Consider the following 121,896-nt stretch of genomic DNA (forward strand, 5'->3'; position numbering starts at 1 on the left):
TCATATTTTCATACCACCCATGCACCCCTAACTATGAGAGAAGAGAGATGGATGAGAGGGAAGAGAGACAAAATGTTTGTGGGGTCTAGGCCACATGTCACTGTTGTTTTTGAATTTCCAAATTCTATTATCTACCGAAGTTGTTACTAGGTTGAGTCGCGACCAGGTCGCTCTCTTCAAGACGTTTCGTGGCACAACCCAAAATTGTGCAAGGCAGACCATCAACCATGCCGCCTCCAGGACAAAACAAGCCCAGCTACAACTGTTCAATTAACTACTGCACTGTAGAAAACCGTTCGAGAATTACACCCTCCAATATGGTACTAAGATCACTCTTTAATACTGAAACCACTTTAATATGGTATTGTTACCACTCTGTTATGGTGCTGAGACCACTCAAATATGGTGTTAACATCATTCTAACTTTAAGTTCTCCAAACTATCAATATGGAACTACAACCACTCAAATATGGTGATACCACCATTTCTCCTCAATTAGAAAAATATAAAATAATATTTATATACCGTTAAGACCATTCTTAATTCCGACGGGACATTGTTATTCCAAATAAGGATTATGATCTTAAAAATACTCTTTATTCCGAAGGGACATATATTATCGAAGGGACTATGTTTGTAAGACCATTCTTAATTCCGAAGGGACATTAAACCGAAAAGGGACTATGGTCTTAAGAACACTCTTAAATCCGAAGGGACAGAAAAAGGAGATGAAGAGAAGAAAGACTCGTCAACACAAGTCAAGAAATGGAGAAGAGAGAAAGAGTTCCCGACAACTCAATGAAACTCTTTGGTGTGTTTTTTGAACTAGGTGAGCTCTCCTTTTATAGGGAGAGTTTGTAACTAATTTGGAGAAACTTAAGAATTAAGTAAACTTAAAAATTAAGCAACTCACAGATCAGCTCAAGTAACAAACTAATCAGATAAGTTCAAAAAGAAACAAATCCACTAACGAAGGAAACATAGGAAATTCAGTTGGATTCTCAATCTTATCACAACCAACATAAACTAAAATTATGGGGAGTGATATCCAAGAATTAAAAATAATAATTGCTATTATTTTCATCATTATCGGGTATTTAAAATTAAATACTGCAATTTAAACACTACTAATGTGTGTGTTCTATTTTATGTGGGACCCCCACATTCTATTTTTTTAATTCACACAATACTAGATCAAAGTTTAATTACTTAGTGTTTAATCTTCCAACCTTCCAATTTCTTTCCAACTTCACACCAATGTTCCAACAATCCCCCACTTGAATTTAAAAAATGGTTTCAATAATAACGTCAAAACGTTTCTCTAAGGTTGCTAATAAACAAATGTGTCGCCTACAACTTGAACCTTTGCATAGCGGATAATATTCTGATTTACAAGAGTTGCTTACAGCATTGAACTCTATCTCAGACATAGAACTCGCACACAAACCTTTTCATAAGGTGTATTATAAAAGCCCGTGCATTTATGGCCATGCACGTCTATCCCAGTTTTAACGAACGCTCTAGGTATTCTGCCCCGAATTCCATAGAAACCGGCCTCAGTTCCATATTCGTAAAGGTGAGTCTATCAAGAGTACTCCTGTACCTATGTACTCCACTCAACATAGAGTATAAATATCATTAAGAGTTTCTATTATCTCATCCAACTTAAGAATTAAGTAAACTTAAAAATTAAGCAACTCACAGATCAGCTCAAGTAACAAACTAATCGGATAAGTTCAAAAAGAAACAAATCCACTAACGAAGGAAAGATAGGAAATTCAGTTGGACTCTCAATCTTATCACAACCAACATAAACTAAAATTATGGGGAGTGATATCCATGAATTAAAAATAATAATTGCTATTATTTTCATCATTATCGGGTATTTAAAATTAAATACTGCGATTTAAACACTACTAATGGTGTGTTCTATTTTATGTGGGATCCTCACATTCTATTTTTTTAATTCACACAACACTAGATCAAAGTTTAATTACTTAGTGTTTAATCTTCCAACCTTCCAATTTCTTTCCAACTTCACACCAATGTTCCAACAATCCCCCACTTGAATTTAAAAAATGGTTTCCATAATAACGTCAAAACGTTTCTCTAAGGTTGCTAATAAACAAAGGTGTCGCCTACAACTTGAACATTTGCATAGCGGATAATATTCCAATTTATAAGAGTTGCTTACAGCATTGAACTCTATCTCAGACATAGAACCCGCACACAAACCTTTTCATAAGGTGTATTATAAAAACCCGTGCATTTATGGTCATGCACGTCTATCCCAGTTTTAACGAACGCTCTAGGTATTCTGCCCCGAATTCCATAGAAACCGGCCTCAGTTCCACATTCGTAAAGGTGAGTCTATCAAGAGTACTCATGTAGCTATGTACTCCACTCAACATAAGAGTATAGATATCATTAAGAGTTTCTATTATCTCATCCTTCTATCGCTGCAGGATTCATGCTTTCTTAATTTTCTCATAGCATGTTCTATCACTCATGACTTGTTATTACCCATTGAACCTATTTCTTGGGATCTCCAGTCATGTAGGTCGGGTTACCATCACTTGTGATCTTTGGGCATTAGTCCCATCCTACTGGATGTGTTTAGGACTTTCTTTATAGTAATTCCTTTCATCAAAGGATTGACTAATTCTTTATCAGTACGTACATGATCTACTTTAACCGTTCCTTTTGAGAGTAGCTAGATCTCTAATTCTTTATGTGTTCGTGCCTTAATAATCGTCGCTTGCCATTGTAGTAACGATTCTCAATTTTTGTAATAGCTGCAGTACTATCACAATGAATTAACACTTCTGGAAACAGTTTTATCAACTAAGGGTTCTCAAGTAGCAAGTTTCTTATCAACTTGCTTCTTCACTAGTTTTCTCCAGTGTTTTCATCTCAGATTCATTCCTTAATGGACTGAGTCAATAACATTTGTTTTAACAAACAACTCCTACCTAATTAGTGAAACAAAATGAAACAAAAACCTCTAAAACTTTTCCACGTCAACAATTAATGTTTAATATCTGCTTTGAAAAAAAAATTAATAATACGAAATCAATCACTGTTTTCTCCATTACATCAAAACCATGTTGAGAAAAAAAAATGGAGTGTTACCCGTGTGTGTTAGTGATGATGTATATATCAATGCCCAAGAAAGTGCAATATCACTGTTTGATACAACAAAATTTTCCTTTTCTTTTTGTTTCATCTTAATAAACAAAACGCGTTCTGAAATCCAACCCAGATATCAAACAGACCAAGCTGTCTTACACCCTAAATCCTTCACACACCATAGTTAATCCATAACTGGTTACCACTTTCATCTCATAACTCTCAAATCCTTCTCCAGCTATCATATTTTGCTACCTCAAATCTCAATATATATAAATGGCTTCAACCGTTTTCCTCAACCACCAACTGTCACAAAATTTCATAACACAAAAAACCAACAAAACAATTACACCATGCCTGAAAACAATACTACTTATGCATCATCATCATCCGGCAAAGTTTCGACTGGCCGTCACCCGGTGTACCGAGGAGTGAGGCGTAGGAATAACGGAAAATGGGTATCTGAAATTCGCGAACCGAAAAAACCTAACAGAATTTGGTTAGGGACATTTCCAACACCTGAAATGGCAGCTATTGCATATGATGTAGCTGCTCTTGCTCTTAAGGGTAAAAATGCTGAATTGAATTTCCCTAATTCTTCTTCTTCTTTTCCTGTTCCTGCTTCTTCTTCTGCCCGCGATATTCAAATGGCGGCAGCTAGTGCTGCAGCTGCTCTAGGTGCAGCCAATGATGCACTCATGAGTACTAATAATGAGGGAAGTAACCCTAATGTTTCAGTGGAACCACACGAGTTTTTTTCAGGTGGCAATGAGAACAGTTATAATGTTAATGAGTTTGTTGATGAGGATTTGATATTTGATATGCCTAATGTTTTGGTTAATATGGCTGAAGGAATGCTACTTAGTCCTCCTCGTTTTGATAATGACTATGACCATGCACCAGCTGAAAACATGTCATGTGATGATCAAAACCTTTGGAGTTATCCTTATTTTCCATGAGATATGTATAATGCATGAATGAAAACTAAAATAATAATAATAATAATAATGGATCGAAAGGTAAGGTGTAATGTAATATGGGAGAACTCTCACATCAGGGATTTGCTTAGACATGAGGAAATGCATTATGTGTGCGTGGAAATGGAAGTAGAAGTGTGCCTTTCTTTGCTTTTTTTGTTCGTTTATTCAACCTTATGTACATTAATTAATTAGGTATCTTCTACGTTAATTAAGGTTTCCTGCTGCTGCTGCACCATTAATATATATTGTATATATTTATCCATGTAATGTGTTCAATAAATAATCTTTTGGTTAGTATAATATCTTATCATCAGCTTGTAGTCTTTTGATCACTCACTTACGTATGATCATATATATATAATGCATTTTCAGGTTTATGATCGGAAGGGGTGTGTGGGTGGTTAGGGTGTGTGAGTTTTGAACCTTAGGTGGAGGCATCAAGATGTCTCTCAGGATGGAGGAGTTGGCCTAGGTCAAGATGGCCACCTTTTGGCAAAGGTTGGAAGAGTTGGATTCTATCTAAGATCAGGGTTTTCTCTTGGCAATTACTTCATGATATAGTTCCTACTCGACAAAATCTTTTGTCTTCGAGTTATTGTCAATTCTAGCGGTATCTCTTCTATTTTTTATGGGTGTCTGGTGGAGTCGGCCTATAACTCCTAAATTTGTCAGGTGTGAGGGCACCCTTCAGGTGTGGTATACTAATTTTAGGTGGTTAGAGTGAGAGGTTGTTATGCCTCACTTTCGCTTGCAAGTGTGATTAAGGTTAGGTTATGTTTGACTTTAGATGTTCAGTTGTGTTGTTTATTTAGAGTTTCTGTAATGATTTTAGTTTCTATAAGACCCTATTGATTGTGGAGCAACTGATGGCATGGTTTAATTTTCCTCGTGCAATTGATATCTTGGTAAGATACATTCTTGTATTTACTATGAATGTGTGTGGCGTGGAATGAAATGTTAAATGAATGTGTGTCAATTTGGGTCGTCTAAATGTAATTACTTATATATTTAATTAAACTTGTTATGCGGACTAAGTTATGATTTCATAGGTTTTAAAAAAAAATGAGAATGTTAATGGTAGTATCCTTAAGATATTGATAAAGAACTAAAATAAGCAAGTTTGTTTAAGAAAATGATGTAATTATTATATTTATAAAATTAACAATTTATATTTTAAAGATAATTTTTTTTTTTTTATGAAATCTTTAACCCATATCTTAAGAACGCCCATTGCTAGAAGACCAAAAGAAAATGATGTTTATGTATTCAAACTGCAAAAAGTGGCTGTTATGAAAAATAAAAACTTTTATTTTGGAGGAAAAAGAAGGTAAAAAATAAGAATTCAAAGTGTGGCTTTAATATTTTTCTACTAAAACTCCGGTCTCTGAGTGGGACTTTGTTAGTAGAAAACTGAGCAGAAATTAAACACCATCACAGGTTGATAAAGAAAAGGTAACGAATGGGAAGTGTTTAATTATTCATATTAATCATTATTGCTTTGTAGAATTAATGGATGTTGCTGGTATATCACAATCACGCTTCAAGTTCAACCTACTATTCCATTGAAATTATTTATGATGATAATGGCTCATAGATAATTCATGGTTAAAAGAAGTTGAATTGAAGTTGAATTGTTGACCGAGTTGAAAGTGGGGGCAAAATTGAGTTTAATATTTTTTATATACAATCAAATCAAAATAGATTAATGGAAAGTACAATCGATAGTCTAACCCAATTGCAAAATAAATATTAACCACATGTTTTTTGGTTGATACATATTGAAAGAAAGGGAAAAAAAAGACAAAAAAAAAAAAAAAAAAACCACCTATGGGTTTTTAGAGCCTGTTGGCAAAATCACAGAGAGACCATCTGGAGGAGAATCCCAAAACCAAACCCCCCTACTATTCTTATCATTGTATTTGACTAAAACATTTGTGCTTGCCTTCGCCACTTTATAAATAAGAACCAAAGTCAAATCCAGGAAGCAATCCATCAAGAAAGTGATATTTAGCAAGAGAGAGGCATAAGAATGAATTGTAAGGGGTTGACAGTCATTTAGAAGCACAACAAAATTGATGAAAGTTAGTCATATATTCTTTTTAGCATCATTTAAAACTTATTTTCTAGTCTTTTTAACGAGTTATAATTTGTTTTAGTCGATTTTATGTAAATAATTCAATGGATGGGCATGAGAAAGTAATTCGAAGCACAATATTTTCAATCACGTTGAATCATCCAAACCAGTCAACTATATATATAGTCGTGCATTACTTTTTACAAGAATAATAAAGTGAATTTTTCGGGTATAGTCACTACAAACGTTTCAACGAGGAGAAATAGAACAAGAGATGAACCATTAAGGAAAAAACAACTACTATCTCATGTGCGATGCTTGCTAGGAGTTGCGCATAGCGCAACCATGAAGAAAGGTTAAGTGTACAACTGCTGGAAAATACGCGATGCGTGCAATGAGTTGCATGCCGCGCAACATGGAACATAATTTTTTTTTTGAAAGAAACATGGAACATAATTGAAAATGTTCAATCATAACCTCATGTACGATGCGCACAAGGTTGTGCGTGTCGCGCAATGACTGTTAGGAAAATATTGGAATTTTCTTGCCTATGAGTAGAGAGACTTTGCCTCACTTTAAAAGGATGATATAGAAAGGCTACCAGCGATCAAAGGCTTCCTGGAGGCAAGAAATCGACCAACGGTGGTTGTCTATTGAGAAGGATTTCATTCAAATTTTACGACCTTATGATCGTTTATATTTATGTATTTATTTAAACTTTAAAATATTGAATACAATGTTGTTTTGTCCTTGTTAAGCTATAACTTTTTCTAAAATACTGTTTTTAATTTACAAAAAAAGAAAATTATGGTCAAATTACTAACATATATCACTCAAGTAGAATCTTTGTTTCTCATAAATAATTATTTTGATAAATAATATCACAAATAGTTTATATTTTGCGATTACCTTGTTTATACATATAGTTTATATTTTCTTCAAAAAAAATGATGTATGGCTCTCTGAGCAAAAAAAAAAAAAAAGATCTATAGCATAATCATAGTGGCAACGACAATTCATAATATTTTGAATTATGCCATGTCATTTAGATGTATTAAAACAATATTTACAAGATATTCCGAAAAAGGGTTAAGGGTGGTGTTAAGTTAATTTAATTAGTAACCCTCAAGTATAAGCAGATCAAACAAGCGTCCTTTTTTCCTCTCTCTCCTCTCCTTCTCAAACCCTAGCCGTCACCCTTTTCTTCTTCTTGTCGGAGGGGTGGTTAATGGTCAATTTTGACCCCAAAATCACTCCTCCGAGTTGCTTTTCATTCTATCCTATTTGAATAAGTTATTTCACATATTTTCTTTCTGTTTTCTTTCATTTTTTCTGTGATTTTGTCGTCTCTGAACGACTCTATTTGCTTTGATTTCCAGTCTTTGTGCGGTGTATTTTGATTTCCCGTCTTAGTGCGGTGTTTATTTGATTCAGGTTGAAATATTAGCTTTGAGCAAGTGGAGATCCGATCAATGACAATGACTTTGGCGTCGTCAACGTTGCAGATCCGGAGACATGAGTATTCCAGAGACTTGAATATAGTCATATTAGTCATACTTGTAGGCATAGATACTTTGCCGTTTTATGCTATTAACATGGATGCTGTGAGTTTGTTCGCATATTCATCCTTTTTGTTTTTAGCGACTTTGGATTTGTATTGTATCGATGTACTCTATCAATTTGAATGAATTAATATCGTTTACTTTTGTCAAAAAAAAAGTTAATTTAATTAGTGGAAAGATAAAAATAAATCATATATTCTGTTCACTTTTATCTTTAGGGTTTGAAGCAACTTCTACAACAATTATTCGAACCTTGAATCGATCAAGTTTACGAACCAGAGATTGTAATGGACCGGAAGGACCGCGTGTTCTTGTTGAATAAACCCTTTTAAATTTAATCACCCGTTTCATTGTTGTTGGATATGGTGCACAATTATTTAAGTAATATTGGTCACAATTAACCTGTTCAGGCAAATTGGAAATATTATTGGAGTTCATCAGATTGTATGATATTGAAGTTGATGCTGCAGGTTGATCAAGAAGTCCAAAGTATGATTCTAAGGTTCTGCCATCACTTAGAAATGTTTGCATGTTCTTGTAAGATTGAAAACCAATTAAATTAAACCTTGGTAGTGAATTAGTGATCGATGGTTTCAATATGGAATAGAAAATTAATTAAGCAGATGAAGTTAGAAATTGTTGCTGATGCTGAAGCCAATATAAATGTTGAGTTTCGAATGTTGAGAGTATGATTTGTTTGGCTTTGTGCTTTGCCGTGGCATACTATATATAGGACTGAGTTATGCTTATGTTGACAAACCAAATCAAAGATGATGAATTAATCAAAGACTTGGCTCATGATTATTAGTTGACAAGGGAAATGCCCAATATTTTATATACTCCCACGTGCCTTAAATAATACTCCCTCCGTCCCATATTACTTGACCTAGTTGACTCTGTCACGTATACCAATGCACAATTTTAAACTTAAATTTCTTTAATAATCTAGTAGAAAAAAATTACGAAAATTTGATATTTTGAAAATATTAATCGAGACGAATCTAACAACATTATATATGCTATATTTTGTTTTTATATATTAGTAGAAAAATAGAGTCAAAGCATGTTACATGAATAGTGCAAATATTCTAAATAGGTCAAGTAATATGGGACGGAGGGAGTAGTATATACTTTGCTTATAATCGTGCCTTAATATACTCCCACGTTGAATGAATGATTGATTTCAAACTTCATTGCATTCATTGCAATTTACAAAATTTGTGTGTCATCTCTCTCCCATACTCCCTCCGTTTCAAAATGAGTGTCGCTTTAGCAAAAAAAAATTTGTTGCAAAATGAATGTTACTTTATATTTCCAATACACCTTTAATTTTTTGAGAAATGATATTTTGACAACCACTTTTTGACAACTTTTGGACAACTTTCTCTCTCATACTCACATGATGTTGTTATTCTCTCTCTTCCTTTTTCTCTCTCCATTGTTTTTGACCAATAAGAAGTGAGAAAAACAAGGTTGTCAACAAAGTTGTCATCAAATGGATGTCAAAATATCATTACTCTAATTTTTTACTTCCAACTTTACCCTCAATAAATACTCCAACTTTTCTCTCTCACACAATTTTCAATGCAACTTTAATTTTGTCTTTTTCTTATAAAGTAAGGGCAGTTTAGTAAAAGCGTTATATCCAATGATTATTTCATTCAATTTCTTAATCTGTGTGTTAAAGCCTAAAGCGACACTCATTTTGAAACGGATAGAGTAATATCAAAACCGCCCTCATGTCATTAAAAATGATTGACCAAAATTAAATTTCTGATTTGATTGCCATTCATTGATAATTATCCTCTTCCATTTTCATGCCCAGGATATTTAGAAAACGTTTGATAATCATTAAATTTTCTTTGACCACAATTAATGGAATCAATCTTTTCTTTCTCTTGTGTCTCACGTTTAAGTCTAAAGTTTTACTCAAATCAAGACACGAAACATTATTTACCTTCAATCATTCCCAATGCATCACCATTTAAGCATTCAATCTCTCCAAAATTCAGCACCTCAAAACAATTACTCCCTCCGTCCCTTAATGTAACCACCCATTTGATTTTATTTTTGTCCCTAAATGTAACCCCCTTTTCAAATTACTAGAAGCATTTATTACTTTTTTCCTAAACATACCCCTAATTAATACTACTAATTTGTCTTGAAATATAAATAGTCAAATTTATTACACATACAAACAAAGGACAGTTTGGTAATATTAATACACAAAACAGACACATTAATTACACTGACAACTTTTCTTTATAAATGTGAAAAAAGCAAAGGGGGGTTACATTAAGGGACGGAGGGAGTATTAATTAGGTCTCATCAACATTTCTATATCATTAAGTTTTAACAATACTACGTAATTTATATATTCATTCATAATTATATAATTTTAAAATATTGAAGTGATTTCATTATAAGTTATAAAAAAAAAAGCGAACATTTGTTAAAAAAAAAAGCGAACATTTTTTTAAAATTTTATTAATAATTCAAAAAAAAGTTAAACCTTAAAAAATACAATATAAATTTAATGATGATAAATTACAGAATCTAAATAACAACTAATCTTGTCGACTATCCTTTATTATAAAAGCTAGACTTGCTTGACTATCATGTTTGCCCTAATCCTCCCTACTTTGCCCTAATTCCCTAGCTTTTTTCCCTCCTAAACAAGTACTAATTGCTCGAGTAATCTCATCCGTTCAAGCACTTGATCACATCCGTTTATTCAAACTTGAAAAAAGTCCTCTCACTTCGTTAATGCAATTGAATACGTATTAAAGCCTAATAAAGTCGGTCAACATTCCCCTACGCTAATTGCTAATCAGAAATAACTAATTCCCCTACACTAATTGCTAATCAGAAATAACATAAACATCCCTTAGAAAGTGGCAATTGAAAATGTTTCACGCATACATTTTTTACTGTTTCACGCATACACTAATTCCTATCACATTATTCTACTAACATTTTAATGTTTCACGCATGCATTTTTTACACTATAATGTGCTATCCGATATAGAGTGATAGGAAGATATGCTTTTCAAGGTGAAATTTCCCTCGAATTTTACCACTAAAGTATGCACTAATCACTCTATCAATTACTACCTATTAAAAGCAATTATGACCTACTTATTTCAAATATTAACACGTATCAAGGTTGATTCGATTTTGAATAGTAATTATGACGCAGTGTTAATGGAAATCAAGAACATAGTTAATGACAATTAAAAACTTTTGAATAGTAATTATTACTAATAGAAGACTATGATTAATCACATTTGAAACTAACGAAGAGAATTGCCAATTACCTATTTAAATACCACTTAGTTGTGCTAATATAACCATTCTCGACTTTAAGCAAATTTAAGCAAATATAACTCTTTCTTGCACTTTCTAATATGGCAAACATTTTCACCCCCATTTCAGCTGTGACAGGTGGAAAGAAGGATTTGAAGTTGATTGTCCGTGTGGCCCATATATGGCTGATCCGTGATAAGGAAAATCCAGACGATATCATCTTCATGAACATGATATTGGTTGATGAGAATGTATATTATATAAATCGATTGTATAAATAAATGATCCTTTTTTCAAGTTGCCACTACGATAACATATACTATGATTTATGTTAATGACATGTTATTTTTTGTTTAGCGAGGACGGATCCATGCCACTGTTCATAAGTTCCTGGTGCCAACGATTCAAGGAATGGTTGAAGAAGGAGGAACATATAAGCTAGAGAACGTCATGGTAGGATTTTATGAGGGGAATTACAAACTCTTGCCACACAAGCACAAACTTAATATTGAATTGGTGTAAGGCTTGGATCAAGTTTCAAAGGAGTCAATTTTTGTTTGTTTTATTTGTAACGACTATTAACAAGAGTTACTTTGAGAGATGGGTTGAATACGTAAAAAAAAAGGGTTGATGATAACCAATGATGAATGTGAAAATACTAATATCACTTCAAATGTCGTTTTTATAGTATTTCGTGATGTATGATAACTAATGTAAAATGTACGGTTTTCAAACTATATTAATGTTAATATGATATGATTAATGTAATACATTTTTATCATGTGAATATTTCATATTTTATTATTATTATTATGATATAACTTATTCGTACATATTTTAGTCGGTAGGACCCGTGCGGAGCACGGGTCGATGGTCTAGTCATATTAAATATTACTCTTGCAACTATTTTATAATTTACTTCTTAATATTAAAATCTTTATCTTTATCTATATCATTATATATATCTTTACCTTTATCTTTTTAATATACATTTGCCTTGCTTTAAATCAAGAGTACAAATGACATATTCACATTACACATCTCATATAATGCTTATTTATTTGTTTTATATAAATTGAAAATTAAAATGAATAAATGAATTATTTTATAAGAATTCAAAATGTCACCATCTTTGAAAATCAAATAATTACCTTAAATTTTAATTGATTGAATTCACTTTATAAGGATGTATAGGATTCATTTCATACGCACAAAAGAAAGAAGAATTACTTTGTAATACTTATTGAGTTTATTTTATTATTCATTGATATGTAATCACCGTTGATCGTTGTAGATAAAACTTCAATTTTTTTAAAATTAGTTTTCTATTTTAGGGCTTTGATTGAAAGGAAATTCCTTTGAAGTAGTGTTTTTTTTTTGTTTTTTTCTTTTGTTTTTTTTTTCTTATAGCCTAAATGAAATATTACCAGCAAATTCACTTTTTTTTTCTTTTGAGTTCAAAGTTATGAAAAAAAATGTTTTGTTCTCTCTTTTGTAACTTTTTTCCGTTGTTATTATACTATGTCTAAATATCCTATCTAAATATCCTACATTGATCATTTCTGAAGAGGTTGTAAATTTAGACAAGGAGTTTGATGATTAAAAAGATTATAGGCTTAATGTAATATTACCAACAAATTCACTTTTTTTTTTCTTTTGAGTTCAAGTAGAATGATTATAAAAGATTTTTTTTTGTTTTCTCTTTTGTATTTTTTTTCTGTTGTTATAATTAACCTACCTTTATCTATCTCAAGAGGTTGTACATTTAGACAAGGAGTTTGACGATTCAAGATAATATGAAGAGAAAAAATATGTTTAATGGTGAAGCATATGTATATTTTTATGTTCAAAAGTATGTTGTATAAAAGATAATCTAAATAGAGAATGAATAATTCTCTATTTTTTTGTTCAAGAACTATGTTGTATAAAGGCATCGTATGACAATAATGACATCTCATGCTGATAAGCACATATAAGACTACATAAAGGGTCACACATATGCTAGTGTTACATTAACGGTTAGAAGTTGGTATTATGTTGATTGCCTATAAAAATATATACTATGATTTTTGTTATAGCAGGGATTGGATATTGATCAAATTACTAACATATCACTCAAGTAGAATCTTTGTTTCTCATAAATAATTATTTTGATTTATCATATCACAAATACATTATATTTTGCGATTACCTTGTTCATACATATGGTAAATTGGTAATGAATAATGATGTATAGCTCTTTGAGCGAAAAAATAAAAAAAAAGATCTACAGTAGAAACATAGTGGCAGCAGTTCATAAGATTTAGAATACTGTCATGTCATTTAGATGTATAAACACAAAATTTACAAGATATTCCGAAAAAGGGCTAAGGGTGGTGTTAAGTTAATTTAATTAGTGGAAAGAAAAAAAAATCATTTTTTCTGTTCACTTCCAGGGTTTGAAGCAACTTCTACAACGACTGTTCGAACTTTGAATCGACCAAGTTTATGAGCCAGAGACTGTAATGGACCCGAACGTCCGCGTGTTCTTGTTGAATAAGCCCTTTTAAATCTAATCACCCGCTTCGTTGTTGTTGGATATGGTGCACAATTATTTGAATTATATTGGTCGCATGTGCCCTGTTGGGGAAAATTGAAAATAGTATTGGAGTTCATCAAATTATATGACGTTGAAGTTGATGGTGCAGGTTGATCAAGAAGTCCAATGCGTGATTTTGAGGTTCTGGCATCACTTTGAAATGTCTGCATGTTCTTATATAAGATTGAAAACCAGGTAAGTTAAACCTTGGTAATGAATTAGTGATCGATGCTTTCACTATAGAATAGAAGATTGAAAGGTGTGATTCTTAGGAGTTGTTGCTTATTGCTGAAGCAAATAGAAATGTTGAGTTTTGAATGTTGAGAGTATGATTTGTTTGGCTTTTGCTTTGCTGTGCTATATTTATATATACGACTGTCTGCTTAACCTACCAAATCAAAGATAAAGAATTAATCAAAGACTTGACCCATGATTTTTTGACAAGGGAAATGCTCTTGAAGTAGTCTTTATTGGACTTGTTAATTAGTTTAGGTCAGAATACGGTGTCGGTATGGGCCTTGAAAGTTTATCCGATACTGATAGGTTTGTTAACATCCAACAGTGTCGAGGTAAAGGACTGGTTCAACAATGCTAGCTAGCTGTGTCTGTCCTTTGCGTGACTTTTCTTCCTGTTACACGTGTATAGACGGGTGAACTTAGAATGGTGACGTAAATGTTTTTGATCATGGTGGTCCAAATAACAACCATCATTAGATTAAGTAGGTTGTTAATAAATATTATTAGGTACGGCAACAAAATCCACACTTGCGGGTATATGGCAACGGGCACGGAGCTAATATCTTAACGGATATTTATGGATAAAATAAACGGATATTTCAACTACCTGTTATTTAATGAATGCGGATATAAATTTGATGATATATGCATCCGTGTACATTCGAATTCACTATTAAATTAAATAAATTGCATAACTAAATTTATCAAGGTGAATTTGTTGAATCAAGAAGCTTTGTTTTAGTTATATATGATGAACTTTGTTTATGTTATTTTTAAGCAAGGAACTTTGTTTTTGTTTAATGTGATGAAGTTTATTTGTGTTTGTGTTGAATCAAGGAACTTTTTTGTTAAATGTGATGAACATTATTCATGTTGGTCCCTCATATTTCATGTGTTTGCCGGTGGGACTTTGTTAGTAGAAAACTGAGCATAAATTAAACACCATCACAGGTTGGTTAAGAGAAGGTAACAAATGGGAAATGTTTAATCATTCATATTAGGGTTAAATATGTTTTTGGTCCCTGTAAATATACCAACTTTTCGTTTTAGTCCTTCTAAAATTTTCCTTCAACTTTTAGTCCCTATAAAATTTTCAGTCACTACTTTTGGTCCCTATTTTTAAGTTAATTTTTGTATTTTTTGATAAATTTTGCAGAAATGTGTAGAATATTGTAAAAATAAATTCCCAAAAAAAAATTAGAATTTTTTAACTAAAAATAAATTAAATATGAATTTTTAACCGTTAAACATATAAAAATTCAAATTAAATTCATGTTTTGTTAAAAAATTCTATTTTTTTTGGGAGAGATTCTTATAATATTATAAATTTTTCTGCAAAATTTTATTCAAAAATATGAATTTTACATATGAGTTTACTTTAAAAGAGGGACCAAAAGTGAAAATGGAAAATTTGATAGGGACTAAAAGTTGAAGAAATTTTTTAGAGGGACTAAAATGAAAAATTGTCATATTTATAGAGACCAAAAACATATTTAACCCTTCATATTGATCATTAACATATTTAACCCTTCATATTGATCATTATTGCTTTGTAGAATTAATGGGTGTTGCTGGTATATCACAATCACGCTTCAAGTTCAACAACTATTCCATTGAAATTATTTATGATGATAATGGCTCATAGATAATTCGCGGTTAAAAGAAGTTGAATCGTTGACCGAGTTTAAAGAGGGGGAATTTTTTTTTTGAAGAAACTAAATTAGCCCACCTAAATTGGCACCATAGAGAATTGAACCTGAGACCTTAAGGGTCCGTTTGGTTCGAGAATTAGGAGGGGAGGGGAGGGGAGGGGAGGGGAGGGGAGATATTTTAATTAAAAGTGTGTTTGGTTCACAAGGGGAGGGGAGGGATTTTAAAATTATTTTACTGTTTTACCCTTAAACTTAATTAAATAAGGATAATAAAGTAACGAAACAATAACGATGTAATCGATAACAACACGATGTAGACGATGGAATAATGGATTAATAATAGGGTTGTTACGATTACAAGTAGTAATAAAAGTTGTTACAAGAAAAAATTGTTAATAATATGGAATAAAAGTTGTTACAAGATAATATAACCTATAACCTAATAATAGTAAAAGTTGTTTCAAAATAATATAATCTAATCTAATAATAGTAAATGTTGTTACAAGGATAATGTTGAGATTTTAAATTAATATAAGGGTAATTTTGGCAGTGCAATAAAATTTGATCCCCTCCCCACCCCTCCCCTTCTAAAAATTGAACCAAACACTTCAAATTAAAAATCTCCCCTCCCCTCCCCTCCAAAACTCTCGAACCAAACGGACCCTAAGGAGGAGCACACTCCCACATCCAAAGTCAATACCACTAAGCCAACCCAAATGGGTTTAAAGAGGGGGAAATTGAGTTTAATATTGTTTTGATATATAATTAAAATAGATTAGTGGGAAGTACAATAGAAGGTCTAACCCATTGCAAAATAAATATCAACTACTTTTTTTTTTTTGAAATGGAAAAAAAAGACAAAAAGAAAAAAAGCAAACCTATGGTTTTTAAGAGCCTGCTAGCAAAAGCACAGGGAGACCATCCGGAGGAGAATCTCAAAACCAAACCCCCTACTATTCTTACAAGCGTACTTGACTAAAACATATGCATTAGCCTCTTTATAGATATGAACCAAAGTCAGATCCTGGAAGCAATCCACCAAGAAAGTGATCTTTAGCAAGAGAGTGGCATAAAAATGGATTGTAAGGTTTTGACAGTCCTTTAGAAACACAACAACATTGATGAAATCATTTAGGACCTATTTTCTAGTCTTTATAGCATGTTAACATTTGTTTTAGTCGATTAAATAATTTAATGGATAGGCATGTGAAAGTAATTTGAAGGACAAGGTCTTCAACCACGTCGAATCATCCAAACCAGTCAACTATGTGGTCATGTTATTCTTTTACAAGAATAATCAAGTGATTTCTTGGGGTATACTTACTACAAACGTTTCAGTGGGGAGAAATCAAACAAGAGATAAACAATTAAGGAATGATCAGCTACCGTTGCATGTGCTATGCGTACTAGGAGTTGTGCATCGCACCACCATGAAGAAGGATTAAGTGTACAACTACTGGACAATATGTGATGCATGCAATGAGCTGCACGTTGCGCAACATGGAACATAGTTGAAAATGTTCAATCACTACCTCATGCACAATGCGCACAAGGTTGTGTGTGTCACACAATGACTACTCCAAAAATATTGGAATTTGCTCACCTATACAGAGAGGCTTTGCCTCACTTAAAAAGGACGCTTTGACGAGGAGAAAATTATAGGAAGGCTACTAACGATCAAAGGCTTCATGGAGGCGAGGAGTCGACCAACGGTGATCGTAATTCATATATTTTCTTGCAAATTCTTTTGTTTAGATTTTGATAGCATGAGTAGCTAATTTCTTGCAAAGGGATCCGACCCAAACAATGCAAAATAAAGTTGTAAACATTAGTTAAAAAATTTAAACTAAAATCAGAACACAAACTCAAGAGAAGTTGTGAATTTCAAACTAAACTTAAAATAAAATGAAAATTGTGATTCATTGTCTTACATAAAGCAAACTCAGAAGTTCGAGCACAATCTTAAAAAAACTGCTAATAAATTAAATGGGTGCATCAAAATTTACATGCATCTATTAAAGTAGAGAAGGAGGTAATTAAAGCTAGAGAATTGGACTGTCACGAGATGTATCTGAGTGTCAGAGGTGTGTCAACGACATATGGCAATGTGTCTGCGAAGTATCAGAATTTTTTATTTTAATTTTTTAATTAAATATTTTTTGATACTCCTTCAATACGTATCGATGGCGTATCAGAGTGTATCGACATATCGGTATGTATTAGGTACGATTTGGTGGCCATTTAAACGTATCAGTGCTTCATAGGTGCTGCATTTATCCCTGCTGAATTAGTTCAAAGCATCTCTGGGACTATGACAGAATCAGTAGATATTGTAAAGGATGCAATGTTGTATCATAGACGATTCAACAATTGGGTTCAAGATGAATCGAGAAATGGCTTGGCAGCTAAATAGTTAGAGATTTTATATACACTCTGCCTCTTTTTTTTTGTCCTCTGCCAAAATTACAAATCTTGAGCAGGATTTCATACAAATGTATTAAGCTATATATTTTCTAAAATACTTTTCTCCTTCAACCGAATAAGTTAAAGAGTATGTTAAAGTAAAAAAAAAAAATATTAACAAAAAGGGACAATCTACAATTTTGGTTCAACTTAAACATTTGGAGTTAAAAATTAACGGAAGAGATCAACTTGAGTAACAAAAACACAATTAAGAGGCATAAACTTGATAACAATCAATTGAGACAAAATTGAAAACAAAAGATCAAGGGCCTGTTTGGTTCAGTTTTGCTTTTTAGTTTTTTAAAACTCTTTTATAAATCTGTTTTTGAAAACTGGTTTTTAGAAGTGAATAAAAAAAATCTGTTTGGTAGTTCTACGTTTAAAAACTATTTTTGAGAAGAGAAAATTAAAAAACTTGTTTGGTGGGTTTTTACGATAGTGAAGGAAAAGTTTCAAATATTTACAATAGTGCCATTAATGAAAAGTCTTGCTTTTCCGTGTGTTTTAGAAAACAGAAAATCCAGAAGCAAAACATCTTTTAGATGTTTTCGTTTTCAGCTATTTAAAAACTGAATTCTGAAACAGTTTTTCAACGCTGGTGAGATAAAATTCCTTATCAAACAGATTTTTAGTTTTATAATTTTTGAAAACTAAAATAGAGTTTTTAAAAAGCAAATCAAACAGGCCCATATGTAATTTAGCAATTTCTTTGTCATCTCACTCTTTATTATTTCTCTATTTTGTAAATAGGGTAATTGTTGAGTCTGTCGAAACAACGATGATGTTGTAGAACAAACTATAAGACTAAGAACATAAAGGGCCACACATGTGCTCGTGTTCCATTGACGGTTAGAAGTTGGTATTATATTGATTGCCAATAAAAATACTAGGATTTTTTTTTTTTGAGGGAAAAAATACTAGGATTTATGTAACAGTAGGGATTGGATGATGATTAATGATCAAATTACTAATATTTCACTCAATCACTTAAGTTTAATATTTGGTTATCATAAATAATTGTTTTGATTTATCATATCATAAATCATAAATAGTTTATGTTTTGCGATTACCACGTTAATACATATTTTAGATGGTTAATGAATAATGATGTATAGCTCTTTGAACAAAACAAAACGATCTATAGCATAATCATAATGGCAACGACAGTTCATAAGATTTTGAATACTGCCATGTCATTTGGATGTATAAACACAAGATTTACAAAGATATTACGAAAAAGGGTTAAGGGTGGTGTTAAGTTAAATTAATTAGTGGAAAGAAGAAAAAAAATAATTTCCTCTGTTCACTTTCACGGTTTCAAGCAACTTCTACTATTCGGACCTTGAATCGATCAAGTTTACGAGCCAGAGATTGTAATAAACCAGAACGTCCACGTGTTCTTGTTGAATAAACCCTTTTAAATTTAAGGTTTAAATATGTCATTAGTCCCTGCAGTTACATCATTTTCTGGGTTTGGAATCTACATTTTTTTTTGTTTGGTTTTAGTCTCTACACTTTATAAAAAATTTGGTTTTGGTCCCTGCTGTTAGTCAACCGTTAAAAAAAGAGTCAAAAGTAACTGAGTACCACGTGACCCAATTGTTACATGCCATGTGGCGCAATAAAAAATATTTGCAAATTTAATTAAATCAAATAAAATAAAGAAATTGATTTATAATTAGTTTTAATATTATTTTTATTATTATTATTAATAATTTAGTAACAGAATATTAAAAAACCCAGGTCCTCTTGTGTTGTGCTTCTGTACTCTTCGGGAACCACGGGGAGAAGTAAGGGAGTGATGGTGACTCATCGGAACTTCATAGTGACGGCTATGGCGGGAGTGGCGGATCAGGATTTCTATGGCGAGGGGAAAGAATGTGTTCTTGTGTTTGGTGCGCATCATGTGATGGGATTGGCGAGAGGGAACACGGTGGTGTTGGGTGGTAGATTTGATTTGGAGAAGACTTTCGCGGTGGTGGAGAAGTTTAGGGTGACGCGTTTGTTTGTTGATCCGTCGGTGATAGTGGAGCTGATCAAACGGCGTGAGGTGGTGAGTGGTTATGACTTATCTTCGCTGAAGCAGCTTGCCGGCGGTGCTGCTCCATTGGGGAAATATGTGATGCAAGCGTGTGCTAAGATTCTACCCCAAGTTGAAATCATTGTATAGTTGAGAAAAAAGTGTCAATATTAAAAAAGTGTGAATAAAACTAATTATAAATCAATTTCTTTATTTAATTTAATTAAATTTGTAAATAATTTTTATTGTACCACATGACATGTAACAATTGGGCCACGTGGTACTCAGTTACTTTTGACTTTTTTTTAACGGTTGACTAACAGCAGGGACCAAAACCAAAGTTTTTATAAAGTGTAGGGACTAAAACTAAACAAAAAAAAGTGCAGGACCAAACCCAAAAAATGATGTAACTGCAGAGACTAACATATTTAAGCCTAAATTTAATCACATGTTTCTTTGTTGTTAAATATGGTGCACAATTATTTGAAGGTTAATGTTAACTTGTGCCCTCAAGGCACATGTTAAGATACTCATTATAGAAATACACATATCAAAAGGCGTGCATTCAACTTCTTAAAAGTTGTTATATTGTATTTTCCAATACAAAATTGCTCTATTTAGGTTGCTTAACATGTGTCCTAAGGGCACAAGTTAACATGACCCTTATTTGAATTATATTGGTTGCATGTGACCTGTTCAGGCAAATTGAAAATAGTATTGGAGTTCATCAAATTATATGTTGCTAAAGTTGATGCCTGGGTTGATCTAGAAGTCCAAAGTGTGTTTTTGAGGTTCTGCCATCACTTTGAAATGTCTCCACGTTCTTATAAGATTGAAAGCCAGATTAATTAAACCTTAGTAGTGAATTAGTGATCGATAAAGAAAATTAATTAAGTAGATAAAGTTTGGAGTTGTTGGTGATTGCTGAAGCCAATAGAAATGTTGAGAATATATGATGCCTTTGGCTTGTGCTTTGCCGTGACATACTATATATAGGACTGTCTCCCTAAATCATTATTGGATAGTGTTATGTTTATGTTAACCAACCAAATCAAAGATAACGAATTAATGAAAGACTTGACTCATGATTTTTTGACAAGGGAAATGCTCTTGAAGTCTTTAATCTTTATTGGACGACTTGTGTCCTTAATTAGTTTACGTCACGTGGTATGGGCTAAAAGGCATTTTTTGTCTGCTCCAAATACTCGCTCCGTCCCTTAATGTAACTACCCATTTGATTTTATTTTTGTCCCTAAATGTAACCCCCTTTTCAAATTACTAGATGCATTTATTACTTTTTTCCTAAACATACCCCCAATTAATATTACTAATTTGTCTTGAAATATGAATAGTCAAATTTAATACACATACAAACAAAGGACAATTTGGTAATATTAATACACAAAACAGACACATTAATTACATTGACAACTTTTCTTAAGAAATGTGAAAAATGCAAAGGGGGGTTACATTAAGGGACGGAGGGAGTAAAAAGGATGGCCTGATCGTCTATATTCGGCACAGTATTTTTGACCTGAATCATTGTTTGATTGAATAACTCCCTTCAATTTTTGCATTTATTGATCACACTTTCCAGTATGACAAAGGAAGAAGAAACTAAACAGTTTCCTCAAAAAAGAAACCTGCAATTTTGCAAACTTCAACTCGTGTGCGAAATTCAACCTATGTGACCCAGGTTTTGTCTTTCTTTTATCCTCTCTTATAAAGTTGTTTTAGAGGATCCTCTCTAATGAAGTTAAGAAACTTGATAACTATTTTTGTCTAGTGCTACTGTTTTTGGCTTTCTCTGATATATATATTTTTTTTACTTCATGGTCTTTTTGGTTGTAATTATAGTGTTTCTTATTATAATTCTTTGGTTATCGTCTTTTTAATAAATAAATATATTCTTTCTTTTTTTTAAGAAGAAAGGCTGGTTTGAGATGCCGTCCAGAACTATACTCTTTCTTATTAGTTTTAATTTTATATTGGTGAATCAGACTTATATTTAGAATTGAAAATACTAAGAGAAATTATACAGGTTGAAAATGCTACGCAAATTGATATACTTAATCATATATAATAAGACTTTTTTTTTTGACAAGAATTATATAATAAGACTTGATTTTTTTTTAAATATATTTGGTTGGTTAACATATACTTATTTGATATTTCTTTTTCAATCATAAATATTGAGCAGGATTTCATACAACTTTTACTACCTTATGATTGTTTATATTTATATATTTGTTTAAAATTTAAAATATGGAATCCAATGTTGTTTTGTCCTTGTTAAGCTATAATTTTTCTAAAATACTTGAGTTTTTAATTTAAGTGAAAAAGAAAATTATGGTATATGTGCTTATAGAAAAGGGGTTTATGAAGAAGTTGGGTGCATTTTTTTAAAACAATAATTTTAACTCAAATGCATCATATGACAACAATGGCATCTCATGCTGATACCTCAAAACCACCATCCATCACTCCAATAAAAATATTAAATATAAAAAGGGAGCTTCTACCGTGCAGGAAATTGACTTTTTTGAAAAAGTTAAGTTTGATTTTAATGTTTGATTCATTTTTAAATTGTTAATTACTGATTAATGATCAATAATAATTCATCTAGTAATGCTTGTAACATCTTAGACTTACAAGTACTATTTTATCGTTGAAATCTTTAACATACAAACAGAGTTGATGATATTATGTGATAGTCTTAAGTGTTACACTTTGTGGGGTGTTACGCTTATAACAAGATAGGATAAAATTAGATTAACTGTAGTCTTGTTAATCTGATGTATTGATGATACTATGAGGACTGAACTTTTGATGTCATTGTACAAACAGTGGGGTGTTACTCATTACATTTTTGATGTTATAGTGTTAACTTCACTAAAAAAGTCATTTTTATGACTTCACCATAGAATTTCTGTTACATTGACGGTTAGAAGTTGGTATTATGTTGATTGTCTGTAAAAATACTAGGATTGCTGTTATAGCAGGGATTGGATAATGATCAAATTATTAACATATCACTCAAGTAGAATCTTTGTTTCTCATAAATAACTTTTTTGATTTATCATATCACAAATAGTTATATTTTGCGATTACCTTGTTTATACATATGGTAAATTGGTAATGAATAATGATGCATAGCTCTTTGAGCAAAAAATAAAAATGATCTATAGCAGAATCATATAGTGGCAACGACAGTTCATAAGATTTTGAATAGTGCCATATCATTTAGATGTATAAACACAAGATTTACAAGATATTCCGAAAAAAGGGTTAAGGGTGGTGCTAAGTTACTTTAATTAGAGCAAAGGAAAAAAAATCATTTGTTCTTATGTTCACATTCAGAGTTTGAAGTCACTTCTACGACAACTGTTCGAACCTTGAATCGATCAAGTTTACGAGCCAAAGACTGTAATGGACCAGAACGACCACGTGTTCTTGTTGAATAAATCCTTTTAAATCTAATCACCCGCTTTGTTGTTGTTGGATATGGTGCACAATAATTTGAGTTATATTGGTCACAATTGCCCTGTTCAGGCAAATTGGAAATAGTATTGGAGTTCATCAAATTATATGATGTTGAAGTTGATGCTGTGGGTTGATCAAGAAGTCCATAGCGTGATTCTGAGGTTCTGCCTTCACTTTGAAATGTCTGCATGTTCTTATAAGATTGAAAACCAATTAAGTTAAACCTTGGTAATGAATTAGTGATCGATGCTTTCGCTATGGAATGGAAAATTGATGAAGTTATAGGAGTTGTTGCTGATTGCTGAAGCCAATAGAAATGTTGTTGAGTTTCGAGTTTTGAGAATATGATGATTTGTTTGGCTTGTGCTTTGCCCAGGCATAATATATATAGGACTGTCTCCATAAACCATGGGGTTGCTTCTTGGACAGTGTTACGTTTATGTTGACCAACCAAATCAAAGATAACGAATTAATCAAAGACTTGGCTCTTGAAGTAGTCTTTATCGGACTTGTCCTTAATTAGTTAAGGTCGCATCGCATGGTATGGGACTGGTTCAACTTCAACAATGCATGCTAGCTAGCTGTGCCTGTCCTTTGTGTGACTTGTCTCGCTATTACACGTGTATATCAGTATACAACTCCTAGCATTGGGAAAGTCAAACTCGGGACATTTACATGTTTTATTTTTGGGAAGATATTTACATGTTATTCATCATCTACCTTTTTTATATTTGCAACAAAATTTGATTTTTTTTAATAGTATGATAATATTATCTTTTTTTTTCCTTTTTGTAAGAACTTATACCCCAGGCTTCTTAACCTTTAATTCAAAACAAATTGATCAACATAATTCAAAACTCAATCTTGATGAGAGCGTGAGTTGAATCTTTATTTGTTGAATACAGTCATAAGAAAACTAATGTATATGATTTGTATTGGTTAATTGGCTTTCATACATTATACTCCCTCCGGTCCTATTTACAAGAGACAATTTACTTTTTAGATACATTAAATAATTTATGTATTTGGTTTAGGTTCTTGACTAGATACATACATTATTCAATGTATCTAAAAAGTCAACTTTCTCTTGTACATAGGACCGGAGGGAGTATAACAATAATTTTTAAGTTTAAATTTAAATTTTAAAATAAAGCTAGTCCATTATCAAAAAAAAGTTAGTCTTATTTAATTTGCTCAAGTTAATAAACAAAATTATTTTGCATTCTATAAATAATAATTCATAAAATCTTGTTTCATCAAAATAAAAAATTATTAGAAAACAAAATACAAAGATAAGAGAGTACATACTTTTGTAATCTTTTTTCGGAGGATTTTTTTTTTATAATCTTGTTTTGTCTTGTGATTAAAATTTTCCTTTTCAAAAAATATACATAACGCTTTTTTTAAAAATGAGAATCGACTAATTCGAGGGGATTAATCCCGCCGTCCACTTGCGGGCCTTGGGATTCGAGGGGATTAATCCCGCCGTCCACTTGCGGGCCTTGGGGAAATCGAACATGAGACCTTGAATAGAGCAAACTCTAAGATCCCAAGCTAACCAATAGGCCAACCCAAAATGGGTAGACCTTTTTAAATGTTAATTGTGTGTTTTCTTCTAAAATTGAAATATTTTCATAGCGTTGAAAATAAAATAAAAAATCGACCAGAATTCTTTTATTTTTGAAAAAAAAAAATTAATATGCGTTTTTTAGATGCTGAAGTGATTTTAATGTGTGGGGATATACTTGTATAGTTTTTATTTGACTTAAATGTAAACTGGTCCTTTGTTTAGATAGTTTTTATTTCCACTTAAATGTAAATTCGGTCCTTTGTTTAGGTATAAGCATAATTTTTGTCTCTGCAGTTCTAACTGCTCAATTTTGGTCTTTATTTTAGAAATTTTTACAAACACATGAATTAGGTGACATGACATGAAAACGAAATGCTTAATTGTTAAGAGTCTTTAAAATTGGATATTAAATTGAGTCGTGATCAAGCATACAAAGTAAAAAAAATATGATACAAGAAGTAGGGAGTAAACAATTCATTTCCATATTTCAAATTGGATAGTCAAAATCATAGGTTGGTCAAAATTTCTGAAATGAATGACCGATATTGGTAAATTAGATACAAGGGACTAAAATTGCGGTTTGATTGAAATAGAGAAACCAAAATTGTATTTAAGCCTTTTATTTAAACCACAATATTATAGTTTGTTAATGAATCAATGTTATGTTAGTATCGAGAGATTTAATAGTCGGATTTCATGGTAAGACTTCTTTAGTTTTTTTTTTTTTTTGATAATAGACGAAATGACAATAGTTATTAGAAACTCACACATAAATTGAGAAGTCAGGGTTCGAACCCCGATCACAATGTCCAATCAAACAATTTAAACGTTTTTATCAGTTGAACGAGGACCAAAGACTCTTCAGCAAGGTAGACAAAATCGAGATCCTATGCAGGATCGGGGAAGGGTTACAAGATCGTGAATCGGAGGATCGTAACACGGATCGTAAGATCCTACCAATCTTACAACTTCATGTATATTTGTATATATATGCATATAAAAACAACATAATTAAGTGTAAAAAAACTCAAATCACAATCAAAATAATATAGATTCACAAATTCATGACACATAAAAATTAAAAATAAATTATATAAGTGGAAAAACACTTCAAAATACCACAATTACTTTTTTTTTAAACAATACCACAATTACTTAATCAATAAACAAATAAATTGTATTGTCAAAAAATTATTATTATATACTTATTAATTTTTTAAATCACATGAACAATTATTAATTAGCGAAAAAAAATAACTTGTACAAGAGTAGAAATCAAAACGACATAGAACTTTGAAGTATAGAAAAAGCAAACCCAAAACAACCAAGAAAAAAGAAGCAAAACGACATATTAATAAAATGGCAATTAATTTAATAAAAAAAAAAAACTTGACAATTAATGAGATTAGTGGGTGTATTGGGAAAGTTTTCGGCAATTAATTAAAATAATTATTGAGCAAAAACGTTACAAAAAGTCAGCAATACAAATATTAAAGAAAACGTTTTTTTTTTTTGTTTTTTAAGTAACCGGGTCGCGAACCCGACCCGCGAACCCGGAATTTTGAAGAAGCGCACAGCCGCACAGAATCGGCCGAAACACTCGATTCCACCGCTTCCACGCATTTTCGCGGCGATTCCGGCCGCTCCCATCAGATTACGATTCCGGCGGCGTTCCGGCACGGTGGGGGGTTGCGAGATCGCAAACTCGTACGATCCTACGAGTTGGATCGCGATTCTGTCTACCATGCTCTTCAGTGTTTCTGATCTCACCAATTGTGGGGTACATTTGAAATGCTTAATGATATTAATTTTATTATTTTATTTCGTATATATAAAAATATGAATGAACATAAAACCGAAAAAGAATGATAAAACTGTGAGCCATTACAAAGTAGATGACCGGTGTAACATATTTTTGCAATAAAGCTCATCAAGTTATGTTATTTTATAATTATTTCATTCACATAGCTAATTTTATATAAATAAAGAATAATAAGTGAGCTTGACCAAAAAAAAAAATAATGAGTGAGAAATTGAAATCAAAACCATAATATAAAGTGTGTTAGAGTAAAGGTACACAATGCATAAAACACTAAATATGGATAAATAAATTAGGAGACTGTAACACGAATTGGACTACCCCTTGGGAAAATCACAACAATTTTGAAATGAATCAAAGAATCTAATTTTAATTTTAAAGTATCATACAAATAATGGAAAAATAATTACATGTAAAAATTAAACAAATCCAACTAGAGAAATTAACTTATTTCTTCTCATCCTCTTTGACAACGACTTCTTCAGCAACAACAGTTCGAATCTTGAAACGCCCAAGCTTCTCTTTATCTGATATCCCAATTTCACCAGGCCCAACCCCACGTGAATTACCACTTTCTGATTTACCTCCTTTGTTTCTTTCTTTACCCAACACTTCTTCCAAATTTATTTCAGAGAAAGTCTATCATGGTCACAAATATAAATGTACAGTGTTTAGGCACACACACATAAAAATATTTTTTCTAATAATAAAAAAGAACTTGATAATAAAATGATTTAGTCTTTTGAGAAAAAGGTTTTTGATGTGTGTGTGACCAAATACTATGCATTTATATTTGTGTCCATGCAAGAATGACTCTTTATTTCATCTCTTAACTTTGCTGGAAGTTTCTCATAAATCTTGTCCAAAACACGATTTCCAAGCTTATCAACAAGTACAAATTTCTTCTCTCCTTTCTCTTCTTTTAACATTGTTGGTGGCACCATATATTGTGGATGACCAAAAGTGTTATTTTCGCGTTGAGGATATACCGTGGAGGGTGTTCCAAAGCTTGTGTCATAAGTATCTAGGGGTCTTGTTGGTTGAGGAAGTTGATTAATAACCAAGTTTTCACTTGCTGAAACCATAGGCATTGTAGAACCTTGCATGCGTTGTAGACTTGTAGCTAAAAAAAGAACTTTGAAAAAATCGAAACAGGAGAAACGTTTAATAACTTTGGCTAGTTTTTGTATAATGCACGTGAACACTTGAAGGTATGCAAATATTTATGCATTTCCTTTCCATATATACTCATGAATTATCGAACTTTCATGGAATCTATTGTACTACGAGAACTAGTTAGGAATTGAAATATCAAGGATGGTCAAAGACGGAACATGACTTGCATGGTAAGTCATTTTGATATGTTCATAGATTTTTTGAGTCAATATGGTGGAAATTATTACCAAGTAAACATCAGAAAGAATATTAGTCTCTCAATAATTAATATTGTGACTTATGAGACCAGTTAAAACAAGAGAAAGAGAATTTGACACGATATCATATTATTGAGGGTAAGAGTTTGAATCTTCAAAGGCCACATAGCAGCCTAAATTGATAGAATTTTTTATTTCTTTTATATTTACTTGTCAATGATTTGTGTTACACAATTAATATCAAGCAAGTGATAACAACCAAACCGTTGGAAATGTTGGTAGCAGCTATCAATGTTGAAGACATATCATTATGAGTATTGTGGGTTACATACAACATATTGGTGGTTATCAATCCTTATTAAACAATAACAATCATTTCAAAACCGATGCATTGGCTGCTTTATTTTAATTTCATTCTAAGCCTTAGCGTTTCATAGTGTCCCTGTTTCATTCAAACCTTGGCAATCTATTGTTTATAATTATATCCATTGTAAATCAACAAGGTCAGGGGCGGAGCCACCATCCGGCGACCTCGGACACTCGCTCGGGCTCAATCGATACTTTCTTTATATTTGCCCGAACCCAATAGCCCATTAACTCACTTAAAAAAAATTGGGCAAACTCAATATTTTCACAAGCGCGCACTCAAGAAAGGTAGAAACACGTTAAACTCAATATTTTTGCCAAGACTCTAAAATTCATGGCTCTGCCACTGAATAAAGTGTTGTTGGTTCAAAGTTCTGATAATCCACTTTGAATTTGAAGGTTGATTAGAGATAGCAGCATACAAAGGATATAACTCTAACAAGTTAAAAACCAAACTGATTCTTTTAAGTTATTAGATTCAGTTTTGTTACGGTCAGTTTGATAGTCTTCTCAAAGGTTGTCAAAATCGGGATTTTGCTTTAGGTTAAAAGGGAATAGCAAAATCAAAAATCGAAGAATTTTACTCAACTATTTTTGTAGAATCCATATAGGAAGACCTTCCCGGTAGAGTTTCTAATATATCTTTCACTCTACAAACTACATTTTTTTGAAGCACTCTACAAACTACTTATAACACAAATTAAGAACTTTGAGATCCAGAACAGTTCTGGTGAGAAAACTCATGCCATCACAATAAAACAGAGTAATCACTCTTTGAACTTGTAATAAATAAAATCAATAAATCTCTAATTACTCGAATAATCTGGGTTATATGATACAAAACTCATAACACATCCTCCAATCAAAGTATTTTAGGCATCAAAATACTGATAAGCTGCAAAGTATGTCTGACCAACCGTGAGAATCAGCAAGACCAATGCAGCCAAAGCAGAGATAAACGACCAAGGAGTATCAAAATAAGTATACTTGAAACTAGCCCATTGAACATGCCAACTATTTCCATAATATTGATGAACCTCGTCAAACAAACCAGACAAATAACACATATCCAAATCAACCGCAACATCTTTTCCAGCATTATTAATCAAATGTGCCATTTCACCTTCTGTCCCAAAATGATTCTCAACTATGTTCCTTTCACATAAATACTCAACATCCCTATAAGTATTGATCAAACAATCTAATAATGTTACATAGGTTGTAAAATATAGCTGCATAGAACTAGTACAACCACTGTAACATTGTTCAAAAGCAACACAATTAAACAAAAATGAACTCATGAAATCATCCATTGTTATTGTTGGCATTTCAATCACGCCGTGTTTGAACTTCACATTCAAGAAACTCTCTCTTTCGTTGCTTTTCCCTGGATTTATCTTAATCCCACTGCGACGAAGCTTTGTTACACAATGAATTATGTGCGTTGGTGTGGCAACTCTTTTGAGTTCTTTTTCTTTTACACTAATCGGAATAAAACTCGAACGAACCAAATCAAGTAAATGCTTTGATTCATTTTGCTTTGTTATCATCATGATAACCTCTTCTTCTGGTCTTTGTAGCGAGTTGTTGAAGAACTCCATAGCAAGATATGAAAGTGTTACCGTTGAATTTTCATTTGGTGGTTTTGAAATTTCGAACAAGCGTTGAAGAACAAAGAAAGGTATTTGATTTTCAAGCTTAAGAAAATCTCTATAAAAAAATGGTAAAATCCATGCCATGTTAACAAGTGGATCATCAACTTCAAAGGGTACTAACCTTGCAACTTTGCGAAAAAGTTCAATGATGAAACAACCATCAAGTACCATCATTTCAACGAATTCGTGTGAATCAAGTTGAATGGTTTCAGAGTAACACTCTCTAGCTTCGTTTTCTAATGGTGATATGGCTTCCAAAACCTCTTCTAAGGGTAATGGTGTTCTTGTCAGAAGAGAACCAAGATAACGATATTTATGTTCTTCGATCATGTTGAGACGAGGTTGTCCACGATGGTAAGGTCCTATGGAAACTATACGAGGGTGGTATGCTTTAACGTTTGCTTCAACGAAGGTTTGTGGTACCTTGAAGATGCAACAAGATATTTTTCCTGCGGATTTGCTTAGTAATTTTGGGTTTTCTGAAATTTTTTGTTGCATTGAAGCTAATCTTTCGTTGTCTATTTTGCAGATATCTATCACATGGTGATTGTCATTAGATTCTTCATTGTTGTGATTATTGGTTCTCATCCTAAATCTTGGTTGTTTCTTTGGTTTTGTGTTGTGATGGACTGGTGGCGGCTCTTGATGATTCAGGAAGAAATTGTTGTTAGAAGGTTAATGAGTGAGAAAATATATAAATTTGTTATATGAGATTTTTTATTTCTTTTCTAATGGTATATGATATTTGACTAAGTTATAGTGACAATTTGAAAATAATATGAAAAGGGGAAATTGTGATTTTCTTTCTTGAATTTGTAACGAATGCTCACAAGTGACAATTTAAAAATAATATGAAAAGGGGAAATGGTGATTTTCTTTCTTGAATTTGTAACGAAAGGTCACAATAGTCTTTTAATGTTGCAAAATTATAAAATAATCTCTGATTATATACATCGTGTTCTTGACGAAAACAAATGCACATATTTTTTATCTAAAAATGTTAACATTTTTCATGCATACTCTCTATTTTAACCCTTCGTGCATTAATTCACCATGCTTCGACCCTACAAGAGTTGCAAGGTTATGGCGCTAAAGGAATCATTTTAACATTAAAAATTATTTTGACTAACGGAATGTACAATCAGAAACTATTTTATAATTTCACTATATTAAAAGACTATTATGACTATTCATTACACATTCAAAGGAAAAAAAAACAATTGTTTAATTCGTAAAGTCTAACTTAACTGACAATGTTAAAATTATTAGATCGAATGTCTTCACTTGGATTTAAACTGGGGCCTTGCGATACATGTGAGTTTCATAAGTTTTTACCACTTTGTCTAAAAAAAAAAAAAACAATTGTTTACCTGACCTGAAATATTTAAGTTGCCGTGTAATTGGTAAGTCAAACCAATACTTAAAGTTCAATTTCTTTAGCCTTACGGCTATACTATGTGCATAAGGGTCAAGGGAGAAAAATATTAGTCTTTTTCCTAAAAAACAAAAAAGATTAGTCTTTGCTTGTTGATGCGAAGCTTCAAGGAAATATAAGCTACCACGTTAGCTTGAATTTGTCACACTTGTGATTAAAATTCAAAATAAAGGTCAAGTGACATTTTTGTGGAGTAGGAATAATCATCATATCAAATGCATACTAACTTGGCATTTTGGGCTAATTTTATGAAAAGGATGAAAACCTCACGTTAATATTATTGTGTGTTTTGTCAAAATAAATAAAAAAATATTTGAATGGATGATGCTAACATTAAAGTTGTTGTATATAACTTAGAAACAACGGATGATTTTGTAGTTCTTTTCTTTAAGTTACTAGAATCTCTACAACACCAACAACTCTTTGATTTCGTAATGACCCTTTGGTGCATCTGGAAACGGTAAAATGACAAATAAAAAAAAAAGTCATTTTATACGTATCAACCACTTCAACAGCTAATTTTACCAAACACATTATTTTTAATAAACAAGCTTTTCAGATATAAGCTATCAGCTATAAACTAGTTTTTCAACTATCAGCTAGCTTATAACTTATTTTACCAAAGAGAGCCAAAATACTCCACTAACATAAAAGTATTTTAAATACAAAGTATTTTGAATAAGATGATAAATGAAAATGCTAACAAATGCCTAGGACACTTGATAAGAAGTCTAATAAAAAAAATTATATTGAGATTTGTGCATTTATGACATTCAAATTTTAAAAATTGACTTTTATTTCATTAAACTAATCAATTATTTTTATTTTTGTCTTCTTAACAAGTGTTCTTAAGACATTTGTTAGTATAACCCGATGATACATTATATTTTCCAATATATTGTATAACAAAATTTTCACATAATTTGTTAACATATAATGGAATACAATCTATGTGATCCTCGCGAGAGAGATGGCATGAATTCACCCTCTTTCTCCCTCCATCTTCATGTAATATAATTTACCTTTAGTTGCCAAACATTTTGTACCACATAACATTATGTTAACGTAAGTATATTATTAAAAAAATTAAAGAATGCATTATGAAATCTTGTCCAATTAATAAATTGTGTTGAATTATTAAATTTTGTTATCAAATTTAAATTATATCACTTTACATTGGGTTGAATCTTATTAAAATTTGATAAACATCACTCGAATTTTGTAATCAAAATATGTCAAATATAATTCGAATTATCCTTAAAATATAAATGCAAAATAGTTCTGCACATAAACCCTAGCCATAACCTAAGCATACTCTTACATTTTGTACTGATTTATGGCCTGGCGGTAAAACCTAGGTTTTATAAGTGTGGTAATGACTTTTTAGCCCTTAATTAGTACCAGGGCGCCAAAATAGATTTCAAAATAGGTTTCAAATGTTGACTGAAATCATTGCTATTCATTCATTGCTATTCATTCATAGGCTCGTCAGTCTGAACAATTTTCCATCGTTGAACATATCTTATCCTGGATTGTTAAGAAAGAACATGGCCTCCAACTTCCCTTCCATTATCTATATTTAAGTAGCTGTGGGGCGTCTTCCTCTACCATCATTCACCATCTTTTCTTATCATCCTTTTTTCTTAACTTTTCTATCAATTTTCATCCTGTTTCGTTGTTCCTGTAAGATGCCTGCTGTGGAGAGGTTGAGTATGTATGCCAAGGATTGGCAATCTGCGGCTCCTGTGGATATCAAAGGTATCTTACATCCTGTTGCTCTTGCTATTTTATATCTATTTTGTGATTATTGTTTTGTTGTGGACCGTACTGAATGTTCCATGGCCTTTACTTATGCATATTATTTTTTGTTCCTTTGGTTTTCTACTTGAATGCAAGGTGTATATGATGGTTTGTGTTAAAACCATTACTGCATGCGTGGTTGTCTGATAAAAATGTGTCAGCAAGGAAATTTTATGTGGGGTGTATTATGTCTTTGATAACTAGAGCATTGCATGTGTGTTTTCTTATGATGATTCGGTGTATTAACCCATCTGTTTAACCTCGAGGTGTCTGTAGTTGTGGGCAATGCTGGTCCTGACATTGACAACAAGGTTCGGAACGATTTGATCAACATGAGAACATTCCATCTTGAGTATGATATATGCAGCGTGAGTGTTGATGCCTATCCTAGCTGGTGGATATGATTTGTGCTTTTATTTTTGCAACTGTAATCATTTGTTTTTATCAACAGCGGAAGGGAAGGTTACCGGCGGCTTTTGCGAGAGGCTTTGGTGTTCAGGTTGCACCATTCGTGATGCTGCGTGATCCAAACTTCAATGAGTTTGAGGTGGCCATTGCAAAGAAGAATGGGACAGTATATTTCACTGATGGGTGGGGTGTTTTGAAGAGCTATTATGGTCTTTTGGGTGGAGGGTGGGTTACAGTTGTCTACTCTAATCGACATCTTTTCCTGATGGAGATGAGGAATCTTCTTGGAGAGGAGGTTGCTTATCCCGTCAACAATCCTCCAGTCAAAATGATTTTTATGTTTCATGCACTCTTTTTATGTTTCAAGCAGTTTTTAGATGATTTTTGAAGTGTTTACATAAAAGGATATGTCAGATTCAACATTGTGCTGAATTCTACTTTCCATAGGTTTTTCTTCGCTTATCCTCCTATTTTTTCTGTTCATTTTTAGTTTTGATTCTATTTTGAATAGTAATTGCTTTTTCATGCAAGATAAGCTGACAAACGATGAGATCTCACGAGTTGGAGTAATTGCAACAGGTTTGTGCTCCTTGCAATTCCATAATTTTTACTTTAGATATGTGTGATTTTTGATATGTTATTTTGTTTGGTTTAATTAGGAGATAATATATGGTTGAATTTCTTGATTATGGTGGGGAAATTGCAGGGTGATGTATTTTGGTTTGTACTGCTATTGATTAACGTCCCTCGAATGTATGTCTTCCTTGGTGATTGTTTTGAATCTTTTGTATTTATATCTAGCATTGTTTAACGTTCTTTATGAAATGTGATGGTAGACTTCTATTAATGTTAAATTTCATGATTCTGTAATTTATAGCTTAGTAGTCCCTTCGTGATCATGTTATCATTAGTCTGAGGGATGTTGTACTATTTGATAGATTGATGTATAATGGTCACTCAAGGAGAATGCATATTACTATATAAGAGTCATGGTTGACAGTATCTATTGGTAATGTAGTTATTTAGCCAGTACAGCTTGGTTTGTTGGAGAATGATTCTGTCATTACTTTAACCTTATGTATTCCTGCCAGTCAAGGGACGGGCTTTAGTTCTTAGTTGACTTCTTTGCCTATTGTGATGATGTTTACAATCCTTTCCATTTGCTTATAACTTATGTGTATTTGGAATGCCATGCAAACAACAAAAAAAGAAGAGTTGCATCCTTAAATTTGTCCATATTATTTGAATGTTTAGGGAAAACTCCAATTCAGTAGAATGAGTTCTCTTATTAGGCATAGTTGCCGGTTGAAAATGCCTAACCCGCTAGCAATAAAAATATGCTTGCAAAAATGAACTAATCACCTTATAGGTTCTCGGGGATGAACATGGTTTTGGATTCCTATCTTACCATGAGATAGGATCATTGCGTTCAAACCGTTTCAGTTCTCATTTTTCCTTCATTTTTTCAATTGATGCACCAACAACCTAGCTTAGATGATTATCATGACAGTCATTCTATTCTAATTATAACAATAGCATGGTCTGTCTTCAAGGGGTGGCTTGAAAAAACTCAAGACAGTTTGGATTATTCTATGCTTCATCATGATTACCACTATGTTGTTCTATATGATCTAGATCTTGTGTGCTTCAAATCAACCTATTACATGCCACTGTCACGTGTCTATTATTGGCTGCACAAGATATGGATAAATATCTACCCAAAATTAAATATCTGCACAAGATATGGTCTATTATTATCTGCAGAATTGTCTGAAGTACATAATATTACTTAAGACATGCTGTGGAGATAGTTCATATAAATATTTTTGTGGAGATAGTTCATCCCTTTCCTGATTCCCAATAATATTCCAATTGTTGTGGGTTTGGTTTGTTGATTTTGCAGTTTATGAATCTTCAAATTGGGTGTTGAAATAAGAGTGTGAGCATGTTTTTAATTTGATTTTTGGGTATCGTAATTCAATGAGTTTTTGAATTGCATTGTGTTGCATTTTTGAGGGTAGCTGACTTCATTTTTAATTGTCTACTTGGCATGTATTACAAGGGCTTTGGATTGCATTTTTGCATTGACAAACTTGATTCTGCTCTTAGTATATATATCTTCTTCCTCGCAATTTTGTTCTTCTTAGTATATTTACCAATATTAGTTTTGCATAGTTTTTTGTTCTTTTATTCATATGACAAGTTCATTGCTTTATGTCCTTTATAGTTGCTTATCCAAATATTGGTAAACATACTTATGTATGAAACTGCTTAGTGTCGATTCTCTTTGTTGCGACATGTCTCCCCTGATCGGTTTGTTGAGTTAAATCTATGATTGTGTTTAGGTATGATTTTCTCTCGAAAAGCCTACGGAATAACCATCATGTGATTGATATTGTTCAGATTTAACGACCAAGCTTTTGGTGTGCAAAACATCATGCAACTCGAAATTTTGGTGCTGAGTTGATTGTCCATTAAACAGCCTTCAAACAATGGTTTTGTTTTTCTTTTTGTGTATCCAAAAGTGCTTTTATTTTGCAAAAAAAAAAAAATACTTCCTGCAGCTTGCCTATATTTTATGTGAAGTGACTGTAAGCACCTCATTACAAACAAAGACATGAAAATATTTGACTGCAGATTTTACTCTGCATATTTTATATAAAGGCATGCCACATAAGCAAAAAAATACTCACTTGCATTGCCATTCATTCCACACATCATTCTGCAATATAAACAAAGATGCTTATGACATGAAAATATATATATTTCTCAAATTTAGGTTAGTATGATAGTTACTTTGATTTATCATTTTTTTTAAGTATGTTCTATGCACACCTTTGTTTTTAATTGTCTTCACTTAAGTATTTATACTATGCCAAGAAGTTTTGATATTAATTGTCTTCCTTTCACTAACAGCTAAAGGCAAAGATGGTGACAAGTTTGAGGAGTCTATACGAACAGACCTGTTAAAGTTGTGAACTTATCATGTGTTAAAGTTGATGTCCTAATACTTTGATATAAGTTTGTTTGAGTCAACTTATCATGTATTATTTAAATTTAAGTTTTGATTAGAAATTCTAATCGAATATAAATATGATAATTTTTCTTTGTAGATTCCCTTGATATTATGACTATTTTCATTTCAATATTGTATCATTGTTTAGCTCTTATGGTTTTTTAGTAGACCCGTGCGATAGCACGGGTCAAACGTCTAGTAAAATTTGAATGGACTAAATTGTTTAGCTCTTATGGTTTTTTAGTAGACCCGTGCGATAGCACGGGTCAAACGTCTAGTAAAATTTGAATGGACTAAAATGTTCAAACTGGGGAGCACGCGAGAAGGATATAGGGGTTGAAAAAGAAATTCTCTTTATTTTTTTCTTTCTTTCAGACTTCAACTCAAGGAGCTAGGCGGTGGTTGGGCTTCTTGTACATCCGTATTTTAACTTTTCTACTCCGTACCCCCCCTCGTCTTAGTCCCTCATTTTTCATAGTCTCAATTTTGCTTCTCATAATTTTCACAATTAATATCAGGAAAGAAAAAATATTTGGTAATTTTGAAAACTAAAAAAAACGGGAATTTCAGAGTTTTCATTTATTGATAAAACCAAAATATAAAATCATTTAGAAGCCATGATCAGACGGTGGAATATTCATTTAGAAGGAAAATAAAATTATGTGCTCCAAAATTTGTCTTTACCCAGATGAAGAACAAACCATATTTATGTACTATGGATTGATTCAAGTACACTTGAAAATAAAATCATTGCAGTTGCAACTTAAGTAATGAAAGAATGATTGTGTGTGGAAATTTGGACACAAACTGGAAATTCATTATTAGTGTCTGCTTGTCAAAGTTACATGAAAAACTCTAACAGATACTCCCGCCATGTCATTTTAATTATCACTTGAACATTTTTTCTATATCTTACAATAATTGTCACTTTAGAATATTAATACAGAAAAATTTCATTAATATAATTTATTTATTAAATTTCACTTCATTTAACAACTCTATTAACTATAATTAATAAGGACGTTTTAATAAATTATACTAATTTAAGGGTAAAATCAACTCAGTTAGTCATTTCTTAAAAATCGCACACAACTTCTGAAGTGAGACGGAGGGAGTAATTGTCATTGCTAGAATAGAATTTCTAAAATTTTGACATTATTATCGGCCTTAGAGTAAATTTTCGAGCTTATAAAAATCAGGAACAATTTTTTATTCCATTGTATTGTATAACAAAAAAATTTAATGAAAGAAGGAATAATTGTCAATGTTCCCCTAGAAATCATGACGCTTTTGATTGAAAATACTCAACCCCCATTCTATTCTATAACTATCATTCAGCAAAGAAAAAGGTGCTGGATCCCATATTCAAGGGTTACAAATGATAGTGATCTATCACTAAAAATTGAAAAGCATAACCAGTGAAGCTACCAAGAGTGATCAACACAACTTGGAAAAGGAAAAAGTAAAACCAAAAACAAAGTTGTAAAATTGACAAGTCATTTACCCATTACAATTACATATCAACAAAAGGACCTTGTATTGGAAAAGAAAAGTAACATGAGATTAGACTCATTAGTGATTAGTCGTTTTCATATTGCTCCTTCCTAGAGAAAGCTCCTCAAATTATTTGATTCTCTGCCAACAACTGTAATTCTATCTTTAATCTTTTACACCTGCTGGCTCCAACGCTTATTCCCTTGAAAAGCCCAAAGGTGTTAAAAAGATCCATTGAATAAATTACCAAACACGTATCACTCCAAGTCCTAAACTTAATGACATGGTTGTGCGTTTTGTACCAAAAGTATACCAAGGATAGAGACATTAACATTGCATGCATTGAATTTATATTTGCTTTTTCTACTCCATTCTCACTTCATAATGTTGAGTATAACTCATATTTGCTAGTAATAAGTAAACAGATCCTTACACGATTACCTCTTCTGAGGAGTGGTAATCATGTAAACCGAAATCGAGTTTTTAAACAAATTATTGTACTCTTGTAACTCTAATCCGTTGTATAACATAAAGTGACAGCAACTACTCGGCTGTTAGAGATATAGGCACAAGTGGCCAAACTATGTAATCAATTATGTGTTTTTGCGAGTTTATCTTCTTACCTAATAATTAGATAACACATAACATCATATAAAATTAGTAGATACTTGTAAGATTGTGGTCAAGAAGTATCAAAATTATAATACTTAATTAAGCAAATGAGACTTAGGGCATCTCCACATCTAGCTACAAACATGAGTCACCATGTACATAAACCCACATTATATTATTTGGTCACTTTTTTTTTTTTTTTTTCTCTAACTAACTAGCCTATCCCAATAATACATTCCATGTTAGACTATACTCTTCTAATATAAAGAATAAAGGTTATCCATTCATACTTAGTTTCAAAATTTACCCCCATTAACATGCTAATTCCTCTGAAAATTCATCCACCAGAATGCTAAAGATTGCAAGCTCAATCTCCCCAGCCATGTTCCTTATCTGCTCAGCATTTTTCTTCCACCCTCCATCCTCTATAGAGAAATCCTCTTCTATCATCATATCAATTGTGTTTGACTCCACTTCTTTCCATGATTCCAACCTCTTCAATATCCTAGCTATCACCACGTCGCTATCTTCTAAAGAATCGAGTTCTCTCTCTTCTTCCACGATTAGATCAGATATCAGTTTCTTAAATTCTTGTGGGATTTGCTGTCTGTCATGGACCATTGACAGATACACAGCTTCAAAAACCAATTCTTTGAAGTCATTTTCTTTAAATGATACTTCTCTTTCCTCATCTTCAACATCATCCTCTTCCATATATGTTTCATCCTCATCCTCTTCTTGATCCAGCATTCTTTTCTCAAGTTCTAATGGATCCAATTCTGCAAGTTTCTCAAATCTGCAAAGCTTGTACAATATCTTCTGCCTTGCTCCTGTAAAATATCTTGGTTAGATTAATTCAATAACTGTTATTATTCAACATCACAGCATCTTAAAGACTTGATGTACATAATAAATAAACATTCAGAAGTTATTGTTGCACATCTTAAATAGACTGTGAAGTACTTCAATTACACAACACTCATATTAAGTACTAATACATTAACATATCCATATTGTCGAGTGAAAGTATGTGTAGAATAGAACAGTAAACTGATTGGTGTAACCGTACATATGTAAAATTACTTGTCTTAAGGGTATGGTACATGTAGCATTATAGGTAACACAGCATTCTCAACAACCAAATTTAAGGTACCACAAAATTTATCCCAATGAGTATTAATTAGGTCACTGACATAAGTTACATAACCAACTAATTTACCAACATCCTACAATTTGCCAATCAAAACAAACAAAAAAGTGAAGTAAATTTTATAAAACTTGATAAGGGTTTTGATTGCTCAAATGTTATCCAACATATTGATTGAAAGATCTCAACTGAGACAGATCTCCTAAAATGAAATTTTGTGGGTCATATTCTAATAAATAACAGAATGAGCTCTATGTAGTTGTAAACAAAGAGTAGGCCACTAGGCCAAGTCCACATTGAATGGGAAATGCCTTTTACATGTTGAGCAGCTGTAATCTTTAAATATAGCACGATTCAAATATTCAGCACACACAAGACAATCACATCAGCAATTAGCTAGCCCCACTAAATGTGTTTGTTTTTCAATAATAAAAAGTTTAGGTGAATTTGATGGCCGTGCGCTCATCACGGTTAGAAAAAGTCTCATGACTCGAACAACACTGACAAATGTACTTATATATCACCTATCAACGAGGTCTCACATCGACCCTTGTAGGATTTGAGTTGAATCCTTACCAACAAGGCCAAGGTTGCCTCTTAATGTGTTTTTGTACAAGACAAACAAGTTTGTGTTGATAGAAAACGACCATACAATCAACAAATTAGAATGGTACAACAAAAATAAATATAACTGTGACATACTCTGAACAATGGCATAGCCGCTCTCTAAATCAAAATCAACACCATCTTCATCATCGTTTATATGTACTTCATCATCATCCTCGAATGGTGGGTCTAAAACACAGACTGGACTACACTGTTCCTTATCTTCCTCCTCTTCTTCCCCTGACTTGAATTGATTGATACTTTCAACTGCTTCATTACTTTCTTTGTCCTATATTAAATTCCACAAAAACTCTCATTAAATAACATGTTTTTTTAACTTAATTAAGCATTTTTTCAATAAGTATAAGTATTTGTTGTACAGAATCACAGATATTGACAAATGAGTAACTCTGCTAATACAGTATAAACTATTTCTGAATAGTATGAACTGAAAAAAATTAACTAAGCTATTTTTTTACAAGTTCTCTCTCACAAATATGTTTATTGACTCATTTTTTGTAGGGAAATTTTCTACAGTAATAATTCAAACAAAAAAATACAAAAGATAAAACTATTTTGTAGCAAATGAAACATGTGGATCTAATGAAACTATGAAGAAAAAAAAAAAACAAAAGAACAAACAAAACATAATTTGTCATCTTTTAAGAAAGTAATTTACCGAAAAAACAAACAAACAATCACAGAGAGAGAAAGATTTGCATGGCAGAAACACAATCGAAAAGTACAATCATCAAAATTCTGGAAATCAAAACCATTAAACATTCAAAACGAAAAATAAAAAATTAACAACTGAAATTCCAAAATAAAAAAAAAATTTATTGAAAAACTTGTTATGAAAATAACAAACCTCAGTTATGTTTCGACTCGGCGACGCTAACTCCGGGGTGTGGCTGCCGGAGCAAGGACTTGTTTGAAGAGCAAAACGAAAAGGACTTTCAGGAAAAGCATGTTGGTGATGGCGACAAGCACAAGCATCATGATCAGTAACAAATGAGTAACCACTACTTGAAGTTTCCATATGTTCCAAGTTGTTTTTCTTCTGAGAATCCATTTTTTCTCTACGTACCTTCACAGAAGAATCCAACTTCAATAACTCCCTCACAGACACATATTCATTCTCTATTTCCTGCTTCCGATTCTGGTTTCGTTGCGTTAGTTTCTTGAACAAAGAACCAAATAGCCCAAAGCCTTTGTTTTTGGAACTTGAAGAAGAAGAAGAAGATGATGAATGTTTCTGGATCCTGAGAGCAGCTTCAAGAAGAAGTGTTGCTGTTCGAGAAGAGGGACTTTTAACAGGGGAAGTTAGTTCAAACAGTGGTGATTTTTTGAAGTCAGGTGTTTCGGGAAATGAGAAAAAACAAGAAGTGTTTTTACAAAGATTCATGTTGAAGTTTGATTTTGAGTTGAATGGTTTTTTCTTGAGTTGTAAAGTAGTGATTTTCATTTGGCTACGTTTATGTGAAATGTAGTTGTTGAGAAGAAATGGTTCTTGATCTTCTTTTAGTAGCTCATGTAAGTATTTTGGAGCCATCATCACATAAACTAACTAAGTTGTTGTGAAATGGAAAATGCTAAAATGAAGAATCAAACAAGCAAGAGTACTAGTACTTCAAATTTTAAGTTGAAGATGTTTTGTTTAAATGGGAGAGAATTTGAAGGTACAAAGAAATAGTGATAGTCTTTGTTTTTGTATTGTTAGTTAGAGTGGCATTGAGTTGAGTTGATTCAAATCTGAAGTTGGGTTAGGAAACCAAGGGGGGAGAGATGGGATGGGATGGGAGTGAAGTGGTGTTTGTAGAGTAGTGTCTACTACTACATAATAAATGGATTTATTAGTATTATTATTGTAAAATAATGAGGGACAGAATAAAATTAAAATTTGGCAGTAAATTGTAGGTGAATGTGTTCCTTTCCTACTTTCAGTCTTGTACAGTAGGATTCTATAGGTTAGGCGGAGGCTGTTTGTTCTGTTTCTGTCGTCCCATCTCTACCTTGTACTACTTCAATAGTATAGGATAGTATACACAAAAAAATTATACGTATAATGCTGCTTGATAGTAGGGTATGGAATATGGATTGGAGGTATCCAATATGAATGGACGATCGAGATCGGTTAGCTGTGTGAAATTGATGGTGTAAGATGAACCGCTAGATCTCAAAGCAACGACCGACAATGCTCAGGGTGCGTAGCATAACTCTTATCTTATGAGATTGGGTTTGAGAATGAGATTCAAATTCATTTAACATGATAGTTAAATGCAATTAATTTACTTTCACACACAAAAAATGCAATTTATTTACTTGATCTCGTTAAATAAATATGGGGTATGTTCGATTCTGATTTGATAAGAATTGATTTTGAGTGAAATAATTCTGTAAAAATTTATTCTAACTAAAAGTGGATTGTATGTAAAATGATTTGTGTTTGAATACAGTTATGTAAAAGTAAGTTGAATGACAAAGTTGAATGATTTGTGAGGTTTTCAATTGGCTTGGGACCTAAGTTATAATTATATTATTTTGAAACATGGCTCCATGATTGTTGTGGATTTGATTGTAGATGATCATCATATTGACTTCTACCGTCAAGTAACTATTCTTAATCACATTAGGAAGAAGCTCTCATCTCTTCTTTAGTTGGCTTCATTTGCTCATATTTTGAGGAAAGACAATAAATATGTTCAATGGTTGGCAAAGTTTTAGGTCGTGAATGTTAACACTTTAAAGATGTGCTCTTTCACAATTAATCTTCACCGTTTATTGACTCCTCTAAAGTGTTTAGACAATGGATTGTCTATTTTTTTTTGTCTTTGGTTAAAAAAAATACAAATAATTTAAAATAAAAAAGATTCCAAATTAATACTACATGAAATACTGTGAGTACTATTTTTAATTACATTATACTGATAGTAGGAGCATTCATTTTATAACAGTTATAGAGAGTGTTTGGTACAGCTGTGTGGTGTGGTGTGGTACTAGTAATTGGTTACAACTTACAACTATGTTCTTGTTACAATGTGCTTACTGAGGAAACAGGATGGGTATTAATATAGGACTACTACACAGTGGTGCAATTTTTGTCCCAACAGTCTGAACCAAACGGCACGGTTCCTCTGAGCCCTCTCTTTTCTTTCCCGATATACATACATTATAAATCTGCAACCGGTCCCTTTTTAATTGGCTTAATAGCACTTTTGTCCCCCTATGTTTGCAAAAATTGCGATTAAGGCCCCCTATCTTTAAAAACTACAAAACCGCCCCTTATGTTTCGTTTTCGTTGCAGTATTGGCCCCCATGGTCATTTTTGACCTGGTCCACGCTGACATGGCACCCACATCACTTATGTGAGGGGCCAAAATCGCAACTTTGGCAAACATAGGGGGCCAAAAGTAATATTAAGCCTATTTTTTATTTTTTTAATTCATTTTCTTTTTTTTCCATTTTTTTTGTATTGAAAAAATTAAAAAAAGAGGGAAAATTAATAAAAATTGAAAATAATGAAAAAAATACTGAAAAAATTTAAAAAAAATTGGAAAAATTAATAAGAATGAAAACAAAAATCTGAAAAAAAAAATTGCGCATGACATGTGTGTATATACATACCACATCATTAAATCATTTTAATAATAAAAAAAACATTAAAAACTGAAAATCTTTTAAAAATAACAAAAAATCAGATTATTTTTTAAAAAAATAAAAGATTGATTTTTTTTAAAATTTTAAAAATAACAAAAAATCAGATTATTTTTTTCAAAAAATAAAAGAAAAAATCAGATTATTTTTTTCGAAATTTAAAAAATAAGAAAAAGTTCGGATTTTTTTCGAAATTTAGAAGATATTTAAAAATAATGGAATTTAATTTTCAAAATAAAAAATTTAGATTTTCTTGCGAAATAAAAAAACTGGAAAATATTTAAAATTTTAAAAATCTGGATATATATTTTTTAAAATCCAATTACAATATGAAAATTAAATTTTGAAAATCATATATTCTGAAGAAAAAAATCAATTTTAGTTCAAAAGAGATTGGAAGAGCAACTTGACGTACTCACTTTTTAAATTTTAATGTCTCTTAAATAAGACACTTTTTAAAATTTTACACGCATTAGTAATTCTTTTTACAAAAATATTCCTATGTAATTCAAGCTTCTCAGATTTTTTTCCTAAATTTTTAATTAAACTAAAATCAATTTTTTTTTAGATTATATGATTTTTAAAATTTAATTTTTTGATTGTAATTGGATTTTAAAAAAATATATATCCAAATTTTTAAAATTTTAAATATTTTCCAGTTTTTTTATTTCGCAAAAAAATCTAAACATTTTATTTATTTTGAAAATTAAATTCCAGTATTTTTAAATATCTTCTAAATTTCGAAAAAAATCCGAACTTTTTTCTAATTTTTTAAATTTCGAAAAAAATCTAAATGTCTTTTCTGCTTTTTTCTTTTATTTTTCGAAAACAATAATCTGATTTTTTGTTATTTTTAAAAGATTTTCAGTTTTTAATGTTTTTTGTTATTATTAAAATAATTTAATGATGTGGTATGTATATACACACATATTATGCGAAATTTTTTTTTCCAGATTTTTGTTTTCGTTCTTATTAATTTTTCTAATTTTTGAAAAAAAATTTAGTTTTTTTTCATTATTTTCAATTTTTATTAATTTTCCCTCTTTTTTTTAATTTTTTCAAAACAAAAAAAAAATGGAAAAAAAAATGAATTAAAAAAAATAAGGGAAATGTTAACTTGTGCCCTTAAGGCATAAGTTAAGAAAACAAATATAGAAGTTTTTACTTGGAAATTGTGCATTCAATGTATCAAAAGTCTCAAAAGTTATATTTTTAATATAAAACTTATTTTTTATTTCCATTTAAAGCTCCTTAACTTGTGCCCTTAGGGCACAAGTTAACATGACCCAAAAAATAAAAATAGGCTTAATAGCTCTTTTGGCCCCCTATTTTTGCAAAAGTTGCGATTTTGGCCCTCACATAAGTGATGTGGGTGCCATGTCAGCGTGGACCAGGTCAAAAATGACCATGGGGGCCAAAACTGCAACGAAAACGAAACATAAGGGGCGGTTTTGTAGTTTTCAAAGATGGGGGGCCTTAATCGCAATTTTTGCAAACATAGGGGGCCAAAAGTGCTATTAAGCCTTTTTAATTTCATCATGGTACAGTTAAAACTCTATAAATTAATAATGTCGGGACCGGAGAAATTTATTAATTTAGAGAGTTATTAATTTATCGATAAATTAATAATTATTAATTTAAAGAGTTTTTAAGTAATTATACTGTACATACCAAACAAAAAGGAAAATTAGTCTATGCCTCTTAGAATTACGTTGCAGCGAACCTTGAGACTCAACGTAAATTAGTAACTACTGTGTTCATATGCATTGGAAATCAATAATGACTTTTGAAGTACAGTAAATGTAAACAAGAGGAACAAATGTGTTCAATGTATTCTTAATATATTTTTTTCAGTTTATATGAATTATTAATTTATGATTTTCTTGGGACCGAAAATTATAAAGGGATCTCCCGAAAAATTATTATCTTATTATTTTATCGAGTTTTTCAATTTTTTACATTGGCCCAAGTCGGGACCAGACAAATTTATTATTTTAGAGAGTTTATTAATTTATCGAGTATTAATTCAAAGAGTTTCTACTGTAATTGCAATAGCACTAATAATTAAGGAGAGATGGATTTTTGTTGAATGATTGAACTAATTCTCAATTTATTGAAGAACTTCAATTAATATTGATTATTCAATCATGAGTACTTCAAAAATGAGCACTTGATGGAAGGAAAAAAAATATTATTATTGTTTATATCAATTCTAAAGTATCTTTTATAAATAAATAAAAAGTAAAAATATTATCTCTACAGCCATAAGGTACGTGCTCTAGTATTTTATCCAAAAAAATGAAAGGAAAATGTTGATAAGTGGTAAGTGTCATTATATTGTATAAGGAATTATTAAATGTAATTTTTGTATAAAAATGAGTCAAGTCTATGTTGTACAAGTGAGGTAAGTCATACATGCCTCATGCATAAATTTGTTCTCACCATTGAATTAAGGGAAATGCTCAATCTCGCAAAAGATATTATCGCGAGAGCATCACGAACCAACCACATGGTAAAGCAATTTTCCTGTTTGATTTCTATTTTCTTATGGCACATGTTGTATTGTCGATTGAATCCTGCTCTTTACCCAAACGGTTTTGCTCACTTCCAAAGTAAAAGTCTAAAATGCCCCTACGTGACTTAACATGCGCTAGTGTTAGCTCAGCGTGACTTAAGTCATGCACCACTGAGCCTTCGCGCGAGTTAACTCACGCTAGTTGGCCGGTGGCCAGAACTGAAGAACAAACGTTTTTTGGTCTGTGGTCAGTTTTTCAACAATCAATTCACACGTGTTTTTTTTACCAAATTTTACACGTTTTTTGACCACATTAATGGTGTTTACAACCTATACTACCATTCTCACCTATAAATACCCTCCCATACTTCCCTAATTTCTCACACCATATCACTTTCTCCCCTCCTCACTCTCTCCCTCTATTTCTCTTCTTTTTTTTTTCAATATTCTCTTTGGGGGGCAAAAGTGATCTAACTTCTTCAGGGTAAAATAGTGAGTAGCCGACTTGGGGAAATGATCGACCCTTGGGATAAGTTTAAATCTGCTTTTTTTAACCCCAGAAACTTTTTACCGTGGGTAAAAAGAATTTCTTGGGGTAAAAAAAACATATTTAAATTTAGCCCAAGGGTTGATGATGTATTTTCCCCAAGAAGGCTGCTCACTATTTTACCCCAAGAAGGTTGCTCACTTTTTACCCCAAGAAGGAGAAAATAAGTAGTGAATTTGAATAAATTATTGTATTAATTATTGTATTGTATGAATTATTAATAAAATGAGATATTGTTATATGCCTCAATTTTGTTCATTCCTTTTTATTTTATATTTGCTTTTATTTTCTAATATTGTAAATAAAATATCGAATCAATATTGTATTGTATGAATAATATCGAATCAATATTTATTTTAAGTGCATAAATAAATTTGAATATAGTAAATAAAATAATTTAGATTAATGTAAATAAAATAATTTAGATTAATGTAAACAAAATAGTATAGAATAAAGTAAAGAAAATAATTTAGAATAAAGTTAATAAAATAATTTAGAATATAGTAAATAAAATAATTTAGATTAATGTAAACAAAATAATTTAGATTAATGTAAACAAAATAATATAGAATAAAGTTAATAAAATAATTTAGAATAAAGTTAATAAAATAATTTAGAATAAAGGCCTTAAATGTAACCAAAAAAATAAAAATAAAGGCCTAATTGAAAATTATTTAGTGCATAGGTTTTATATGAACTAAATGCTGTCAAAAAACAGTAAAAAAAAACGTGTAAAACTCAATTAAATCATGGTTGAAAGACGTGTAAAACTCAATAAATGTTGGAGTGTTGTTTGATTTGAAGTTGAATGAATTTTGGAGTTGGGTAATTTGAGAGAGAATTGAGATTTGAGTGTGTGTTGTTTGAAAATGAGGCAGAATGAGGTTCTGCCTGGGCTAATAACAGCACGCAGCGTGAGTTAACTCATGTAACGTGACTTAACTCACGTTGCGTGACTTAAGTCACGCTGCTATTATAACTGATGTGAGTTAACTAACGCTACGAGAGTTAACATGCGTAAGGGCATTTTGGACTTTTACTTTGGGAATGAGTGAAACCATTTGGGTAAAGATCAACTCTATTGTCGATTCTCTCTCTTGCTTTATTTCTGTTTTCTTCTACCACAACCGCTTCACCTTTTATAGTTCCAGCACATCTATAGTTGAGAATTGAATAATTTGTAACAAAAGCAGGCCAGGCCCTTAGCAATAGCAAGGTGAGCTATGGCGCCGGGCCTCGCAATTTTTGGAGCCTCAAACTTTTTTGAGATTTACTTTTCCCACCATACTGCCTTCTCGCGCGCCCTGCAAAATTTCCAAAAATACCTCTGGTTCGGATTATATAATCCGGACAAGATTGTTAGTGAATTCCGGAATGTGAAATCCGAACCAGATGTTGTGTGCTTTTTTTGTGTCTTTCTTTGATGTCAAGGGTCTCTGTTGACCGTTATATGAGCCCCACACAAGCTGCAATGCAATTGCAGGGTTCATATGAACGGTCAACAATGACCATGACACCACCGACACCCCTAAAAAACTAGAAACATTTGAAAAAAATGGAAGAAAAGAGGTGAAGTGAAGAATGAATGTATTTGTTGAAGATGGAAGCCTATTTATAGCCTAAAACAAGTCCTAGGTCATTAATACAGTCAATGAAAACGTGTTAGTGGTTGTAACCATCCAAACCCACATTAATGGCTCTCTTTCAAAAGAATCCAATGCTGAAGCTTTCCGGATTTTACATTCCGGAATGTCCTTAGCCCTACAAGAAGTGCCAACTTTTCCCTCGTTCACCATTATCGCATTAATCCGGAAAATATATTCCGGAAAACAGATGTGCATTCCGGATTATATATTCCGGAATGCGTCAGTCATGGCCGGTGGTCTGCACCACACGTTTTTGTCGGTGGTCAAGTAAAAAAAACGAGTTTTACCACGTTTTTTGACTGCATTTATGGCCTCCCAACCGTTTTTGACCCACCCCTCCCTATAAATAGCCTTCCAAACCCCACCTTTCTCACACCATCCTCTCCGACCCTCTCCTCCTCTTCTTCCTTCTACAACCATGGTTTTCCATCGTTGGCCTTTCATAGATAAGGGGCTCGTTGAAAACTTTCAGGGTTTGTATGAACGGTCAATGAGGATGGAACCGCGCTGCAACTAAGTGTGGTTCATCTGAGGGTCATGTGGGTCAGTGTGGTTCTTAGCTTCACCTGCCTAGGCGTAAGTTTGAGCACCCCCCACCTCCCTCAGGGGCATTGTTTTCTTCTTCCCGCCCTCCTCTTCCCTCCTCCTCCGGTTTTCCTCCAATAGCCAAACTACTGGTATGTCCTATCACATACCAGTGGTTAGGCTCTTAGAAGATTAGAAATAGATTTAGGATCTTGTGTAATAAGCTTAAAAAGCTTGAAAATTATTGTAATGTATTGTTCATATATTAATAAAATGAGTTTTTTTTATGTTTGTGTCTTTTTATTTCTGTTTTTTATTTTATTCGCATTTTATTTTACGAATTGTAGAGCTTAAAATTGCAAAAGTTCTGCTAAAATACTATTCCGGATTTTAAAATCCGGAAACATCTGAAAAATACTAACAATCCATTCCGGAATACAAAATCCGGACCAGAAGTAAAATTGGAAAAAATAGGGCGCGCGAGGAAAGGCATAGGGTGGGAAAAGTAGTACTCAACTTTTTTTTTCTTTCTAATATAACTTCCAAAAGTGTCAAGTATATATAATAAAATATAAAAAATCAATAGACACCTTGTAATGGTTTGGTGGTGAAATAGAATGCACTTAAGTCTTTGGTCTTGATGTTCAATCCCAAGCATTTGTGTAAATTTGAACCAAATATAAAAGTCTCAATTACATACACAACTATTAGACTATTACAATTTTTTTTTATCAAATCTACAATTTAATTTATAAGAATGACTATTTTTGATGTTATTTACAACTTAAATAAATGATTACTATTGCTTAAAAAAATCTTGTTATTCCATTGGGGTCCTTTTTAATATTTGAACATGGCCTCCAATTTTATCGAAACGGCCCTGAACAAAAGTATGACTTACTAATGAGGAGAAATTTGGTATGTATGAGAAGTGGAAAATATATCTCGACTTAAAAACAAAATATATGTTAAATATCACGATTAACTTATGTTAAATATCACGATGAGTGTGCAAAAATCACGACGATCCACCATGATTCTTTAAAAACTACACTTTACGATTGATGGATTGTCGTGATTTTGAAATACCGCCATAATACTAATCACACACTTAATCGCTAATATTTTGAATAGGCAAAAAAAATGAAAATAGACAAGGAGTCCTAGGTTAGTATAGCACATAGATCGATATACTTAGTTCATATAGAGAAATGAAAACGACAAAAATGGGGGTTGAGAAAGGTGCATGCTCTATTTATATATGTCATATACACAGCGGAGAATCGGATCTTGACCCTCTAGTTCCAGTCCACCTTTTTTTTCCTCCATGCTATATTTCCACATTTGATAGTATCATAATAATCTTTTTATCAACTTTTACGTTATATCATGGCTAATCCAGAATCGTTAACTTCTGATTGTGAGAGTGTACTACGGATCCTGCCCTATCATATCATCATCTTCCTTTTTTATTATTATGTCTCGTCCTTTTCTATTTCCACTTACTTCACCTTTAATTTAAATTTCAAAAAAAATAAATGCCCCACTAGGTCTTTTGTTTATACACAAGCAAGCATTGGGTTAATCTCCAAACTTAGAGATTTGTCAAATGTACTAGTACACTTCAATATCTATGATTTTGAACTGTTAAAACAAAAAATACACAGGGATTGTCTCACATTGGTAGGAGTGAGGCGTGACCCACTATTTTTTATGGTATCAGTTTTTTTGCTCACTTTTTGTATAAAGTGTATGGGTTCCAAATTTCAAACTCAAGTGTACATGTTTTTTCTTTCTTGAGAGAGGGAAGAGAGAGATAAAGAATGTCTGGTTTTATTTTTGACGTACCGCACGCTTTGTGCTAAAATCCAAACTAAGTCAATTCACACTTCATTACAAAATATGACCACTAGCAGTCACCACCAGACTAGCAGTATGCGATTGTAACTATGTTAGTGTCTTACTCATACCATTTTCATTTTTGTTCTCTCTTCAAACTAAGGAAAGAGATGTAGGAGTATATGGTTGAAGACAATTAATATGGGATGCAAAAGTGGCACGTCTTGCTACCATACAAATTGTGGATAATGCAAATTAAAACAACCTTTTTGAGAGCATCTACATAACTATAACTCAAATTTTGTTCTTAAGTCTGTTTGGTGGGATATATTATGCCAACTACATATGTCGAAACGGTTGTAATATATAGCACTATGTGAGCTAACACTAGTAATGGACCATTAGTTTTAGATTGATGCACCGATTTTATCTTTCAAATTTATAAAATATCAATTTAGTTCATTAACTTAAAATTATTAGTTAAACAAAGAATTATATATCAAAGATTACATACACATTAATAGAAAGTAAGCGGACAATAAATTATACCGTTAGACTTTTTGACTATTTTAACTTACAGTTGACACATCATAGAAAAAAGTGATACATGCTTATCTACCAAAAAGAACTAGTTTCAATATTAAGTATATATTTTTAACAAAGATTAAGTACTAGATTTTTATCTATAATTTTATAACGACAAATAGCAGTTATAGTGGAGGAAAAGGGTAATGGATAGTATCGCGGCAATAAAATGTTTGTTTGTGGCTAGCTATCACCAATTAACGATCAAATTACTCAAAAAATTGCTGCTAGCTGGTTCAATTCAAACTACAAGTAAATTTCTGTCTCAGATATTTTGTCAAATGTGCGGTGAATTTGACAAAATTACCATGATTTTGTTGAGGCTCCGGTAGTTTTTTCAAATTTAAATTTGAATGATTTACAACAATATTTTTTGTCAATTATATCATTTAGTAATATCACCATACATAAAGGTATATTCAAAATTTATTTATTAATCAAAATTATTTCTTGATTTGCATAAAACATCCTTTAGATTAAAATCTAATAAAATTTGCACATAAAAACAGAGCGTGTTTGTTCAGCGATGGCAGCTAGAGGAATGCTTTCATAATTCTGAGCATGATGAGACTGGCATATACTGCTGGTGTTGCAGAAAGTTTGAACCATATATATGTTTTTCACCTGTCCATTTACATTTAATCTTTGTGGCTACATTTTCACTTGGTTGGGTGCAGAGGGTGCATGTATCGTGATGGTTTTTATCCCGATTGTTTTACGAGATAGCAAGAGCTCTGGATTTTCCTTAAATTATGCCCCCCACTCCCTTGATGTGTGCCTGGAAGCAATTTTATTGGACAATTAATTTTCGCTAGCCATTCGACACAAAATCTATCTAGATAAACAACATTGTTGTTTGAAAATACTGCAAACTTCTTTCAATTTGGAACCATAATCAGACTTAATAAAATCCTTGAAAATGTTAAGTGGATGGTTGATCTCCGTGAAACTTTTTTAATCATTTTTTTTTTACTCAAATTTTTATTATTACGATTATTTAATTTATTAACACAAACGTGCATCTAATTACTTGTTATAACTATGAATAGGTTAAAGACAAAGATACAAAAAAAAAAATGCAAAGATACAAAAGCATAGATTAACCAAGAAAACAAATCTCATGCACGCCTGTTTATCGCTTATTACTCAGTATCGTACTATTGTGCAAAATCTCCCTGTACATGTCTTTATTTGACTTACATTAATTTAATTCACACTCACTTCCATATGTCGAGCATAACCTAATTTTAACAATTCATCCACACAGCATGCCTAATTAAAATCCAATACTTGACATTTGATTAATCAGTTTCTTTTTGCACGTTCCCTTAATTATCTTTTCATCTAATGCTAAAGTATTATTGTAGTAACAAAAGGCAATGACTCATTGTGAGAATCTTGGGTCATCTCTGTCTTTCTTTGTTGTCCTAGTATCATACCCTAAATAGTTGGTTAAATAATACATCCACCTTATGAATGCATAACAATTAACACCGATCCAATCATTAGCCTTATGTATTTTTCTTTGTACACTTAATTTTTTTTTATTCCTGTTCATCCTTAAGAGGGGATAGGAATCTCTTTTGTTTGCCTCCACTCCACAACTTTCGTGCTGGAAAGTGGCAGAATAATTCTAAGATTGAATTAAGAATTATATATAGTCATGATTATGAATAATTTGCAACATTCGACCTCATCCACAGTGTTTAGATAACACTGTGTTAGCAAAGTGGTACTACTAAAATAAGTTAAATAACTAAGCACTCAAGAACAAGTTTCCATCGTGTTGTTTTATATAATTAAGGGTGTTGTTAACTAATGTCTTTGTTGTACTCCCTCCGTCCCGGTATAATTGACCTACTTTGGTTTTTCACACAGATTAAGAAAAGTGTATAAATGAAGGGGAAAGTGGAATATATTGTATTGGGAATGATAAAAGTAGGATTATTTAGTGTTATATTGTATTGGGAATGATGAAAGTTGTATTGAAAATTGAAATGAGTCAGTTATTTTGGGACACTTTTTTTTAGAAAATGGGTCAGTTATTCCGGGACGGAGGGAGTACTAGTTAAAAAGGTTAAAAGTTGAAATTTTTCATTGAAAACAACAAGCTCTTAATTTTAAAAAGTTGAATGTACAACTTTTTCACACTTTCTAATACAATATTTTTATATTTGTTTTTTAAACTAGTACCTCCATCACGCTGATTAACATTTTCCTATAATTAAAACATAAACATAAAATAAAGGTATTTTCATATTGTGTACAATACATCAATTATTATGAAGATAGCCAAGGTTAATCGGTGTTGTTAATTACAATTTAAATAATGTATGTGAATATATGTGATTTACCGACTTTAGTTGCTGAAAAATCACTGAGACTATAGTGTATTTTTGTGTATTTTATGACAAAGAAAGATTAATGAAAAACGATAAATAAAATGAAAGAGAAAATATTTTTCCGCCTTAAAGTCGTGGATGCAGAGATCATGTATGTTTCTGAAGTATTTCTTTTATAGATAAGCAATAATTTTAGCAAGTACTAGTGCAATCCATCCATTGCATGATATGCAATGTAGGCTATCTTTTTGTGAGACAGTTTGTTGGATTATCACACCAATCAAAAAATTGTAAGCTAGAATGTTCATGTATAATAAATCATCAGTACAATAGAGAAGGTTGTTTGCTTCGAAGGAAGAGTTGGTAGGGGAGTGTAGATAAGTGGAAATGGAGGTTGGATCCAGTAGGTTTTTTAGTTAGTGGAGTTTATCAATTTTTGACAAATTTTGAACCTCACGCTCATTCTATTTTTTCAGATTTACTTTGGCATAAGACGGTTCCTTTAAATGTGTCTTTACTTGTTTGACGTCTTTCCTACAATCGATTTTCCACCAATGCTAACTTATTCAAAATAGGCATCATTCATCGTGATTTACAACTTTGCGTGACTGGATGTGGTGCTATTGACTGGTTATGATAATTTGTTCGTCAATGGATTGAATTTTCTTCGTAGATCCTCTTCAAGTTTTTAAATATGTTATATATTTTTATTAATTATTCTATACTGCAAATAAATTTTTTGACATACTATTATAATGTTGTAATCAACTGTCAAATGAATGGTGATTTATCTAAATTAATACTTTTTAATTTTAAAATTTTATATTAATTTCTATACAAAAATAATATAATATAATAATAATAATAATGATGATGATGATGATGATGATGATGATGATAATAATAATAATAATAATAATAATAATAATAATAATATATATTTTTTCTTAAGAGAAGTAACAATGTGTACTTATTTTTGTCAAAGAAATAGATAATCGATATTATTAATCATTTATCTAAATGCGTAATTTTAAATATTTTTCATTAATTGGGTTTGGGACTTTGGCAGTGTAAAATTTATGCGGGTCCTACTCAACACTAAGGACAAAATCGAGAACAAGACAATCACAATATCTCACAATGCATATGCATTAATGCAGCCAACCAAACTGCACAATATGTCTATTTTTTATTTTATTTTGGATGAAGGAAAAAAAACAAAAGAAATTACAAGGAACAAGTTTAGGGATGTTGCATTCCATTACTTTTTAACTTAAGATTAAGAGAGGGATGAGGAGAATCCATAATAGTGAACTAAAAGATCTATTGTGTTAGAAGATTCACACAACTATTAATTTCTTTATAAATATAAAATACTTGTACAATCTAAAACTTTGAGGTTGGAAGAATGAAGAATATCATCAAACATAACTTGAAGAGCTAACAATAGTTTGAAGTCAAAAAGAAGGAATAAATAGATAAACTTTTAGTTAGGTCAAGTTAAGGTTGAGACTTCTAGTTCTATCTCATCGGAGATAGCATATGTTTGATATCACGGTTGATGTGTCAAAATCACGACCATCCACCGTGATATTTTTAAAACTACACACTATCTAGCTTCTGTAAAATCACGGTGAATCACCGTGATTCAAACACGCCCACCGTGATGCCAAATATGCACATAGTAGACGTAGTAGAGGTTTTTATATTGCAATAGAATCCTTTAATAAAATAGTATGTGATGTTTCTAATTAATCCACCACAAATGATTGATTTACCATAGGTTCGGTGAGAGCTTGTCTATTTTCTGCGGTGGTACTGATATGATATGTAACTAATATTTCATCTTTCATTAATTTATGTTCTTACGGTTTGGTCAAATTCAACTCTTTTTATATAAAATATTTATTTGGCCTTGTCATATATAACTATATAATATTCAATAACTATATAATATTAACCTAGGTCCCTCCCAAAGCAGACATGAAAATCTTTGCAACTTTTTTCATGAATCTTTCACGAAGACTGAAGACGCACATAAAACCATATATTGAACTTTTCATGGGTAAACGACACCCAAAATTATAGGTATAAATTTCATTTTTCCACGAGATATGAAAATGAGGTAAATAGTTTTTTTTTTTTTTGTTTACATACAAACAAATTATACTATTGTGATTGATTTCGAATGTAAATGTATCGGGTGAGAGATTAAGACATTTAGCAAATGGAGCAATGGACAAGATTTTGGAGCAATAATGAGGCATGTTCAATTGTTGATTACGAATGTTCCTCCATACTGCAATTGGGTGCATAACTATGACTATATACGGCAACACCGTCTTCCAGGTTCATTTTGTGGAACATAAAAAATAAACCCACATCTTTAGCTTAACGTGGTGGTTATTACCTTGTGATTTTTTTACTCAAGACAATATGAGAATATATTATGGGATGTATGATCGAATCCAATGTTCCTTTTTGTCCTTGGAATCTTGGTAGTGTTAGGTGGTGGAAGCTTCTTTCTCGGTGCTAATGACATGATCCTTCTCATATGATCAATTCAATTTAGTACCATTCATGTTGTATTGTCAATTTCAACGAAGAACTACGGGACGAATCTGTGTTAGAGTATGTGTGGCAACTCCCATTAATTTACTGCTAATTGTAAGCAATTATGTAGAATAGATAAGGAAAAAAAATTAGCAAGATAAGTAAAATTAATGAAATGATAAAGCTTGCATACATCTAATAAACTGAAGAGTATTGTCTTTTTTAAAAATGAAATAGATTAGGAGATTTGGGTTTTGATTAGAATATTTTTCAATGTTTGTTATGATCCAAGATGAATCTCAGAGAATATATTTAGGTCCAAGTGACTTAAGAGCTATGAGTCGCATAAGGTAATGAGTCAATTTGTAAAACGATCTAAGTAGATCCTATTATGCGACTCATTGGTTAGTTTGTTAAAATATATTAATGATATGAGTATAGGATTGGTGATCTTAATTACCAGGAAGAGCCTAACTCTTCACGTAATGGCACGCGTAGTCCTTAGAGAGTTGTTATATGGGTCAATCAATTTTTGCTCAAAAGTTCGTTGATTTATTGGATCATAACTTCCAATTGCATAAAACCTATAAGATTATAAATTCTGATTGGAATTTTATCAATCGGATTATAACTCCCGACTACACAAAACTTATCAAATTGTAAATCCCGACCAATGGTTGGACTTGGATGTATGAGTTGGACTTAATTTACAAGATTTTGTGTGATTTAGTGAATAGTTTTCTTCTATTCAATTCAGTGTGTTAAGCCAAGAAAGGAAAACAGATATCCCATCTAGTGGTTGACAATGGTTTTATGTATATGGTTGGAGAAGAATAACATCCACTTCAACGATTTGGAAGAGGTTGATAGCATTAAAAGATAGTTTACATCTTAGTATGTGTGTATGAAATGTAGGGGCAAAAACTAAATTTTCTCAGGATGGTGGATGAGTTCACTGCTTTATCTTCAAAGTGTTTAATTTTGCTTTTTAGTAATGGATTTCTGTTACTCATTGTACTCACATCAAGTAAAATATGTTTACAAAGAAAGATAGTAATAGCTATTTCCTATACTTTCTCTAGTCATTTGCCCATTTCTAGTCAAGAGCTTGTTCCGGTCCATGCTCGAATGACTTACCACACTAGAGCAAACGTTATTCTTCTCACTTCTCAAATTTCTCTTTTCCTTTATCGAGTGGCACTTGACTACCGCTCGGCTCTCCAGCAGTAGTTAAGTGGCATTCGATGCCATTTAGATCGGGTGAATCACTTTTTAAATTGGTTTAACTGATTTAAAAAGTCTCTTTGAACGGCAATTAATTGACACTAAAGGCATTGTGCTATTTTCAGGGTGGCTGAGAGAAATTTTGGTAGTCTAAAGAGACACTTTCCACCAGAGCTGAAGCCCATACCTCAAAGCAATGGCCCAAATTTTTTATAGAATTAATTTGAAAAAGGGTTGCTTTGCACCTCCTTTTTTAGCAAAAAAGTTGAAGAATTTTCTACCAAAACAAAAGAAAATTAAACAAAAAAAATATATCAAAACATGCTTGATAAATTTTAGATATACGACAAATGGCTAAGTAAATTTGCTTTGAGATTAAAGTTTTGGAAGTGGAAGGTAACGTGTGAAGACGGTAGTAATGGTGAAGGATATAAAGCTTATGTGGAAAATATCTCCTAAAAAAAAAGCTCAAGCTCGATGATCAATCTAACATTCAAGTCAGATATATTCGATAAGTTCTTAATTGATAGGTTTACTGTGTTAAGTTCTTGCTTGGATTACAAGATATGTGTAATGGTGGACAAAAATGGACACACGTTGTAATTTGCAAGAACAAGAAGTCAAGAACATTAAGTGTGTGTTTGGTTCAGCTTTGAATATAATTGATTCTGACAGAATTGATTTATGTTTGGATACAATTATGTAGAATTGATTAAACAAACTGATTTATGTTTGGATACAATTATGTAGAATTGCTTTTGAATGTATAATTACTAAAATAGACATAGCTAAAGGAGAATTGATAATTATTCAAAAAAAAAAAGGAGAATTGATAAAGAAGGAGAATTGATAAAGGGCAATAAAGGAAAATAATAGGTTGTAATAATAAAATATAAAATTTACTGTTTATAATTGATTCTAGAAAAGCTAGAAGCTATGATTTGTAGCTTCATGGAGAATTGCTTTTGGAGGATAAAAGCAATTCTGAAAAGTCAAACCAAACATGTTGTTTTTGGCTAGAATTGCTTTTGACACTGTTTATAATTGCTTTTGGCATGCCAAAAGCTGAACCAAACAGGCCATAACTATAACAATGCAAAAATAGTAACAATAAAAAGTGAAATAAAAAAATGGTATTATTACTACACAATAGAAATGCTAAAAATTAAACAATAATCTTTATATAATACAAAAGCTTACATCTTTGAGCAAAAGTACACATGGCATCTTTATACTCCCCATTTCATTTAATGTTTTTCCATCAACCAATCAAAATGGATCTTGACTCATTCATTTTCTATTAGCCAATCAAAATTGAATCATGACTCACTTATTTTTCACCAACCAATCAAAATTGATCATGATATGATTTTTTCCCTATATATAGACAATTTGATTTTTTTTATTATTTTCATCTACCTCTTCCTCCCATAAAAAATCACTTCTTTCAACCTCATTATCTTTTTGTTTTATTTTTTTATTTTTTATTGTTTTATTGTTTATTTAACATTTCTTATTGTTATGTTCCTTTTTATGTGATTTCTTAGGTTGATGTTTCTTATTCATATTCTCTTTTCAATTTTCTTTTGGTGTTTATATGTTCTTTGTTTTTGTTCGGATCTTTATTTTGGACATGGAAGCCAATCAAGAGAAAAGAAGAAATGCATCACATATAAATTAGAATATATACGAAGGATTTCTATTACCACGTTCAAATATAATCACTTTCATCCCCCCTTTTGTTTTATTTTAATCCCTCAATACTCACAACTTTTTCTATCTATCTATTCTTTTTTGCTTAATTTTTCTTATATTTCTTATGTTGTTATTTTACTTTTAATATCTTGCTTTTTATATGTTATTTTGGTTTTTGGTTTTTTTTTTTTTTTGCTACTTTATGCTTGAGATGGAAACCAGTCAATAGACAAGAAGAAATGCATCCTATTTTCAAAAAATTGATTGAATCGATAACTTTGGAGTGAAAAAGATAAGAAATACATAATAGAAAATCGATTTTATGGCACCTTTGATTTTTGTTTTTTGAGTCAAAAAGTTCCTTTTTCTTTAACTAAAAGGGAGCAAGGTGCTACCCTAAAATTTTAAGTGCATTTTTAAAAAAAATAGTAAACCATACAATCATTTATATTTTATTTCCTTCATCCTAATTAAATATTTAAATGAGTTTATACTATTTTTAAAATTAATATCCTAATTAAAGATTATTAAATTATTATGTTTTTTAAGTGAAAAAATATTATGTTTTATTCAACGTCATATTTTTGTATCCATCATTCATTCTATTATTAAAATTAATAATCACATATGCTTTAAAACTGCATTAATATTTTTATTAATTACCTTATTTATAAGTGGATAGTTGTAAAAATCTTATAATGACAAAACTAAATGAATTTTTGATTTCTTATTAATATCTTTCAATGTCACTTTTTCCCCTAAAAAAAAAAACATGCTTCAATGACAACCATCAAATTATTATCATTGTTTGATTTCTCAACCAATCAAATGGATTCATCCACCCTTTGTCTTAAATTTTGACCAATTAGATATAACAAAATCATGAAAGGTTTCAATCATACACGTATTTTTTAACAATAAGCTAAATATAATTTTTTTTCCAACAAATATAATTCTTATAACAAGCAAATTGTATGTTTTTCCACTCAACTTTCAACCATAACATAGCATGTTGACATGACATTTTTTTCTTTTATTTTTCTACAAAAGATGCAAAACCATGCAAGAATTTAATGTTATATCAATTGTCTAATTCAATGTATTTATTGGTTTGGTTTGAATGTGTTTTTCCACGATGTTATAGGTTATTGGTACAAAATTGGATGAAGAAGAAAACAATTAATTTTGTTTATGGAAAGAAAAAAAATCTTACAACTAATTACTAACATTTGATGTAACACCCACGTCGTGGCTTTCGATATCCCTCTAGGTGGATACGAAAGGTTCCCGACCTAAGGGGAACGGTTTAAGCCGCAAGGGACCCCCACGACAATAGTAGGAACCGAAACACATCGGAATGAGAGGGATCCGGAGGCCGTGTAGGTATGGGACTACATGGTTGAAGGAAGGCTTATAAGAATTGTTAGGTACTACCCATATCAACAAGATGCATCTTCTTTTCGGGAGCTCAATCCATAGGAACTCCACAGTTAAGCGTGCTTGGCTTGGAGTAGTGCTAGGATGGGTGACCTACCGGGAAGTTTCCCGATAAGCATGTGAGTGAGGACAAAGCATGCTGAAAAGACTCGTGTTGGTTTGTGGGGTTAGTCGGCAATCCTGTAAGCAGTCTGGGATGTTACACTTGGTATCAGAGCAGACCTCTCCCAGTACGGTGTGGTTCGGGGACGAACCAGGAGGAAGCTGGTGGGCATGTAACACCCACGTCGTGGCTTTCGATATCCCGCTAGGTGGATACGAAAGGTTCCCGACCTAAGGGGAACAGTTTAAGCCGCAAGGGACCCCCACGACAATAGTAGGAACCGAAACACATCGGAATGAGAGGGATCCGGAGGCCGTGTAGGTATGAGACTACATGGTTGAAGGAAGGCTTATAAGAATTGTTAGGTACTACCCATATCAACAAGATGCATATTCTTTTTGGGAGCTCAATCCATAGGAACTCCACAGTTAAGCGTGCTTGACTTGGAGTAGTGCTAGGATGGGTGACCTACCGGGAAGTTTCCCGGTAAGCATGTGAGTGAGGACAAAGCATGCTGAAAAGACTCGTGTTGGTTTGTGGGGTTAGTCGGCAATCCTGTAAGCAGTCTGGGATGTTACATTTGACATTAAAAAAGCATTTGTTTTATAGGATATCTTTTTTCTTAATTAAATATATAACTTTTAAACTATGATAATCAATAAAATCTTATGTCTTTCATTTTAAATAGTATTCAAGACATTTTGCTAATTCCCTAAAAAAAAGACATTTTGCAAATTAAAAATAGAAAATAATTGACATTTTAAGGATCTACACTAACAAGCTTTTTTAAGATAAAAATAAAATTTATGGAGAAAAAAAAAGTAGGGGACGTAAATCTAACCCGATAAAAAATTAGGGATATAAATCGAATCCAAAAAAAGAGCCAACACGGTCTTTTCTATTCATTTTAGTGATAGTCTTTGTCCCAATTGTTGTTTTTATCATCTTGAATTTAATTCATTTGAAAATATTATAACATTTAATCAAATGAACTTTGTTCATTGATATGACCACATATGCTAAAATTAATTTGTTATAAAATATTTCTAAGTATACAACAATTAATTTTTTTAATATTTGTTAAACTTTTGTAAAAAAATGTCTTAATTTTTTTACTAAAGCCTTAAATATTATACTATATACATTAATTTTTTCAGCTTATTATAGAAGTTTCTTATTCATAGCACCATCATCACTAATTATAATTTACAATTTTTTGTCTTGGAGCATGAGAATTGCTAAAAAAAAAATTAAGCAAATTTGTTGCTAATTTTTAAAATGTTACTTTGAAATTAAACCAAGATTGTATTCCCATTTTTTATTAATATGGAATTTATATTTATATTGTTAATATATTTCATGCAGTGACCTTTAACCACATAAATATGATTAATACCGGTATTCAATTGAAATTAAATTTAAATTATAAACATTTGTGAAGTAATTAATTTTTTACCTCTCAAAATAGGAATTTTTTTCTTTGTGAAAAAAAAATATTTTTGTTGTAAAGGACTCTTTGTATACCAGAGTTTGATCGAAAGATTGTTCTACTGAAAAATCAAACTCGGGTTTCCTGATTAATTTGGAACTCACTAACCACTTGAGTTCAATCACATTATAATCAATGCTTTTTTAGTAAAAATATTTCAAATAATTCTAATTTCATAATTCATATTAATGCTCAAATAAATTTTACAATCCTATAATTGCAACTCGGTTGGAAGCTCCATTGATATTGATATGCATGTGTCAATGTTCAAACTTATACCTGTCATTGTGTGAATTTAACCGCTGGAGTACTTGAGAGAAAAAAAAATACAAAATATCTCATGAGTATATTTTTCTAATTGCTCTAATTTATATAAATGGAAAGGATATTCTCTCCAAAAAAAATGGAAACGATATATTATAAAAACCATTTTTAAATATGAATGTCATGAGTGTTGTATGTTTTAGGAGTTTATGAAAATAGAAAGAAAATGCTAATACCAATATAGAATAAATAAATGTTAATTTTTTTAGAGGATAAATAAATGTTGATTAGTAATTGTTGTAGATTCAAACAAAATCACCACGATGTTAAATTAAAAAATTAAATAAATAAAAAAAGAAATTTTGTTCATGTGGTCAATTATAGCTCCATCAACGACGAATTATTATGGAGAACATGAGTTTGATTCTAGGTGGAACAGTTAATGGTCAAACTTTACTAACCTCCCGACTTAACTTAAGATTACTAGGACCCCTTTAGCTTTAAAGCCATAGGGCTAACACCATAATAAACAATGGTGGGCCTAATAGAGAATAATGTTTATGAAACGACTCTCTTCACTTTTATACAGATCTATTAAATTTGTTGGAATATAACAATATAGTTATTTGTGGAACTCATTTGTTGAAGAAATTACATTCTTATTTAGTATTATTATTAAAAGATAAATGAGTAATGTGTATAAGTGACTCATTCAAAATCTCAAATTGGCGACAACTTTTATTCATACAAATTTAATTCATGTTTCATTTAAAATTAATGTTTGAAAGAATGAATTAAGAATTATTTGAAAGAAATACATGACATCTAAAAACTAAAAAAATAAAAAAAAAATAGTTCATAATTTTCTTACTACCGGGGATCATACATTTAGTTTAATCATCTCTTTATACTAAAAGAAACGACATAAGTGATATTGACACCACATCTTCACCCTAAATCTTAAGACATTAGATATATTATGTTGCTCATTATCTACTCTTGAATTCAATGTTGAACTTTTACTTACATTTGACACAATAACAACTCTCCCACTCGCGCTCCCGCTACAAAGTCGAACCGAGTTTTGTTACGACCGTTGGAATTTATGGGGGAACTCACGGTGGTGTGGATCGATCCATTGGAGCTAGAGCAATCATCCAAGTGAGAATGATATTACATTTTCATTGAATATTTAAGGTATTAAGTATATGAGTCTTCCAACTTATATGTTGTCTAACCTCCACTCTTTTATTCAATGTTGAAATGTAACTTACACTTGATACATACAACATTTTTTCACTTAAGTATTGTTGAATTCTAGCCCGTGCTTGGCACGGGTATCCATACTAGTCTTCTTCGATTTGACTCTCTTAAGCCTTTTCATGTTATCTACGGCATACTTCGAATTCAACTTGAGAACAACCTTTGTTGAAACAAGTTCTATTGTCAACAAAAGGTTACCTAAATGGTATAAATGGTATAAAGCAATGTCTTTTTTTTTTTTGTGGTGGTCGGGGTTTGAACCCCAGACCTTGCATATATTATACATTGTCCAAACCAACTGAGTTAAACTTACGAGGACGGTATAAAGCAATGTCTATATCCATACGTAAATTTTTTGAATATTATATTTTTTCATATTTTTAATTCATATCATCAATACTACAAATTAATATCATAGGAGCACTTTTATAAAAAAAAAAAAAAAAAAAAAAAAAAAAAAAAATCGTTGGAATACTTTTCTTAGAAGTGTCTTTTCTAATATATAAAACAAATATATCATCCACGTACAATTGAAGAATTTCATTATTCAAAATAACACAATTGTGGAGATGGGTCTCTCAAGGTACCTAAAATTCATTTAAGGTTTTTATCTCTTTAATAAATATTTTTCTAACACGCGATCATAGATCAAACTCTGGATCAAATAGATAATGGATTTAAGTATCTATCACTTATATCAGGCTACACTGAATCAATTTGGGAGATGAAAATGTCTACGACATAAAAATTAAAAGGGTTAATTATGTTTCTAGTCCCTATAAAATAGCGACCTTGTAAGTTTAGTCCCTACTTAATTTTAATAGCATTTTTAGTCCCTAATTTTGTTTTTCTGCACTGAGTATTAGTCCCTACTCAATTCAAATTTGTTTAATTTATGCTTAAACTCTTAAATTTTTGAACAATTTTTTGCAGACATGTTTAGAACATTACTAAAAGTTCGTCCGCAAAAAATTATTGCAAAATTTGATTTCTACATCCAGATTTTATTACTTTTTATCTTTAACTTTTGTCGTTTTAAAAAATTCATATTTAATTCATTTCATGTCAGAAAATTCTAAATTTTAGTAAACGAACCTTTCATAGTGTTCTAATCTTGTCTCAAAAAAATCGTTCAAAAATTTAAGAGTTTAAGGATAATTAATCAAACTTTGTTTTAGCAGGGACTAAAATTATAAGTAATTTTTTTTTATAGGGACTAAAAATGCTATTAAAATTAAGTAGGGACTAAACTTACAAGGTCGCTATTTTATAGGGACTAGAAACATAATTAACCCAAATTAAAATATACTTCAGGTAAACATATTAGATTAATAAAATAAAAAAGGTAAAGAAACAAGTAGTCAATCATAAATTAAAAAAAAAAAAAAAAAACAGAAACGAAAACATCAATAATAAAACTCTAGTAATTCTTGATCACAGTCCAATGTCACTAAATTCAAACCGAATCAAAATTATAATTGAACTCTCCCTCGTGGTTACGCCGTTCCAAATTCAGATTTCATTTTCTTAGCAGTCCCACCATGCACCTCATTTTCTTCAAGTTGATTACTACTACTTCGCACAAACTTACAAACATTGAGATAGTTTGCAATGTTTTCCTTCCTAACAGGGTCATTCAAGTAACTAACAAGCTTACGCTCCTTCACAACTTCACCAAACAACTCCATTGCCGTCTTAAATCCCATCTCATCATGCTTAGGAATGGGAAGTATCCTCTTCAACGTACAATCCTCCTCATAAAGCTTATAAGCCTCAATCCTCAACTCATTTATTGAAGGCTCTTTGTATCCATAAAAAGGGCCTAATTTTGTCTTCAAATCTGCGTCGATGTTGGCACATTCTTCCTCTAGCTCCATTTGACGCCTCTTTAATTCCTCAATCTCATCGCGCTTGCGTTTGCAGGCTAACTTGCGAGGAGTGGCATAATCAACAAACATCTTTGCTAAGTCAACATCAGCTTTTGTCATTTCCTTCTTTTCCTTCAGATTCTTTTGTTTTGATGAATTTTTAGTATCAGCCATAGCTTTCTTACCTTGTTGAGTACCATTCAACCACTTCATAACGTTGATGAACTTGGGCAAATCATTCTTTGGAAAATGGTTATATTGACAAGTTATGTTGTTAAGATATCTTAATTCCTCCAAATCTGTTATGGAAGTAATTGGCTTGATAAGCTCCATAAAGTCATCGTCGGTGTAGCCTTGGCTATGAAGATTGTTGATGGTAAAAATCCCTTGATGGAAACCGAATTGAATGAGTAAGGAACATGCATCATTGATTCTTGCTTGTCGTTTAAGAAGTGATTCTCCTAAGCCTTGACCAACAGGAGTGGAGTGAGACGCCATTGAGCTGTCTGAGAGAGGCGCCAAATGCAGAAACGGTTACAAAACAAAGTGTGAATCACGAGAGTATATAAGAAGTTGAGAGATAAATAGAGTAACATACTCGCTCTCCTGCGGAATTTCAACCAATAAAAAATAATGTATTAAAAAAATGTGTTGAAAAGTGTATTGCTAGGCTATTATATTCTTACAGAAAAATTGAAAAACTTGAAAAAATCACAAACAGAAAACAAACATAGATCATCACCCAAAAAAAGAACTAAACAAAAAAAAAAGTTTGATCATAGTAAAAGTGAACAAACAAAGTGGGAAACAAATCAACCGTAACGAAAAAAATAAAAAGTAAAATCTGAAGGAGAAGAAAGCATGTTGTTGTTCTATCTGAAAATAAAAATAAAAACTAATTAAGAACCCTAACCTCCATTGCATAGAGAAAGAAAATACTTTGTTCACCAACAACTATTAGCACTCTATTTAATCTAGTGTTTGTATGTGTGAAACCAGAAATTAAAAACGGTACATGACTAAAAAAACAAGGAATCTGCATCATAAACCAACATCATTGCAAAGAGAAACACCTCAAAAAGAGTAAATTAAAAAAATAAAAAATTGCACTCTCTGGCAGGTTTTGAGAGTTTTGTTACTCACTCCGTCTCTCAATAGATGACCTAGTTGACAACATACATTATTGACTTAACATACTTTAACCATATTTTTCTACTAATTCACAAAGATAAATAATATCATGTAAGATGTTGTTGGATACGTCTCGATGAATATTTTTAAAATATTAAATTTTCATAATTTTTTTAGTAGAGAATTAAAGATATCAAAGATAAAACATATGCATTGGTACGTGTGTCGGCGTCAACTAGGTCATCTATTGAGGGACGGAGGGAGTAACTCTTATACTTTTCTCCTCCAATTTTCAATAATATTTCTTTGTTTGCCATTAAAAAAAAAAATACACATCAGTATTGATAATATAATAAGCATAAGTATTTAAAATTTCTTAAGGTGCATCATGTTCATACTTTACTATTTTTTTATGGCAAAGATAAATATAATAACAAAAATAAAGAGGTTGTGCAAGAGTGCTACAAATGAAGGAAAGAAACGAATAAACGACAAAATCATCAGCGACAAAACATCCCAAAAACCTGAGAATAACCTCCAAAACCAGACTCCCCGTCGGAAGTTACCCATTCCCTAGGGGGAACAGGGAGGGGGACCAAACCTAATGGGCGGTCGAGGATCGGAAGACAAACCACCCAAGCTCACTGAGACACTCACACAAGATTATACGGTTCCAACTCATGGCTGGATGTGCCTCCCACTCATAGAAGAAGTATGCACTGCCAAGATTTTACTGAGAAACACCTCCACGATGAAAATTTTGCCCTGTCAATCAAACTTTGCCCTATCCAACAAGAACTCAACATAAATAAATCTCCCAACAAAGATTAGATCATTGTGAGAGTTCCAAATAGTCCGCTAAACAACATGTCAGACAAGAGTCAAACATAACCTGACCCTCTTACTACTATAACCCACCCCCCCGAAAAGACACAAAAGCAACCAAGATCCTGATGAAGAACAAACTGCCAACCCAACCATCCAACTATACAATACCACATGGAGAGAATGGTGTCAAAGGACATGAACAAGTGAATCACTGACTCCATCAGATTACCACAGAAAACACAACCAGTATCCACAAGCTTAATTAAACATTCTACACCTAAGTAGGTTGTCCCGAGTGCAGCCTTTACTATTGTTTTTGCTCTTAATTTTGTATACCCTATTATAATATTGATTAATGGTGGATCCTGTGTAGATTACATAATACATTGTATAACAATCAATACCAAATACCAATCAATTAGGTTCGTTTTGGAGAATTAGTCCCACCAAAAGACGGATCGTTTTGGAGAACCTGAGTTTGATTTCAGTGTAAAACAATTCTTGGTCAGACTATAATTATCTAACGGCCTTTGAATTACTGGTGTCCCTTCCCCCTAAGAATTTGAAGGTTAAAAAAAAAATAAACCCCAAAAATAACAATAATAACAAAATATGAACAACCAGTCCTCTCCCTGCGCATGGGCTGATTCATGCGCCGACCTCACCCTTCTCTCCATGTGCACCGTGTCTGCGTTTTGCATTCATTGTTGTCTTAGGTTGCACTCTTTATGTATCATAGAACAATATATACGCATAACAACACCTCAAAAAGAAACTTGTGTGTGGTGGCATGAAAAAACCTTCTAAAGAAGGGTACATGACTAAAAAAAAACAAGGAATATGCATCATAGACCAAATATCAGCGCAAAGAGCAACATCTCAAAAAGAAAAAAAAAAAAGGCTTGAGAAAATAGCACGTACCGACTTCGAAGACCTTTCTGAATTCTGTTTTTTCTTTTTCGATTTCTACTCCTATTCTTCCTCCTTTAACAATTTCTTAAACCTAGTTATCTATCTACCTATATATGTGGAATACATAATTTTATACTATTTTTTTATTAAATAATTTTATACTATTTCTTATTTTCCAATTAAATCCTCAATTATATTTTTGAAGAAGAATCTTCGTTTATATTATTCTAATTTTAATTTTATCTTTTGTATAATATATTTTTTCGAGGGGATGTATGATATAAACAAGTATATAAAAGGAATACACGATTTTTTGATGGAGTTTTCATTATTTTGGTTATACCATAGACAAATTTGTCGAAGAGAATGTTGTATTTTTTGTGTTATTAAAAAAATAAGAATTTTTATCATATTTGTTATATTATTTTTTGGAACAAGTATATGTGTTATATTGTCAATAAAAAATAAAAATAGTTTTTTAATATTTAAAAGTCATAAACATCTATTTCTATAAGTATAACAATGTATAAAGGGAATACACAATTTTTTTGGGTTGAATTTTTCATTACTCCAGTTATACCCTTAAACAAATTTGTCTTTAAGAAGTTATACCCTTAAACAAATTTGCCACTTAAGAATTCTATATTTTTTGTGTTATTGAAGAAGATAAGAATTTTATATATATATTTTGTATTGTCAGTAAAAGATAAACATTGTTTTTTCTTTTGCGTAATGCTGGTTATAGCAAGAGATTTCTACCCGAAAACTCAATATTTTTCCTAATTTATAGCACCACCTTCCTTGTTTTGTGGCCAGGCACAATTGTGATTGGTTAATTGCTATTCTTGATATGATCGGGACAATTTTTCTTTAGATAAATAGCAGTACTCTTTTTCTTTTTGTTACATGAGAAAAAGGAGAAGAAAAGGCCGAAAATAAACTAAGTCCTTGATTATACTCGCAATGTATAAGACGCACAACATATTGACTATACTCACAATATATAAGACACCACATAAACATACAAGTAAAACATGTCAACTTATGTCTACCAATTGTAACTTCAGAGGGTGATGGTAGAGATTTTCTTCAAAATAAAGGATGGTAGAGATAAAAAAAAAAATACTAATGATTATCAATTTTGCAATGAGGCGATCCTAAAGAAAAAAATATTAAAACTAATGTGACAAATTTTCTTGATCAGTTCTGCGTTTCTACACCAGCCAAATACAATTTCAAGTCCAATCAAGATCACAGAATTGAGAGAGCTCTCGAACAGTGAGGTGATTACCGTTTCAAACTTTCTTAGCAATCCCGTTTCCACTTCGTGCCCTCTTTGAATCTGGAGGTTGTGGCTCACCAGAAATTCTCCCAAACCCATCAAACACATGAACAATATTCGCAGTTTTATTGATAGCTTCTCCAGAGACTGCCTTCGCCAAATTTTGAAAACACTCACCACTTTGCTTCTTATCATCTTCACCAGCATACTCCATCCTCAAAATCTTCTGCTTGAAAAAATACCTAATGACCTCTTTCCTAACAGGATCATTCAAGTATTTAACAAGGTAACGCTCTTTAACAGTGCCACCAAACAACTCCATTGCTTTCTCAAATCCCCTCTCATGTTCCTTAAACCAACAATCAGTAGCATAAAGCTTATAAGCTTCTATCCTTACTTCATTTATAGAAGGTTCTTCATATTCCATAAATAGGACCTAACGTTGTCTTCAAATCAGCATCAATGCTTGCCGATTCCATCTCTAGGTCTTTCTTATGCCTTGTTAGTTCTTCAATCTCTTCGTGAATTCTTGCGCGAGCGTAATCAACAAGCAATTGTGCTAATGCAACATCAGCATGTGGAATTGGTTTCTTTTCAAGATTTCTCTTCAATTTCCTTGTGGCTGCATCAACCTTAGCCTTTTTACCTTCCTCACAATTCAGCCACTTAATAAAGTCGACAAACCGGCTGAAGGAAGCAAACTTAGGGAAAGACCAAAATCTATTACCCAAGGAGATAAGAAGGGATAATTGCTCTAAATCCTTGATGGAAGTAAGTGGTTTGATATATTCGAGAAAGTCGTTGACGGTGAAGCCGTGGTCATGGAGATTCTTAAGGGCAAACAACTCTCGACCGAAACCTAGTTTGATTAGTGATGAACATGCATCATTGATCTTCTCTTGTCGCTGAGCAACTGATTCTTGTTCTAAGCCACCACCAACAAGAGTTGAGTGAGCCATCAGGAATTATTTAGGGAAAGCAGAGATATTCTGACTTGGCAATCTTTATCTTTATATAAAACGAGGATTATTTAGGGAATTCATTTCTGTAAAATTAGCACAAATTACGTTCTTGATTAACTTGATGTTTTTTATGAACATTTACTTGCTTTAGTCATGCATCAGCATCAAACGATGTATAGTTAGTTTTGGATAATGAAAAGCCATTGGGTCATGTTAATACCTAGCTCAGCTTTTAGTATTCCAATGATGGAACTTCAATGCATTGCCAAAGATTTTCCACCAAAATTTGTTTAATGAAAAGCATTTTGCATATTAAGTATCCCTTCATATTCTTACTCCATTTTTCTTTGGTTTGGTCGTTTGGATTTACTTATTTTTTTACGGGTGTATTTCAAGTGCCGAAAATTGTTTCAAGGCCAAGTTTAAGTTGATGTTTAAATTTAAATCAACTTTAACCGTGTTTACAAATTCTGATTCTCCACCAAATACAAAAGAAAGAGAGAGATATATGTTCTCTGATCTATCTAATCTATCTCTGTAAACTAAACTTGAGTCTTTCTTAAAAGTTTTGATGATCTCATTCTCTAAATAATAAATAAATCTCATTTATAACTTTTCATCCTTTGATATATCCTCCACTAAATCATAATGTTGTGTGAATTAAAACTTTTAACTCTTTCTTATTCTATTATTATTAGTGCTATAGAAAGTTGTCATGTATTAATGCAATTATTATTTTTTTGTGAGAAAGTACTTTAACTGAAAGGTTGTTTATGTAACTAACACTAATCTTTCACCATCTTCCAAGTGAAAAGTCAGTGTCAAGCTTAATCAATTTTTTTCCGTGAGCTTCTCTAATAAACTTATACGGCACATTTGATAAAGAAGCAAAAAACCATTAAATGTGGAGGAAACAAGGAGAAGCCACAGTTTTATTGCATCAAGGGGCGAAGGCAAACTACAAAACACACATATTACACAAATTATAGATGAGCAGAAAACAAACATAAACAAACACAAATTATTATGGATTTAAACATTCATTTTTATTGTTGTTCATGATCTTAGCATGATGTTCATAGCCAGTGAAGCCCGTGATTGATTAATTCTTTAGAGGTATCATGCTACCAAGAGCTTTCCAATTGTCAACGATTCGTGCCACACCACCGATAAGGTTGTCTTTTGCTACGCCTGGGTTAACACTAACACATATATAGTGGTCTCCTTTGAAAATGTAAACTTCATTTGTCTTGTGAGAAGAAAAAGCTGCATCAAATGACCCATTTTCAAAGATTGTGCCACGGAAGGATGAAAAACCTTTAATGCTCTTGATACTACTAACAAGACGGTTGGTTCCATAGTCTATACGAGCATATTGGTCTCCTTTGAATAAGTAAGCTTCTTTGCCCTTAGTTGACCTATATGCGGCGTCTATTCCGCTTTCAAACACCGTTCCTTTGAAAAAAGGAAACATATCAGCAATTTTTTTAGGACCGGAGATTATTTTGTCGTTGCCGGAGTATGGAGCATAGTCTATAAGTGCACAAAAGTTTTCATGAAAGATGAATGCCTGGTTGTCATCGGTGTCAAATGCACAATCAATCGCATATGTTTCAAATATTGTAGCAGCAAGTGATTTAAACCCATCCCTAACAAGAGATGGCCCATGCAAAATTTTGTCGTTGGTGGTTCCAGGAGCATAATCCAATAGCACGTACTTATCATCATTGATGAAAATGTAAGCTTCATTGTGCCTAGATGAACGAAATGCAGCCCTTATGTAACCAGATTTTGTCATCTTTGAAGGGTATTTATAGATACACAATGATAAAATAAAGTCCTTAATTTCTTCCTCCACCGTTACAAGTGTGATTTTTATAATCTCTTAGACATCTAGACGTTACTTTTTCATGGATTGAATTAATAATTTTTTTTTTTTTGTGGTTATGCTTATAAGTTTGGAGATATTATAAGACACATACATTGATTTTTATGAGAGTATTATCAATAGTGTATACATAATAATTGAAAATCAAAGGGATCATAAATCATTTTGTGGTGCGGATATCCATCATAACCGTGGATGTAAAGTTGAAGACCAAAATGTGCATACTATAATTTAAGTTTTGCTATAAAATATGGTTTTCTAAGACAATATTGAGAATACTATAATTAAACCCCATGTGTCTACATAAAAACGTATGCACTAATCATTTCTTTTTTCTTTTTGGTTCTATGCACTAATCAAGAGAACATGAAAAGTCTTAACAAAGAAAAATATGAAAATTCAGTCCTATGTCCTAACATTATAATAAAAGCATTAAAAATGAGATTATGCTTATAAATTCCAGTCTTAAGATTGGAAACTAGAACAACAACCAACGTTTTATTTTTTCTAATAAATTCCTAACATTATATATGCATGATTGCATATCTCTACCTCCATGGTGATTCCCCTTTTCTACTTTGCTAGGGTGAGGTAATTCCCCTTTTTCCTTACTTTCATTTTATTTTTGTGATTGCATATACATTTACGGTCTATAATTTGGTTGATATGTGCAATTATAGAGGCTTAGTTGCAGTTTTGATTCCTCTATTTTCACCATTTTGTAGAATTGGTCCCCTTATTTTAAAATTCGACAGTTTTGGTCTCTTCATCATAGTGAAATTAATATTCGGTGAAAAAAAAGGCTTAACGTTACATGTATAATTTCCTTAAATTTAAAGAGTTTTTTTTTAATGTATAGGTGATATATATATCTTTTGTCGAGAGTGATTTATGTCAACATAGACATCCAAAAGAAAACGAACTATGTATGCTAGCTTTCATAATTAATATATATATATATATATATATATATATATATATATATTATGGGTTATGATAGAAGACACCTTTTGTGAAGGTGTCTTTAATCAAGTTACTCTATGAGCTTTTGCGAAAAGACACCAACTTACTTTTATGAAGGTGTCTTTTAGCAAAGTTATAACTAAAAAGTGAAAATCACACCTTAAGGTGTTGCTTGATAAAAGACACCACCAAAGGGTGTCTTGTAACATAACCCTATATATATATATATATATATATATATATATATATATATATATATATATATATATATATATATATATATATATATATATATATATATATATTGAATGTAGAAGTGTTGTCTATGTGTGCATCTAAACAATCTAAGTTTTGTATCCTTTCAAAAATCTCCTTTATCCTTTTAAAAAAACTCTCAACTTATGCTTACTCACGGTTCACTCTTTCTACTGTCACTCATATTCATATTTGAATCAACTCATAAAAAATTGGTTTATAGTAATTATCATAAACAATTGAAATTTGAAAGTTACTGTTCAAAACTCTTTAAATCATTTCTTAAAAATGATACTTTTCAAAATTATTTCACAATGCTAATTTTGACTATTTAATTTTGAAATAATTTTGACTATCTACGAAACCTTCACTCACTGTGTGTGTTATATCCCATGCAATTTCAAGACTTTTGTTACTTTGTTGTCTCATTTATCGAAGTACACTTTTTATAAACAACTATAACATATTAAAAAAGGCTACTATATATTAAAGGATAATGTTAAACAATGCTCTCAGCGCATTGCTTAAACAGGTAAAACACGTAACTTTTTTATAAAAAGTGGTGTAATCATAATTTAATCAAAAGTCAAAAATTTTTATTTATTGCCTTGAGGGCACTAATTAGCAAGACTCTATATTAAAATAGTACTTTTCATAAAACTGTCTAAAAATCATGTTATGTATGGAAGATGCAAGCACATAGTTGTGAGAATTCACTTTTTGAAAGACTTGACTAAATTAGATGGAATCATAGAACTAATGCATTGCAATTCACAAGATCAAGAGGCTGACATTATGACGAAACCTCTTAAGCTTGAAACCTTATGTAAGCTCAGGACAAAGATTGGAGTAGTTGATGGATTAGATTGATGTATTCTCTTGTAAACTGTTTTTGGTAATGTACAGTTTAAGGGAAGTGTTTGTGGAGTACATCATCTTAGCAAAAAATAATTTTTTTTTTTTAAAATTCATAGAATAAATAATAGCAACACTCATTTTTCAACGCTCTATCTGTCACTCACTCTTTTATTGGATGGATGAAATCAATGTATGTCCCACCACTTTGTGTTGGTTCAATTTTGAAAGTGTAAACTCGCAATGATTTAAACCAATAAATTTAAAAAGTTTTTTTTTTATATAATAGTGGCAGAATGATCTTACATACAGAGGACCTAATTCTATATAATAAGATCGTTAAAATGAGACGAGAGGATCCTACTTGTCAAGAGCGATGAGATATTCACCTTATACCAATAATCCACTATACTATACTTGCCTTCTACTAGCACAAAATAGCTCATGAAAATGACATATTAGATGCAACAATGTTTTCACCAACCGTAGGCCGTTAGTGGTTAACTGACCATGGTTTAACTAAAAGAATCGATGAACCAAAGTAGGCAAAGAAAACCATAGATCACGGATGACAACCTTCTAGTATAAATGACTGTTAAAATATACTACTATGAACCATAAATTACATCATGAGTTTCCCATGAGCAATCATACAGACAGAATAATAGAATTGCAGTAATTCGTTAAGTAATATAAAAACATTCATCTAGCATTGCATTTAGAATGCCATAGGAAGTGCATAATATTGCACTCAATTAATACTGACACATAATAATTGAAACCATAAAGAAATTCGTGGCAACAAAATTCAAATTATATTACATCAATAAATTAAATGAGGAACAAAATAAAGCAGAAAAAAGTGAATCGAAAAGGGTAAAGAAATGACAACAAAATGCAAGGTATTTAGTTACAAACCTGTTTGTGGGGTATAACCCTCCTAAATTAGCTAAATATCCCATATAAAACCAAATGCTAGTTAAAACAAATTACATTGTCGACACCACAAAATTACACAAGCACAAGACACCCATACATATAAATATACTATGTCATGATCTTTAATATACCACACAAGGACTAATCAGATTCACTAGCAGTTGGCTAAATCATTGCATTTGCATGGAATCTATGTTCTTACTCAGCTCCTCCAGCTTCTTCATCCTCAATCTTTCACTTTCCCCCACCAGCTAATCACATCAAAAATTTAAGAGGTATTAATAATTAGTAGCAACAACATCAATCAATAAAATTAAGAACATAAAACCCCACATGTATCAGCCTAAAGATATTTATGTATATTCAATGTGTGTGTTTGGTTTCTCGGTAGACAGCTAACAGTGATTATAAACATAAAATTGATTTTGACATGAGGAGGAAAATTGTCCACTTGAGAAACATGAGGAAAAAAAAAAAAACTGGAGTCAATCCATTCTCATTTGTAATATGTATTTGCTTCTGCGGTGATAAAAATTGTTATTCTCACTAATTTATATTCGCATATATTTGTGCACGTGTGAGTTGAACAATAAATTTGAGTGTAGAAGTTAGGTGTAGAATAAAATAACTACAAGTTATAGTTTCAAGTTAGAATCAATTTTAAAGTTAAAATCAATTCTACTCTACCAAGGAACCAAAGAAGGTTGATTGAATTGATCTTTTCTTTAGAGTTCATACCAACTTGAAACTAAAATTTGTTTGTGAACTCACTTTGATGTGAATATAATCATACAAATCATTTCACAATCAACTAACTTTTAACCAAAATCAATTTTACGAAATCAATACATTCAAATTCAATTTTGATCACATCAGAACTACACACTAGGAGGATCATTCACAAAAACGATTAGGAATTTGAGACTAACCTCCATTAATTTAGTAATTAGCTGTACTTTTTCCCTATTCTTTTCATTGAAAGCTTCAAGGGCATCTTTGTATTCTTTCTCCTATAACGTATCAAAAATTCAATTTCAAATTTCAATGGTGACACTAATAAAATATCATTAGACCAAAAACACTAATTAACAGTTTCTCTATGAATTTAAAAATAACCTAGCTCACCTTCTTCTGGCAGGTATGACCAAGTGGCTTTAATTCTTTGTTTACTGAATCAATTCTCTTTCTAACAAGTGAAACTTCTTTCCTCATTGGATCTGCAAGGGCTTCAAGCTCCTGATATTCCTCAAATAACATAAAGTTTGCAATTTGTTCAATTACATATCAATATCAATATCAATATCAATATCAACATGCTTATGAAAAAAGGAAAAAAAAAATAATGGCTGAGGATATTATTTAAAGGCAAATTATTAATTATTTGTTTCATATATTAATTAATACTACTTTCTGACAAGAACAAATCCAGGGGAATTATAAGAGTTTTCAAATTTTATATTACTTTCTCATAAAACACAAGAGAAAAGAAAAATATAATTATTTTTTAATGCAAATTCACTCTGTTTCTAGAACAGAACCATAGATCGGGTATAATCAAGTGTTCTACATGTTCTACAAGCCTCAATTAATCAAATTATTACAACAAAACTTGATTTATTAAGAATAACATGCAAGAAAAAGACAAAGTAACTTGTTATTTTTGCAAAAAAAATAAAATAAAATTTAATTTAATTTAATTTAATTCATTCCAACAAACTCTTGTTCACCAGATTCCAACATAACAACTACTTCCTCGTATTGAATCCTTAAATTTTTGTACTTATGTTTGGTCAATTTACTTTTTTCAAAATTTCTTAAAAAAAAAAAAAACTTTTTTTCCAAAAATGAAAAGGGTTTCCAAGTTTGAGTAAAACTGAAATTCAAGATAAATCTAAGAAGAAAAAAAAAGGTTCAAAATATAAACCTCACGAATGGTAGCAAGACGTTTAGTTTCTTCTTCAACACGACCCAACTGAAACTGAACCTTGTCTCTAACTTCCATCTTCTTCTTTTCAATTTCTTCTTCTTTAGCCCTAAAAGTTGATAGAGCAGACCTTGACATCTCTTCATCTTCCTTTGACAAGTGACTGCTAAAGCTTAAACTCCCTGAATTCTGTACAACCAACTGGTTGTTACTGTTGCTTTGTTGTTCACTCATCTTGTTGTTGTTCTTCTTCTTCTTCTTCTTCTTCTTTGAATTTTTCTCTTTGTTTTTACTCTCTTTCTTCTTTTATTTTTGTCTTTCTTTTTCTCTTTTGCTTTGTTTTTTTGGGCTTGAAATGATGATCTTTTCTTTTCTTTTGCTCTATTTGGTTTGTGAGTGCGCTTTCTTATGTTATCTGTTTTGCTCCTTTGCTTTTATTTATGGACCAAATCAAAACGTACAATATTCATTTTCAATGAGTTTTAATTTTTAATTAATGAAGAATAAAAATAATATTTTAAAATAATCCGAGGTTGGGTTGGAAATTACTAGAAATGTGTCACTTTCTTTCTTCTACTTTATCTTTATGAAGAAATGGTCACAATGAATTAAGTATTGAGCAAATTGTGGGTGACCTGTTCCAACAACTTATACTCCTTCTCCTTTGCTTCCCAGCTTGGATTTCTTCTTTTTACCCTACAAAATAAATATTGTATGAAAAATTTGGACCGTTCTTACAATACATACATGACTTTAGGATTTTTTTTATATACTTAGATAGAATGTGAACTTTTTGACCGACTCACAAAAGGGAATATCGACACTTAGATCAGCATATGTTCTAGTGTGCGTGTGGATATGACGAGAACATGCATATGAGAACTTTACTCAGATCTTCCCACTTGTGAGATTGAGGACCGATGTTTTTTCTTATGACAAATAGCCCTCAAAGTTGCTTCAAACATGAAAAAGTTTGTTCTAATAATCAAGATACTTGTATACGATTTGCGTTTGATATTTTTAACTTTATTTCAAAAAGTTCAAATGGTCAGTCATACATAACAATGTTGTGTCTTGTAGATCTAAAAATATAGTTTTTAAGATGATTGGTTTTGTCGTCTAAACATGATTTGGAGAAAACGGCTGAAGCGGACGCGATTGCGGGTATAAAGTGGGCGCGATGCAGGCGCTTTTCACTTAAAACCGTTTTCAGGGACATTTTTGTAATTTTCAAAAGCCTAACTATTACTCTTCTCATCATAACCAAATACACAACTGCAAACACAACTTCTTCATCGTACAAACAAAAGAAATCCATCTCCTCTTCTCTTCTCATCATCTCTTGATCGCAGAACACACTCTCCTCTTCTCATGTCATCATCTCTTGATCGCAGAACCCATCTTTGTTCTCCCCTCTTCATCTCTTGATTGTAGAATTTGTTAATTTGTTAGATGTTAATTGTTAACTTGTTAATTGGGAGGATGACCTTGTTAATTTGTTAAGGTATTTTAGTATTTTTTTTTCAACAGTATAGTATTTTAATATTAAATATATTAGTGTTCGCGCCATCGAAATAGCGTCCACTACGCGTCAATTTTTGGGGTGGCCGCGCTACATTTTCGCTTTGACAATAGAGGTACATTCAATGCATCGAAAATTGAAGTATTGAACATTTTCAATGAATAATTTCTTAATCGAAAATTCTTAAAAAATGTCTTTAGAGCACTTGTTAGCAATATCGATTGATTAATGATGTACTTTGTTATTCGATTGCTAAAAAAAAATCTTTTATTTCGGTGTAATTTCCTACATTAATTTCCTAACAAAATGACGATGATCTTTGAATTTAATTTAATACTAGTAAAAGACAAAGGTTACAAAAGCTTAAGATCCGGGCCAGTTGCCAGACAATCACTGTTGATAAAGAGGAAATGGCATTCAACTTTAGTGAATGAAAGGTTGTTAACTTTGGTTTACATGAATAGTTATAGCTAGGATGATTCTAGCCAGATAGAAATAGTAGTCCTATACATACATACCCCCATGATGGGTGTTACTTTAGGATTTTTATATACATTTAGAAGTTGTAAATAAATAAATAAATAAATGTTAAATTACAGCACAGCTTTTAAGTTATTTAAATGAATGCTAAATTACAGCAGATAAAAATTTCATTTCAATCAAAGTACTATTTTAAATGAATGCTAAATTACAGCAGATAAAAATTTCATTTCAAAGTACTACTGTATGAGGAAGAGGGAATATTTTTTATATGGAGGGAGTAGAATATTGTTATTGGAATTTGAGCTAGGGGTTCGTTTTCCCAGACATTCTTAAATCTTAAGGGAAAAAAAAAATGTTAGCCAGCCACACAAGATGCTGCCAGATAAGTTAACTTAACCTTAGCTTCATTAGCCTTTCCTTCCTACGGGTGTTGCACTCCCTGGCGAATTCAATAAGACAAGAAACATACTCCCTTCGGTCACATTTATAAACAAAAAACCACTTTTCAGGTTCATTGAATACATAATGTATTTGGTCTATATTATTGACCAAATACTTTAAGTATTGAATGAATCTAAAAAGTGTTTTTTTCCTTATAAATGTGACCAGAGAGAGTAGGCTTAAAAATTCAATTAAACCTTGATGATTGTGATTGTAAATCATCATGTTTACTACTAGTACTAATACTTCATTTGACCTTGTGATTGTTTGCTAGTACTACTTCGTTTGACCCTGGATCTGGGTTCAAACTTATAAACTTTAATTAATAGTTATCATAATATATAAATAAAAATAATATATATTCAAAAAAGTTATATTGTCCTCAATTACACTATACTCAAAAAATTACATATACACTTTAATATTGTCCTTTTTGTTGTATCTTATCTAAAATTGTTGAGTAATCTATTAATTATCAATATTGTCAAACACATATCTTCCCGAATAAATCATGAGACGATCAAATACAATGTGTTCTAGGTGAATTGTTTCATCTTTTCTTTTGCTAAAATAAATTTAGGTGAGTTGAGTATTTAAAAACCAACAATGGGTGACAAAAGAGAAGAGAATGAGGATCAGGTACACGTCACTCATCTCGTCTCAAAATGATTAATGTACAAAACTATTTTGTATTACTAGTCTGAGTCTGTTGGCTCAGAGACACGCTAAGTTACTAATTAATGCAAATTTATTTTTCTTCTTCTGGTTAATTAACAAAATGAACTAACTATTACTAACATTGTATGTAACCACTAATTCATGTTTTCTTAAAGTAAAACAACTCGTAGTCTTATTATGTTGTGATATGTATCATATATGTAACATAAAGTAGCAAGTTCCATGATTTGAAGCTTTAAATTTTGAGCTTTTATTTTAAATTTCACTCAAAATTTGTGATTTTAATTAAGATAGAATGGATGACATGAAGAAAATTTTAGTTAAGATGACTTCTTTTGAGATCAACAAGATCTCATCCTTTTATCGTCTCGTTCTTGTAGAACTTGTATAACATCGATTTCAAGGTCGCATTCTAGTTTAACTAACTGGTTTAGTCTTATGTTAGGGTTGGGTTTGGGTATAGTCAAACTTGGCATAGCTAGATGCAGTATAACATTTTTTTTTTGTTGATAGAATCTATAACATTATATAAATTTAACTCATATATTAACTATCGATTAACTATTTTTTGTAGGACTTTTTTCTGGACAATTAATCTCGCCAACTAAATTATTCTTCAAATGTATATATACCAAATGCAACAATTTTTTTTTTGAAGGACCAAATGCATCATCTTAACGTGTGCCTATACATATATGGTATTTTTTTACCAAATGTATAATGTAAAGTCTCGAAAAAAAGTTGCTTAATTATGATGGGTAATATTTTTATTTTTATTTTTCAAGAAAAAGTGCTTATACTTGACTTTGCTTGCATATTTCTTTTATAGGGGAGCTTGCTTATACTTGTTTGAAAGTTTTATAATATATTTTTAGTATCTATAGAGTTTAGTTTTTGCATAAATTTTATTTAATTTAATCTCTATTTGGAAACGTTTTACTAAAGAATAGATGTTTTTAACCCCCCCTAGCCAGAGACTAAAAACCTGTCTCTACAAAATCAAAATAGAAATTTAAATAAAATTTATGTAGAGACCACATTTAAAAGGTGATGATAGTATAGAAATCACCTCTCAAAAAAATATATAAAATAATTAAAAATTCTTTTTTATGATATTTTAAATATATTGTCAACCCACCATGTTAAACTCTATTTTCTAATTATATACATTCATTCATATTAACACATTTCTAAAAAGAAAAATAAAATGTAAAGGACATGGGCCTAGCTAGTTTATACATGGATGCGGGAAAATACTTGGGTGACATAATGTCACCGTGACATTAAATTTGGGCCACACAAAAGTGTTGTGTTGTGTGGCCCAGATGTGTTGTATGTGTTGTGTGGCCCAGATGTTGTGTGGCAATGTGTGTTGTGTGACCCAGATTTAATGTCACGGTGACATTATGTCACCCAAGTGCTTCCCGGATGCACTGTATGTATGGTAAGTGCATAAGGGGTAGCACTTGGGTGACATAATGTCACAGTGACATTAAATCTGGGTCACACAACACACATTGTCACATAACATCTGGGCCACACAACACATCTGGGCCACGCAACACAACACCTTTGTGTGACTCAGATTTAATGTCACGGTAACATTATGTCACCCAAGTATTTTCCGTGCATAAGTACTTTTATGACCTCCAATCAAACGGATTCAGAAAATGTGACCGTTGAGATTGTCCCTAGCATTTTGTTTTGCTACAAAATTAAAACCAATTCCAAAAATTATTCTGTCAATACAAAATCCAAAAAAATATTATAATACAGCCGAAAGAGTCGTTATCTAGTCTATTCACATTTTCTGCTCAAATTTGTGTATAAGATTCATGTGAAGGAGAAGAAAACAAGTCTTGTTCGTATATAAGATCCTTATGTTATGGATTAAATATATCGTTATTCAGTTGGTAGCTAGCTAGCTAGCTGGACAGAGATTTTCAACTAACTCTTCCTATTCCTATTCCTATTTTAGTGTTAAGTTTTCTTAATTAAGTATACTGGTGGTACCCTTGGGGGTTAATTAATTGCATAGCAAGCATATGTTGTTGTAATATATGCACAATTGCACATGTATGACAGATACCGCTCAATATTGGCCCATATTGCCAAGAAAACTTCCGGCATGTTAGTCTGCAAGCAACTTGGATTTGGTCACACGAATTTGGCTTTCTGCAGATTACGTATGTTTAAACTTGTTTATTTATATATTAAAAAAAATTGCATTTGAAACATAATTATTTAGAGAATTTACAGTAAAATAATAGCGTTTTCCGAACATAATAGGTTTATTTTGGTATGATTTCTATGGCACCTATTTTATTTTATTTTGCCAATTCTATGACACCTATTAAAATGGGTGTAACCGTAACCAATTGTCCTTTCCTTAGTTAAGGTTTGAGACATGCAAGTCGCTCACATACTTTTTAGTTTCTCATAAATTCTTTCTAAGAAAATAATCTTATTTGAAATGTGTAATAACGATTTATTATTCACTTTGTCATGTCCTGGAGTTTAATCTATCATGTTTGATGCAAAATTTATCGATTGCTCAGACTCAAATATTTTTTTTGTTACAAAGCTAACCAAAACAACAAAGAGGAAAACATGAGAGATTAAGAACTACTCTCTAGAAGAAAAAAAAGTTTCGGTTTTGTCTATCTTGAGGAGACTCAAATTGTCATCTGGAAGAGAAGAATGGATGATGAGATCTACATTTGATAAAGCGCCTAACCAGACTTACCATATCTAGCAGAACTTAAATATAACCAAAAAATACATGTATCTAGCCTTAGTTTGGATTAAATACATGTATCCTTTTCCTTGTATTTAAGTTTAGAGGCAGTAACTCTTTTTGAAAGCTAACAACAATATTTTGTTAAAATTAATATTAAAAATAAATAAATTATTAGACAAATTTAAAGATGAAAAATATGAAATGCATCTCTAATTTTCTTACAATATTTTGTGACTGGAAAACTAATGGGAAATTTTATTATTCGCCTCTAATTCATGTCAATAATTTTATTTTTGTAGTAATGAAATTATTCTATTTTTTGTTTCGATGGTGGAACTTTGGTGACCTTTGTCGACAATATACCATGCTATGTTGCAGGTTAGAAAGTTTAAGGATTATGTCGAAAAGATGACCTTCCTTTCCCTGACAATCGTCCCCTTTTAAAATTTGGTGTGCCCTCTCGACTCTTGAGATTATCATTGAGGTCCTGCGACTTGGTTAAGTTTTGACCCTCTAGACCTAATATTATACTCTTGGGCTCGATCCATTATCTAAGGGGATGATTCAAGTTTTGGAAATGTACTGACCTATCAAAATAAGAAGACACCTTCTGTTTCCATCCTATTTAATTTCTCCTTAACCATATTCGGTTTATAGAATCCAAACGGAAAAAAAATCCTATGAAACCCTCCAAAACACGTTAAACATTTTGGATTTTAGAATCCAAACAGGGTGCACAAGAAACTCATAGGATGGAAAAAGTAAGTGTGAAATAAGAATATTTTAAAAACTTTTAGCTATCTTTATGGTTGGTATAGATTCTATGATAATCCACAAACTCCAAGCATGAAGAACACAAGGGTGAAATGCTCTTAGACCCATACTTGATAAAGATTAGATTACTAGTACTAGTATATGATATTCCATTTTTATTTAAATTAAGCTTATCTTGTTTTTTATTTCAATGCAAAAGTATAATAGGTGATTTGAATTTTTGTTTATTATTTTAACGCAAAATCATAATAGTTGATGTGAATTTTTGTTATTCATTTACATACACATGAGATTTGCTCAAGGGTCACATAATACTCAAGCGACACATTGAATTTCCTAATGTATTGAACTCTGAAACTAAAAGCATCAATTTGTTGTCACAAACAAAATGAAATAGTACTTCCTTGCCTGCACTTTAACGTTATTTACAAGTCAAAACCTAAGTCATGACTCATTTAACGGTTGAATGAAAGGGAAAGAAAACATAAACTTTAGGTAAACGCTTTGACGTGAAGTGGTCAGAAGAAACAAACAAACAAACGAGTACAGAGCAGCACAATAAAGTATTAAGTTTTTCGAAGCATTTCCTTAACAAGAATCAAAATGTAGACGTGAGGTGTAAGGCAACTTATATAAAGGAAAATGCTAACACACTTTTAAAGAAGCACAAGTAGTAATTAAGTACTATAAACAATACGTGTATTCATTGCATTGAAAATCAAAATATTTGATTTTTTAAAAGAATAATTATTTTATTTAGAATATTTAAAGAGTGTCTCCGAGACACCTATTGGCAACACCTTTACATAAATTAGAGTCGTAGGGACAGGATCTTGTCCATCTTTTTGACAAATATTACATCATTTTCTTCTTTCGATTTCATATGTAGGTACACATTGACCTTCAAACATAGAATTGGTATATACACAATACGTCCTACAGATTATTTTGAATTATTTGTTTCTTATTTACGGTACATTTGATCTGCTAAAAAATAAATGATTGAACATGAGAACTTTCATTATAATGTGTTTGATTGTATAATTATTTGAAGACATGACAAACTGAGGGAAAACGACATGACAAAACTAAAATTCTTGGTTCTCCATAAATTATAGCACAATTTTTTGTTTCAAGTACAAGTTGTCTAAAATACAAAAATAACATTTTATCCACCAAACATCATATAAGATAAAAAAAAATATTCAATACTATAAAATTTTGTTCTGAATTGTTGTGCCATATAATGTTATGTCATGTATTTATCTTTTAGCGGATGAAACATATAATTTTTTTCTCTGGTGGCTATGATTGAGTCTGCAGTATCTACTTTACATATTCGCAATTTTTCTAAATAGAACTTTACATTTTCAAAACCCAAATCAAGTGTTAAACCGCACTTGTAAATATCTCTGTTGTCGATGGTGTGGGTTACCAATATGAAGCATGTGTCCATCAAGGCAATGTAATCTTTTCCAGCAAATTACTCTTATTAATAATGAAAAAGTGAGGGTGTTGTTTTAAATTCAACGGTGGTGATGATGAGTGATGAGATGGAATCAGTGATGGCCCAAGACCAAAAGAAAAGAATCTTCAACTGGGGTCCACTTAGCACAATGAGGGCCCAAACTAAAAAGAAACACTCGACCATGGCCTGCGTAATTTTCAGCTAATTAAATTAAGTTTAATTGATTGGTGGCATTTAGGGTGGGTAAGAGAAAGAGTTTCCCACCATGAAAAAGTTGATTTTGATCATTAGATCAAATAGGAACACTAATCATACTATGGTCTACCCACACTATATTTTTCTCAATCTGTCTCCAACCTCACTCACCTCACCATTCTTCTCTCTCCTCCATACCCCCACTCACCCACCACCACCAGCCACCATGAAACCACAACCCATTTTCATCTTCATCATGTTGTTCTTAAAAAAAATACCCTGAAAATTAACATTAAAGATTCAAAAAAAATTCTTCACGTGCTTACAATTAAGAAACATACATTTTATGGAACCAATTATCAAAATCAATCTTCATGAATTGCAATCTAAAAAAAGTTAAAAATCAATCTTCATAGCTTCAATCAAACCTGTAAGAATCGATAATCAATATATATGTAGTGACCCATTTGAACTAAAATTAAGTAGCACACAATAAATATTACAGTAATATTATAGCCCATATTTGGATTATCACATCATGAAATTTTTGACGAGGGGGGGGGGGGGGGGGGGGGGGGGGTATAAATGGGGCGCTTGAATGATTAAGAGAAACTGGAAAAGAGAGATTGAGCTAGGTGCGTCGGATCTGAAGCTTGGTTTGGACGAGAATGGAAGGAACCGGTGGTGAAAGGGGTTGTAGGTGATGTTGCGGGTGGTGGAGAGCAAGGAGGAGAGAGAAGGGTGGGTGGGAAAAGATAGGGTGTAGACAGTCCATAATAAAATCAGTGTTCCTTTACAATCTAATGGTAAAATGTCAACTGACCTATGGTGGGAAAATCTTTCCCCTTCCCATCCTAAATGCCACCTAATTGATTAGCCACTAAAGTAGAAAATCTTAGCATCTACCCACTAAATATTTGAAGGAAAGGAAAATACGATTATGGAGGCTATTCAACAGCAAGAAAGGAGGGGGCTTTACCTAATGCGTAATGCCAACGTGAGCAATTTGGATTCATTAACAAAGTTACAGAACATGCTAATTTATCTTAAAATAATTAGTACTACTACCTTTTCTATTGACAGAACTGAAAATAATTACTTTTCTATTTTATTTGAATGAAAATTTTATCAATGTAGTAATAAATTACAGTAACTTTTTTTAGGGGCGTAAATTATTACTTTATTCACAATAATAATTGATGGTGCAATAAAATGTGGATGGCTGGAGGGAGGAAAACATAAGCCGCACTATGATGAATTTTAAAATTGTAAAGGATATTGACAAGACTGCAAAGGAGACTAATCATCAGGTGATGTCTTCCTTAAAAAAAAAAAAAAAAATCATCAGGTGATGTCTCTTGACCTTTCAGACATTGGTGCGCCTAACTGACATATATATGGATGTTATTAACGAGTGCCCCGGATGCTCTTTAAGGCTTTGTTTGGACAACCAAAGAAAGTGAATGGTAAGAAAGTATAAGGAAAGAATGTTGAAGAAAAGATAGTAAGTAGAAAGTGAATGGAAAGTGAGATGATTGTTTTAGTTGTTTGGTATGAATGAAAGTGATAATAAAGTGAAAGGAAAGAAAGTTATAATTTTATGAGATGACATAAATGTCCTTATATTAAAATGAATATATATATGTATATTTTTTTTGGAATGAATACATACATGTCTATACTATAATATGCACAAAAGAGTGACGATATAAAATAAAAATAAAACAATAGCAAAGCCTTAGTTTTGTTACCAGGATGGATATGATAACAAGCTTGAAGTCTTGTGACGTCAGAAGAAAATCAATTGGTAGTAAAAAAACTGCACATGTGTAAAAGAAAGTTTTCAAAAGCAAAGGCTGTTTAGTAATTATACCAAAATGGATGTGCTGATCAACCTTTCTTCGCACTTGGGAGCGGAAAGTTTTTTTGATGTGGGACCCACCCAAAGAACACTTTCTTTCCTCTCTGACAGTGCAACCAAACAATGGAAACACAAATTTGGATGAACTTTCTTTCCTTCCTACTTTCTTTCCATTCACCTTCCCTAGAACCAAACAATGGCTAAGTATCCTAAAATTAGTACTACCTCCGTCCTTAATTATAAGATCTTTTGAAGAAAAAAATTGTCCATTCTTATAAGACCCCTTTGCTATTTCCAACTACATTAATTATTTCTTTACATACATGCCCCTATTTATTATACATTTTTTTCTTCAATATACACCGTCCCATAATAACCGAGTCATTTGCAAAAAAAAAAAAAAAAAGTGTATCAAAATATCTGAGTCATTTCACTTTTTAAAACAATATTAATTATTTTTTCCCTTTATAACTCTAATTAATATTACTTTCATCATTTTCAATTCAATATATTCCACTTTACATTTATGATAGTGGAGAATGCACCAATACTTAACAAGTGCACTTAAAACTATTTTTTCTCTCTCCTTCATTTATACATTTTTCTTAATACGTGTGAAATGTAGGGGTGTTCGCGGTGCGGTTTGGTTCGGTTTTGAGCAAAAAAGTCATCCAAACCGCGAGATAAAAAAGCATGCGGTTTGGTTTGGTTCGGTTGATTTTTAAAAAGTCATCCAAACCAAACCAAACCAATGCGGTTTGGATTGGTTCGGTTTGTGCGGTTTATCGCGAGATAAAAAAAATATTACATTAACTCTAATATTGCCAACTTGTTACAAAATAAACATAGAAAATTTTATTTTGATGTTTATATGATAAAATATTAGGTCAAACTTATATCAAAATAGGTAAAATTAAGAAGAAAGATAAGCATGAAACAAATTATTGGGAAGTAAAGAAAACAAATTCATTACTGGAAATGAATTGAAAGAGATGGAAATGAATTATAATCGAACCTGATGGTGCAAAGATGGAAAAATCGAATCAAAAGAGATTATTCTTGAGCTATGTAATTGGGCTAGTACATATTTAAGTAATATTCATTATTCTTGCGGTTTGGTTTGGTTTGGTTCGGTTGCTGAGATGCAAACCGCAAACCGAACCGAACCGCGCGGTTCAGTGCAAAAGTCATCCGAATTCATCCGAACCAAATGCGGTTTTTTGCGGTTTCGGTTTGGATTGGTTTGGTTTGCGGTTTTTCTATTGGGTTGGTTCGGTTTTGAACACCCCTAGTGAAATGAGCTTTTGGCTCAGTTAATCCGGGACAGGGGAAGTAAATAACATGTTGAAAACATAAACCAACCCTCTCTCTTACTCCCTCCATTCCTTTTCTTTTGATGTTTTAGGTGATTGCACAAATATTAAGGAATCATTAAATTACAAGAATAATTGTATGGTTTATACTAAAATACCCTTACTTATTCCTTGATTTTAAATAATTGTATGGTTTTAAAATTTAAATAGGGCATGGGTAGTTGAAGTAATTCTTATTATTTCAGATTACTACTCCTCGGCAGTTGTACTCCTTTTAAATTTTTCAACCCATTTTTTAATTCAATTGTGATAAGTCAATAGTCCCAACCTATTTAATTATTAAAGTGTGTTTTTTAACAAGGGTAAAATTGGATAAAAAGTATTAAAAATTTTAAAACGTCAAAAGTTTTGGAATAAACTTTAAGTTCTAAAACATCAAAAGAAAAGGAATGGAGGGAGTAAAGGATAAAATTGTAAAAACAATAGTAATTACAAACATATTTAATACAAATATCCACTATTTTAATTCCCGTTATTTTTTCAAAAGGGCCCTATAATTAGAGACGGAGGTAGTAATTATTCTTTTGAAGAGTCAACTGTTACAATTTTCAATACACAACTTTTCATTAAAAAAATTGCTATTTAAAGTGCTTAAAGAGTGCCCCGGAGGCACTCGTTAACATTTCCCCATATATATTTCGATGAGAACAATTATGTTACCAAAATTGCAGGGGCGGTTTCACCGCCCGGCGACCCTAGGCGGTCGTCCAGACTCGATCGATAATTTTTGCACATTAGGCCCAACCCAAAAGCCCATTAACACACTTACAAAAAGAAAAATTTGGGCAAAATTTGAAAATTCTCACACGCAAATAGGCTCGGAAAAGACATTTACCTCCTAATTTTATTTAGCACACTATTGACAAGTTCATCTCTCTTATTTTAACGGGTTAATTTTTCAAATTGACTCTGTAATATATATTATGTCTGAAAAATGACCCTGTAAAATACAAAACATATATTCTAGCATTGTAACTTGAATTTCTTCTTATTTTTGACCACCCTATAATATACGAGTAGTTTAAAAATGTGACCTACAGGTTGAATTTTTTTCACCTTCATACATGTTTAGCACGTTAAAATATAGCTTTACACAAAAAATCAAATTTCTTCGACCAGGGAAAAATTAATTATGAATTTTTATTCCTTCATAATTATGAATTTCTTAAACAATTTATAATTAATTTGTATCTCGTTTAAAAACTGCAAAATTTCATTATGAAGGTTCTTATCATGTTCTAGTCATGCCTACAAAATTAGGGACTAAATTTGACTTGTGAGTATACGCTTCCGCGGAACAAAATTTCAATTTTGCACGTTTGGTTGAAAAATCAAAATAAATTTAAACGACTTCGAATTGCTATGAAACTTTACAGATCCTTTTTATGTATTTTTATAGATGTCTCTGCAAATAATGAGCTCAAAATTCGATTTACCGATCGAGATTTCCGTTGTTTTGTTTTTTTTTGAGTTTTGACACTTTAAAAATTCATAATTAATTTGTCGTTTGTTGAAAATTTATAATTTTTTCTGTGTAAAGCCATATTCTAACGTTCTTAACTCGCCTCTAAGAAATCATGAAAAAATTCAATCTCTTAGTTGTTTTTTTGGACTTCGCGTATATTACAGGGTTATAAATAATAAAAATCTCGAATTACATGTTCAGAATATATGTTATTTAATTACAGGGTCAATTTTTCAGACTTCACGTATATTACACTGTTTATATATTATGTCACATGTGAATTTGCGATAAATTTTTTGCCCGAACTCTATAAATTTCCTGGCTCCGCCACTGCAAAATTGTACCCAAAAAAAAAAATATGCTACCAAAAAACAACAACAATTGTTGCCTCTAATTCTGCTTACTTACCCGACTACAATTAGTGACATACTTGTTTAATTCATAGTTATATAATAGGCCTTGTAAACATATATTTTTAGGCTTCTTATAATATAGTTTGGGAAAAAAAGCAAGTCTGTATCTATCTATCTATATTCTATATATATCTTTGTAAAGGAAACTTGGTTTATCCTTGAGCTTGCATTATGATGACTTGGCATGTTTAGAAAAGCTTTTCACTACTCTTACCTGGTGGCATTTAGGGTGGGTAGAGGGAATACTTTCCCACCATGACAAAGTACCATTTTTAACCATTGATATATTATTATTCTAATTGAATGGTTCAGATTCGCTCAGATTTTTTCCTTGCAACCTATTAACAACTTTTTGTAACGGTACCTGTAATAAAAATGACCCCACAAGTAATATTTTTTATTATAATGCAATCTGGACTTCTAATTTTTTTGCTAAGAATGGGCCACGAAAGTAAATTTTTCGTTAATTACAAAGCTACTTAAAATAAAATGATTAAGCTCTTTGAGCAATTTCTTTTACAGCTATAATTTTGTTTTTAAGCTATGTTAATTCCTTATGAAAGAGTTGCGTGTAATTTATTTTACCAATGTTTTTTTTTGGGTAAAGTTTTACCAATGTTATTTATTCTGCCATTAATATATTTTGAACAGTCTATATTATTTGTTTCTAAAAAATCCTTTATTGTATTTGTACTTATTTTTTAAAACTGAATTTGAAAATGAACCTAGAAGATAAATATAACGATGAACACAACAAGGAACCCAAGATGAACTCATGTCATAAATCCAAAATTGAAAAAAAAAACGAGAATTTTGTTTTTGAAAAAGGCCAAAGTCCAAACTACATCTTTGCATCAAAACAAGAACTACCAAAGCTAAATTGCAGGAAGATTATTTTCAAACTACCAAAGCTAAACAACCATTAAAATTTAGAGTGCCACCACAAGGATTTTAACGACATGATCCTCCTCTTATAATCAATCACAATATAACTGAAGATTGGAGCAAGTACTCTCTTGGTGGTATCTACAAAATAAAAACACGTGAATTACACAACTACCATAAAACGGATTCAACATTTATAAGTAACCCATAGAAGAAGATGCCATTGACGTGTTGGTGAGAGAAGAGAAAGGCCAAAAATCTGGAAGATGATTGTGTGAGACATTATTGTGAAAGAAAAGTGGCAGATCTATGTTACAGAGAAATGAGTATTTAGGAACAAAAGAAAAAAACAAGAAGATAAAAGGGGCATAAGGGTCAAATACATGCCTAAATAAACAGGGGTGTAGAACAAAAACATTTGGCAGCTGGGAGGTGTAAAACTAACTCATTAAAATAAGGTAAATGATTTATCATTATTTTTTATTCTAACCTATTAAACAAAGTGAAACAGCCACGTGTCCAGAAAAATGTGAGTTTCCCATGATGGGAACTAGTCGAGATACCCGTGCTGAGCACGGGTAGCGCGGCTTCGCCGCGCTTTATGGCCGCGGCTCCGCCGCGTGTCTTGTCTCGGCTGTGCTTGGCACAGTATTTGTTTGTCCATAGTGAAAATATGTAAAGTATTTAAAGCATAATAATGTATAAATTGATCGGTAGTAATGAAAGCATAATAAGCATATTTATGTAAAGTATTTAAAGCATAATAAGCATATTAAAATTTGTTAATTGAGTACACTAATATGTGCAAATAATGTAATATTATTTGTCATTGTTATAAAAACAATATAGTTTACTATTATTTCCACCATCCTATTTATACCTAGTAAGAACAATATATATTAGCTAGTGTAAAACGTAGAAATGTGTTAACATAACATAAAATTTTAATGAATTAGTAGAACTAAATCATACAAACTTGCCATAAATCAATAGACAGTTTTAGTACAAATAGTGCAACACATAAATGAAAATAGTACATATAATGTAATATAATATAAACAAACAATTGCCATACTATGAACTAACTTCTATTCTGCTATGCTATTTCCTGAAATTGTCAAAGTAGAAAAGTTTGAATTTCAAATTTTCAAACTGAAAAATAGGCTTCCCCCCAAACAAAGTTGAAATTCAAATGAAATGATAGAAGGTAAAATAGGCAATAGAGGTAAATAAAAACATAGATTTTTGTTGAACCAAAATGTGACATCTATTGCACATAATTGACCAAGATATAATTTTTGATTCACCAAGACACATTTGTTCATTCGAGCATAATTATCTCAGTAGAGGTTTAAACAAAATACTGAATATTCAAGTACACCAAAGGATCAGCTGAAGTTAGTAATCATCAGAAGGAATTGTTTCAAAATACAAATGTTTAACATAGTTCGGTTAATTCCAAAAAAAGGCATCATAGGTTGGGCATGAAGATCAAACATAACAACTTATTAAAATTATGTAACAACAAACATCTAGCACTCCAGCTTTGGAGTCTTTGCATTCTTTGGATTCTTTACCAGTTTAGTTGTTGACAGTTGAGTTGGCTGAACTTCTATTGGAGTTGAAGGTATGATTTCAGCATCAAGGTCATCTAAGGAAAGTCTTTTGGCTGCTGGAGTAGAAGAAGTTACATTGGGATCATATTCACCACAAAGCGACTCCTACGATATAAGCAATGATTTATCATCATATATTGCAAGCTGTTACATTCAACATATAGACTATAAATCTGAATATAATCAAGTTACTTACAACAGGATCCATTGAAGTGTCCTTGCTTTCTGAAATGATCTCAAGTCCAAGAGGTTCTATACTTGAAGATGTCTTAATTTTAAATTTATGAGATTAAAGGTAATTATATAGATAAAGAGTAATGTGATTGTAGAGTTGACCCATATACAATACCTCTAACAAACCAAACTGTGTTTCAAGATTCTTCAGAAGAAGCTCACTATCACTGATCTGGATTACAAAGGATGGATTTTCTCCTGGATGTGCTTTCACTTGAAAAACCTTATTTTCACACAACAATTGATCAAGTACTTTCGGGTATTTCCGTGGCTTGGTATGAGCAGCCTACATTATCGGAGCAATGACAGTTCAAACATATAGTTTAAAATTGAGTGAAATCAAAAGTGGGTGGTAGGAAATTAACGCAAAGGACCACAAACCTTAATCATATGTGCCCTCAAATCAGCAACATATATCTTCAAGATCTTAGCACATTGTGCATCCCAGAACAGGAATCTTGATTTATCAGAGTTATGAACTTCAACCTTGTATCTAAATGTTATAAACAATTTGATGAAAGATATGTAATATCTCTGGGAATGGATTCTCATTTGTACAATTTGAGTCAAAATATAAAGCTTCATACCTTGGCAATGGCTTTTCATTGACATGATCACTCGTACACTTTAACTTGCCACCGTCCATCCTGACACTCTTGGTGCATTCGTTATAGCCATCATACAACCATCTGTGTCTGGTAGCATTCAATTTTTTAATTTCTGCTACGGTGACACATAAGGTTTCCTGCAATTAAATATTTAAGAGTAATGAAGGTGTCATGAAACATAAGGTATCCCATTCAAATTGTAAAGTAGGTGTGCCGAAGTGTGTAGAAAAATATCCTTTTTGATTTTATTAATCTCAGCAAGAGTCATGAAGGTGGCTTTAGACATAATATCTTGATTTTGTGAATACTGGGAACTTTGACTGAATTGGGAAGCACTCTGACATTCCCCAACAACATCTGCTGGCAGAGCTTTAAATCTGTGATGAAAAATCCATAAATAAATTTCATAGTTAATTTAATAAGAAATCAAGATTGATGTAAGAAACATGACAAATTTACACTCACGTCTTGATAAACTCAGCAACATGGGGCAAATATGTATTGAACAGAACTTGAGTGCCATCCTAAGTATTTGTGAAGCAAAGTGGATAAACCCCTCCATTTATGTGTGTGGCAATATATTCAAAATTGAATATGAAGTAAACCATTAGGACATTTGTATTTACCTAGCATCTTTAAGAGTGAAAGTTATTGTTCTTAATCTACCAGAACTCTTGTTTGTATTTTTTTTTTTTTTAGGGAGCTCTTGTTTGTATTTGTTACTTCTTGGAAGGCTTCAATAGCATCTGCCACACATTTAACAGATAATCAAAGAATATGACAAAAATAAATTTTAAAAATTAATTGATATGGAAAGAATCACTCACCAACCAACAAATCTCGTCTGTATTTACCAGCCAGAACTTCACCAAAGTCCTTGAAATAGAGGGTTGCCATAGGAATATCATGAAAATATTCAGACATAATGACGGTGGAAAAATAATACAATGAGTCGATGATCACAAGCCTTCACAACCAAGTCATTATTGACTACCTTGAAGTTCTCCATTTCATAAGTTTTGTTGAAGTGCATCATATCTTTAAATGGTGCAAGGTCTTATTTTGGAAGAGTAATATGAAAGTTGTCACCCTGGGAAAGGTATCAATTATGTGAGTGTGATTATCCATATCTATAACAACCAAGCATAACCTCAAGTACAGAAATAAACAACAATAAGAGATCCAAAAAAGAATCAGATTATTTAAGTGATTGTGAACACATTAGAAGTTAAAAACAACTGAAAAAACAATATCAGTAAAAAAGGGTAGCATAACATAATCAAATGATCTACAAACCTCATAACAGATCGAAGATAAACACATCTAAACTAAAAACAAACAAATGAAGAGGACGAGTTAACAAAGGTTTCATCTAATGAAATGATCTGAACAAACAAAAAAAAACACGGTTTTGGTATAAAAATGCAGCAACATATGAAGAAAAACACATCCTTTAAATGAATCTAAACATATCAAAACTTCAAACCAACAAATCTTGCAGACGAGTTGATAATGGTTCCATCTAATGGAATGACCTAAACCCAAAAAAATTGAATTTTGGCATAAAAATATAGCTACATTAAAACACGAGACATTAAAACAAACACCTTGCATGCGAAATTTAATACAGTTTTGAAAAACATTTTAAAATTTTGGAATTCCATACCTTGAAGAATAGATGGTTACTAATAATCACATAGATTTCTCCTTATTTTACATTTCAAAACTGAGAAAAAACAGATTATGCATGAGAAATCAATCATATTCCAATCGAATGACAAATAAAAAAAATCGAAATACATACAAATCAAAACAAATTGAAACACATACTAACCCGTTTTCGATTTGTTTTGATTTTACATTGAGATATGAAGACCAGAAGTTTAATGGGAGAAATGAAAGAAATTTTTGGTTGAGTTTTTTAGTATGAAAGAAGCGTGCTTGACAGAGAGAGAAGAGTAGAGATAATAGCTTTGTTTTGGTTGCAGAGGGATAGAGAAAAAAGGAATCTGTTTTTGAATTAAAGTGATGACAATTTTTTGAATTAAAGTGGTCATGTGACAAATATAACATTGATTTATTCTCCCTCTGTACTTGCAAATTTGGTAGGCATTTTTCATACTTGTTACATATGTACCCTTTATTAAATTAAATCAACAGTGTAATGAAAAGGGTATAAAAGTCAGATTGTGGTAAAAAACTCAGGAGTCTCCCATTTGAAAATTTGTTACCATCTTACCCTTCAATAAAGTGAAAATACAGTGAAGTTAAAAACTTAGTGGCAAGGACAGTTGTGAGATTTTGATAGGCATTTGTTTTCTTATATAGTTAATAGAAGTATTCATTTGACCCACCCTAAATGCCACCCTCTTGTACCTATTCCACATTTCTCCACTTTAGAGAATTGCCAACGCTCAACACACCCAATCTTCCCCAATCAATTTGTAACTTAAACTAGACTTAAATAATCAATTAATACACATGTTTCTTGGTAGTGAAATATGTAGAGTTACTTTCCTAACGTTGGAAATCAACAGACCCAGACACCAATAAAGCTCAACAAAAGTGTCTTTAATTTTTGTTGTTGTAAACATCAGTTTTTTTTAAATAATATTTCAATAGTCATTAGGAGCATTACCTCACTAATTATTGCAACAAACGTACTCCCTCCGTTTTAAAATGAGTATCGCTTTAGCAAAAAAAAATTGTTTCAAAATGAATGTCACTTTCGGTTTTCAATGAAATAATAACTTTTTCTTTTCAATTGTACCCTTCAATTAATACTATGTTACACTACATCCAAAGTATTATTTTTTCTTTAATGAAAAACAAACCAATAGTTGATTAGGATAATTTGGTAAAATTGCTATGACATTTGACTACTTTATTTCATTCCTTAATCTGTGTGCAATTGGCTAAAGCGACACTCATTTTGAAACGGAGGGAGTATATAGCATAGCAATTGCAATTTTGAAGATCTTGCATGTAAGTATATTTCTCTTCCTTTCTTCATCACTGTATTCTTTTATGGTTTGATGTGTGCTTGACTTTCAAAGAAGATAATCTCATGTTCTTTTCAATTTTGACAAATTAGATTGACAATTGAGAGTAACCACCAAGGTAAAATTTCATTTTACCATCAGATTTTTTATTGATTTTTTTTCCCGTTGTTTTGGACTACGATTTATTGTACTACCTCCGGTCCTATTTATAAAAGAAATTTTGGTCAACAAAGGTTAATGTATCTCGTTAAAAAATTGGACCAAATACATTCACTTTTGTTGACCCAAATTTCTCTTATAAATAGGACCGGAGGGAGTAGTTTGTAAGTCTTTTTTTTTTGTTATAATATTTGAAAAGGTTTATTTAAATTTATTTAAATTTATTTAAATTTTAATAATTAAGTCTACATGATTTCTTAGTGAACCTAATAAGATTACAATTTTGGAATTTACGTGTTTAATTTGTAATTTAATTTTCGTGAGTTTTAATATGGCCAACCATATTTGATGTGGTTCATCTTCATAACAACCCCACGTACTAATTAGGTTCATACTTTATCACTATATCCTACCATATATTGTAAGTTATACCCATATTTCACATTCTATCTCCATTTTTAATCCGTGACAATTGGAATTCTCAATCGAACGTTCTACTGGCTCAACAAGTGAAAAACCAATTTGTGTACAATTAAAGTCTCTAGATCAAGATTTATCTCCTCAAAACTCCAACTATAGGTAAACACACTATTAAAATTAAATATTTATTTTTCATATCAATATTATAATATATAATCCATTTTGATTTTCTCATATTTGTTCATGTCATGAGGCAAAATTTGAAACATGATTCATGAATTTATATCAGGTATGTAAATATATCTATAGCAAAAAATATGTATCACTAAACTTGAGTAATTCTTGAGCAAATATTGTGATAATGTGTCATCTCTAAGAAAGTTCCACATCCTTCTTAATCTAGCTATCTATCTACTATATCTAAACTTGAGTTAAAAAAAATTCTCATATTTTCATTCTCTATCTAAACATTTCTATCATCTCTACTAATAATAGAAATCACTATCACCTAAAGTTATACATTAGAAATTTCATTTCAATCTAGCCTGGAAAATAAAGACAATAGGGTGGAATTGTATCATGGAAATGATGTTATGATGGTGGTTTGTCTTTCTACCACAAGTTTTTGATAATAAGTTTTTGAAGCATTTTAAGAAGTTGGTTTCAAAGATAGCAAACTAATTATTATTATTTTGGAAAGGGTGACAAATAAGATTGATTTAACTGAATCACGACTCTAAGAATTCTAATGCATAGAATTCATACACTCAAATAGTTTTTGATGCTTGTAACACCCCGTTTTCCAAACATAAATATTTCATATAAATCAGAGTATTTAATTCATAAACGGAATGTCACATACTTCATAAAATAGATAATAATAATTATCCTTCAAAGTTCAATCATCATAAAATCTAAAACTACGCGGCGGAAAATAGTTCAACATGATAAAAGTCTTGGCACGCATGCCTTATCAGAAAATCTCATAAATTAGTTCAATACTAATTCCTAAACTTCAAAAGCAATACGTAAAGGAACAGAAAATAGTATCAAAATCTCCATCCCGTTACGTATCAGAGCACCTAAGGACACAGTGAGAGATAGTCACCCACGACCGCAGCTAATCTTGATTACCTGCAAGTTACCCATACGAAGGGCAACATTTTCAAGCAGAAGGGGTGAGATTTCATAATCAATAAATTAAGCATATAATTCAGTAAAATGCATTAAGCAACATAAAACACTGTTACATATCAAACATTTATCACTTAGCATATTATCACTTCATAATCAAATACCGTCATCATATATCATCATCACTAAATATCATGATCAACTTAATCACTTGACTCGACAACGCAACTCAACTTGACAATGCAACTATATCAGCTCAACAACTTAACAACTTAAACCATCGTGTATCTTCTTGATATGCAAATGCATGTGGCACCATTCAACAACGTAAATGAGCGTAATTAGGCTCTCGACATGTGAGCACAAAGGCTGCCGGGCCTAAAGCCCCCAACTTTAATGAGCACAAAGGCTGCCTGTAACACCCCGTTCTCAAAACAACGTAATATTAATAAATAAAATCAGAGTAATCACACAACGGAGTGTCACACTACTTTTCAAAATTTCATAAATAGAAAATATCTAATTATTTAAATACCAACATTTAGAATATCTTAATAAACTGCAGCGGAATAGTTCTTTAAAAATATAATTTCAACCAAATCCTACGTCAACGAAATTATTGGCACAAAGGCCTCAACGTAATAGACATTATCCTCAACAATAATAAATCCAACAACGAGGTCTTTTCAAAATATGATACATAAAAGAAATGAAGAAGACATTCGCAACGATCCCCATCCTAATATGTATCAGAGCCCTAGACACTTGAGCCAACCAACCTACAAGCTATCATTACCTGCACATTACCCACGGTCGAGGCAACATATACGCAGAAGGGGTGAGAAACTTATCCAATAATAATAATATATAATTCATCGAATTAATGAAAACAACAACATATCACAACATGCATCATTAATAAAGTATATAAATAAATACATAAGCAACAACACAATTATTTTCAGCAACAAGGTACAACAACAACAACAACATTATCCACAACGACACCGACAACTCGACAATTCGACAACGACAACAACTCGACAATGCTACAACGACAACAGCTCGACAAAGCTACAACGACAACAACAACCTAACAAATGCTACGACAACAACAACTAATGCATCATGCAGGTGGTACCAATCTACGCGCGTTGAATGCTAAGCATTCCAGGGCATAACAACAGTTTGGATGGTTAAAGCATCCCAGGGCATAAGCCCCCAACAGGTGAATGATAAACATTCCAGGGCATAAGCCCCCAACGGGTGAATGATAAACATTCCAGGGCATGAGCCCCCAACAGGTGTGAGTATGCAAATGGACTCAACTTGTGTATATCAACATACAACTCCAACAACGACTACAACAACAACATATGTGCCTACAACAATTATGACACACCCCCCAACTTCGACATTAGATGATACAACAACGTCAACAACGGAGAACAACAACATATGTGCCTACAACAATTATGACACACTCCCCAACTTAGACATTAGATGATACAACAACGTCAACAACGGAGGACAACAACATAGCATATACATAAGATCAATTACATTCATCTCAAGGTTCAAAACATCCTTCAAAAGCAATTAAGTTTTGATCAATATCACATAATCCAAATACTCATAAAACATCTCAACTAAGTCCCTAACACTTAAGTTTGAAGTTGGGAAACCAACCATAAGTTTTAGACTAACTTGGGAATAGTTATGCTAAGTTTTCTTAAATTTTTCTGAAGACCCACCTGGACTATTTTTATCATAACTCAAAATCTACAAATCTTTTCCACTCCAACCCAAGGCCATTATAAAGCTAACTTAATTGTCTACAACTTTCATGTTTACATCAAAAGCCAATTCAAAACAGAAATGGGTGAAAAAGCACAAAAAACGCAGAAACCGAAGTTCTGTCAGCACGAAGGAAACAGAACGTTGGCACGGCCCGTGCCATGCACGGCACGGCCGTGCTCGATTGACAGCACAGCTTTTTCTTCGTTTTTTTCCGTTTTCACCATTTTGCGCATTTCAGTGCCGTTTTCGCCTACACGCTCCTGACATTTCCCTCTATCATAATCTACAGAAACATTCAATTTTCCACCACTCAAAAAAATCGATTTTTCCAAACCTCACATAATCACTTGTCTGTAGAACATTCAGACACCGACGTTTCAATCGAAAGTCCCAATTTTCAATCCTTGATTACCCAAAATACGTTTCAACAGAAGTTTTCAGGTTCAATTAGGCAATATAGCAATCAAATAACATAGAAACATGCATCAACAACACAATTCATCATATTATAGCAATTAACCTAAAACTTTCTAACCCTAATACCAAAACACCACAATCATCAAAAATCAGAATTATACATATTATTAGTGAAAGGAATCCCACCCTTACCTTAGTTTAGGTGAATCAAAAGCTTACAGAATTGTTCCTCCTCTTCTCTTTGCCTCTTCTAGGTTTTCTCTTCTTCTCCCAAAACTTATGTTTTTCTTTTGTACGTGAAAAATGTTTCTGACTCCTCTCTATTCTATTTCCCAATAAACATAACCTCTCCTTTATTTTTCTTAACTCCCTTAAACTCACATAATTACTAATTAACTCCCATTAACCAAAATATTAATATTTTACTCCTATTTTTATTTCTCCTAATGTTTCCACAAATAATAAAGACATATTCTTTTAAATAATATACAACTCCCTAAATCATATAATAAAATAGCATCACACCATATATCAAATAAAATCACCAAAAACACATATTTCACATAAAATCATCTATTTAACAAATAAAATCATATAAAAATACTCACACATCTACTAAAATATTAGAATAAAAATGTGGCGTTACAACTCTCCCCAACTTATAGAATTTCGTCCTCGAAATATTACCTCAAGCAAACAACTCAGGATATGACTCCTGCATCTTACTCTCTAACTCCCAAGTAAGACTTTCACCAGTTGCCCTTCCCCAAACAACCCTTACTAGAGGTATATCTTTGCCTCTCAACGTCTTCACCTTACGATCATCAATTCTCAAAGGTAAAGTTTCCACCGTAAGATTGTCCCTAACTTGCACATCATCTCTAGGAATAACATGTGAAGGATCCGCTACATATTTCCGAAGTTGCGACACATGAAACACATCATGCAAGTTCGAAAGATGTGGTGGCAAACCGACTCTATAAGCCACCGTGCCAATTCTCTCAGATATTTGATAAGGACCAATAAACTTCGGAGTCAACTTGTTGGACTTCAATGCACGACCCACACCGGTCATAGGAGTGACTCTCAAGAACACATGGTCACCATCTTGAAATTCAAGGTCCTTCCTACGCTTGTCATGATAACTCTTTTGTCGACTCTGCGACGCTTTCATATGCTCTCTTATCATCTTGACCTTCTCCGTAGTCTGCTGAACTATTTCAGGTCCCAACACAATACTTTCACCCGACTCAAACCAACATAAAGGAGTTCTACACCTTCGACCATATAAAGCTTCGAAAGGTGCCATGCCAATACTCGAATGGTAACTATTGTTGTACGTGAACTCTATCAATGGTAGGTGACTGTCCCAAGCTCCACCTTGCTCAAGTACACACACCCTCAACAAATCTTCTAATGATTGAATCGTCCTTTCCGACTGACCATCTGTTTGCGGATGATAAGCTGAACTCAACTTCAGCTGAGAGCCCAAAGCTTCTTGCAAGCTCTTCCAAAATCTCGAAGCGAACCTCAGATCTCTATCCGACACAATACTCGACGGGACACCATGCAACTTCACAATATTATGAATATAAATCTCCGCCAACTGAGCTACCGAATAAGTGATATTAATAGGAATAAAATGTGCCGACTTCGTCAATCTATCGACAACGACCCAAATGGCATCATGCCCTCTTTGAGTGTTTGGCAAACTCGTCACAAAATCCATGGAGATGCTATCCCATTTCCATTCCGGCACATCTAATGGTGTCAACAAACCAGCAGGCTTCTGATGTTCAACTTTCGATTTCTGACAAGTCAAACAAGCATATACAAATTGTGCGACATCTCGCTTCAACCCAGACCACCAAAACAGTTTCTTCAAGTCGTGGTACATCTTTGTAGCTCCCGGATGGATACTCAAGCTACTTCTGTGACTTTCTTCTAAAATCAACTTTTTCAATTCATTATTATCAGGGATACAAATCCTGCCTCGGAATCTCAACACTCCTTGATCATCAACCTGAAAATCACCATCTGCAGTCTGATTACTGGCAACCATTAAGTCTACAAATTTCACATCAACCTCCTGGGCTTCTTTTATACTCTTCAAGAACTCATTATTAATTTTTAACATACCCAACTGCACACTCTGAGGTGCCAATTCACAAACAAGACTTAAGTCTCTAAACTGTTCCAGCAATTCAAATTCTTTCACCATCATAGCCGACATGTGCAACGTTTTCCTACTCAAGGCATCTGCAACCACATTAGCTTTACCCGGATGGTAATTCAAGCCAAAATCATAATCTTTCAACAACTCTAGCCACCTTCTCTGCCTCATATTTAACTCCTTTTGATCAAATAAATATTTCAGACTTTTATGATCACTAAACACTTCAAATCTCGAACCGTACAAATAGTGTCTCCAAATTTTCAACACAAAAACCACAGCAGCCAACTCTAAATCATGCGTAGGGTAATTCTTCTCATGAATTCTCAACTGTCTAGAAGCATAAGCCACTACCTTACCATCTTGCATAAGCACACCACCTAAGCCCAACTTGGACGCATCACAATATACAACAAAAGGTTTATCTGGCTCTGGCAAAATTAAAATTGGAGCCGTCGTCAATCTTCGCTTCAACTCATTGAAGTTATTCTCACACTGAGCATCCCACACAAAAGCTTTACCTTTACAGGTCAACTGAGTCAATGGAAGTGCCAACTTCGAAAATCCTTCGATAAATCTTCTGTAATAACCAGCCAAACCAAGAAAACTTCTAATCTCCGTAACTGACTGAGGAGTCTCCCACTGTGATACCGCTTCAACCTTCGACGGGTCTACAGCAATACCACTACCAGAAATAATATGGCCAAGGAAACTTACTTCACTTAACCAGAACTCGCACTTTGATAGTTTTGCATACAACTTCTTTTCTTTCAGCACCTGTAAGACAATCTTCAAATGTTCTGCATGCTCTTCTTCATTCTTAGAATAAATCAAAATATCATCAATAAATACAACAACAAACTTATCCAGAAACGCATGAAAAATTCTGTTCATATACTCCATGAACACACCCGGCGCATTAGTAACACCGAAAGGCATCACTTTATATTCATAGTGTCCATACCGTGTCCTAAAGGCCGTCTTCTGCATATCTTCATCCTTCACCTTAATTTGATGGTAACCTGACCTCAAATCAATTTTACTTAACACGCGAGCACCCACTAATTGATCCATCAAGTCGTCAATTCTCGGAAGTGGATACCTATTCTTTATCGTCACTTTATTCAGCTGACGGTAATCTATGCACAATCTCATGCTACCATCCTTCTTCTTAACTAGCAACACAGGTGCTCCCCAAGGTGACACACTTGGCCTTATAAACTTCTTCTCAAGCAAGTCTTCTAATTGTTTCTTCAACTCTACCAACTCCGAAGCTGACATACGGTAAGGAGCCATCGACACCGGCTTCGTACCCGGCACTAGTTCAATCAAAAATTCAACCTTCCTCTCCGGTGGCACATCTGGAATCTCATCAGGAAAAACTTCAGGAAATTCATTCACAACGGGCAATCTATCAATTATCGACTGATTCTCTACAGACAAATACGCCATCAAGGAAAACATCAAGTTTCCATCATGCTCTAACTGCTTCAGCTGCTTGGTAGATAAAAATTCTGCTCCACTCTCTTCTTCAGCAGAAGAAAAGTACACCGTCTTTCTAAAACAATTAATATGAACATGGTTGTACTCCAACCAGTTCATACTAGGGATTGCACAACAAACAACAAACAACAATCAGAACAACAAGGACAATACAAAATTGTCACACAACACTACTAGGCTCGACACGACTCTACTAATTGGCCGGACGGACCGACTTGCTCTGATACCAATTGTAACACCCCGTTCTCAAAACAACGTAATATTAATAAATAAAATCAGAGTAATCACACAACGGAGTGTCACACTACTTTTCAAAATTTCATAAATAGAAAATATCTAATTATTTAAATACCAACATTTAGAATATCTTAATAAACTGCAGCGGAATAGTTCTTTAAAAATATAATTTCAACCAAATCCTACGTCAACGAAATTATTGGCACAAAGGCCTCAACGTAATAGACATTATCCTCAACAATAATAAATCCAACAACGAGGTCTTTTCAAAATATGATACATAAAAGAAATGAAGAAGACATTCGCAACGATCCCCATCCTAATATGTATCAGAGCCCTAGACACTTGAGCCAACCAACCTACAAGCCATCATTACCTGCACATTACCCACGGTCGAGGCAACATATACGCAGAAGGGGTGAGAAACTTATCCAATAATAATAATATATAATTCATCGAATTAATGAAAACAACAACATATCACAACATGCATCATTAATAAAGTATATAAATAAATACATAAGCAACAACACAATTATTTTCAGCAACAAGGTACAACAACAACAACAACATTATCCACAACGACACCGACAACTCGACAATTCGACAACGACAACAACTCGACAATGCTACAACGACAACAGCTCGACAATGCTACAACGACAACAACAACCTAACAAATGCTACGACAACAACAACTAATGCATCATGCAGGTGGTACCAATCTACGCGCGTTGAATGCTAAGCATTCCAGGGCATAAGCCCCCAACAGTTTGGATGGTTAAAGCATCCCAGGGCATAAGCCCCCAACAGGTGAATGATAAACATTCCAGGGCATAAGCCCCCAACGGGTGAATGATAAACATTCCAGGGCATGAGCCCCCAACAGGTGTGAGTATGCAAATGGACTCAACTTGTGTATATCAACATACAACTCCAACAACGACTACAACAACAACATATGTGCCTACAACAATTATGACACACTCCCCAACTTCGACATTAGATGATACAACAACGTCAACAACGGAGAACAACAACATATGTGCCTACAACAATTATGACACACTCCCCAACTTAGACATTAGATGATACAACAACGTCAACAACGGAGGACAACAACATAGCATATATATAAGATCAATTACATTCATCTCAAGGTTCAAAACATCCTTCAAAAGCAATTAAGTTTTGATCAATATCACATAATCCAAATACTCATAAAACATCTCAACTAAGTCCCTAACACTTAAGTTTGAAGTTGGGAAACCAACCATAAGTTTTGGACTAACTTGGGAATAGTTATGCTAAGTTTTCTTAAATTTTTCTGAAGACCCACCTGGACTATTTTTATCATAACTCAAAATCTACAAATCTTTTCCACTCCAACCCAAGGCCATTATAAAGCTAACTTAATTGTCTACAACTTTCATGTTTACATCAAAAGCCAATTCAAAAACAGAAATGGGTGAAAAAGCACAAAAAACGCAGAAACCGAAGTTCTGTCAGCATGAAGGAAACAGAACGTTGGCACGGCCCGTGCCATGCACGGCACGGCCGTGCTCGATTGACAGCACAGCTTTTTCTTCGTTTTTTCCGTTTTCACCATTTTGCGCATAAAATTCAAACCGTTAAGCGGATTTCAGTGTCGTTTTCGCCTACACGCTCCTGACATTTCCCTCTATCATAATCTACAGAAACATTCAATTTTCCACCACTCAAAAAAATCAATTTTTCCAAACCTCACATAATCACTTGTCTGTAGAACATTCAGACACCGACGTTTCAATCGAAAGTCCCAATTTTCAATCCTTGATTACCCAAAATACGTTTCAACAGAAGTTTTCAGGTTCAATTAGGCAATATAGCAATCAAATAACATAGAAACATGCATCAACAACACAATTCATCATATTATAGCAATTAACCTAAAACTTTCTAACCCTAATACCAAAACACCACAATCATCAAAAATCAGAATTATACATATTATTAGTGAAAGGAATCCCACCCTTACCTTAGTTTAGGTGAATCAAAAGCTTACAGAATTGTTCCTCCTCTTCTCTTTGCCTCTTCTAGGTTTTCTCTTCTTCTCCCAAAACTTATGTTTTTCTTTTGTACGTGAAAAATGTTTCTGACTCCTCTCTATTCTATTTCCCAATAAACATAACCTCTCCTTTATTTTTCTTAACTCCCTTAAACTCACATAATTACTAATTAACTCCCATTAACCAAAATATTAATATTTTACTCCTATTTTTATTTCTCCTAATGTTTCCACAAATAATAAAGCCATATTCATTTAAATAATATACAACTCCCTAAATCATATAATAAAATAGCATCACACCATATATCAAATAAAATCACCAAAAACACATATTTCACATAAAATCATCTATTTAACAAATAAAATCATATAAAAATACTCACACATCTACTAAAATATTAGAATAAAAATGGGGCGTTACACTGCCGGGCCTAAAGCCCCCAACTTTAATGAGCACAAAGGCTGCCGGGCCTAAAGCCCCCAACTTTAATGAGTATGCAATGGACTCAACTCCTACAACTTAGACATCTTGAACTTCTTAAACAATTTATATGATTCCAATAATTTGGACAACTTCTTACGACTTCACAACTTAGACCGACACTTACAACTTTATGACATTAATGGTTAACAACAACAATTAGCAACAAGTGCAGCATATAACAACTCTCTTATATAACACATCTTAAAATCACACAACTTCAAATAGCACATATTTATATAACTCATCTTTAAATTACACATCTATACACATCATCAAATAATTCATCACCTAAAACTTATTTTTCGAACACATTTAAATAATTGTAAAAATTATATCATTATCACTATCATCCTTATAAAAGAATTCACTGGAACACATTATTTAACTAATTTTAACTAATATAGTAGTTATAATAAGAATAAATATATATACGTTAACACTATAATTAACTAGGGTGGTTGCTTCACGATAAAAAAAAAGATTAGAATTAAATCATTCACATGATAGATCAATTTCTCAAGGCCAACAATTTCTCATGAGTATTAGATAAGATATTCAGGGGCAAAGCAAACGACTACGTCTAGCAAACTTTAACATACATCAACTCAAAATAAATCTATATTGACCAATCTGATTATTTTCGAGTTCAAAGGATTCAATAAACAATTTACGCTCCGGCAAAACCTTTACCGTGGAACAAATCCATATATACTGTGGTTATAACTAATTATATAATTACACACTAAACAAAAAGTCACGGCATTTAAATTGCAACATACAGGAAGATGAAAATATATATACATGACTTCTAGCCCTTACACACTTCATGATCAAAATAAAATAAAACACTATTAAGGACTTAAATTAATTGTTCATAGTTATATATATCTTTCTTGAAGCCCATTGCACCTATCTTAAAAATTAACATAGCAGCAAGGACAATTGGCAACATAAAAAAACTAATGCTATGCCAAAAACAACAGGGTAACTTTCAATAAAAAGGACACTTGAAAAATCAATCATGTTCATAGCAATCAAACAAATTATACTCTTATTGAAAAGCTAAATAGGTAGCATTATTACTAACTTTTATCATATATCAGAATTCTTTTAGTTTCATAAAAAAGTAGCATCAATGTGCCACACCAGATTTCTAGTAAAATAACAGTGTCGTGGCAGCATTTACAGAGCTTGCAATTGGTTTATGTCGTTATAGCTTAAGTCTACAATACACTACCCTAAAGTATGATACATTCTTTAAGTCATAATACACATATAGAATCAATTGCAACCATATAAGCATGACCCAAAAGTTAATTTATACTAGACAGACATGAGTCAAAAGCATACATTAATACCAAATTGGAACAGCTCCTATTTTAGACTCAGTGGGTTCACAGCCAACACGAAAGCACAACATAGAAGCACAATTATAACATTAAGATCACCCTTTGGGTTCACTAAAGATTAAAGGAAAAGAAACATGGTTTAACTGAAAATCACAATTTAGTCTAGCATGCATATTTTTAGGTAAAATTTCCCTAGTTTTGTGAATATTGACAATTGCAGGTTGGTTCTCTAATCACGGTTACTAGCACCTTCCCCATAGAACACAATTAATTAAACACCCAGTTTTAATAATCCACCCAAAGGAATAAACCAGAAATTCAATCGTTAACATCCCTAATTTTCACCTCAAAAATCATCAATTTTCTCTCAAACCCTAATTCCTCATAATCTCACAAACTCATCCTAATCATGCCAAATTCATTTTTCAGAATCATACCCTTAATAATATTGAAAGTTAGTCTCACCCTTACCTGGTTATGAAGAAATCGCAGCTCTCCCTCTAGTTCTCATCTTTTCTGACTTTCCTCCCTTTTTCTACAAAAGCGTTTCACGTAAAAACGTTTCTACCTTATGTTTGCCCTATTTATCTTTTCGTATTACTCTTCTCACCTCTAAACTTACTCTTTCCACATCACAGCCCAACTTCTAATATTTTTATTTTATTTTTCATATCTTATTTTATTTAATAATAAAATAAGTCACACCAACATTATAACTTCACAAAATCATATACTTCACATCAATCTTGAAAATCACACAATTTACCTATAAATCATGTAAACTACTTAAACTCATAAATCATATCAATCACACATATAAATCATATAAATATATGTTAAAACTCATCAAAATAATTAAATAATTACGACGGACGTTACAATGCTCACACTGCGTCAAAAAGCATGCATCATAAATACATTGTGGGGGGGAGGGGGGGGGGGGTGGGTGGGTGGTACGACTTTGTTCTTGAAAAGGGCCTAAAAGTTGGTGACGTTATTTTGTTCACGGTCAATAATCCTCCTAATAGGATGTATGCTACCATCGTTAACTTGGACTGATTCTATGATCGAATGTGGTGGCTCAATGTTGTTTGTATGATTGTTAATTTTTAATGTAATATTTAAGTTGAGGAAGGCTTGACCAAAAAAAAATCTGTCCTGTTTATGGAAGTTAAATTTTAATTGTTTTCAAGTTAAATTCGATAATGGTTGAAGTAATGAATTGAAGTTTATGTTAAACTATCTACGTTGAATGTATGGTTTATATTTTCTAATATAATTCATCAATAATTTTCTGACTTTTTTTGGGATATTGCAATTTTATGACATTATTAGATCACATGTCACATCATTTAACAATTCTATAACGCATACTTAAATCCAATAATATGAAGGTAACAATTCTATATCGCGGACTTGAATCCAATAATCTAAGTGTGAGACCAAATTGAATGATTTTAAAACTAAGTACAAATAAGGGACTTAAACTACAATTAAACCTAAATATTTTAACTAAAATTTTGTTGAGTACCGTATGTAAAGTCACTATTCAAATTCTAAAACTAACTTTGTAGTATAATTCATTAAGAAAATGACTTCAACAATATTTTTTTAAATTAACAAATATATAATAATAGTATGTTTAATTATGTCAATCATCTCTAAATACAATTCATTAACAAAATGGCTTCAACTATTTAGGGACATAATTAGCGAACGTATGTAAAGGAAAATTTGTCGCCACAAAAATTGATTTTTCAATGAATATGAGAGAACATAAGTAAGATGTATAAGAGATTAAAAGATGCATAATTTACAAAAATATAATTAAAAGATGAAAAAAGACAAAACAACCAAAGATTAAACCATATGCTATGCACATTTTCTTATATAACAAAAAAAAATGAATTTATGGTTATACCATAATAATGTCTATAAACATCTATTTATTTTCTTAGTGTCAATAAACCCTCGACTTTTATTTTTAAACAAGCAATTCTAATTATAATTCTATCAAACGAAACACTCTTTATTTTTTCAGTTCCCAATTACAGTTTTTTAGTCAATTAAATTATTTTTTATTATTAAAATCAAATATGTTTAGTTTTTTAAGTATAACATATCGTTGTAAAGGTTAATTTTTCTTCAATTTCATAAAGAAATCCTATTTGGGATTTATCATTGCCTCTGTGATAAAATCAAACAATAAAAATATTGTAATAAAAAATAATAATATGTAACCATATTTTAATGAAACCCGTGCAACGCACGGGTTGAATACCTAGTTAGTAGTTAATTTAGAGATTGATAAATTCGACAAATAAAAGAAAAAATTGGTAGGGGGAGATAAATTTTCTATAAATATTTACATGTTTTAATTCGTAGCTTCCCAGCTCCCACATATCAATCCACTTCTTTTATTACTCATGTAATCATGTTGTTTAGTATGAAGTTTCTACCTCGATTTTTTCATGATTAATCTTCGTCAAAAAACGTGTGAGCAAACAAGTTTATTTAAGGGGTCTAAATCTCCTAATACTTGAGTTTGTATATTGTTGGTCACCTAGTTATTATACCAAATGCCTATTATAAGAATGTTAGTTAATTTTTTCATCATACGTATTTCTCACGCGCTTTTTTTTTCCTTCTGAAAATGCTCCTAGAGATTTTTGGATTATATAATCCAAAACTAGTTTTTCACTAGTTCGGATTATAAAATCTAAACAAATAAGTCGTTCGAATTATATAATTTAAAATGCATTTGCACAAAGATTCAAGTTGTTTGTAATAGAGATAGTCAATTTAAGAACCATACTGACCATCCTAACCCCATCCTTTTATTTTATTTTATGTCATTGTTAGGTGTTTCCATCATGTTCCATTTGAAAATCCGATTTTCAGACTATTTGATCCGATCGCTTTGAAACTTGCCCAGAAAATCAGAAAAAATTAACGGTGCTTCTTACGGGACTCCGCCCCTCTAAATCTATAATTTTATCGTTTAGACCAAATTTTTGTTTTTTTAATTCTCATATCCTCATAAAAATCTGAAATATTTTGCATTGGCCTTATTTGATTTAAAAAACAAATTGGTTGTATTTTTATATATTTTATTTAACAAGTTTTATCATTTTTTATTTTGTTTTTATTGTATTTAAAAATAAAATTCGCAATTGTCAAAATGGGAGGAATTCTAATTGTTGCTTATATATAAGCATATTTTGGATTATATAATCCCAAAATTCCTAAAAAGAGTTTGAATTATATAATCCAAACAAAATGTATTTACCCAAAAAAAACTAAAGTGTGTAAGGAACGAGAAAAGTAATGAAGTTACTCTTCTCATGGGAGAAATTTTGAAAAAAAACATATCCAACCGTAGTTAACTATAGTTATGTGGTGCAATTACTTTTTAAGTTTGCTAAAACCAATTTAAAAAGTGATTATACCACTTTAAAAAGTGTGCAACGGTAGTTAACTACAACTGAAAAACTCAAACTATAAATAACTACAGTTGGATGCATTTTTTCACAATTTCACCAGTGAGAAGAGTAACTTTCAAAAGTAATATTCGTATTATAAATTGTATACGGACGCGCCTTTCCTTTTTGAACCATACCTATACGCTGTGCTCACCCCTTGATGCTTTGTCATTTTTCCATCTCTATCCAGCCCAAACTAATCGCAAATCATGCATGGGCTTCTAATGGAAGTGGACTTAATATTTGGACTGTAGAAAGGCATGAGCAATAAAGAGGGCTTACCCCTGTGCGACGTGTTCCCCCCGCCCCCCCCCCCCATGCTCAAATCATGCGGTTCGTAAATGGTTCGTAAATAGTGGAAAACATTTTTTTTTTTAGTTTTACCCTATGTTTGGTTGAGCTATGGGATTGAAAAATCACAGTGAACCACCATCATTTTGTGAAGTTACAAAGCGTAACTTTTGTCAAAATAGCGGTGGTTCATCGTGATTTTACCAATTTCACCGCACAACCAAACATGCACTTAACATTTTTGGTATATAACCTCCAAAGAGCAATTCTCAGCATAAAAAGTAAAAGCCAAAAAAGCACAGATATGTCAAACTATTTAAAGTGTAAAAAACACTATTCAATCAAAATAAATCTTTTGCTTTTGCTTTTTTAACTAGTGTCCTAGAGATACTAATGACCCAAAATTAAATTATGTACAACCGCTAAATTATAAGTAAATCATAACACTCAAAGTCGCTGCATTTCCGTTCCTACAAAAATGGTAGTGATATTATGTAATATACGACACGCTTTATAATGGAAAATACTGTAGTAAATTGTATTCTCCGTTAAGGAGGCAGATATACAAGTAGTAATATTTTAACCCTATACTTCATCTATATTTACTATCAATATTACTTACATATGAATAGGAGGCAAGCGGGCAATAAGCTGCGCCACTGAACCTTTTTGGATGGCAAAACCAATCCTCTTAAACACAACATTCATGGACCTAGGAGACATAACATTGTTATGCATAACTCTTTGGACTCTATCTAGTAGGTCAACAGCCTCTGATGCTAGGAAGTCGACGCTCTAAAATTTTAAAGCTAACGCTCTAAAAGTTTAATGCAAAATTTTCTTTTTTAGCTTCGTTAACAAATGTTTTTGGGATAATTTTTTTTTTTGAGGGAAAATGTTTTTGGGATAATTATTACCACGGCCCTTTTTAAAAATAAAAATAAATTTTGATGTCTGATCGGAGGACCGACTTATTCAGAGACCATTTTGATTGTTCAATAGTGTGAACTAACAAAAGTCAAAGCAAAATCTTGTATAAATTAATCCAAAGTATGAATCATTAATACTTGAATGATTTAAACTTGCGATTTGGAGATAGACACACTTCTATGCACGTTTAGTATGATCCCAAATGTAATTATAATATGTGGATTGACCGTAAATGGACTTCAAATCATGTTTTAGACAAATTTTGACAAAAATAAATGATATTCATTCATTCAAATTGATAGAGTACATCGATACAATGAAAATTCGCTAAAAACAAAAATGATGAATCTGTGAACAAACTCACAACATCCATGTTAATAGCATAAAATGGCAAAGTACTAAAGCCTACACATATGACTATATTTAAGTCTCCGGAATATCCATGTCTCCGGATCTGCAACGTTGACAACTCCAAAGTCATTGATTTGATCTGCACTGGATCGAAGCTGATCTGACAATCTGAATCAAACAAATACCTGAACGAATCAAGAAAGACAAACAACGTCGCACAAAGACGACGAACAAAAACAACGTCGCACTAAGACGACAAAATCACAAAAGAAAAAACGAAATAGAAAAGCGAGTTAGAGGGTGATTTTGGGTCAAAAATTGACCCTAAATCACCCCTCTTTGGTGGATGAAGGAGAAAAAACTAGGGTTTTGGTGACTCTTTGGTGGATGAAGGAGATGTTTTAGACAATAGTGTTAAATATTTTATAGAAAAAAGTAGGAGTCTTAAATATCGTTATTTAACAACATTAGACTTGGTGTTAAATAACTCATATAAATTAACGAGATTCACATAGCTCAAACAAAAAAGGCAAATGTTTGGATAAATGTTAAAATGTCTTTTTAACGAGTGTCTTTGAGATACTTTTTAATAAATTTAAAAGAAGAAATTATTTTATAAAAAAGTTAAATATTTTAATTTCTAATTCATTGGTTATACATATATTTATAAAAAGTTATTATTTAAAAATCTATAAAAGTATTCCGAAGACACTTTGTTAACATTTCAGGTTAAAAATAGAAGGGTAAAATATACATTTCATCCCTGCAAATAGGGCTCGTTTGAATTTTCGTCTATGTACTTACTAATCCTTCCAAATCGTCCCTGCAATTATTAATCATTTGAGTTTTGGTCCTAACCACATTTGATTACTTATGTGGCATGTGATCAGTGAGGTGGTGATGACGTGGCAGAATCTGATTGGAAAAGGACATTGATGCATAAGCAAGGGACACATGAGATGACCATTTTGCCCTTAATGAAACTAGACAGAGACTATCATCAACAACCTCACCACAACATATCTTCCATCACCACCACTAAATCCATGGAACCCAGCCAACAACAATAACACCCAGCAATTTTCTTTAAACATAAGTAGAATTGGATTTTAATTTAACAATTGCACCCCAGAATACAACCTTCAAAACACAACCACTCAAATTGCACCCCGCCATTTTCTTCCCCAATTTTTTCATCTTCTCTTCTCCTCCATCTTCCCTCTTCGTACCAACAGCCCAAACCAACAACCCACCACACTGCCGGGCCTCTCAACGAAACAGAAAGTGTAACAATTGAACACAGATTCATATCAATAATAACAATTAATGGTATATTAAAATTTCAACAAAAAAAATACATTTTTTTATGCAGGAAACGAAAATTGTTTGAGAGGTTGAATGAATGAAAAAAAAATCATGACATTCATCTTGTGTTTGATCCTAACCCAACTAAACTACCCAAAATCCCTTGTTTATAAGGCAATAAAGTTCTCTTCTTCAAATCTTCAGACTCTACTTTCTTCCTAGCATAATGCAATTGAAATAATAAGGAGGAAAAGGGAAAATAATAGGTCTGAACAACTGGTGGTGTGTTGTTTACTTTGATAAAGGAATTTGAAACGGCATCCACATTTTTAAGAGTTCACCAACTCACTTCAATGGCTTCTGTTCACAGCACCGTACCTCACCACCGTTTCTTCTCTTCAATCTCCAAACCAAAATTAACAACAACATATATTTGAATTGCTTTTGGATTATAGCCATGGTCGGTATAACAACCCAAGCTTTGGAAACGGAAACGGCGGAGCGGAGAGAGGAAATACGCGGTGTTTGAACCCATGAACAGTGAAAACGCGGTGTTAGATCTCGAACGCGAATCCAGATTTCGATTCAAATTTGAATTTTGGTGGAACCGTGATTTTGGGTTTCGATTTTGAGTTTCTGGATTTGGGGTTTGGTAGTGTTGTGAGAAGAAGGAATAGGTTGTGGAAAAGATAAGAAATTTTGTTCTTGCTGATGAAAAGGAAAAGTATGGAAGATAAGGAATCATGCTGTTGCTGATGAACAAACAAGTTTTAGTGTTGCTGATGAACAACTGAGATTGTTGTAGATGAAGATTGTTGGGGGCAACATGGTCTTTTTAGTGTGGCTTTTGCTAATGACTCTCCACCTCAGCAAAAAAACGTGATTAGGACGAATTTTTAAATGATTAACTTTTACATGGACAAAATGGGAGGATTAGTAAGCTCAGGGATGAAAAATCAAATGGTCTATAATTAGAGGGACGAAAAGCATATTTTACCCAAAATAGAATGTTATTATTAGTCTTTTAATATAAAAGATGACAATATAAACTAAACATAATTTTTATTGAATCAAAACTAAACATCATTTTTGGTATAAAATGAAAACGACTAAGGATACATTAGGTAGAGTGTTTAAAAAAAGAGTTTTCAGCAATATAATTGAGTTGATATAAACAATTTATAATACTGTAAGGATTAAAGTATGAATTTTAAACTCTCTATTTATTTATCTTAAAAAAATAAATTTTCAATCACTAGACTATTTAACGAAAAAAGTAGTATTTAAAAAACGAGGAAGCTAGTCATGAAAAAAAAATCAAACAAAAAATAGTGCAATTAGAAAAACAAGGGTTAAATATGTTTTTGGTCCGTATAAATATACCAATTTTTTATTTTAGTTGCTCTAAAATTTTCCTTCAACTTTTAGTCGCTAAAATTTTTTCAATAACTTCTTTTGGTCCCTATTTTTAAATTAATTTTTGTATTTTTTTAATAACTGTGCACAAATGTGTAGAATATTGTAAAAAAATAGATTTTTTTTAATGAAATGCAAATTAAATATGAATTTTAAACTGGAAAAAATATAAAAATTCATATTTAATTCGTGTTTTGTTAAAAAATTCTAATTGTTTTTTTGGAGAAATTCTTAAAATATTATAAAAAAAATTTTGCAAAAATTCATTAAAAATATGAATTTTACATACGAATTTTCTTTAATTTAAAGAACCAAAAGTAAAAATTAAAAACTTTCGAAGGTTAAAAGTTGAAGAATTTTTTTATAATGATTAAAACGAAAAATTGACATACTCAAAAAATATATTTAACCTTAAAAATAAAGGAAAGAAAATAGTATATATAAAAAGAAGTCACGTGGTAGCATGTGAGGCGATCGTAAAGAAGTCGCGTGCCGGCGTGCCTCGCTTTTTCCAACAAAAAATGTTAAAATAGAAAGAGTGAGTTAATGGTAAAGATGGGACCCACGTAGATAATACTATTATTAATTCTGACATATATGGTGTCAGTATAGTTCTGAGACATGTGAAATGGGATCACTTTTTCTTCTTTTCTTTACTTTCTTTTTTCCATTATTCAATTCAACTCTGTCTCTATAGATACCGACGAATTAGGCTATGTGTGGATTAATATTGGTGGGCTCTTGTTCATCCGTACCACTGTTTTATTTTGATCAAGTATTTTTACCTTATTTACCTATAAAATTGGAGACCTGTTGTGTTTAAGTTTGATTAATTTTGGATGCACAAGATTTTTTTTAATTATCAAACAATTTTTTAGTTTACAATAATTTTCAATCTATTATAAACTACTTATTTTAGTAGATTTTAAGATATACATATGATAAAAGTTGTTATAAAAAATGGAAAAGTCAAATATTATTAATAATTTTATTTGGTATAAATGTTACAAACGCTATATTTTTTGAAAAAATTATCAACTAATTTAAGATTTATAAATAAAAAATATTTTCCCTCAAAAAAAAATAAAAAATATTTAAATAAATAAACTTAATAAAAATGAATGAATTTAGCTCAAAGTTTGAAAATTTAAAGTTTATAAATTATTAATTTGATTAAACTGATGAAATATTTTAGATGTTAATTACTCTCTCCGTTTCAAAATGAGTGTCGCTTTAGCCAAAAAAATTTGTTTCAAAATGAATGTCACTTTCAGTTTCTAATGCAATAATAACTTTTTCTTTTCAATTGTACCTTCCAATTAATACTCTGCACACTACTTTCAAAGTATTACTTTTAAAACTAACTAATAGTTAATAAGAATAATTTGGTAAAATAACCATTCTCTTTCTTTTAATCATTGCATTTCTTAATATGTGTGTAAACACCTAAAACTACACTCATTTTAAAACGGAGGGAGTAATATTCAACGTTAATGTAAAAATTATTTGCACTTCTATGTTCATCCAATCATATTTTAGCAAAAAGATAGTTTTTTTTAAAGAAGAAAAAAATAGTTGTGAGTAACTAATATATAAAAAAGAGTGAATAAATTAAAAAAAAAACTAAAGCGGGTCGGGTTGACCCATGTCCCACATATATCGGGTCAAGGTCTAGAATTTGCGGTCCACTCATAAATGGGTTGGTCCGAACTGGACCATTTATGTAAATGGGTTGGTCCGAACTGGGCCATTTATGTAGTCAGCCCGGGCCGGACCAGCCCATTTGACACCTCTATATACAAATGGTGTAGATGCAGTTTTCTCTGATAATGAACTTGTCCAAAGAGATGAAACAAACAAAGATAATGATTCTATAGATTGTTTAGAGTATGTTGATGACTCTCAGCTAGTATAGGTTGAACATCTAGATGATGTTAACAATGAAGTTATACCCGAAATGGTGCAGAAAGACATGGAGATGCTGTGAAAACAAATAAATGATGTTTTCCTCAAGCATTCTTGGGCCACTGCGACAAACAAGGTGTACAAAAAGAGTGACATAAATTAGGTGAATGATGCTAATTTGGAGCATAACCAAAATATAGAGATAAACAATGATGGCTTTCAACGAGCCCTATCTAAATCAGGTAAAAAGAAGAAAGCACATCGAGGTAACTATAACACCAAGTCATGTGTGAAAAATCTCATCACTTCATCATGAAGTGTCATTTTTGGGGAATGTCAGGGGGATAGTTAGCCCCCTTCAAGATTAGCTTTAAAAAACCTTATTTTATTTCATCAACCGAATATTGTTATTATAGCTGAGCCCTAGATGTCATATAAAGCTTTTCCTCAAAGATGGCTAGCCAGACTAAAGCTTTCCTAATATACGGTGTATACACTCATTAACTTAGATCCTACTATGTTGTTAGCTGATAATCAACATTTTTCTTTTTCTGTTGATTAGAATGGGAAGAAATTCAATATATGACTTGTATATGCTTCACCTAATTTTATTTAGATAAGACAACTTTAAAACAATTTTTCAAATATTCAGCTTTAATATAATCTTCCTTGGTGTTTTATTGGCGATTTTAGCATTATTATTGGTGCTCATGAGCACAAAGGCAGATTTCAACCTACTAGGCTCCCTATGAAGGATTTTCAAGACTGGACTAATATTAATCAATGCTTATTTACACTTTTGGCCCCCTAAGTATCCAAAAGTTGCGTTTCAGGCCCCCTAAAAAAAATAACTCTTTTCAGGCCCCTTAAGTTCACTTTTGGTTGCAATTTTGGCCCCCTAGCCCAATTTTGACCCACTCAACAGACACGTCAGCGCCACGTGTGTAAATTTATTTATTTTATTTTTTTAATTTATAAAAAAAAAAATTGTAATTAAAAAAATGTTTTTTTATTACAGAAATAAAAATGTTTTTTTAATTACAATAAAAATTGAAAAAAAATTCTGGAAAATTGAAAAATAAATAAAAAATTTTAAAAAAATAAAACAATTCTGGAAAATTGAAAAATTAATAAAAAATGATTAAAAAATAAAATAATCTAAAAAATTCTGGAAAAAAATTCTGAAAAAATAAAATTTCGAAATTTTCTGAAAAAAATTAAAATTCTGGAAAAATGAAATTTTCTAAATTTTAATGAAAAATAAAAATTCTGGAAAATATTTAAAAAAAATTCGAAATTTTCGAAAAAATTAAAAAGATTAATAATTTTTAAAAAAATGAAATTTTTGAAATTTTCATTAGTATTTCTCGAAATTTCGAAATTTTCATTAGTATATATGTCGAGCTTAGGTTTTTTCAGTGTATTTTTCGAAACTTCTAAATTTTCGTTAGTATTTTTTCCGGAAAAATTTTCATTAGTATTTTTTCCGGGAAATTTTCATTATGTGTATTCCGGTTTATAAATACACAAAAATTCCCGGAAAAAATACTAATAAAAATTTCGAAAATTTTTAAATATTTTCCAGAATTTTCAATTTTTTCAATTTTCCAGAATTCCGTTTTTTTAAGAATTCTGTTTTCAAATTTTCCAGATATTTTCGAAATTTTTAAATTTTTTTCAATTTTTAAATTTTTTAATACTAATGAATTTTCAATTTTTTTAATCAATTTTTTTTATTAATTTTTCCTGAATTTTTAAATTTTTCCGTATTTTTTCAATTATTTTTCATTTTTATTAATTTTTCAATTTTCCAGAATTTTTAATATTTATTTTCAATTTCTTTATTAATTTTTCAATTTTCCAGAATTGTTTTCAATTTTTTTATTAATTTTTCAATTTTTCAGAATTTTTTTCCAATTTTTTATTAATTTTTCAATTTTTCAGAATTTTTTTAAAAAAAATTCAATTTTTTTATTAATTTTTCATTTTTCCAGAATTTTTATTTATTTTTTAATTACAAAATTAAAAAAAATATTAAAAAATTCAAATATGAGTCCACGTCAGCGTTGACTGGGTCAAAATTGGGCTAGGGGGCAAAATTGCAACCAAAAGTGAACTTAAGGGGCCTGAAAAGAGTTATTTTTTTTAGGGGGCCTGAATCGCAACTTTTGGATACTTAGGGGGCCAAAAGTGTAATTAAGCCATTAATCAACTCATTCATCTGCCTAATAGTGGAATGTTTTTCACACAGGCCAATGGAAGAGGTGGTAACAATTTCACAAAAAAAAAGCTAGACAGATCCATATGTAATCATACGTGGATAGACATATGCTCCTATGTTTCATGCTCTACTCTCGTAAAGCATAGATCTGATCACTATCGTTTGCTTCTTCCAGTATGAAGAAATTAGATTTGCATCTCAATTTAAATTTATGAGAATTTGGTCATTACACCCTAAA

At 31.8% G+C, this 121,896-nt stretch overlaps 7 protein-coding genes across 10 annotated transcripts; 1 reads left to right on the forward strand and 6 right to left on the reverse strand.

The window, feature by feature from the left end:
* Positions 1 to 3,036: 3,036 nt before the first annotated feature.
* HRD (Integrase-type DNA-binding superfamily protein) lies at positions 3,037 to 5,100 on the forward strand. The gene has a single exon (XM_085726910.1). It carries the CDS (start codon positions 3,483 to 3,485, stop codon positions 4,086 to 4,088), a length of 606 nt encoding a protein of 201 aa, XP_085583036.1. The 5' UTR covers positions 3,037 to 3,482; the 3' UTR covers positions 4,089 to 5,100.
* A 24,212-nt stretch (positions 5,101 to 29,312) lies between these two features.
* Positions 29,313 to 30,973, reverse strand: LOC146910694 (transmembrane protein, putative (DUF247)). Its single transcript, XM_085727151.1, has one exon. The coding sequence runs from the start codon at positions 30,853 to 30,855 to the stop codon at positions 29,485 to 29,487; it is 1,371 nt and encodes a 456-aa protein (XP_085583277.1). The 5' UTR covers positions 30,856 to 30,973; the 3' UTR covers positions 29,313 to 29,484.
* An 8,137-nt stretch (positions 30,974 to 39,110) lies between these two features.
* LOC146910695 (uncharacterized) lies at positions 39,111 to 42,610 on the reverse strand. Its single transcript, XM_085724021.1, has 3 exons — positions 41,654 to 42,610; positions 40,882 to 41,074; positions 39,111 to 39,862 (listed from the first exon to the last, which is right to left on the reverse strand). The coding sequence occupies exons 1-3, from the start codon at positions 42,338 to 42,340 to the stop codon at positions 39,345 to 39,347; spliced, it is 1,398 nt and encodes a 465-aa protein (XP_085580147.1). The 5' UTR covers positions 42,341 to 42,610; the 3' UTR covers positions 39,111 to 39,344.
* Positions 42,611 to 65,775: 23,165 nt separating this feature from the next.
* On the reverse strand, positions 65,776 to 67,453 carry LOC146910696 (uncharacterized). Its single transcript, XM_085726443.1, has one exon. The coding sequence runs from the start codon at positions 66,830 to 66,832 to the stop codon at positions 65,963 to 65,965; it is 870 nt and encodes a 289-aa protein (XP_085582569.1). The 5' UTR covers positions 66,833 to 67,453; the 3' UTR covers positions 65,776 to 65,962.
* Positions 67,454 to 72,536: 5,083 nt separating this feature from the next.
* On the reverse strand, positions 72,537 to 73,247 carry LOC146910697 (albumin-2-like). The gene has a single exon (XM_085731073.1). The coding sequence runs from the start codon at positions 73,245 to 73,247 to the stop codon at positions 72,552 to 72,554; it is 696 nt and encodes a 231-aa protein (XP_085587199.1). The 3' UTR covers positions 72,537 to 72,551.
* Positions 73,248 to 76,273: 3,026 nt separating this feature from the next.
* LOC146910698 (uncharacterized) lies at positions 76,274 to 78,681 on the reverse strand. Of its 2 annotated transcripts, none has more exons than XM_085731075.1 (4): positions 78,274 to 78,681; positions 77,475 to 77,585; positions 77,279 to 77,359; positions 76,274 to 76,600 (listed from the first exon to the last, which is right to left on the reverse strand). In XM_085731075.1, exons 1-4 carry the CDS (start codon positions 78,505 to 78,507, stop codon positions 76,520 to 76,522), a joined length of 507 nt encoding a protein of 168 aa, XP_085587201.1. In that variant the 5' UTR covers positions 78,508 to 78,681; the 3' UTR covers positions 76,274 to 76,519. The 2 variants fall into 2 exon arrangements, with proteins under 2 accessions (XP_085587201.1, XP_085587200.1); XM_085731074.1 differs by having other exon boundaries at positions 77,475 to 77,594.
* Positions 78,682 to 93,841: 15,160 nt separating this feature from the next.
* LOC146910699 (uncharacterized) lies at positions 93,842 to 97,317 on the reverse strand. Of its 3 annotated transcripts, XM_085726840.1 has the most exons (11): positions 96,864 to 97,317; positions 96,696 to 96,755; positions 96,024 to 96,119; positions 95,857 to 95,905; positions 95,656 to 95,775; positions 95,495 to 95,553; positions 95,009 to 95,406; positions 94,803 to 94,914; positions 94,537 to 94,707; positions 94,384 to 94,455; positions 93,842 to 94,292 (listed from the first exon to the last, which is right to left on the reverse strand). In XM_085726840.1, exons 7-11 carry the CDS (start codon positions 95,065 to 95,067, stop codon positions 94,104 to 94,106), a joined length of 603 nt encoding a protein of 200 aa, XP_085582966.1. In that variant the 5' UTR covers positions 95,068 to 95,406; positions 95,495 to 95,553; positions 95,656 to 95,775; positions 95,857 to 95,905; positions 96,024 to 96,119; positions 96,696 to 96,755; positions 96,864 to 97,317; the 3' UTR covers positions 93,842 to 94,103. The 3 variants fall into 3 exon arrangements, with proteins under 3 accessions (XP_085582966.1, XP_085582968.1, XP_085582967.1); XM_085726842.1 differs by lacking the exon at positions 96,696 to 96,755; XM_085726841.1 differs by having other exon boundaries at positions 95,495 to 95,585; positions 95,857 to 96,119.
* Positions 97,318 to 121,896: the final 24,579 nt, after the last annotated feature.

Source organism: Medicago sativa, chromosome 7 (genome assembly GCF_051527215.1).
Source record: "Medicago sativa cultivar Bolivia chromosome 7, Bolivia_mono, whole genome shotgun sequence".
NCBI lineage: Eukaryota > Viridiplantae > Streptophyta > Magnoliopsida > Fabales > Fabaceae > Medicago > Medicago sativa.

What these genes read in the sequence shown, in the direction of transcription:
- LOC146910694 (XM_085727151.1), bottom strand. Translation starts at nt 30,855, where the DNA reads ATGAGAACCAATAATCACAACAATGAAGAATCTAATGACAATCACCAT.
- LOC146910698 (XM_085731074.1), bottom strand. Translation starts at nt 78,507, where the DNA reads ATGAGTGAACAACAAAGCAACAGTAACAACCAGTTGGTTGTACAGAAT. An exon ending in GTCTTGCTACCATTCGTGAG is followed by an intron (nt 77,595 to 78,273) that starts GTTTATATTTTG and finishes ATGTTATTTGAG; the next exon opens with GAATATCAGGAGCTTGAAGC. An exon ending in TAATTACTAAATTAATGGAG is followed by an intron (nt 76,601 to 77,278) that starts GTTAGTCTCAAA and finishes TGATGTGATTAG; the next exon opens with CTGGTGGGGGAAAGTGAAAG.
- LOC146910697 (XM_085731073.1), bottom strand. Translation starts at nt 73,247, where the DNA reads ATGACAAAATCTGGTTACATAAGGGCTGCATTTCGTTCATCTAGGCAC.
- LOC146910699 (XM_085726842.1), bottom strand. Translation starts at nt 95,067, where the DNA reads ATGGACGGTGGCAAGTTAAAGTGTACGAGTGATCATGTCAATGAAAAG. An exon ending in AATGAAAAGCCATTGCCAAG is followed by an intron (nt 94,915 to 95,008) that starts GTATGAAGCTTT and finishes TATAACATTTAG; the next exon opens with ATACAAGGTTGAAGTTCATA. An exon ending in CACAGTTTGGTTTGTTAGAG is followed by an intron (nt 94,456 to 94,536) that starts GTATTGTATATG and finishes TTTAAAATTAAG; the next exon opens with ACATCTTCAAGTATAGAACC.
- LOC146910696 (XM_085726443.1), bottom strand. Translation starts at nt 66,832, where the DNA reads ATGGCGTCTCACTCCACTCCTGTTGGTCAAGGCTTAGGAGAATCACTT.
- LOC146910695 (XM_085724021.1), bottom strand. Translation starts at nt 42,340, where the DNA reads ATGATGGCTCCAAAATACTTACATGAGCTACTAAAAGAAGATCAAGAA. An exon ending in CGAGTCGAAACATAACTGAG is followed by an intron (nt 41,075 to 41,653) that starts GTTTGTTATTTT and finishes AATTTAATATAG; the next exon opens with GACAAAGAAAGTAATGAAGC. An exon ending in CGGCTATGCCATTGTTCAGA is followed by an intron (nt 39,863 to 40,881) that starts GTATGTCACAGT and finishes GATATTTTACAG; the next exon opens with GAGCAAGGCAGAAGATATTG.
- HRD (XM_085726910.1), top strand. Translation starts at nt 3,483, where the DNA reads ATGCCTGAAAACAATACTACTTATGCATCATCATCATCCGGCAAAGTT.